This window comes from Electrophorus electricus, chromosome 1, assembly GCF_041902795.1.
Source record: "Electrophorus electricus isolate QZ-2024a chromosome 1, ASM4190279v1, whole genome shotgun sequence".
Classification (NCBI taxonomy): domain Eukaryota; kingdom Metazoa; phylum Chordata; class Actinopteri; order Gymnotiformes; family Gymnotidae; genus Electrophorus; species Electrophorus electricus.
In genome coordinates, this window is record NC_137497.1 from 6189555 (window position 1) to 6331978 (window position 142424).

The 142424-nt window shown below is 40.6% G+C and overlaps 11 protein-coding genes and 1 long non-coding RNA gene across 23 annotated transcripts in view; 3 read left to right on the forward strand and 9 right to left on the reverse strand.

Annotated features, from left to right (window-relative positions):
• Positions 1-3089, reverse strand: part of usp30 (ubiquitin specific peptidase 30) — a 5906-nt gene extending 2817 nt beyond the window's left edge. The window contains exons 1-9 of one of the 8 annotated variants that reach the window (XM_027027162.3): positions 2969-3088; positions 2050-2156; positions 1786-1968; positions 1590-1693; positions 1089-1187; positions 841-886; positions 615-709; positions 386-445; positions 91-177 (exon numbers count right to left, since the gene is read on the reverse strand). In XM_027027162.3, the coding sequence (XP_026882963.3) occupies positions 91-177; positions 386-445; positions 615-709; positions 841-886; positions 1089-1187; positions 1590-1693; positions 1786-1968; positions 2050-2156; positions 2969-3039 (852 nt within the window). In that variant the 5' untranslated portion in view covers positions 3040-3088. Of the gene's footprint in view, positions 1-90; positions 178-385; positions 446-614; positions 710-840; positions 887-1088; positions 1188-1589; positions 1694-1785; positions 2157-2477; positions 2683-2725 lie in introns of those variants that run through there. The other 7 variants (XM_027027163.3, XM_027027165.3, XM_081710152.1 and 4 more) reach the window with 7 other exon arrangements.
• A 2431-nt stretch (positions 3090-5520) lies between these two features.
• araf (A-Raf proto-oncogene, serine/threonine kinase) lies at positions 5521-17354 on the forward strand. The gene is made up of 16 exons (XM_027027161.3): positions 5521-5557; positions 7333-7558; positions 7990-8093; positions 8374-8476; positions 8731-8885; positions 9139-9243; positions 9370-9514; positions 10054-10081; positions 10348-10475; positions 10556-10758; positions 10982-11158; positions 11429-11475; positions 12099-12217; positions 12570-12701; positions 12837-12971; positions 13196-17354. Exons 2-16 carry the CDS (start codon positions 7451-7453, stop codon positions 13334-13336), a joined length of 1830 nt encoding a protein of 609 aa, XP_026882962.2. The 5' UTR covers positions 5521-5557; positions 7333-7450; the 3' UTR covers positions 13337-17354.
• A 1092-nt stretch (positions 17355-18446) lies between these two features.
• Positions 18447-26937, reverse strand: zgc:64051 (leukocyte surface antigen CD53). Of its 4 annotated transcripts, XM_027027186.3 has the most exons (9): positions 26795-26937; positions 23600-23766; positions 21867-21942; positions 21435-21623; positions 21151-21225; positions 20682-20774; positions 20037-20141; positions 19815-19898; positions 18447-19552 (listed from the first exon to the last, which is right to left on the reverse strand). In XM_027027186.3, the coding sequence occupies exons 3-9, from the start codon at positions 21921-21923 to the stop codon at positions 19484-19486; spliced, it is 672 nt and encodes a 223-aa protein (XP_026882987.1). In that variant the 5' UTR covers positions 21924-21942; positions 23600-23766; positions 26795-26937; the 3' UTR covers positions 18447-19483. The 4 variants fall into 4 exon arrangements, with proteins under 4 accessions (XP_026882987.1, XP_081566346.1, XP_026882986.1 ...); XM_081710220.1 differs by lacking the exon at positions 23600-23766 and having other exon boundaries at positions 26795-26868; XM_027027185.3 differs by lacking the exon at positions 26795-26937 and having other exon boundaries at positions 23600-26141.
• Positions 26938-30055: 3118 nt separating this feature from the next.
• lman2lb (lectin, mannose-binding 2-like b) lies at positions 30056-36310 on the reverse strand. Its single transcript, XM_027027181.3, has 8 exons — positions 36081-36310; positions 35381-35499; positions 34942-35059; positions 34723-34805; positions 34054-34215; positions 33609-33723; positions 33356-33472; positions 30056-32809 (listed from the first exon to the last, which is right to left on the reverse strand). The coding sequence occupies exons 1-8, from the start codon at positions 36283-36285 to the stop codon at positions 32667-32669; spliced, it is 1062 nt and encodes a 353-aa protein (XP_026882982.2). The 5' UTR covers positions 36286-36310; the 3' UTR covers positions 30056-32666.
• Positions 36311-52197: 15887 nt separating this feature from the next.
• Positions 52198-57420, forward strand: tbx3b (T-box transcription factor 3b). Its single transcript, XM_027027175.3, has 7 exons — positions 52198-52904; positions 53164-53431; positions 53856-54002; positions 54614-54690; positions 54808-54938; positions 55140-55696; positions 55888-57420. Exons 1-7 carry the CDS (start codon positions 52585-52587, stop codon positions 56161-56163), a joined length of 1776 nt encoding a protein of 591 aa, XP_026882976.2. The 5' UTR covers positions 52198-52584; the 3' UTR covers positions 56164-57420.
• A 162-nt stretch (positions 57421-57582) lies between these two features.
• Positions 57583-61112, forward strand: tm2d2 (TM2 domain containing 2). 2 transcript variants are annotated; one of them, XM_027027176.3, is made up of 5 exons: positions 57583-58221; positions 58339-58426; positions 59230-59351; positions 60323-60557; positions 60914-61112. In XM_027027176.3, exons 1-4 carry the CDS (start codon positions 57908-57910, stop codon positions 60534-60536), a joined length of 738 nt encoding a protein of 245 aa, XP_026882977.2. In that variant the 5' UTR covers positions 57583-57907; the 3' UTR covers positions 60537-60557; positions 60914-61112. The 2 variants fall into 2 exon arrangements, with proteins under 2 accessions (XP_026882977.2, XP_035382229.1); XM_035526336.2 differs by having other exon boundaries at positions 57584-58221; positions 60323-61112.
• Positions 61113-61794: 682 nt separating this feature from the next.
• Positions 61795-69288, reverse strand: htra4 (HtrA serine peptidase 4). Its single transcript, XM_027027178.3, is given in 10 exon segments — positions 61795-61960; positions 62403-62498; positions 63008-63065; positions 63198-63312; positions 64062-64082; positions 64084-64095; positions 64234-64428; positions 66356-66560; positions 66929-67028; positions 68815-69288. Coding segments are annotated over 10 exon segments (1389 nt in total). The 5' UTR covers positions 69236-69288.
• A 4511-nt stretch (positions 69289-73799) lies between these two features.
• On the reverse strand, positions 73800-79903 carry LOC118241298 (deoxynucleoside triphosphate triphosphohydrolase SAMHD1-like). The gene is made up of 13 exons (XM_081699248.1): positions 79871-79903; positions 79532-79701; positions 79303-79430; positions 78923-78984; positions 78469-78606; positions 76651-76727; positions 76452-76563; positions 76281-76372; positions 75786-75871; positions 75523-75689; positions 75167-75247; positions 74231-74335; positions 73800-73937 (listed from the first exon to the last, which is right to left on the reverse strand). The coding sequence occupies exons 1-13, from the start codon at positions 79901-79903 to the stop codon at positions 73800-73802; spliced, it is 1389 nt and encodes a 462-aa protein (XP_081555374.1).
• Positions 79904-87381: 7478 nt separating this feature from the next.
• On the reverse strand, positions 87382-95225 carry LOC118241299 (deoxynucleoside triphosphate triphosphohydrolase SAMHD1-like). The gene is made up of 17 exons (XM_081723150.1): positions 95123-95225; positions 94803-94972; positions 94567-94700; positions 94183-94244; positions 93738-93875; positions 93482-93586; positions 93169-93285; positions 92330-92446; positions 92019-92153; positions 91713-91789; positions 91500-91611; positions 91328-91419; positions 90837-90943; positions 90388-90548; positions 90036-90116; positions 88439-88543; positions 87382-88145 (listed from the first exon to the last, which is right to left on the reverse strand). Exons 1-17 carry the CDS (start codon positions 95153-95155, stop codon positions 88008-88010), a joined length of 1884 nt encoding a protein of 627 aa, XP_081579276.1. The 5' UTR covers positions 95156-95225; the 3' UTR covers positions 87382-88007.
• A 14213-nt stretch (positions 95226-109438) lies between these two features.
• Positions 109439-115013, reverse strand: LOC118241300 (deoxynucleoside triphosphate triphosphohydrolase SAMHD1-like). The gene is made up of 12 exons (XM_081699293.1): positions 114913-115013; positions 114600-114716; positions 113761-113877; positions 113450-113584; positions 113144-113220; positions 112931-113042; positions 112759-112850; positions 112268-112374; positions 111819-111979; positions 111463-111543; positions 109870-109974; positions 109439-109576 (listed from the first exon to the last, which is right to left on the reverse strand). The coding sequence occupies exons 2-12, from the start codon at positions 114669-114671 to the stop codon at positions 109439-109441; spliced, it is 1197 nt and encodes a 398-aa protein (XP_081555419.1). The 5' UTR covers positions 114672-114716; positions 114913-115013.
• A 217-nt stretch (positions 115014-115230) lies between these two features.
• Positions 115231-116155, reverse strand: LOC145659853 (uncharacterized). Its single transcript, XR_014125994.1, has 3 exons — positions 116049-116155; positions 115661-115722; positions 115231-115352 (listed from the first exon to the last, which is right to left on the reverse strand). It is a non-coding gene; the product is annotated as an uncharacterized LOC145659853 (long non-coding RNA).
• A 7969-nt stretch (positions 116156-124124) lies between these two features.
• On the reverse strand, positions 124125-131965 carry LOC145659862 (deoxynucleoside triphosphate triphosphohydrolase SAMHD1-like). The gene is made up of 17 exons (XM_081723245.1): positions 131863-131965; positions 131543-131712; positions 131307-131440; positions 130923-130984; positions 130478-130615; positions 130222-130326; positions 129909-130025; positions 129070-129186; positions 128759-128893; positions 128453-128529; positions 128240-128351; positions 128068-128159; positions 127577-127683; positions 127128-127288; positions 126776-126856; positions 125182-125286; positions 124125-124888 (listed from the first exon to the last, which is right to left on the reverse strand). The coding sequence occupies exons 1-17, from the start codon at positions 131893-131895 to the stop codon at positions 124751-124753; spliced, it is 1884 nt and encodes a 627-aa protein (XP_081579371.1). The 5' UTR covers positions 131896-131965; the 3' UTR covers positions 124125-124750.
• Positions 131966-142424: the final 10459 nt, after the last annotated feature.

The window sequence follows — 142424 nt, forward strand, 5'->3', positions numbered from 1 at the left end:
TCATCATCAAAGGACTGAACTAGATGCTGCGCACCCAAGCTCTCGCGTGCACACACACACACACACACACACACACACACACAGCTGTACCTTGGTACAGTTCTCACACTCCACCTCTTTGATGGTCTCAGAGGAGATGAAGTGCTGAAGGCAGTGATCCAGGGTGACTGGCCGACCCTGCCGGACAAACAGTTGCTGTCATGGGAGACATGCAACTCCTCTGTGGTACACTACGTACACTGTAATGCTTATCTGCATGCACACATGACCTCTATGCACACTGAGACTTTACAGGGATGTAATGAGCATCAAACTGAAAACTGTGACTCCTCCCCCACCCCCCCACAAAATTATCGAGTACTGCAGGCCCCATTGTTTTGCTTACCCACTGAACAGCTGGAATGGACAATGAGAGGCTGTCAAACGAGTCATATCGCACTGGACTCTACGAAGAAGAACAGGTCCCACACTCAGCACACAGCTGCATAAAAACCGCAAAACCAGCTGACCAGCGAGGCTTCTATGCCCCCCTTAAAAAGACACGCGGGTTGCGATTCTCAGTCCCCGCGCTTGGGTGTGCGCGCAGAAACATTCACCACTTCTCGATCTGTTACCTGCCGCTCGCAGCGCTTGCATGCCATGTAGCTGGTGAGGCGTCCGTGGAAGGGGTGCTGTGTCCTCCACGGGCAGGGCACGGGGTGCAGCGGCCCTGGGAGACGCCACCGGACAGGTAAAAGGCACAGATTAGCATGCTAACGGCTTCTCACCGTCACTGTGGCACGCTAGATGTTAGCATCTTTACGGTGCAGCTCTCGCGGTGTGGAGGAGTGCGGCTCTCACCTCGACTCCTGCAGCTGATGGTTTTGTCATTGCTTTCCGCAGACTTCTGCAATTGAAAGCAGAAACAAGCAGAACCCATTAATACTGCACCATTCAACATTAGTGTTGCTAAAGTAGGCAAAGTACCATAATGTTACAGGAAGCTTGTTCATAAAAAGTCATACTGAGAGATGCATAAAGCCAGGACTTGATGGGACCACACTGCAGGGAGACTGTGTGTGAGTGTGTACGTGTGATGTGTGTTTTACCTCCAGCGTCTCCATGTCGAACAGGTGAATGACTTTGGGCTGCCGGTCGCGCTCCTCCTCCAGGGAAGAAGTGAGGACGTGAAACAGTTCGTGAGCATCCTAACGGGTTGAATCACGTATAAAACAAATAGATAAAATCACTCACTCACTCAAATGCAGACACTGTTACTCATCCCATATATGGTCCCACTACATAAACCACAATCAGAGAAAAAATTAAAAATGTAAAAAACAATATACATTTTAAATTGATGTTGTATAGGAGTCTGAAGCAATTTTGATGCATGCATACACACATACACATCATCATCATCGCGCAAGCAAAATGATGAAGGACCTCTGTCTGAAACGTCCCGTTTCTCTTGAAACCTTGTGTACTTGTGCACCAAGTAGCGGGTTGCAAAAAAACCTTCATCGAGAGCAAGCTACAAAATGTAAAATAAAGTCCAATCATTGCACATCTGTGACAGAGTTGCACCTGGGGAGGAGGAAAAGACTCACCTGCTCCTCAAAGGAGCTAATGTGCCATCTGTGGAGACGAAGCGCTTCTAACAGGCACCCTGCGTCCAGGACATCGTCCTCCAGGGGCTCGTGGTCGGACAGCGCTGACGGTGTGCGGGCGAGACAAGAAATATGGATTTGAGCAACGAGGGAGAGCAAGGGAGAGCTGAACGAGACGAGGCGTGACATGCTGTACCCTTAAGCAGCTGTAGGAGAGTTTTAGATAAGTGACTGTCCCTCTCTGGCTCAGATGTGCTGACGGTGCGCTGGTTCACAAAATCTTCCAGCCACTTTACGAAGGACGGACAAGCCGCCAGTCCCTGCAGCAGCGAGTTCATGAAGCACGTGTTTCCCAGGTTCAGGAGACCAGGAACCATGCCTAAAAAAGGACACCACAAAACCGTGATTTGTTTCCCGCCGTGCAAAACCCCAAGTGGGAACCCAAGTCGGGCTCGTGTACCTCTCTTCCTCTTCTTGTCTGTGATGGGACCCCAGAGCACGTAGACTCCCGCTGCCATGGCAGCAGCTATGCCTCCTATCACGCCCCAGTTCTTCAACATCTTATTCCTGTAACACAACAAACGACTAAGGTGATCTCCCAGTCATTCCTTTTGGAAATTAACATTTGCTCAGCTGTGTTGCCTGTTCTGCTGTTAACCTAAACACCAGCGATGCACATAAATGAACAAACCCACAAAATTTTAAAAAAGGATCGCAACCACACATGGCGGACTATCTTCTAACTAGCTTCGTGTTTAGCTATACAAGCACTATTTCAACGCCTGAGGCAAATATTGCGAGCAGACTGGGGCAATTATAACTTTACTTACTGACAGAGACGTCAGCTAAATCAAGACAGACGCACGTCAACCCTCAGCCATTTCTTACCTTTTCAAAACAGCTAGTTTGCCACATACATCAGATTGTACAGCTATCCTAGCTACAGGGTTAGCGCTAACTAGCCAACCAGGTTGTGCAGCTTTCTGTTGTCTGATAGTAAAACCACGAATTCAACAATATTCCCCAAAACAATACGAAGCGACAGCTAGCCAGCTAAGCGCACATTAGCTAGCTATAGACTTCAGCAGCGAATTTCTTTTTTAAAAGACAGCTCAAACAGCGTATCTATACTTAACTGAGCTAAGGGGAGACATCTGTGTAAGCAGCACAAACTCGACCGTCCGGAATAGTCACCAAGCAGAAATTAGCTTAGCCGATTAACGTAACTAACCAAACTGGCCACAGACCTCCGTGTGATTAATAACACGCACACCTTCACTTGTTTAGTTACGTTCTTCCTCCACCCAGACTCCAAACGAATACTGCATTTTAACTAGCTAGCTTTCTTGGCCGTAGATGCTACTCTCATAGGTACTAACCTGGCACAAACCCCAGTACGAAAAAACTGTCGGAAAAGCTTGTGCGTGCCCTCTTGTCTGCACCAAGGCATGTTTGCACAGACCCATGTAAACGGAACTAAACGCTACCACCTTTGTGCTTCACCGGACACTGGAGCTCGAAGGACCATGGCAATGACGTGAGCAAACACAATAGCCTGTATACAGTCTGTGACAGCGGCGCAAAGATGTGGGACATGGGCGAGTAATCTGGTGTTACACAGCTGACACCACAGTAGGTCTTTCGGTTTTTAATGGCAGCAAAAAAATAAATAAATAAAAAGCAGTGATACCATTACTACAGCTAAGAAAGCTGTTGTGTTTGGGGGTGAGTACACCAGGAATCTGCATTCCGACTACAGTCAATCTAATATCTCTTTAAATAGGTCGCATTTTTATTCAAAGCCATTTTAGGCTATTTGTAGCCTTAATGTAAGATAGAAACAATGGTGTTACCAGATGCCGTTTGCAAAACGAATCCTGCGTTTTTTATCCTCGTGTTCATGTTTATCAACTGAGCCTGTGCTGCTCAGAGGAGGCGCCACACAGCATTGTACTGTTTCCATGGCGATATAGGTATGGAGTTGATTTTGTATAAAAAATATTAAGCAATCTTACAAGATCTGAAATCAAAATTTTAAATAGAACATAAAAAATATGTCACTGACACAATTACAAATCTAACGATATTGTGTTTGGGTGGGCGGGTGGGTGGGGGTCTAATTTTGTTGCATTGTGTCAATGTATCTTTTGGTTCTAAAATCCTCCCGTGTTTCTGAGTTTTGACGTCTTTTAACTTTAAGGTAGCATAATAATGAAAAGAAATACACAAATTTGCATATCACCACACTGGTTAAATGTTTACCTTTAATGAGCCCAACGGAGCCCAAGCCTAGTCTGTTATACATGTGAATGTTCTCTCTCTACATTTTGCTCTTTTTTAAAAGATCATGCGCATTTTTAAAAGGCTGAAATGTAGGAATATGTAGGTGTACCATGTTTGTACATTTGTAATTGTTTGGAGACCATTAGCAGGTGGTTGTAATTGATATATGCATTGAATGTGAACTGTAGTAAGAGATGTAGAGATTTTCAAATTGTTGTAAAGGACATAGAGTTTCTGGAGAAACAGAATGTTTCAGACAGAGGTCCTTCATCAACTTCAGAAGCACTTTTCTTACACCGCGAATATAGGATCTCTGTATGAAATGTTCTGGTTTTCTGTAAACTGTACTTTGCTACAATTTTTAATCTCTCTCTCTCTCTCTCTCTTTATGTATATGTAGAAAAATGTAAAATACCTGTTGCAGAATAATAAGTTTAATAAAGTGTGATAAATAAACACACATTTTAAAATTCTGGTTCAGAATCAGGCTTTATTGGCCAAGTGTGCTCATGCATACAAGGAATTCCTTATTGGTTACAGTAACTCGCTTCGCACAGTTGCTTGTACACAGTACAACAAGAGACATTTCTAACACACTCACAACACACGCATACAGTCACACACATTCACACACAGTCATAGTCATACTTGTGAACCTTACATGTGCATCAATTGTTAAGAGTGCTGAGTGGAGCAGTTGGGAGATGCCATTGTAGAATGATAAAGTAAAAATAAATAAAATAGATAAGTAGATTGGCAGGTCAAAGGTAAGGCAGAAAAGTACTACGACATGATTGAGATGTAATGTTTAGGTGCGCGATTGTGAGTGTTGTGGGGAGTTTATGTGCATTGAGGTATTCAGCTGTCCATGAGGAAAAAAGCTTCTCTATAACGGGTTGTCATGATCCACATTTGGCTAAAGCATCAGCCTGAGGGAAGACGCTGGATTGGGTGGTGACTGGGGTGAGATTGGTCTGCTGTGATTTCCTTCACCTGCCTCCTGATTCTGGACGTGAGCAGATCTAGCAGCGTAACACCAGTGGTCTTCTTAGTAGCCCTGATAAGGCGCTGCAGTCTGTGGATGTCACGCTTGGTGGCTGAGCTGCCCCACACTGGAACGGATGTGGTGATGACAGATTCTATGATGGCAAAGTAGAACTGGGCCATCAGCTCCTGGGGCAGGTTGAACTTCCTCAGATGATGCAGGAAGTGCATCCTCTGCTGGGTTCTCTTGCAGAGCTGATGCTACTATCTTGTGCTCTTGTGCTACCCAGGAACTTGAAGGACTCCATTGCTGACACAGTTCTGTCAAGGATTTTGTGTGTAGGCAGGGTGGGGGGACTCTTCTCCTGAAGTCTGCCGTCATCTCCACTGTTTTTGCTCTGTAAATGTAAGATAACTGTTCACTGTATTGAGTCCATGCTTATTTATATTGTATTATTTAAAGACATGATAAAAACGACGTATGTCGTTGAAATGAATAAGGGTGGCTTCTTTAATCCTTGAATAACAGTAGCGCACCCTTGAGTCACAAGTGCTTGTACCAATGTAATAACATTAGTAGCCAATCAGAGGAGAGCTTGGTGAAAATAAACCAATCAGAGCACGGATGTAGGTGTTCCGCTTTCCCTGAAATCTTTACTGATCAGACTTCAGATTGAGAGAATTCAAGATGGCTGCTTCAGGTGAGTATTTACTTCAGAAACAAAATAGCAAAGTACAACTTTCACTTTTATATTAATACAATTTGTAGACACGTTATTCATGAAAGAACGTTTCGGCTAGTAAAATTATCGAGGCTTCGTATGGATTGAGACGGATGCTTGTGCTTTTGTACAAGTAGACTGCATTGCTAACATGACCAATGCTACTGAGTTAGCCAAGCAATCTTACGCTAGGTTAACTAGCTAGCCAGTCGGCTAACCAGCTAGCTAACTCTAGCTAGCTCTCATCCCAGTTCCGCCTCAGGAAAATAATATTCTTCAAAAGTGAATAATCACCCGGCGGGTCCAAGTGGTCTGTGCGTTGCTATGTGTGCGGTACATTAAGACACTTCGTCATTTAAGAGGGAAGATGGGCCATGTTGCTGTTAGCGCAGCGTTAGTCGGCTACCTAACTGTTCAGTCACAACCACTTTAGCGGGCTTGCTAGCAGCATTTAGCTAGCTGGCCAACTTCATCGTGTTCAGGGGGAAATGTTGACTAAAGAAATGTTACAGCTGAAATCACGTCGAAGCCGTTTAAACTTGCAGAGGTGTACTGCGCGTCTCGCGTCCGCGTGTCTGTTGTGGTGCGCAAGCAGCTCGTGGGAAGGTGATCGCGGTTGCTGGAGTCACCTGCCTTTACCTGCAGCTGCGCGCTGAAGCTAGTCACACCGGCTTTTATCTGGCTGTTCGTGTATGGTTGTCGCGAGCAAGAAGCAATAAACCTGTGCTTGTGCACTTAAGTAACCTACTTGAATATGCCCGGCCAGTCTGGATCGATTGGTAAACTGGTGCTAGCGTTATTGGCATTGCTGTATTGCATATTGGCATAACGGATTTGGTGGTATAGCCGAAAGGAATCTTGCCACTTCTGCGGGAGAAAGTGTGTGTGTGTGTGTGTGTGTGTGTGTGTGTGTGTGTGTGTGCGCGTGCGTGCGCGCATGCACATGCACGCACGTCTTGTGCAGTTAGAGAATGCTGATTCATCATTTGCGTACCACTGGGAAAGACTGCATTAGCTTCGGTGTACTGTTTTATTTATATTGTGTGCGGTTGCCAAGAATGTCTTACTTCAGCAGAAGGCCATGCAATGTTCAACTTGAAATACTTGTTTCAAGTAGCACCAGCACAGGTAGCCCTAACAGGAGTGCTGACAGTGGAAATAGGCAGATGTTTTGGATGGTTTATGTAATACAAATCTTTTGTAGGGATGCTCCTTCTTTTCCCGTTGAGGGTGGAAATGCATCCGCTTCCCCATGTAGGTCTGGTGGTGTCCAGTGTCTGTGCTTGGATGAAGGATTCTTCTGTCTCCTGTGGCTTTGAAAAGTTCTTGCATGACTCACAGAATTTGAGATTGGCAACATTTGTGCAGTTTATTGTCAAAAGAGCAGCCTTCCTGGACTTAGTGTAGAAGCTGGCGACTGAGATGGGTAGACTGCTGTCTCCCTTGTTGCTTGTGTGGTCTATGAGATGGGGGGACTGCTGTTTCGCTTGTTGCTTGTCTGGTCTGTGAGTTGAGCAGAAAGCAGGGCTTCTGTGATGTGGTGGTTGATTCTAAGAGGGATGTGAGTTTAGGACTGATCATTGATTATTAGTACAACAGATTTGTGTGTGCACAGTTTACAACTCACTGGTACTTTAGCATGGCATGAGACGATTATATCCCGATACCTCTATGTCCAGTCTCATTTAAACAGGTTGTACAGAACTGTGCCTCTAGCCAGCGTCATCTGATCACACCGGTCACACTTTCCACAGGCTCCAGGTGAGGGTGCCACTTTGTCGCACCCAGGTTGATACGCTCTCTTGCGGCTGACTGACGTTTGGAGCTCTGACTCCCATTCCCCCCGACCTTCCCCGTTGCCGTGGAGACGCAATGTCGTCCACGTCCTCCTGCTCGTCGTCGGGGGAGAACAGCCCAGAGGATGTGCCCCGAGGTGGGGGCACCATCCGCGTCTACCTCCCTAACAAGCAGCGCACGGTGGTGAGTGGGTGCACATTTCGCCGGGTACCAATCGGGACGTGCTACGGCTGCGGTCACAGAGCACCACACGGGGTGGGGGTTTGTTAACATCAAGAATCAATGTATTTAGTCGGGGAGGGCACAGAAGCCAGTTGAAGGTGCTGCGGGTTGTACGTTAAGTTGGAAATGTTCAGAGAGGTCATAATCTGTTAGTACCGCTACATAGATGAGGCCTCTGACAGACCCCCTGCTATTTAAAACTAAGTAGGTTGTATCTTATAGCCGGTTCAGAAACAGGATATGCAAACAGATTGTGTTTGTATTAGCATTTGCGCTGCTGTGTTACTTCAGGAGGTTTACAGGTTTCTGGTCAGGTACGACTTGTGACCTTGAGTGACGGTGAAGGTTGTGTAAGCGGCGGTGTGTGCTTTGCTTTGTGTGCGTGCGTCCAGGTGAATGTACGGCCAGGGCAGACAGTCCACGACAGCCTGGACAAGGCTCTGAAGGTGCGCGGCCTGAGCCAGGAGTGCTGCGCAGTCTTCCGCCTGCTCGAAGGGTGAGTGCACCTCTCCGCACCACCAGCTGCCTCTGTCCCGCCAACCTTAATCAGCCTCCGATCGGAACGCCCTCTGTGCAGGCCTTTTGCTCACTGAGCTGTGATGACACGGCGTGGTGATGAACAATGACCCAACTACTAAAACTGTACAACAGGCACCTCTTGGTCTAAATAAACTCCACACTAGTTTTGAAACGGCAGTGGCACTAATCTTGATGTAACTAATGATGTGCTGGAATGGCTTTTTGGTTTAAAACGCATGTGGCCCTGTCCTCCTCAGCCGTAAGAGGCTAACGGAGTGGAACACTGACATCACGCCCCTCGTGGGGGAGGAGCTGCTGGTGGAGGTGTTGGATGACGTCCCTCTCACCATGCACAACTTCGTAAGTTACACTCACCTGTCGTTGCCTTGCTGCCTACACCCTGAAGCCCCAGGCCTTTAAGATTCCCACTTGGAATCTTGGAATGTTATTACATGTTATTACATTACATTTGCTGTAATTACACTGCACTTGCAACGAACCAGTGATATTGTGTCTTTTGAACTTGTTGTGGTGGCAGCGGTTCCACAGTGTAAACCAGTTAGAATTACAAAGCCGTTTTTGGCTTTCTCTCTGCTATTTTTAAATCCTTCTAGGTTCGTAAAACCTTCTTCAAGTTAGCGTACTGTGACTTCTGTCACAAATTCTTGTTCAACGGCTTCCGGTGTCAGACGTGTGGTTACAAATTCCACCAGCACTGCAGCAGCAAAGTGCCCACGGTGTGCGTGGACATGGACACCATGACCAAACGGTGCGTGGTCTGTCGCCTGGGCAACGACCTCGTCCGGTGTGAGAGGCGGGGCGTTGCCGACATGTTAATGGGCCTGAGTGGGTGTTTTAATGTGCCAGTTCGTATGTGAGGAACCCGGTGTTGGTAATAGAAGATGGTGCATTTCAAGCAAGTTTCTTTTTCCTTATTCAGAATTAACTCATTAATTGAAGTGTGTGTGCGCGTGTGCGTGTGTGTGCGCGCGTGTGTGTGTATGCGCGCATTTGTTTCTCAGGTGTGTTCCCACTACAGAAGACTACCCCCAAATACCCATTCTAATGATGCCTGACGCTAACTCCATATCACAGAGCGACATAGCCTTAACCCCTGAGCCTCCTGGGTACGCATGTGTGTTTAGATTAACTGTTTCAGCACCTCCCTAAACTTACAGAAGTTTAAGTCTCACAGTCTGCATCTGCAGCAACGTTCATTGTATGTAAATGCGCGCACGCGTGTGTGTGTCTAGGCCTGGGATGTTGTCCCCACCATCAGCGTTCCATTTCCCCATGCCGGGGGCGGATGGGCAGTCCCTGCAGAGACACCGATCCACTTCCACGCCCAACGTGCACATGATCAGCACGCTGGGGCCAGGCGCAGCTGGCGTCATCGAGGTCAGATGCTTAATGGACACGCAGCAGACACACGCACATACACGATACAGAACGTCAGACGTGTAGCAGCACGTAGCAGATGCACACACGTGATGCAGGACGTCAGACGTGTAGCAGCACTCAGCAGAAGCACACACCCGACACAGAACGTCAGACGTGTACCCGACACGTTGCAGAAGAACACATGAGATACGGAACAGCAGATGCGTACCAAACGCACACAAACAAACCAGAACCGCTGCAACCGTCCAAACTCATCTGGAGCTTAAAGCTACAATCTTCTGTCTTTGATGAGATGAAGCGATAGAGATTAGAATAGGTTGTAGAAGCAGAATATTCAGAATAGAATTGAATAGGTTTTATAAGGCAAATTTGCTGATGGTACCTTTTAAAATGATAGGGAACTGAGAGTAGCTTTGTGTCTCCAGAGGTTTCATGCCTGTCTGAGGGTTCGGACGGCTGAGCAACTGTACTAGAGTTTCTCCGTCTGCCACCTTTTTGGTTTTCTTTTTATTCATTGTTTCTTTTTTCTCATTTAGGAGGCATTAAAACTCAACAACACGATGGGTGAGTGCTTCATGTATTTTGGTCATGAAGGTGACCGTGGTCACATGACCAGTCATTACACCATGAGAGCATGCATTGGTTTTTGTGCGCACCACGATTCAAGTCACGTTTCTGTTCAAACATGCCAAATGAATGGTTCACCTTATGATTTTATGCAGATTCCTGAGCTGTTTTGGTCATAGTTAGAGTAGATATTACCCCCAACCCTTGTGCTGGCATATGAGAGAGCGCTAGCATCTTGTGATCAGCGGCCGTGTTTCCCCCAGGGCCAGAACCCTCCCCCAAGCCCTCGACCAGCCCTCCTCATCTGGGATCGCCGGGCCGAAAACCCCCCAAGTCGCCCTCGGACCATAAAGAGCGCAAGCCGTCCAGCTCCGATGACAAAAAGAGAGTGGTGGGTGGCTTGCTTTTCGTTTAGGTCCAAAGCGACACATCTTGCGTGCTCCTTTTCATATTTGCGCCGCCCCCTCCCAGCACCGCGTGGGTTACCGGGACTCCAGCTACTACTGGGAGGTGCACTCGCGCGAGGTCACCATGCAGAAGCGCATCGGCTCCGGCTCCTTCGGCACCGTCTACAAGGGCAAGTGGCACGGCGACGTGGCCATCAAGATCCTCAAGGTGACGGAGCCCACGCCCGAGCAGCTGCAGGCCTTCCGCAACGAGATGCAGGTGCTGCGGTGAGTGCGCCCCCTAGCGGCCGGGCCCGGGCGCGTAGAGTACGTTGTAGCAAGATGGCGAAAAGAAAAATCACCGATTTGGTCACTATCTGTTACTGTGTGTTTGTTTTTTGCTTATCTCTGTCCCCCCCCCCCCCCCCCCCTTCCTGTCTCGTCTGTTTCTTCCATGCTGTCCACATCATGCTTTCTATCTTTTTATCCCTCCCTCTCGTCTGCTGTGCAGGAAGACGCGTCACGTCAACATCCTGCTCTTCATGGGCTTCATGACGAAGCCGCACTTCGCCATCATCACGCAGTGGTGCGAGGGTAGCAGCCTGTACCGCCACCTGCATGTCACCGAGACCAAGTTCGACACCATGCGCCGCATCGACGTGGCCCGCCAGACTGCTCAGGGCATGGAGTACGCACCGTCCCACACCCACAACACTGCCCGATGCCACGCAACCCTGCGCGCACCCCCGACACCACGTCATTATTTGTTCACATGTATTCATTTCAAGCCAGTCTTGGCTTTGAAATGTTTTGTAGGCCTATTGATGCCAATGCCCACTTGCCTGTGACCCCACACAGCTCAGCACCACCCGTGCCCCCCAACACCACCTGCATCCCCCCAACATCAGTACAAGTTTAAGAATGTGTGTTTTTGTTTTTGTTTGTTTGATCTTGATAGCTACCTTCATGCCAAGAACATCATTCATCGGGACCTGAAGTCTAATAGTATCCTTACACTGCAGACCTCAAACTATAGCTGCACCATACGGACCAAAATACCAGATTTCAGTTACGTCACTGCAGATCGCAATTGGTAAATGGCCTGCAGTTCAAATGCAATGGTGAACTTTAAGTGTGATGGTTAAAGACAGGCATGCATTATTTTTGAATAGAATTCTTTACATTTGTTGAATGCTGCGATCCTTCAAAACGGCTCCAAAACACTCATCTGGAAAGGCTGTGATTGGCCAGCACACAGTTAAAAAGGCGGTGATGTTTTGGAAGGCCCATACTGTACATAATGAACATGTATACACAGTGCTGCTATTTGCAGGGTCAGTATTTCAAAGGCGACAAATTATTTACTATATTGTGCAGCCTTACCACCACCGAGTGAAGTAGCCAAAATATTTTGCAGAAAAAATATCCATGCATGTGGAATATGTGCCCTCCATGGGATATTTGTGTGCTGCAGTACTGGTTTCTCCACCTGAACAGCCTGCAAGTGAGTCTGAGTTTACATTAAGCCCCGCCCTTAGTATACCTTCTGATGCTCAGCCCAATCTGACTACCCCGCCCCTCTGGCCTGCCCTTCCGCCCATGCCGTAGCGTCCCTTAGCGCCGGTCAGACATCTTCCTGCACGAGGGCTGGACGGTGAAGATTGGCGACTTCGGCCTGGCCACGGTGAAGTCGCGCTGGAGTGGTTCGCAGCAGGTAGAGCAGCCTAGTGGCTCCATCCTGTGGATGGTGAGTGTGCTCGCGTGCACACACACACACACACCCTCTCCCTCCACCCAAAACACCCAGCACCAGGCTGGGCTGCCTCCTGCGCCTCTCTCAGCGGATCAAGTGCTCTTGTTGTCTCTGGGGGGCAATAGTGAGCCCGTGAGGTGGTCAGAGCTACTGACCAATAACTGTAGGGTTGCGGGATCAATTGCAGGATCCTGGGCTACGAGAATGCAGCCTTGAGCCCACTGCCGCCATGGCAACAAGCACCTTCTAGTGCGTTTATACTGAGAATGTAAATGAAAATTAGATCTCAGCATACTGTTCTGCTGTATGTTTTAAAAGCCTGTTCTCTTGCTGTCTGTGTGTGTAGGCGCCGGAGGTGATTCGCATGCAGGATGCCAACCCTTACACCTTCCAGTCTGACGTTTACGGCTACGGAGTTGTGCTTTTCGAGCTCATGTCTGGGACACTGCCTTACTCAAACATCAACAATCGTGACCAGGTCAGACATACACACACACCTGAAGTGTTACCAGTTGATCCTGATCCTGTCAAAGAGGTGTCAAGATGCTCTGTGATCTTCACCCTTTTCTGTTACTATAACTAACTGCATTCATTCATTCATATTAACCTTCAGATCATTTTTATGGTGGGCCGAGGCTACCTGTCTCCAGACCTCAGCAAACTGTACAGCAACTGCCCGAAGTCAATGAAGAGGCTGATCATCGACTGTCTGAAGTTCAAACGTGACGAGCGGCCCCTCTTCCCTCAGGTGAGCACGGTAACGCCCGCATCCTCGCAGAGCGTCGCAAACCTGCAGCTGTGGCTGGGAGCTCACTTGGACCAGCCGAGCTTCCGCGTCTCGTTCAAGCTCAGTGTCTGCGCACAGGCAGCAATACAGCCTTCAATTCCAAAAAAACACACTTTAGAAAGCACACATTTTTCAGCGTTTAATGTTTGTTTGTTTGTGTGTGTGTGTGTGTGTGTGTCCTCCAGATCCTTGTAGGCATTGAGCAGGTGCAGGACCTGCTCCCCAAGATCGAGCGGAGCGCTTCCGAGCCGTCCCTGCACCGTGCCGTCCACGCCGAGGACCTAAACCCTCTGCTCCTGCACACCACGCGCTTCCTACCCCTGTGATCCCTGGCCCGGCTACTGCCGTGTCCTAGGGGTTCCTGCGCACTTCCCCGTTCCTCCAGCACATTCCCGTCAGCCCGGAGACCTTAGCAGTCACTACACACACGCATCCATGCACATGTTTCTGTGATGCATTCTGTATCTCGATCGACACACCCGCATCTTCATGGACCTCACAGCCCCAGGATTCTCCAGACCTTCTCGGAGTAGGAATTGTAATCGCCCAAATGGAGCTCTTCTCAGTTCAGCACTTCCCTGCAAGAAACGAACTTTGTGTGTGATTTATCCACAGAATTCACAATATTTTTGCTAGCGTGCTCATAGATGCAGTTTGTGAAAAAAAAGTGATTGTAATCATGCCCCGATTTCATGTCGAATGCACAACTTAAAAGAACAACCCCAAAGCTCTGCACACCTCATCGGCTCACTTTTCTACATCACGAAGTCGATCACGTGTAGGCCGTACCCTCGTAGGACACGGACGACCGCGCAGAACTTTGAAGAGCACAGAAACTAGAGGAGCCCGCGAACACTACACGATTCCGGTCTCGTCTGCTGAATACCGGGATCAGGCGGACTACCGCCGCTGCTCTTTGCAGCATTGCATCTGAACGTTCTCTTCCAGCTGCCTGAATTTCCTGACAACAGATTCATCCCTTGAGTTTCCTTTTAACAAAAGTACCTGGAAATGTACAAAATATATTAATGGTGGTTCATTTCTTGAGTTCTCACAGCGTTGTGCTTGATTTGTTGCGCGTTCCTCTGGGCTTGGCAATCCTGTAGGTCAAACTGGGCATTTGTGTCACAGTCATCATCCTGTCAATACTGTAAGTCTCGTCAAAACTTGTCCAAGGTATGGACTCACTTAGTATTCCCTTAAAGTATCAAAGATTTCTTCGTATTCTGGGGTTGCCGTCTAGGGGTCTTTTTGTTGCCTTTTTTAGTGAGCCAGTCGGTTCTTCCGGCAAAGGATTCCCGCCCTCCACCCCATTGTCAGGACTGTTACCGGTTTCTGCCGCGCGTCCAGCCGTCTGGGCTGTCGAGTTATGCGGCGTGTCGACTCAGGAGCGCAGACGGTTGTGGCGATTGGTTACAGGCTACGTTTGCATTAGTACGTGTGTGTGTGGTCTACTGGGCTGTTGGTCGGCTGGGCCAGCTATGGATCTGTAAACATCTCATTGCGGAAGACTAGCACTGAGGTTTGTGATCTCTTAGATAAGGCGGGTGCGCGGCCGGATTGGCGCTGGTGGCGGCGTTTGCCTGCGAGGTGTGTGCTCGCTAGTGTTTTAGAAACCAAAGTTCCCAAATTGGGCCCACCGTGCCTGCTAGGGCTTGCCCTCCTAACGGGGAATGCTGAGAAAGTGTTTCTCGTGGTGGTGGGTCGACAGGAAACCGCATGGTGATTGGTCAGACGGCATGGTGATTGGTTAGACACAGGTCACGAGAGAGGAGCAGCCATTGGTCTGTAATAAGGTCCTTAGAACAGAGTTGGCAGCACTTTGAGCTGATTTTTTTGGAGCGGCAGATAATCAGGAAAAAAAGTAGTGTCAGCATCTTAACAGATTCCTTTTCAAGTTTCACATTTCTCTCGCTAACGTTCTGAACGTTTCCACGTTGGATACAGGTTGAAGGCTTGCGTTGCCCTCTGCTGTGCTTGGGAGTCTAAATGAATACTGTAGTACAACAGTAGAGCCCCTGTTGGGAGAGCCGTGCTCTCTTCAGACAGAAGCGGACACGTAGGTGTCTGTTAGAGCGCCACCTGCTGCCGGAGCCGTGTGAAGAACACGGCCACAGAGCGATCTGGAGCACAGTATGGAAGAACGGCACAAGAATGTCAGTGCAACGGCACGGTTCAGGCTCCTGTGTGTGTGTGTGTGTGTGTGTGTGTGTGTGTGTGTGTCCTAAAGCAGTATCACTGACTGTCTTATGCATGATTTAATGGGGCCTTATGACCAACAGATTTGCTTTCTTTTAAATGGCTGTTTAGAGTACATGTATAATAAATAATTTAGCATAACTGACAGCTTTTCCGATATAAACTTTGCTAGTCGTTCAGTAGAGTCTTTGTATTTAAAAGGGGCTGGTTACCCTTTACTGTGTACTCTTTCCTAATTGGTTGTGATTCAAGAGGGTGGTGTATTCTTAGCCTCAGAGTAACACGTGTTTTAAATTTTAGTTTATTTTTCAATTTCCATAAAATACTTTTTAGCATCAGAAATACCTTTTTGCCAGAAGCAGTTTTGAAACTTGCTTATCTATTCATTGGCAGTTTTCTTTCATTCTGTAGTTATAAATGTGAATTATTGTTCGCGTTATAATTCAGTCTCCGCAAATGGCACGCGGCTATCCGTGATGGATTTGTGCTGGGTGTAGTGGCAGTGTTCTGACTTAATGGCACCCCCTAGTGAAAGACAGAGGTGTAATGAGAGTCTGCAGGGGGCTTACAGAACTGCAGTGGAGAGGTTTGGATGGGTGTGTCTTATTCCTTGACTATTTATTGTTTATACTATAGGTGATTATAATAGACTTGCGAATGAAAGGTGTGTGTTTTGTATGTGAGGTGGAACACATTTATCCTGTTGTTGCAGACAGGGCCTTAGGGTGTGTGTGTTTGTGCGCGTGTACAGGTCTCTGCTTTTTTTTTTTTTTTTTTTTTTTTTTTTTTTGCAGTTAGCAAGAAAATACTCGGTACTTCTGTTAGGCCCCACGCCAACAGGATTCTAACAAACGCTCATTATCTGATATCTACATGCTGCGGCTCGACCGTTGCGGGCACATTTCCATGGCGTGTACAGGGTGGATGCTGCTGTATCGATGGAGAGACTGCAGGGAGGATTGCACCAGTGTCAGCCTCAGTTCCTACAGGCTTGCACAAGTATACTCTAATACTTGCAGCATTTACATATTACCCACTGGGACAATACTGCAACTGGGTTGCGAGACGGGTTCATCTTTTTTGTTTTAAGGTGTGTTTCTGGTTTTTTTTATACTTTAGGTCCTTGTTAGAATTTGGCCTTTTAAAGCTTGGACAGGTGTCTCTCCAGTTCCTTATCTAAAAGATCACATCTCTCAGACAGCGTCCCAGGACTGAGAATTCCCCTGCCACTCGTTGTCGTTGGTGACGCCGGGACCTTGTGACTTGGCGATCCTTTCTGAACGTCGGCTGCGGAAGGTTTCCTCGGTAACACCACATTCCTGGTTCCGGGGTTTGGTAGACGCAAAACACAAGAAGCAAGTGAGCCCAAACGACAGCACTGACTCGCACAGTGAACATTTCACCCCTTTTATGACCACCGTTTGCATGGAAACAGTTTAATCTGGCCTTTCTTATGTTAAAGGCTCGATAAAGAGTTAATCAGAAGGGCATCGTTTCAGTTCTTGTCTGTTCAGCATGATGGAAATGAAGAGTCATGGTGTATCACGTTTATTTGTAGGCTTTTTAAAATCTATTTGAGGATTTAAAAAAATAAATTAAAATTAAATAGAAAATCAATCTTTTGAAATTGTCACATTGCACATTCGTGTGCTTGTCCTGAAACTCAGTAGAGGGGACATGAGCTCCTCCAGAACCTACATGACTATTACGGAAGGGGCAATAATAAAAGCTCCAGTTCAGTGCCCCTGGTGTTCCAGCTGAAGGCACCTGGGGCGGGGGAGGGGGGTGTAGGTCAAAATCAGTCCGCTTTCTTTTTACCGCTCAGAACACGACAAATGCTCACATTTGTTAAATTTTGCATATTTTAGGTGAATTGCAATAATTTGTGTGTATAGTTGAAGAGGTATGAGGGGCGTTTAAGTTTGCAATAAAGGGTGTATTCTGCTGTGTACAGTTACATTTTTTTATGATTTACTTTAAATTGTTCTTGTTTCTATTTTTGTGTGATTGCTTCAAAAAGAACAATTATTTTAAAAAAATGTAAAGGAAATCTTTAGTATTTTTTTAGGGTTATTATTTTTATTTGGTCTTAAAATATGGAGGAGACAGGACTTTTATTCTTAAAATAAAACTGTGGAATTATGATGAGTCTGTTTTTGTTTGTTTGTGTGTCAGACATAGTTGTAAACAGCAGGGGTTTGTCTTCCAGTATGGTAGGATAGCTGTGAAAGCACATGGTCCTTGGTCTGGCTTCTTAGATGAAAGGACCAAGCCTGCACAATAGTAGGTGCATATACTGTATTGCAATTAAATTGCTAAAGATTGTGATTGTGATCTGCCTTGCAATATATTAAAAAACCAATAGTGACACACTGATGTGATCTGAATAAACCATCGTTCTGTATTGTAACCATGTCTTTTCTCCCAGAGATCACCCAAGTACAGTGTCTTGAGACTGGTCTGGGCGCTTATAGTACACAAGAAGAAATGGGACGTGTTAAGAAAGCAGCCTTCTGCCATAACGATATTGCCGAGGCCAGTATCGCAACATCAGTAAACAAATGATGTATTGTGCAGCCCTAGTGAGGATGCTTGAAAGAAGCACCGCTGAAACAAGGTGGTGGATTAGCTATCTCTGCCTGTGAATTGGCTAATGGATGTGGCAGGAACAGGATAAATAGATACTATCATGAGGGCTATTTTTCAGATCAGAAGTCTCTTTTTTCACTGCACCGTCCTTGGTCAGGTCACAAAACAACAATTCCCTTGAGCTGCAAATCCCACGTTGGGTTACAGTGCCAAAGTCGTATCATTGACAGCCTATGGAGCCCGAGAAAGGGATAACCACCAAAGCTGTCTGCCCGAGAAAGGGATAACCACCAAAGCTGTCTGTTAACGCTGTGCATGTCACATCATGACTATGGGGGAGTTATTTCTAACTTTTGAAATGTCAGTAGTCATCGAGTGTACATTTGCACTGTCACCTACTTACATCCACACACCCGCCACAACAAACCTCCAAACAGAAATGACATGGCCATTCTGGGTGTGGTAGAAATTTTGCTAGACGTTTTAGAACGAAGGGAAACCTTGCCTAGTTCTCTAAATTAAACAGTATAAGAAGTTAGTCAAGTATCCCCACTCTTTGAGGCTTGGGTACAGACCCGTGGTTAATCTTTAGATGTTTGGGATAATCATAATCACACACTGCCTGTGTTGGATGGACACTGGACAGAGTGAGCTTGTGTTTTGTTTATTTTTGGCAGAAACAAAACAGGTTTTTTATGTACAGCAGAGTACATGGATGTTTAAACATGGACACAAAAAATTAGCACAGTGTTAAACAGCATGATAATTAAATGTACATTAACTATGGAAATGAATATAATGTGAGAATATATGATATGAGCCAACTATAATAACCAGCCCTGCTGGTTTCTTCAACATTACATTATGAAATATGTTTTGGTCTGAATACAATAGCATTTAAAGATGAGGAATTTAACAAAATTATCATTACAGCACTTCAGAGAAATCGATGTAATAGTAGCATGATACAGCAAATGTGTTCTCAATTACATCTAAAATACACTTGAAGGTTCACTTAAATGTGAACCTGATATTCATAGATCCATTTCTAAAGCTTTATAGGTCACTGGAAGAAATACTGGTTGCTGCAGCTTTTAATGTGTGGTACAGTATACTGGTGTTATTGCACTGTGCCACAGTTCTATGGGCATGGGTCAGAGCTGCACTGACCTTACGACCCAGTGTCTTTATAGTCCATATAGTCACCACCTTGTCATACCCTGCATGTTTCCACAAGCACATTCAGGTTACAGGGCATGGAAAGCAGTTTTCACCTACCCATTGCCTACTCCATAAATGACAAGTTCACATGGAAATTATCATACAACAGAAAATGGTTAGGCGGGGTTTAGATAAACAAAATGGCCGCAACTGCGATGTGCATTTACCCTCATATGAGAATTAAGCTGTCGTATAAATACACTGAAGCTTTATATATACATGCCGCAGATCACTGTTGAACGTAACAGTCCAGTTACGGTGTTTATATATGCACAGACACCTAGTATTAATATATCTAATCTGTCTACTGTTACAAGCATATTGAGCAATAGTTAGCAAAAAAAGTTCTTGTTTCTTCTAAGGTGCCTTGAGCAGCATCATGCCGTGACGCTTAATGTTGCAAAATAGTTTCAATACAACATTATAAACGAAGAAGCGTTCTCTCGGCAGCTGCTTTAGTCTCGTCACTTGTACCCCAGTCCAGAATTTTTGATGTGACAGAAGAGGGTCAATGAAAAACACATGGCCAGCACCTAAACCAGGAAAGACAGCTGAGTGGATGAGGGCCAGAGTGCTGATCTGGGTTCAGTTTCCCAGGATCAAAGCTGTAAGACTATCCCCCCCTTATGATCCCGAATCAGTGAAATAAACTAACAGCTAAATAAGAGCAAATTTATCTTCATCAAATCAAAAGTCAGAATCTGTAGCTACAATAGTGCATCTCAATGCCTTTCATAATAGTGCCTAAAATACTGTCAGATATGATTTAATGTAAATGTTTCATTACTGACATACCTCAATGCTGCACACGCAGATGATACCAATCCCGATGTTTAGAAGATTATTTTCAATCAACTCCTTCAGCATGTCATAACAACCCTGCAAACACAGGTATGTTTAGGTGTGTTTACAATACTTCCATTCCATCACTGTTGGGGGTATTTGAAAACTGCTGGTGATATGGGCATTTTTAAAAACACATGCACATAGGACTGGGGAATATGAATATGGCTGTACCTTTTCCCAGTAAGTAGACTTCTCTTCTTTGCAGGGTTCTTTACAGCATGAGTCCGGTATGTTTTTGTTCCAGTTGGATGAGTTGCTTACCCCACAGCATTGCAACTGTAACGTTAGCCAATCATAGAAGAGCAGAATGCTCGTTAGCCAATCATAAAAGAAAAGAGTGGAACGCTTGTTAGACAATCATAAAGAAGAGTGGAGTGATCGTTAGCCAATCATAACAAAGAAGAGCGGAGTGATCGTTAGCCAGTCATAACGGAGAAGAGCGGAGTGATCGTTAGCCAATCATAACAAAGAAGCGCAGAGAGCTCATTAGCCAATCATAACAAAGAAGAGAGCAGTGCTCGTTAGCTAATCATAACAGAAAAGAGCAGAACACTTGTTAGCCAATCATAACAAAGAAGAGCGGAGTAATCCTTAGCCAGTCATAACAGATAAGAGCGGAGTGATCGTTAGCCAATCATAACAGAGAAGAGCGTAGCGATCATTAGCCAGTCATAACAGATAAGAGCGGAGTGATCGTTAGCCAATCATAACAGAGAAGAGCGGAGTGATCGTTAGCCAATCATAACAGAGAAGAGCGGAGTGATCGTTATCTTGGTGCTTGCCGTTATGTTCGGGCGGCATGATTAGCCTACTTACGGCTTTCTGAATGGTGTCCCAATCGTCCATGCCTGTATTGTTCTTTGCCTTTTCCAAACTCTTATTAAGTTCTTTCATAATGATCGTGTCCAACTGCAAGCATTGCAGATGACCATAAGTCTCATTGCTACATAACAATAATGGAAAAAGAACTGTGCCGCCACAGTTAGCATTGGAATTTTTGAAAGTTTTTTTTCATTTATAATTTTAAAATTTCAGAAAAATTAACTAAAATTCCAATTTTAAATTCTGGTGGCACAATTCTCATTCCACAGTTTGATTTCATATGTATCAAACAACCCTTTTACTATTTTAAGATATTTCACTTGACAATTGGTATTCAGTTTTCAGTGGTTGCCTATCACTTATGTATGTGCTACAAGAACTGAATTGCTGTTTATCAGAGTGGAAAATGCTTATTTCCAGCCTTTGGTTTTGCAAGGCTGTAGTGCCGTGGTCAGTCCCTTACCTCTTTCTCGTACATGAGCAGGAGGCAGGCCAAAATCAGCTTAATCAGCATCAACAGGAACAGCAGCGTGAAAAACTGAAACCGAACAAGGTCATTATCTCTTATTGCACTGACGTTTTCCAGATGTGTAGGTGAGAGTGTTTCGGTTAAGATGACGTAAGAGACCATGCTGGCCTCTCGTTCTTCAAACCATGTTTATGGTCTCGGAGGGGTTCTGTGGACCTCGTAGCGCAGGCCACTTTTTTTCAAAGTGCTTTATGGACCCAATGCAAAATAGGACTTACGGAAAGTAGGAGGCAGCGGTTCTCCTTGAGGGCCCCCAGGAAACCCAGGAAGGACAAGCAGGTGATGAAGATGCCGATGATGAAGAAGATGTTGGGGAAGCTCATGGCCGGGAGAGAGGGGAGAAGGGAGTTGTACTTGAACGTCGTGTTCAGGTAGATCCCGAACCCCAAGATGGTGATGCCACAGATCTAGAAAACCACTGAAGTCACTTAAATAACAACCGCCACAGGAGAAATTCCCTGTACTCCACCCTGAGGCAATACAGATTCCTGCTGGCTCATATCTTGAGCTGAAGGAGCACTGCATTTTTCGATTGACTTGTCAAATCATATAGGTTACAAAACCTTGAGCTGTAATGGATTGTTACAGTAATTTCATCATGCGTGTGTCTATGTGTGTGTGTGTGTGTGTGTGAAATGCCAGATACGCACAAAGAAGATGAAGTTCACCCCACACATGGTGTGTTTCAGGCACTTTAGGCAGGACATCCTTCCCTTGTCTTGGGTCCTGTAAAGTTATCATCCACATTATCACCAAACGCACCAGAGGTGGAAACGTCTACACGTTGACACTGGGCAGGCCTTTTAAAGCTCAGGCCGCCGCCGAAAAAACATGTAAGACGCAGACGCCCGACTTCCTCCCCTGCCGGGGGCAGTGTGGTCAGGGCACCTAGCATACCTTCGCCTGTCTCTGAAGTACCGCACAACCATGTGACACATTTCCTGTGTATATTCCGAGAAGCTAGCTTAGTGTGATGGAATGGAAGCTGCGATCATAGTATTGCAGTATTTAAATACAGTGAAATTAAGGCTCGGCAGAAGCCTTGAAATATCTCAGGTATTATTTTTAAATATCCATAAACCTGATGACATTTTTTCTTAGCAGCTTTTCAGCTGAAAGAGACATTTTTTACCACTGTCCGCAGTATCAACAGAAGCTAAATTGCTCTTTCACATTCACCGCAACTTTTCTGGGTTTTTCAAACCCACCCACTGTTTTTTAATGTTGTTTTTTAAACATTTGTTCTTTCTCTATCATCTAAGCCGTCGAGTTAGGATGGACTTACGCCGCCAGTTTTCATGTCCTAACATGTAGCCTCTCTGCCAGAGAGTAAAGTCCCTCCCAACACAAACATTTCAACTCCCAAAAGGTGACATTCGAAAGACCTTTATAGAAACAGCTTGATGTTTTATTCAGTTAGTCTTCAGGTATTCACTTACCTTATTAATTAGGACACTTCAGTAGCGACAAGTAACCCTTCTGACCCTGGATGTAACAGTGGACTGAATTAACACGCTCACTGTGCTTTGCGCAACTGTTTGAGGGAACTCATCACTTATGCTCTACTTCCTCCTTTTGAGGCCCTTTTTTGCACAGGTCTGTGATCAGGTCCCTGTTACCCAAAATTTGAATGCATCCTCGTGAGAGACACATAAAGCTGGTCTCATGTCAGTGACAGAGGAAAACTTCCACCACCTCCCCCAGCATATGACACATAATCTAAATGCAGTGACCCAGATGAGGAACTATGGAAGAGAGACAAAAAAAAAACCCCCAAACAAAACTGAATTTATGATGTGTTGTATCACCGTAAAAGCACGGGACTTTTGTACCAGAATAGGGCAAGTAAATCTAGACATCTCTCTAATAGAAGAAGTGGCAGAAATCGTGAAAATGTATGTATGATAGTATATCCAATGTAGCAAGGAAACCACAGGCGTGCGTGCATGCAGTTATTGCAATGATGCTGTGTGTGTGTGTGGTGGGGTGTTCAGTATTTTTTTGGAGTTTGCAGCTGGGCGTACACCCACTGTGGACTAAAATAAAGTGTGAAACAATGACATGCTCACATACATGATACCAAAAACAGAGTCTTAGTTGTGCTTAGTTAGTTTAAATAGTTAAATAAATCAATTAATCTGATTTATTATCATTAAGACAACAGACTTGAATGTAATGAATGAATTTTAAAGAGTACTGTCCACTTTAATGGAACTACAAATAAGATTACTGTCTGAGAAAACCTAAACTGTCACAGTACTGCACGGTTCAGGGGTTTTCTCTGCCACAATTGATTTGTTTGTATCAGCCAAGTCCCAATGAGGTGTTTTGGCGAACGCCTCGATCAAGAAATGAGAATATAGAACTGTTTTATTGGTCCAACCTGTGTGGATGAATTCCATGCGGGGGTTGGGGGTGATGGTAGCAGCAGTGTCAGCTGTTAGCATTAGGCCAGCCACAAAGGGTTGGTGCGTCGGCGGGGAGGGTCGTGAGCAGTCAGCCAGAGTTCCACACCCCAACACACTGTATTTTTCTTTCTCAATGAACTCCCTGAAATTCAGCAAGATAGCAACAGTCCATTTCTGTTTCTGGTGAGTCACGAGTGATCTCTGAGATAGATGGGCAAGGAGGCAGAGGAAGAGAGAGAGAGAGAGAAAGACAGACAGGGAGGTAGAGGAAGAGAGAGAGAGAGAGACAGAGAGAAAGACAGACAGGGAGGTAGAGGAAGAGAGAGAGAGAGAGAGTAAGAGAGAGAGAGAGAAAGACAGACAGGGAGGTAGAGGAAGAGAGAGAGAGGCAGGGCGAAACCCTAGAAAAGGCGAACTCAAAATATCCTGAGGTCAAAGAGAGCTGAACGACAGGAGGGTGAATGTAGCCTCTCCAGACGAAACACCAGGGCCGAATGATAACCCCGAGAACAGCAAAGACAGAGAGAAGCTATGTGTAATCCAAATGTAATCCAAAATCCATAATGCAGATCCCTGGAAATATAGGAAGCCTGTTCTAAGGATTTCATTGGTGGGGGACTGAAACCAGGCCCACCCACTGCTGATTGGGATTAAAACATATTTGATGTTAGACCTGAGGCAAGGCTGGCACTTGGCAGGGCCTAAGGAGCAGGTCCAATCAGAGGAGAGCAGATGCTTGAGAGAGGACTGTGTGAACTGAAAGTGCGAGGGGATCCTTTAAACCATTCAGACCACATGGGCAGCCCATAGGCAGGGCTTGCTGTGCTGTTCGGGAAAGTTTATAAGGGCAGCACCTGCTTCGCTAATTCATAACACATGAACCCGCACACACAGCATGGACAGCTCCAGCAGAATCAGAAATGTCATGATGGGAAACTCCAAAGTCCATGCAAGGGGCAGAACCGTGGATCTTGTGAGGGGCAGAACTGTGGACCTTGAAGAAGCGTCTTCTGTTTTGCTCAGCTTTCTTGCACAATAAGTTTGCTTCCACAAATCTAAAAGAGAAGACACTGCAGAGATACTCTTATCTGAAAATGCAAATTTACAAGATGTTCCCAATACCTGTTTCAAAAAGTGAACACATTGTAAATATATTTCCAGTTCAATTCATGTTTGTATGGTTTTGTCAGTTACACAAGGTTCACACACCAAGTTCAACTAATCTGCTACCAATCAAATGAAATCAGGTGTGTGTGACCAGGGAGTGCAGTGGCCCACACAGAACTGTGACCTTTCACTGATAGCTGGAGACCCCCCAAAAAACTCTTGGTGCTCAATTATAGGCACAACAAAACAGAAATTCTTTAACCTGGAGTTAAACATGGCTACATTTAAGGCACATCTAAGTTCTTCTGGAAGTATCCAGCTGTATGTTGCATGAAAGCTAAACATTGCTTGACCATTTTAGTCTGTATTCTGGGTTCTAATAGATGACCTGCATGTTATTAGTGCATAACAGGAACGTGTTCTTGGCCTGGTCTGTTCAGTAATATACAGACTACTACTAGCACTTAAAATTCTTGAATAAAGTGGATACCAGTGTACAAATTTGAGATCTGTAGTAATGTGCTCTGTTTTCTCTGTGCTGGCTGTTTGTTTGCTGAATGTTTTTTGGGGGAAGTCCAGGAAGAAGACCATTACAGTAGTCAGCTGGAGTTGGAGATAAAGCATGTACCGGTTTCTTATCTATAGAAGGAAGATTTGTGGCAACAAAATATAGATACATTCAGTGGTCTCTTTTTCAATAGTGGCTTAGTGGCAGCTGTTTAGTAATTCTGGAAAAGTCTGTTTTCGGAGGTTTGTTAGCTTGTTACCCATGATAAACCCAGCATGGATATTGTCTTGGTGATCATTTCAGAGAGATGAGACAGTTCAGCCCTATTTAACTCACAGTTAAAAGTAGAAAGTCTTTGTTTATAGGTGTTGTCTTCTCGATTTAAACTTCTCCATTTATGCTGAGCTTTCTTGCACTTTCATTCTTTCTCTGTGGCGCTTCCTGTTTGGCCAAAGTCTTTGTAGTCTTTATAGCATCCACAACCTTCAAAATGTTACATTTTCCGAGTATTTTTGATGATGCTGGAGTACATCAACAGAGACTGCACTTGTATAGTCTTTATAAACTGATCATATGTACTGTACTTTATGTATCTTTAAAAACAAAAACAAAAAAAACCAGCTGGTTTGAGTAGCTGGAGAATTAAATATCTCAAAACAAAACAAATAGTAATTCAAAATCCATAGCAATAATGTTAACAGTTGAGATCCTTAGTAAGGACCAACTCCAGAGTGTGTGTAGGTAATCTAAGATGCTCCAAAACACCAAACGTATTAAATGAAGCAAAATATTCTTTACTGCCCTTGACATTATCCAGCTGAGAGTGGTCCAGTGATCAGTGGACATAGCTGAGAGTGGTCCAGTGATCAGTGGACATAGCTGAGAGAGGTCCAGTGATCAGTGGACATAGCTGAGAGAGGTCCAGTGATCAGTGGACATAGCTGAGAGAGGTCCAGTGATCAGTGGACATAGCTGAGAGAGGTCCAGTGATCAGTGGACATAGCTGAGAGAGGTCCAGTGATCAGTGGACATAGCTGAGAGAGGTCCAGTGATCAGTGGACATAGCTGAGAGAGGTCCAGTGATCAGTGGACATAGCTGAGAGAGGTCCAGTGATCAGTGGACATAGCTGAGAGAGGTCCAGTGATCAGTGGACATAGCTGAGAGAGGTCCAGTGATCAGTGGACATAGCTGACACTGGTCCAGTGATCAGTGGACATAGCTGAGAGTGGTTCAGTGAAATCCACAACAAACATTGGAATTAGAATTTTGCTTTGAATAAAGCTGCTACTACACCTCAGAGAAAGATAATATACACTAACAGTCAAAATGATTTATTGCTTGATTTGATTGATAGCTGTCAATCATCCCCCACCACCCACCGTACCTTTCCCAAACATATTTATTATAAATTTATATAAATATATATATATAAATATATATATATATATATATATATATATATATATGATATGACATAATATTATATGAAAATTATTGAGAAATAATTAAGTGATTAAAGTAAATAAAAGTTATGAGTCTTAAATGAATACATACCACCCAGTCTTTAATGTCCGCTCTGTTCCGCTGCCGGTCACGTACTGATACTCAAACATGCATATGGGTCTCAGTTGTGTCTCTCTCTCTCACTCCCCTCCCATTGGCTGATTCTCTAAGAGGTCACACCTCCTCCCAAGCCCTTCCCCCCATACCCATACAGGAATACGCCTTCTGACAAAAAAGGATATAAGGTGTCCACCCCCCAAAATCCAAACTCCTCCCAGGGTCAGAAATACACTCTGTCAGAAAGTTCAAATTTTACTCCATTTTTTTCTTTCTACCCAACCAACCAGACCTATGTGTAAGAGGTTTCTTTAAATGAGAAATATTAACGTGATTAAAGAAAATTAAAGTTTTCAGTCTCATACTACACCAGTCTTTCTCCACTTTTTCTGTGTGTTCGGTGTCCTCTCTGACACACACTCTGCAGTCAGAGGTTATTGACACTCACACTCTCTCTTTCTCTCTCTCCTCCTCATCTCTTATCTGCCATATGTACTCAAATAAGGCAATAAGCAAACTTTTCACAAAACATCACAAAGTTTCCATTTATTTTTTCTGTAATCTCTACCCTATACGTTTTATCACACAAGGTTCTTGTCCATTATCACACATATTTTGAGGATCCCTCATTGTGTTGTAATTGAATACTCTGGACAGTCTGAGACTGACATGTTACAGGTATCACACTAGTACAAGTATCACACTAGACTGTTACACTAGTACTGGTATCACACTAGACTAGAGCTCCTAGACAGCAGGAGCTGAAAATACCTTGTTCCTTGTATTATTGATCAGAATAGGAACAGGGTGAGTTATTACACATTAGCACCCTCTGTACTACAGCTGGGACCCCAGGCTAATCACTATATAAGTGTTTTGTCTGCTGCTGTTTGCAGTAGTGCTAACTGAACATACACTGGTCTGTGTCACACAGGGAGTTGAAGGACAAGGCTGCTACTGAAGTTGCTGGGAATGGCTGAGGAAACCTTCCAGTCTGAGGGGGCCTCTGTCCCCTGAAAAGTGATAAGGTAGAGAGGAGGATGTTTTGATAGATAGATAGATAGAGAGAGAGAGAGAGAGAGAGATATGGATGATTGGGGTGGTTTTGTGGTGGTTGCAGTGACCCTGGTGAAAAACACCAGCAATTGTGATTGTGCCCCTATCACACTGCCTACGAAGCCCTCCACCAAAAATAACTGATGTCAAAACCACAGCCAGGGTTCAGACCACACACCAGTGGTCGGGTGTGGAGTCAAGGACGACTTCCCAGTTTGGAGAAGTTCCCTGGTTGGTTGTGGGAAGGTGAAGGAGGTTAGAGCGAAGGAGGAGTACTGGGGATTCCAAGAACTCTAGAAGCCATACACCCCCCCCCCCTCCCCCGCCCCCAACACACACACACACACACACACACACACACACACACACACACACACACACACACACACACACACACAAATGTTTTATATCAACTTCCATATTTGGACATATGAAGTAATAGTGAAGTAACCAGAAACTGTGATGATTAATACTGATAAATGTGGTGGCGATTGTGATCTAGTGAAGGAAATGAAGGAATGTGTGAAGCAGGACAAAGACCAGGGACTGAAAGGAAATGGAGAGAAGGTGGAGGGTAAATGCTGTGGTTGTCACCAGAGAAGCACTTGGGCTGTGATGCCTACGCTGCAGGAGTGGCTGCAACAGATCCCGGGAATAATTACACCAGTCTCCATCCAGAAGTACACTTAAAGGTTCACTTAAATGTGAACCTGATACTCATAAGTCCATTTATAAAGCTTTATAGGTCACTGGAAGAAATACTGGTTGCTGCAGTTTTTAATGTGTGGTACAGTATACTGGTGTTATTGCACTGTGCCACAGTTCTATGGGCATGGGTCAGAGCTGCATTGACCTTACGACCCAGTGTCTTTATAGTCCATATAGTCACCACCTTGTCATACCCTGCATGTTTCCACAAGCACATTCAGGTTACAAGGCATGGAAAGCAGTTTTCACCTACCCATTGCCTACTCCATAAATGACAAGTTCACATGGAAATTATCATACAACAGAAAATGGTTAGGCGGGGTTTAGATAAACAAAATGGCCGCAACTGCGATGTGTATTTACCCTCATATGAGAATTAAGCTGTCGTATATATACACTGAAGCTTTATATACACGTGCGACAGATCACTGTTGAATATAACAGTTCCGTTAGGGCGTTTATATATGCAGAGACACCAAATATTAATATATCTAATCTGTCCACTGTCACAGGCATATTGAGTAATATTTAGCAAAAAAAGTTCGTTTCTTCTAACGTGCCTTGAGCAGTGTCATGCCATGACGCTTAATGTTGGAAAATAGTTTCAGTATAACAGTATAAATGAAGAAGCGTTCTCTCGGCAGCTGCTTTAGTCTCCTGACTTCTACCCCAGGCCAGAATTTTTGATGTGACAGAAGAGGGTCAATGAGAAGCACATGGCCAGCACCTAAACCAGGAATGATGGCTGAATGGATGAGGGCCAGAGTGCTGATCTGGGTTGTTTCCCAGGATCAAGGCTGTAAGACTATTCCCCCCCATATGATCCCAAATCAGTGAAATAAACTAACAGCTAAATAAGAGCAAATTTATCTTCATCAAATCAAAAGTCAGAATCAGTAGCTCCAATTGTGCAGCTCAATGCCTTTCATAATAATGTCTAAAATACTGTCAGATATTTAATTTTAGTGTAAATTTTCATTACCGACATACCTCAACGCTGCACATGCAGATGACGCCAATCCCGATGATTAGGTTATTTTCAAACCACTCCTTGAGCATATCATAAGAACCCTGCAAACACATACATGTTTAGGTGTGTTTACAATACTTTCATACCATCACCGTCAGAGTATTTAAAAACTGCTGGTGATACAGGCATTTAAAAACACATGCACATAGGACCTGGGAATATGAATATGGCTGTACCTTTTCCCAGTAAGTAGACTTCTCTTCTACAGCACGAGTGCGGTATTCCTCCTCCTCCTCCCCCCCCCCTTACTGGCACAGCTGTAATCAGTTGTAGGGTCATCCATCACCTATTGATCAGTGTGGCTTTTGTTTCCACTTACTGATTAAAGTAACCTGCTGAAATAACCTGCTTTGGAGCACTATTATTTCACTTATTTTTTTTACAGATCTCACTATATTGTTCTCGTCATACCAGTGAAATCACAGGGGTGTCATGTTTTTAATAAAACACATTTTAGTTCATTTAATAAAATTATTTTATTCATATGGTTGATGTTTTAAAAGAGCCTTCCATTTTCTTATTTTGATCCAATGGCTTCCAAAAGCAATGATTTGATAACAGCAACTTCATAAAATCTATTCTTGTATTTACAAGATATTTAAAATAAACAGAATACAATTGACAGAAACATTCTAGACTTGGGATTGAGACTCAATCAGGTGTAAACACTACCTGTAGTGATTTAAGGCCTGTTTATATTTCCAAGATCTGAAACGAATGCTACCTAGAACTACACATCTGCCTCAGTATTTGGTTAAACAGCAATCCAGATTAAATTGGTGTGGCATTTTGTAGAAACTAAGGAATCCAGCTCTCAGCAACTACCAAAATGGCTTCCAAATCTTCAAAAGAAAGACTCAGACTTCAGAGCAGACTCTTGACGGTGCAGCAGCTGAGGCGTTCATTTGCTCCTTGAGAAATTAAACCTATGGCCACGTGTTCAGGTAATCCCTAATCCCAAAATCTTGATCTTGGCTCTGTAAAGTGCCCAGAGCAGCTGCCAGATGCATGTTTCACAAAGCAGGATCTCAGAACTACAAAACCAAAGACAAAAGCCAATCCTGTCCAATCCTGTTGTAGAAAACGCAGCAAATACAGATCAATCCAAGAGCCAAATACCCCATCTGCATTACTACAGTGCCTCTTTTAAAAGAAAGAAACAAAAATAGAAAAACAAAGGTTTGATTTTGTGTGACTTGTGCAGGCAGAGCATCGTAATAAGGCCATGAAGGTAAACGTTGTTTGTGTAATAATGCTGATGAGCTTGTTCGCTTGTTTAACGGTGGGTATGTGAGATATGGATCTCAGTAAAGTGCTGTTGACTCCAGTGACGTCCATGACCTTCTCCACACTCACAGCACCAGTATCACTCCCCGATCAGTGTGAGCTGCACTACAACAGGAGACTGCTGCCATACGTTTTGAAAATGTTAAGCAAAAAAATCTAGCAGAAATCAGTGTTTAGCTTTTCTATTAGTCAGTTTTAAGCATTTAATCATGTGGCGGGAAAAAAACAAACAAAAAAAGATCTCCAAATTCTAACATTGTATTTAGTCTTTTTGGATGGCACTGCACACCACTTAAACAGGCTGTCAAATTCCTTACGTTTTTAATCTCTCCTTCTGCAGCTCACTATGGTACCATGCATGAGTTTGCAGTTGAGAGATTTCTGCATCTCTCCTGCTGGATTTAAGATAGGTGGGACTATGGCAGAAGAAGTCTCTTGTCATCCATCCATTTGCCACAATCCTCCCATACTCAAAAACCAAAACTTCTTTAGATAACCCTGAATAGCTACTGCTGAGCAAGCTAGCTAGCTAACAGCTGGCTTTCCATTTGACCGAATTATCCCATTTCTTTCTTTTTAACTTGGCAGTGACATCTCTCCTTTGGATGTATAGCTAACACTAAAAGTTTCATTTCTACTTTTGTTCCATCCTATAACTGATCACTGTTTTAGGGTTTTTTAGTGAGCCATGATGGAACCGTTCAGAAGAAAAGCTGGACCACCCACATCATGCATCGCCATGGCACTGCCAATCACTGCACATTGCCAGGGCTACGCTCCCGCCAATCACTGCACGGTGGGACACGCCCACACCATGCTGATAAGGAAGTGCAGTTGAGCTTTTCAATCTTGAGGTTATATTTGTCCTCGAACCTGACACTTGTTAACGTTAATCCAGTCGTATAGCTTTAACATCACGGTGACATTTTTAATATTTGTAATTTAAAAGGTAAGAAAATGTTTAGTGAATAGTATCACAACATGTATTCCAATTACAGAAGAAATGAAGATGCCAGCAGTGATGAGCAAACAGGATTGTTCCTGTAACACTGCCGAGTCCTTTAAATCTGTTCCTTCCATCCAGCAAATGGAACTCAAGTTTCAACAGGGCCACTCACATTTTGGCCGAGAGCAGCACTTTGTGCGAAAGCACATGGCAACAACACAAAGATGGTGATATGAGGACAGCATGTGAGGACAGGGCCATCACCCACTCCACCTCACAGAGCTCACTAGCTGTGCTATCTTGCTACACACACACACACGGTTCTGGGTAAACTGAGAGAGAATGGCATGTGCAAATCTCCTGCAAATACAGAACCAGCAGAAATACAGATCTCTCACCAACATACATGCACGTTCTCTACCTAGTCCTGTCTAAACACACCACACACACACACACACACACACACACACACACACTCACTCACTCTTGTAGTCCAGTACATTCTTACACACACATGCACTTTCTCTTTTCTATACACAGGATCCTATGAACACCACATAAACTAGGGCACGAGAGTGATGTCAGAGAGCCACAGCTGACACCAGCCTAGTCTGGACTTCAGAGGAAACTCCAGTCAGCCACAGCAGTGAGGACATCAGAGTGGACGCAGCCTCCTAACCACTGCAAACATCATTCACTCCCTCACACCACACCCCACCCCACACACACCCTCCCTCTCCCTCACACACACCCTCCCTCTGCCTCACACACACACACAGACACCCTCCGTCTCCCTCACACACACACACACACGCATGCACACACAGTCTCCCACTCTCTCAGTAGAAGCGCTTTCGGCTGCGCTCCTTCCACCGCTGGTAGATGATGAGCACGGCCATGATGAAGATGACGAGGCCAGCCACCGAGAACAGGAAAAGGAAGAGGAGGGTAAGTATACTCCTGCCCTCGTCTGTCACTTCCACTAGAACAGAGAGAGAGAGAGAGAGAGAGAGAGAAATATGAGCCCACCTTTTTGATGGGCTCAACTCTGCTGCACATCTCAATGGTGGCGGTGGACGTATGAAAACATCTCGAGTTGACTGCACCAGCTACTCAAACATGGACCCACAACCCCTAATACTCAACTAAACCCCGCAATGCCCAACGAAACCCCGCCCCAATTGCTGAACTAAACTCATGACAAAAAGGGTCCTCATGTGACATTTATTTTTGAACATTTCTTGTTTTTTTGAGTTGTGATGAACCACTGTACAAGTGCCTACAATTACCGAGTACCAGGAAGCTGGAGCTCAGCATAACTATGGACCGGCTGGGGGTCATAAAGCTGCGTCCTCAGGGAGCCATAGACGCTGCTCATTTTTTGCTCCATCTGAGCGGCCAACACGCTTGAACCAAACAGTCATGAACACTGAGAACCTGGTAAAGGGGTGGAGCCAAAATGCAGACCACGCCTGGTCTCTGAGGGCTGGGCTGGCGCAAGGAGCTTAATGAGGCATGGCACATTTACCAGGGACCTCGCGGTAGTCCACGCTGGGTATCGTGACCTCTTGCTCATTCTCCATCTCCTCAGGACTGCGCTCCACAGTCAGCTCGAACAGCTTTAGGGAGATCAGGTCATGGTTGTCTGCAGCACATGGAAATACACACAAAAACCACACAAAATCAGCTGACTTGCAGTTGACGAGGGGCTGCGTCGTCGCGGAGCAAACGCGAGAGAAACTCAATTGGAAAAAAAAAGGTCAGTTTTGCAGGGTCCCAACCTGACAGGTCCCCAGTGATGGACGAGACTCCGAAGTAGTAGCCCTGGGGCAGGTGCACCCCAGGGACCTCCAGGCACTCCTTCCATTCCTGCTTCCCCTCGATGTCCGTCATGATCTGGGGGAGGAGGTGCAAACACGGAGGCTCAGTGCGGGCCCTTTTACACTGATCCAGGACCAGGTTTAATTTAGACTCTCACTAAACATAAGCAGAAACTGAGCTCAGTATAACTGATCCCAGAACAGAGCCCAAGAGCAGCCTACAATGACGCTGGGGTTTAGCTGTGAGGACTGGTGTATGAAGGACAACTTCTACAGATGCTGTGGGTGCCAATGGCTTTCTGCCCCTGGGGTCATTAAATCAGATTTGATTTCACATCTGTGAAGGTTTAGGGTCAGGGATGGGGAGGGTTTGGGTAAGTCCGATCCCGTGTTCTCGTCTGATTACCGTCAGCATGTTCCTCATGTAGCGGACCAGGACGAACGTGTCGTACTCGATGTTACGCACGGACACTGCACACCCACCCAAGTCTGCGTTCCTTCCGTCCTGGTCGTGATCGTAAACAACAGAGCCATTCCCCACCATTGCTGAGATGTAGGGAAACACCCTCTACACACACGCACAAACGCAGAGAGAAAATATAGGATGAATTCACAACATAAGATTTTGGATTCATTTACATTCTATATATGTTTACAGCATTAACAGATGTTCTTATATATAATTTATCAAACAAAACAGGTAATTAAATCTAGATCTCAAGTCAAATTTCCAATCCTGATCACTGGTATTTAAATATCAGCTAATTACACATTAATTACACATTACACCTTAGGAAGAGTGGGGGGGGGGGGGAACCCTTTAAAATCTGGACCTTGAAGATACTTTTCATGACATTATCTACCAGTTTCATTATTCATTATTTCATGACATTATCTACCAGTAATTTCAAACCAAACCAAACTTTGGAATCAGAGTCAAGTACAAGTATGTCAGGCCACTAGAGGGCAGCATCTTGGCTGCAGAGAGGCTTGAGTATGTCCAGATTCTATGCACATTAATGGAACCCAGTGTTCTGTGGACTAAAGTTCAGGACAGAGGTGTAGTGTGAGATACCTCATTTTGTTTGTCTTCATTGGGATACGTGTCTATAAATATGCCCAGACCAGTGAAAAGATTCATGTTCCCAAACACTGGGCCTAAAACAAACAAACATCAAGGAAATCAAAAGCAGCCTTGCTAAGAACTATTTCAATCTCATTTCATCTTTGGTCTTAGTTTGGTGAGGTAAAAGACTTTCTGGACCTCTGGGGAGGAGAGTGAATGCTTGAGTACCTGTTTGCATGCGCTCTCTGGTGAGCCAGACAGCCACCCCATCTCCGTTTAGATTCTTCTTACCCTGCCCGTGGATATTCAACTGCACTCGGAGCTCCCAGTCCCTGATGTAACAAGGCTGCATGCACACACAAGCACCCACCCAAGCAAGCATACACAAAACACCCAATACAAGCATGCAAGCCCAGCCACCCACCCAAACACCAACATACGCATACATGTACACGTATACACACACACACACACACACACACACACACACACACACACACACACACAGCAAAAACATAAACCAGAAGTATTGTGCTGTACAAACAATTCGGGACACTACAACTGTGTAAAAGGTTAAGTGCAATCTTTGTCTTGGCGAATTTAGGGCATCCCTATTTTATATTCTATAAAAATTTAAAAATAATCTAAAGAAGAAAGTAAGACCCACTATGCGACTCCACACAGCGCCGAGTCGGCTCTGCAGGTCCGGGGTCAAGCGCACGTACTCCGGTGTGATCACCGCAGTGCCCAGTAGATCCCAGTGGTAGGAGCTAGAAGATCCTAGACCTGGACGTGCACGCCAATAGTTAAAATAATGCTGCAAATAATGTTGCAAATAATGTTGCAAATAATTAAAAAGAGCTTTGCAATATGCATTCTGGAGAAGTATCTTTATGTGAGCGTGATGCAAATTACAGTACACATGTTAACCACGTTTACTGTAAGGCTCATAATAAATCAGACGATACCTGTTAACAAATCAGTTATGAGTGCAAACGAAACGCTTAGCTACCAGAGTCAAAACATAATAAGCAGTAGGGCCAGCTAGTATATTGACCCTTTTCGTCACTTTTAAAACGTTTAATAACTACGGAAGAGAACAAAAGCGTGTCTGGGATCTTGAGCATAAACGAAACAAATCAAAAGTTCTCGCCTTAATACTACTGACGCAAGCTCTCTGGCTTCTTTGACTAGCCAACCGGTGTATTCCTACTCAGCAGTTGCGAAACACCGCACACACCCTCAGACCTCGACAACGTTAGACATATCCAACCAAAACTTTCACTTCAAACCCCGAGTGTCAAAGCTGTTACACCGTAACCTATCGACGGAGTGGCTGTAGCCATAAAGCGTCGCAGTCCCCCCACCTTGGTAAGGCTTGCTCAGCGAATATTCCCTCTTCAGAAATTCATCCTTGTGATAGTCATCATCCCCACCACTGCGGCCGGCCAGCGTAAGAAGCAGTGCTAGCAGAAAATGGGATCTGGCGTTCTTTCCAAAATGACGTGAGGAACTCTTCATAAGTAGAAAAATGACGTTATGTTTGTTAAACTTGTTCATAGTAGCCGCCATGTTTCTCCTCCTGCTTCTGTGCAGATCCTCCCATATTTCTCATTGGAGCGTTTCCGTTCAAGGATTTTAATCATTGGTCGCCGTTACCGCCAATCATATTTCCAGCCAATTACTGTTGTCCACCAGTAGCTGGGCTGGGTCTTAGATCAATATGGTCTTTCAAAAACTACGATCATTAAAAGGGCACCTTGTCCGATTCTAAATAAATAGCATTTTTTTTTTGTTCTGACTTCCCGAGTAATTTAAAAGCTAGTAAAATAAGGCGAACCAGTCAAAAAACTTGAAACAATAATTTTCAAACTTAGTCTTAACTGTTACATCTGGGCGGATACAAGCAGTTTGCCTACTGTCCTGAAGAAACCAGTTATTCAACATATAGGTCTTTTAGATTTAGTTAAATCTTATAATAGATCCGCTAAATAAAGTATTTTTACTGGTTGATGGTGCCATTGCAACTCCATGCCTAGCAACCTTCTCAGAGTTACAGAGGGACAGTGTAAGAACTCCAGGTCTATAGGTCAGTACTATAGGACAAACATTAAACGGCACAAAGTTTAGCCATGGGATTTCACAGTATATTTATGAAAGTGTGTGCTTGTATCTGTGAATGCATATGTATAACAGCTCGTATTTTGCGCTGTTTTCAGCATTGCCAATGTAACACTCAGCGAGAGTTCACATCCGCTATCCTCACCTATACTGGTACACTAATTCATTATTCAATTCTATATACAATTCTACACAAAACTATAATCTATGTAATCCACGTCTCCATGGCAATAAGCCTTTATCATGATCTCCAGCCCTGTTTCAGACGGTTCGTCTGCAAGCTCCGATGTGCTGATCTTTAGAGCAGATATTAGATGACCTCGTAGCCTTTGTAACTGTATATAGTGCCAGGCCATTCCTCCGTGACATACTGCTTTCCTATGGATTCAGAGATCTGGGTTGCTCCATTACAGAAGGTGTACTGAGCCAGAATGAAATGTTACCTTTTTGAAACCATTTAAATACAGAGGTGTGGGCAGTGAAGAGCTGTTCCGAGCCTTTGTAAGCCTTTAAAGACGTTTAATTTCCTGTTAGGGAAAAATCTGACTTTATTGTAGCCTCACTCACTCTGTAATACCCAGAATACGCATTGTAGACTCTAGAGGGCGCTGCTGCATTGTGAGCGATTCTTCACTACTTATGTCTTCTACTGTTTCTGTCTGACCTGCCCGTCAATGAACAGACGATAAATTATTACCATAGACTCTGAGTCATACAACTTTCATGTAGTTACAGAGTGATAATTGTGGGATCCTTTGTAATTATATCTTAATGATTATGTACAGAGAATAGAACATACTGCAAATCAACACTTCCACTTGCTTTGTGTGTGTGTGTATGTGTGTGTGTGTGTGTGTGTGTGTGTGTGTGTGTGTGTGTGTGTGTGTGTGTGTGTGTGTGCATTATAACTAACTTACTTTGTACCAGTTTCTGGCTTTGAGAGCAGACTCCATAACCACTATAGTGGTTAGGGAGTGTTTGCCATCTTCAAATTCCAGGCTTGAGTTCCCTATTAAAATGGACATAACTCCTTACTCTCTCTTTCTCTCACCCCCCCCCATCACATACACACACACACACACACACACACACACACACACACATCTCTCTTTTGCATAGTTGAAGTTTACTTTATTTATTTATTTATTTATTTATTTTTTTTTTTTTTTTTGGGGGGGGGGGGGGGTAATTCTTCCTGCTCATAGTACTCATATAATGTGTTAGGTTGAGTGGTGTGAGAGATGTCCCATCATGCTACTCATATAATGTGTTAGGTTGAGTGGTGTGAGAGATGTCCCCTCATGCTACTCATATAATGTGTTAGGTTGAGTGGTGTGAGAGATGTCCCCTCATGCTACTCATATAATGTGTTAGGTTGAGTGGTGTGAGAGATGTCCCCTCATGCTACTCATATAATGTGTTAGGTTGAGTGGTGTGAGAGATGTCCCCTCATGCTACTCATATAATGTGTTAGGTTGGGAGGTGTGAGAGATGTCCCCTCATGCTACTCATATAATGTGTTAGGTTGAGTGGTGTGAGAGATGTCCCCTCATGCTACTCATATAATGTGTTAGGTTGGGAGGTGTGAGAGATGTCCCCTCATGCTACTCATATAATGTGGTAGGTTGGGAGGTGTGAGCAGTGTCCCCTCATGCTACTCATATAATGTGGTAGGTTGGGAGGTGTGAGCAGTGTCCCCTCCAAAGTTGAAATGAAAACTACGACACTGCTCTCTCACTCAATCTCTCTTCCTCTTCCTCTCTCTCTGTGTGACTTGTTATGGTAGTTTCATATGTTTTAAATAAATATGTGCTTCCTGTCAGATTGAGTTTTCCTGCTCAAAGAAAGATACTATATGAAAATTTTGTTTAGCTATTGTCTTTAGTTTATTACCATATGGAATTTGTCTAATATTCTGATCAATCTGATATTTTCCAGCCTTTTTTTCCTTAATCCATCCAATCAAATTATTAATTATTAATATGAATCACAGGTGTTCAGGGACAACAGATAAGGTAAACCCTGAATATTATCTGTTTTGGAGCACGGGAATGTCCTTATAGTATAATCAATAGGTCTGGCGTTCCACAGATGCTCCTGGGGAAGTTAGGGTTGATGAACTTGGTTTCCGGACATTCAGTGAGCAGCTGTGACAAGCGGTTACTGCCTGCTTTGTTTGCACCAGACTTGATGAAGTCTGTACAAGGCAAAATTGTTTTTATCTTATGATATATAATTGTATAATCCTTAAAGATTGTAGGTATAGTCTGGCAAAAGTTGCAAATTAGGAAAAAAAAGCACTCCAAAAACTGGGAATATACTGAATCATGATGAAATTGAAGTCAATAAACAGATCTGGAAAAGTTATCAGCAGGCCTAGAATTTCAAGGTAATCTGAAACTGGAATGTTCTGTTTGGAAAGTAATTAATACCTAATATCCTAAATAAGATGGACGGATTTTAGAAAGTGTCCATAAACCTTTAGAGTTAGGCCTGGTTTAGATTTAAGTTTGACATTTATCAACATTTACTCCATAAAACCACAGGACATCTAGAGCATTGCGCGCAGCTGCTTTGTTAGGCTGGCTGTGTGTAATCTATATTTGTGAAGTTTGCTCATCACCTTCTGCAATAACCCCCAAAGGTATCACCCTCTCTCCACACCGATCCTTTTACGCCAGCCTACATCTATCCGTTTACTTTTGCTTTTCGTGAGGGAAAATATTTCAGCAATAATCTGAATTAAAGCGAACTTTGTTCTGCTGGCGCATAGCGCTGTCCTAACAGATTATTATTATTATTATTATTATTATTATTATTATTATTATTATTATTTTAATGGTAAAGATAAACAATATTATTATTTTAAAAGCTTACATTAGCCGACATTTCAATAAAGTAGCCACGAGAATCAGTTTTCCGGTGGAGGGTAAAATCTGCTCACTAGACTATCCATCACTCGTCCACCTGTAAGTAATTTGATAATGAAGAGACGTTAATGCTTTTCTTGGCGGGTCAAGACGTCCATAATCAACAGGATCTTACGGTGGCAATAAACTCCCCGTATCTCAGCGCAGACGGCGGACATTAAGAACACCTTCGGACATAAATACGGGGATCAAGAGCCGAGGAGGATAAATGACCTTAGTTTTCCTTTTCTTCCGCCGCTGAGTTTGCGCTGACAGAACGGAAAGAGAGAAAAAAAATGAGCGTTTCTACTTAATTGAAAAGCGAATCTCTTGGCCCGAGCTCCTCTGAGATTCTCTTCTTTAAGCCTCGTAAATCAATCATGCAAACCAGTGGTGAACCCTTAAGTGTAATAATAATTAACTGTGGAGGATATTGAACGTTTTGCATTCAGCTGATGTACTTAATTATCGTGACTTTTTGCATCTGCCAACCCCGCGATGAATACAACTTTTAATCATTACTGGTCATATTTTTGGAATTTCTTTGGAAAACATACATTATTCAAAATAAAACTTTTATTTAATTAGAATCTTTTTTAAAGATCCTATTAATACTGCTACTACTGTTGTTGTTGTTGTTGTTGATAACTAAGCATAACATCTTAAGTCTTGTCTGAGCTCCTTGTCCCGTGCAGTATGCTATCTATGAGAAAGGATGCGGAGGTGCAGCACTCTGTGGGGGAGAGACCCCCTCTGGCCTCCGGCCGAGCTCCGATTTATCCACCCAGCCTGGAGCCTCCGGCCGTCGTCGTCTGCTCTTCCGTTTCCCCCGCAGCATCTGATCAATAGGCCTCGTTAACATTACAGCTGATTTGTTTATTCTGCCCAGGCTGCGGGCGCCGTGCCGAGCGCAGTGCGGCTAATTGCTGGCGGCTTCTGGAGTCCGGAGTCCTGTGAATAAGAGATCCAGTATTGATTTTCATACTGTAACCAGTGGGGCTGAGTGAAAAGGTGGCGATCTGATTGTAGAAAGAATGCCTGCCAGCCTCCCACCTGCAATGATGTTTAATCGTACTGTTGAAGTATATCATAAGTTCAGGATCAGGAACCATCATGGCTTAGGTACTCAGAGTGAAGCGCACTAAAGTTTTACCTTCTTTCCATCTCACCTTGTTCCTGTCTTAGTTTGTCTTTGTAGAAAATAGAGATGATCTCTCACACTAAGTGGGAATTAATATGTTAAAAGAATTTCCATTTTTGTGTCTCTTGACTGACGAACCTTTCAGATTTGTGTATGATGTTAACTGGGTGAGAGTTGAGAGGGGTGAGCTTGTAGTTTGGGAAAGTCACAGTGAACCTAAACTAGACCCAGGGGACAGAATACATTTCTCACACATCTAATCCCGTGAGCTCCCAGCGCCGAAAAAGAGGCTATTGATGTTTCAGTGCAGTGAAAACCTACTCTGGTAGATTAGCAAATGTCTGCCAGACTCAGTAAAGCTGTGATTAAAAGCTGCACCAGTTTTCCTTAGCGTATTTAACGTGAATCTAGGTAATGAGTACATGTGTACACACACACAGGGGTAAGTAAAAGAGGCTTTTCTTTAAATGAGAGAGGTCTTTAGTTATTCTGTGGTCTTACGTAAGTGGCATTTGATTTGACATCAAATCAGATTAGCATCATTGTCAGATATTTCACATTCCAAATAGAATTTCTATTTTGTGGGAAAAAAATGTATAGTAAACATAAACAAAGGATGATGTAATCAGTTATTAAACAGACATCCTCACTATGCTGATATTACAAGTTTAACTATTAATTCATTGGTCAGTATATCCTTGTTTACAATATATCCACTCAAAAATAACAAAAGACTTGTTAATGTACATCTGTCCAATGGGAATTGGGTCTCTGAGATTAATGCTGTCAAATGCTCTATAGTACACCAGTTTGCTAATTTGCTAAACCTTTTACTTAAGACAAGCAAATCAGTGTTATGTGTTTCGAGATCGGTTGTGATACATTTAGCCTAAAGTGATTGTTCTCTCCTTCCTTAATCCTTCTGTTACATTTGCAGCTTTCACACTTCAGATATGTATGAATTGTAAGGCATATTTGAAAAAGAAAATGTATTTGTTTTATAGCCTTTTGTTGGTTTGTAGTATATTTTATTAAGTTTATATTGACATCAGTTACTCTTACGACATACTTTCCTTGTAATCATTTAATTGGTCAGTAGATTACATTAAAAAAGTGTTTTTTTTTTGTGTGTGTATGTGTGTGTGTGTGTGTGTGTGTGTGTGTGTGTGTGTGTGTGTGTGTACACCCACTGGGGTGCGGGTCACCCAGAAGTCATGCTACACCCTACCACCGTGTTTAGTTTTGTTTAGTTATGTAACAGGCTTATGTTTGTGCAACCTTTCAGTGTCTCCATCCTCTCATGACAAAACACTCATTCTATCCCTTAAAGTACTTCATTAAGTTTAAATGTTTCATAGAAGTGTACACTTTGCTTAGAGACTTCCCCTCATTAACATGACATTTATAACTGGTCTGGGCCTATTATAGAATTCATCAAAACATGTCACTGAGAAATAAACCACAGGTTCAGTACATTTTATCAGCATTAGAACTGAATGTGGGCCTGAGGACTATTTTCAGCCAGCACACTAGCCTTCATATACAACAATCCATGAGACTGTGAGACTTCAGAGGTTGTTAAAGACTAGCATGCTTGGATCCATGGGAGTGACACTTTTTCCTTTCCCCCACTAAGATGCAGCTTCACAGAGCCTCAAGGTTCAATATGTCACCCTCCTCTCAATAACCTAATAGTTCTAATGTGTGAAAATTGATTTCCAGGGACCGTGTGTCTCTCTCCCCCCCCCTCCTTCCCTTCCCATCTCTCTTTGCCATTTTTTTCTATTTGTGTCCTCCTTCCTCGAGTGATTTACACCCTTGTTATTGATAAGCCTCCATTGATTTCTCAGTGCAATAAAACCGTCGCTTTGTGGGGCTGCTGATGTGTCTCGCTAACTAGCCTTGCAAGAAGAGTTCATTTCAGCCAGATTCAGTCTAAAGGATCACGGTAGCTGTGTGTGTATATATGTACATACTTTTTTGTTTCTTTGTGAAAAATGGATTTTTGATTATGAAAATCACACCGCTGTCATGACAGTGGCACAATCGTGAGGCTTTTTTTTTTTTTTTTCCTTTTTTCTTTCTCTTTACTTATTGTATTTCATTGCTTTGTGGGTTTAGAATGACATCATCATTTCCCAGGCTGTAAACGGACAGTTCAATAAATCAATCAGGTCACCTAAATAATCAATAAATGAAGTGTAAAATTGTAAATCTAAGATCAAGAGGGCATTTGCCAGTATATTTGCTGTTTTAGTGTACAGCGTACTGAAGCAGCCCGAGTTTGTCAAGTATCTCTAACACAAACTATTGGCGCTCTGTGTGTGTTTAGAACTTCCTTGTAAATTTTGCTTGGCTGTGTGCATTCTTTAGCACAGAAACTGTTAAAGCTACACTTTGATGATATTTGTCATTACTGACCGCTCTGTGACTACTGCTGCACAATGTTATCGACAATGACATTGCTCTCTGTGTCTTTAATAAATGAAGTAAATTTTGCAGTGTAACTTCATTGGTTTATAAGTAGATTGGCTGTAAAACCAGCCAATCATATTTGCTGTGTTCTCTGCAGTCAGTGCTCTGTGTTTAGCTGTGGGTGGAAGTAATTTATCTGATGTAAAGGTTTACACTGGTGTTACATCTAACTTAACATGGTTTAAATATATAGCATTTAATATCATAATTATAGCAAAGTGTGTCTGACATTATCATTTCGGCATTAATTGTAATCTTCACTCGTGATCATATGACACTTTTGTGTACTCATTTGTGTGCATCCCTGCCTCTGTGTTATTCATACTGAGGAGATGCTCCGCTGAAGGTACTCTGGTCTTGTTCAACCTTTAAAAGGAGGCATCTAAGAGCTTGAGAAACCATCTGGAATTTCTCATGTCTTTGTGTGAATCTCTCATCCAACCTCCAATTGCTTCCCAGCACCTCATCCGTTCTGGCCTTGGTCCCTGTTTGAGCCCAGGTCATGTCCCACTGTCCGATCCCAGGTCGTGTCCCACTGACCCCTGAGGAGCCTTTATTCCCCAGCAGAATACACACAGACTGTGCTGCATGAATAGATAATCCTATGAGAACAGCTGTCTGTGTGTCCTCTATACCTGAATCAAAGGGGCCACAAGACACTTTATGCTCATGGCTTGTTGCTTATTATCGTCTTGTCACAAACAGAGGAGACCTGACAATCGCTGCCACCTAGAGGTGGAACTGACACAACCAAAACACCTCAGATGCATATGCACACATCAGTCCTTGCTGACCATTGTGCGGGTTGATGATAATTTGATAAATGTATAAGGAATGGATTTAACGTGGTTTATTTAAATATAACAATGTGTTAATTTGCATTTCTGCTTGTTCTCACAGTGGATCCATCCATCCATCATTTAATTTCAGCAAGAGTGTAAATGAATGCCATCTTCCCCTTCAGTGTTAAAATTGTTGTTCTACCCCACACCTTGAGCCATCAGGTTATCTCTTTAAACGACTGAATGTTCTAAAGGGAAAATAATCAGTTCTGAGTCTCTATCCAATTCATTATGGTTGCAGGGGAGTGGCTTTCCCCTACTTAGTTCTCTCCTACCAGCCCCATGTTGTAGCACCTGGATGGAGCTGTGGCTGCAATGTTCTCTGAAGGACAACAGCTTCAGACCAGCCTGTGTCTCTGAAAAGTGCAATTTTAGTGTCACGAAGTGTTTGGCTCCCAGGGGGAAAAAGGAGCTATAGACTTCAGTGATCCTTGAGGTGCAGCGGCCCCAGACATTTCCCAGAATTACTTTAAGGGCTGAAGTTGAACAATGGAAAATGTTCTCATTGTCATGGGAGGCCAGTCTGCCAGCAGGAGGGAAACGTCCACTCGTGATACAGATCACTCCATTTCCCAACCTCGTTCCCAATCCCCAGAGTATTGATTGTGCACACCTGTCCTCGCTAATTGTGTGTCTATTTAAACCCACAGGTACACAAAGACAGTGCTGCACATTAGCTGACTATCCCTCAGCATCGCTGGTGAACCTCGCTGTGCTGCCTTCAACCCAAGGATTACCTTGTGTGTTTTGTTTATTTAGGTCCTCAATTCTTTATTATCTATGGATAATAAAATGCCCTTCCCCACCTCTCGCTTTCTCTGAGCTGCCTGTGTCACACTCATGTGTGAAGCAAGCTACAAAAACAGCCATACTAGAAATCAGTAATTCTCTTCCCTTTAGCCAAAAAAAGCTAAGTTGTTTTTTCAGTGCCCACCTGAATGTGCCAATAATTTGTACACTGCCTGGCTTTACAGAAACATTCAGTTTGGTTCATCATGAAAGTTGACAGTGCTATGGTATCCTTCTGTAAAGAGAGGTTTTGTCTTTATTGTCGTTTGTAGAAATGATTTTCGCCTTGGAGCTTTCATAAAAATCAATTAATACTTGATGAACATGGGAAGCTTTTCTGTCACCAGGAATTAATGTGACAATAACACTATTATTAGCCTATACAATCTCTCTCTCTCACACGCACGCACGCACGCACACACATATGCGTGCGTACACACACATATAGAGTATAGATGGACATAACATTCAGCTGTTTGAAATGATTGGACCTTGCTCTTGCTCAGAAAATGTAATAGTGGTCCTTATTTGCTGCTTTTCTCGCAGGCGAAGTGTTAAGATTGCGTGTCTCATTTTCCACAAGCTTCTTGTTTGGATGGTGTATTGCTTTGCATGAGCCACAGTGTTGTAACACCTCAGTGTTAGCAACATACGGTTTCAGGTACATGGCTAGTGATTTGAACGTGACCCATGGCCTCAGTGGATCAGTGGAACGCTCACTGTTCTCGCTTACTGGTCCCAGTGATTGGATCTCTCACTATTCTCTCTTTGTGGTCCCAGTGATTTGAAAGTCATGCCCCATACATACTGCTTCAACATCCATATTACCAGTGACATCTCTGCAGGTGTGGGCACAACACACAACCTGCCTGCTGTCTTTACAACACATCTAAAGCTTGAAAAACTGAGAATCGATCTGTATCCTAAAAAGTCCTAAAGATTATGTTACGATGAAAAGATAAGAGTAAGCCAGTTTTTGGCAAAGAATTTCCAAAAAGATAAAGAAATAAAGAACAGTGATGATACAAGAACGTTCATATAAAAACTTATCAACCCCCCCCCCCTCTCTCTCCATCTGAGGTCTGCTGTTTAACTGAATTCTTCTCACCTCCTCAGTCCAAACAGGCCGACTCGCACAACCCTGTGAGCGGCTGACTATTCATCACAGTCCCTCTAAATACACACTGGAGGTGTCTGAGAGAATGCAAGACTAAAGGCTTATGCTCCGTGGAGCTCTTCTAGAGCTGGCCTCTCAGTACAGTATTACCTAAGGATTAACGTCTTATTTCCAGTGCAGTATTTCCATTGCAGTCTGATCTTGAGACTACTGATTTATTCTCAGTGCAGGATTTATGATACAGTCTGATCTATTCTTACCTAGAAATGTAAGTCTTTTTGTAATGCTGTCATCTGATCCGGAGACATAACCCTTCTTGTAATGCTGTTATCTGAATGCAGTCTGATGTAGAGATTAAAAGTTGCTGTAACAGACTTTTAAAAATTACCCTCTGACAATTTCCTACATCCTGATATCAAGAAAATAGGTCCTCTCAGTAACCAACAAAATACGCCTGGGCTCTGTAATAAGCAACAAAAATTTAAACACAGTCCAGCTGTCATGGTTGGCCAGTCTCCCAGCAGGAGGGACACGCCCACTCTGGTTCGGATTCATAACGATCACCTGCCTTGCTCCAAATCTCCCATGTACTGATTATACTCACCTTTTCCTTGTGTGTTTCCCACTATTTCAACCTACAGATCCCTGCAGACAGTGATGCACATTAGTGGACTAAACCCGGACGTATCGATATGGAATTCCACGCTACATCCTACTAGCTTTGTTGTTTTCATTTTGTCATTGTACTGCTTCTGTTTACCATGGAGAATAAAGATCTCTATTCTTCAGCCAAGCCGCTTGGTCCCTCTGTGTCGCCAGCATCACAGAATGCGCAGCCTCCAGGGAGCTTCGAAGGCAGACCTGTCTGGGCACACCTGCTCACTGCTCAGATGGCAGCACTTGAGCAGCAGAGGCAAGGAATTGAGGGAGATTCCTTCTATGGTGCAGAGCCTCGGGCAGTGTGTCACTGAGATCACATCGAGTCCTGATAACAGAGCGACTTCACCCAGAACTCCATCAGTCCCTGAGGGGTTATGAGGTCTGATCACCACCCCTGAGGTTTTTGATAGAGACACCGAGAACTGCGAAGGGTTCGTGGTTCAAGCGAGCTGTATTTCGGTTAGCAGCTCCATCTGCCAGACCATGCCAAAGTGGCATTTATGATCTACAGGCTCACAGGGAGAGCCCGTACCTGGGGAGCCGCTCTAGTGGTTAACCCCTCCCTGCTTTGAAATTATTACACAAGGATTCTACAGGAACTCAAGGCAATGTTTCACCACCCCCATCAGGGGAAGATCTGTGGAAGGGCTCTACTGTGGCTAAGGCAGGAATTGCTTACGGTTGCGGACTACACGATGGAGTTCAGGACACTGGCTGCGGGTTCCCACTGGAACGAAGCTGCACTGATTGATGTGTTCCTGAATGAACTGAGGGGAGAATTACAGGCAGAATTGGCCTGCAAACAGGAGGTGTCGACATTGAATGAGGCAGTTCATTATGTGGTATCGTGTTCAGCCTGCGCTCGCAGCAAAACTCCACGCACCTCTCCTGCAGGTAAGCTGTTTCCTCTGCCTACTCCCCAAATACCGTGTTCACATATTTCTATAGATTTTATTACACTTACCCATGTCTGAGGGGAACACTGCTATTATGATGATAATAGACGGCTTTTCCAAGATGGTTAAGTTTATCTCATTAAAAGGACTACCTACAGACTGGGAGACGGCGGACCTGCTATTCCGTCATGTATTCCAGCAGTTTGGGTTATCTGAGTATGTTGTTTCAGACAGGATGGGCTCAATTCACGTCACGAGTATGGAGGGAGTTGCTTGGGAAGTTGAACATCACCATTAGCCTGAGGTCAGGCTACCACCCCCAGGCAAACAGTCAAGTGGAGCGGGTAAATCAGGAGCTGGGCAAATTTCTATGCCTTTATTATCAACAGCATCCTGAGATATGGAGTGCCGACCTCACATGGGCAGACTATACACAGAATTCCCTGTGTCATGCTGGGATGAAACTAACCACCTTCGAATGTGTGCTAGGTTACCAAACTCCGCTCTATCCCTGGAACTCCCCCACATCGGACCAACTGGCAGTTGAGGAATGGTGTAGGGGCAGAGCGCGAGTCTGGGAGGAGACTCATAGGTGGCTGTGTTCGGCCATAGCGGCTTACAAAAGAAAGGCAGACAGGAGACGTGGGCCCTCCAGAGTTTGACACTGGACAGAAGGTTTGGGTAGCCACTAAGCACAGCCAGGCGGGCCCTCCCAGTAAGCTGAGAGCCAGATATGAGGGTCCGTACACCATTAAGGGTTGTGTGAATGAGGTGTCATACCAGATAGGTTTACCGGGGTCGAGTCGTATGTCAAGGAGTCTTCCACCTCTCCACCCTGAAGCCGGTGGTGGAGGGTCCCCTGTTGGATGGCTCTGTTTATAGGGTTCGTGCGTTACTTGATTCCTGGAGGAGGGGCTCGGGGTTGCAATACATTGGGGACTGGGAGGGGTACAGCCCTGAGGAGCGGAGCTGGTTACTGGGCTCCCAGATACTGCACCCCGACCTAATCGCCTCCTTCAACAGGATGCACCTGACGAAGCCTAGTCATCGTTGGCCAGGCCGGCACTCCAGAAAGCTGGAAGAGTCTTTGGGGCGGGGGGTGGGGGTGGGGGGGGGGGGGTTCTGTCACGGTTGGCTGGTCTTCCAGTAGGAGGAATATGCCCACTCTGGTTCATAACAAACACCTGCCTTGCTCCAAATCACCAACGTTCTGATTATACTCACCTGTTTCCCCCCAATTTCAACCCACAGATCCTTGCAGACAGTGCTGTGCATTAGCGGATAAAACCCGGATGTATCGATATGGAATACCATGCTATGTCCTACTATCTTTGTTGTTTTCATTGTGTTATTGTACTGCTTCTGTTTACTATTGAGAATAAAGATCTATATTATATGCTGCTGATCCATGCTGCTTGCTCCCTCTGTGTCGCCAGCATCACACCAGCTTTATTAACCAATTAGTGAACCTTCTTGGGGGGGCAGGGGTCTTCTTCGCTGTCAGTCATTTTCATGTTCATGCAGTGCATAGAAATGTAGGATAAGTGTATCTTTAGAAGAAGGACTTTGGAGAAAAATATGGATAGAAGTTGTGGGATTGACAGGAGGGACTAGACTCTTTCTACGGGCTGTGGTGGAAATGTATTGTTTTAAAGGTTTGACGATTACTTTTAAGTCTTTTTTGTAACACTGTGTGGAGAGAGTATCATGGACTGTCACCTCATTCAATTATTAAGACTTGATTTGCTTGATGTAAATGGAAAGAATGTACAAATGAGTGAGATTGGAGGTGCATAAAGAACATGTTCTGTATAGCCTGTAAATTCTTTAGGCTTGAAGTGCTCTCAGCATGTGTTATCCCATGGCAGGTTTTCTGCAGTGCTTTCAGCAGTGGGCACACTGAATATACTTTATTGCAAACAGCTGTGACTTACAGAGCATGGATTAAGGATGTCATTCTCTGCATCGCACTGATAGCTGCACACTAGGATCTGCGGTACATCGAGGTCTCTCAGGGTGTCTGGATCAGGCTAATGGATCAGTCTCAGACTATTGACATGTAGTATTTGGAATTCATTCTTCGCAACGTCCAAAAGGAAGATGCACAAGTTCACAGGAATGTTAGGACTGGGTGGCATCACCACTGAATTCACTGCTGGCATTTCATAGTCTGTGATGACGGTGCTGAGTGTCAGCTGTGTTCTCTTACACCTTGCTTTCAGGTTACCCAGCTCTCAACTCAACTCCAGTCCACCGGGTTTGGTTTTGGTTTGGTTTTTGTTTGGTGGGTAGCCTGGACTCTCCCTCACCTGTTCATCTGAAGGAGACTACTCCTTACAAGGTGATATAGCATGGCTGTGGCACTGATCTCTCTCTGCGTGTGTGTGTCAGAGCTGAGGACCCAAGGCTGGGTGTAACGTGACTGAAATTCTGGAGATGTGGAAAGATGGAGCTGTACCTGCATGTCAGGAGAACATCAGGAATATCACATGGTCTCATCCATGCTGGGCAGCTTTGCCTTTGGGACGAGCTGTAAATTATTCACTTCTCCAGAGATTTGCGATCAAAAGATGCAAGAAATAGTGCAGAAATGTGGTTTCTCACAAAACTTGTAGAGGGTATGACTGACTCATCAACTCAGGGATGAGCTTCCTAAAAGAACTCTTAATTATAAGACTAAGCATTAACTCTTTTTACTGTTTAAAGCTATAAATGGGAAACTCTTAGACTTTGGCTGGTCAGTAGTCAGGCCCCTCCCCCACAACGCTCCAATGAGAGTTTGATCTTGTGTACAGTGGTCCCATACAATGGAATGTTTAGCTGAAGAAGTGGAGCTGGCATAAGTGTAAATCTCTCATCAAGGAAGAGATGCAAGTTTATACAACAAGCGCTGGCAAACAGCTCAGAGCTGACCTGAGCAGAGGGCACTCTGGCACCCAAGGTGGCACTTTGTGGGCCATGTCGGGTAACCAAACACTCCTTCTACTGCTGCAGCTCTGGTATAATGGTGTGATCAGCTGCCAGGCATTTCACAGTAAATACAATACACACACTCACTCACACACACACACGCACACAAACACACAAATAAGCAATAGCAAAACAGTGACGCCAACCCTCTGGTCTTGCAAAAGAGTCTGCACTGAAACTCTGTGGTGTGGAGAAGGAGTTAAAGAGGTGACAGATCCCAAGCGAAGAGACTCGAGAGGTGTCTGTTTTAGGATTCCCCACACTCCCATAACTACACAGGCCCTGCCAATTGCCGTCAAAGCAAAAGATCAAAGGTTGACATGCCGCGTTCTCTGCCAACAGTTAACATGGTGTTTGGCCAGGTCTCAGTCTGGAGAGGGAGGAGACAGAGTGGGGGGGGGGGGACGGAGCAAGGCGACGGGTGGGGGAGCAGGGCCGGATCTCCGGGGCAAGCTGGGGGATTTGTGCCCTGAACCTGCTGTCCTCCGTCAGGGAGCAGCTCCAACACGACGGCCCCCTGTCCTCCGCCACCACTGCCAAGCTCTGGGGCAGTAAATCACCGCAGCCCGACATGGCGGTTAATCCCAGCATGGGCACTTGTGGGCATAGCTCAGCCCGTTCCTCCACCCGCCCGTCACGGCGTAGTCCCACCACACCCCAGCTGATCTCACGCCAGTTGTTACAGTTTTCAGCCTCAATTTCATAAGTAAGAAACTGGTCCAAAGTCAGCTCAGAGGACTGGAGAATGTTGTGGCGTCACACAAAAGTTCCTCGGCGGGCAACGTTTCTGGGTGCGTAGAGTGATCAGCCTCTACTGTGTTCTCTGTCCGCTTGAAGTTAAAAAGCTGATCTCAGATCAGGTGTTCTGATCCGCATGCAGGTTCCCAACACTTTAGAGATCCTGACCACTAAAGCCCTGATTGTGGAAAGCTAGGTGTAGAGGAGGGAGTGGTGCAATGCTCTCTGGCTGCTGGTGTTTATGGCATAAGGGGGTTATGTTCATGTTCCTGGTATCCAGTAGTTAAATGCCTAGGCAGTGATTGATTGGGGGTGGTCTCGGGGGAGGGCAGTAGGAGGAGCAACTAGATGTTATTTCCCTAAATAGTGCATCAGTCTGAACTGCATTGTTTTATGAAGTGTATGTGTGTCAGTCACGCTTGACACTGGAACTCGTTGAGTTAAAAGCATTTATTCTTTAGAAAATATTTAATTTTTTAAATGTTTATTGCTTGTTTTTTTGTTTTTTTTTATAAATGTGTGCAAAACTGTAATTTCTCTATCACTTTAGACAAACAAATTTACTAAGAAAGAAAATATAAATGCCGCTTACCTTGCTTTTAAAAGAGAGAAAGGGTTTTTAATACAAACGTTTGTTTCCTTTTCTTGCGCTACTCCGATGCTGCGTTCTTAAAGTTCCTGGCGTCACGGCTCGAGCCCTTAGTCATTCAAGTCAGTTCCCTATACATGCTAATATTTTCTAACCACGCCCTGATGAAATACAATTGGTTTGAAGATGCCCCCACGCCAATCGGAAAGTCTTGTCCTGGCACAGTTTAAAGTCGTGTTGGACGCGAACCACGATAATGTCCGGAGAGGCGCAGGTGACAGTTCGAAGGCTGCGGCGCCCAGGACACATCGTAACGTGGCGCCTCTGTTTGGTCGTGTTGTGCTTAAACTTTTACAGCTCAGAGGACAGAGGTCTACAGGCGTGCACTTCACTCGCATGCCATGCGAATAGGTGGTAATTCATCGCTCTCCTTGGCTCTTAATTTCTAGAAGCTGCAATCATGATGAAAGGGGTTAAGCGTGCGTGAAGCGGCCAAACAACACCAAACACTCATAGACGAAAGATCAGAACTTAAGAATGGATTAGGTGTCAGATCAACCATCGAAACAAATAATTTGGTTGCTGGATTATTCGATTCGGGACCTGGCTGTGCCAAAGGTAGATATGTCTTATCACCCGTTTTTACCGCCCCAACCCTCGGACTTCGCTATCGGTGCAATGCTGGGACGCCGCCCACCGTTTTTATCGGCTGTAGGGTGCGGGAAGCCCATTCTGGAGCAGCTAGTTGGCGCCGGCGAGAGCAACATTGAGCTGCCCTCGAGGGGACTGGACGTTCCGGCACCGTCTTCTCATCCCCAGCCCAGGGGGACAGCGGAGCATGAGGTGGAGTTTGAGGACGACCCTGTGGTTCACTTGGAAAGCACGGAGCTGTGGGGACAGTTCCACAAAATAGGCACTGAAATGGTGATCACCAAGTCAGGGAGGTAACTTCAGATTTCAGATTTCTTCACTGGCATGTTTTTAAAGTTGGTAGTGAAACTTTTCCAGAAAGTGTTTGCTTGGGGAAAATGGTGGTTTTATAATAGGGTGCGTTTATCCTATCCAGTGTGCGTCTTGGAGCACAAACGTATCAGTTCGCCATCTGCCATGTTTGACAGTTAGTGCGTGCGTTTTAAAGTGACAGATACTTCCAGCTTAGGCCCAATGCATGTCTAATAAAAACGTGTTTACTGGTTCTTCGAGGCGAATGTTTCCACCCTTCAAAGTGCGTTGCACCGGCTTTGATAAGAAGGCGAGGTACATTCTCTTGATGGACATCGTGGCGGCCGACAACTGCAGATACAAGTTTCACAACTCGCGCTGGATGGTGGCAGGAAAATCAGATCCCGAGATGCCAAAACGAATGTATATCCATCCTGACAGCCCAGCAACCGGGGAACAGTGGATGTCCAAAATTGTCAACTTTCATAAGCTGAAACTGACAAACAACATTTCTGACAAACATGGATTTGTGAGTAGCCTAATTGGCCGATGGCCGTATTGCGACCGTCAAATTGCTCTAGAACTGTTACTGTAGGTTCTGTAGGTACCTATGTAGGTCTAATGTTAATAATCTTTCACTGAAGTGGTAAATGCCTTTATTTGGCTGTCTAGCAAATATCTATTGTTGTGCTCAATTCAGATTAGTTCATGATGTTGTAAATTGGTAAATATTATTATTATTATTATTAAAATGTCCAATTTCTGTATAACATAGCATACAATGATAACCGCCACTCTCTCAATATAGCGACAGCCTTATCGTGTTTGTAACCATACATAACGTATAGAATACTTACTAGAATACTCATAGTTTTGAGGTGGCAGGAAAATGAAACCTATAATGTTTAGATTTAAAAGAAATAACAAGCTGATATTTTTTCATGTTCTTCTAGACAATTTTGAACTCTATGCATAAATATCAACCGAGGTTCCACATCGTTCGAGCCAACGACATCCTCAAACTTCCCTACAGTACTTTCAAGACCTACGTGTTTCCTGAGACCGAGTTCATCGCAGTGACAGCTTACCAGAACGATAAGGTTCCTAATTTTGTTTCATATACATCAGTAAGATAATGGTAATGATGTATTTTTCTCCGTTTACACACACATACACACACACACACACACACACACACACACACACACACACACAAACACACACACACACACACACACACACACACACACACACACACACACACACACGCACACGCACACACAGGCACGCACGCACGCACGCACACACACAGAGTTTATAAATTGAAATGCGTTCACCATAATTTTGCTTGCTTCTCATTTCTGTAAGTGCGATCTTTGTGCTACACTAGGCTGGTGTAACCTAGCTATTGTTTACATTGGCCTTTAAACAATCTCTATGCACTATTTGTAGGTCTACCTTACCATATTTTTACTCACCCCCTCCAAGTTAATTTGTTTGAACAGAAAATAATTTGATCTTTGTAAGTACCACGATCAAGAAAATAAGATTACAATTGTAGTCGATTCACTTCTTTAGTTTAATGTAGTCTATATAGGCATATTATATGCTGTTTAGGATTGACTGAATGAAATGAAACATTTGAGCTTTAATAAACTGATTAATTCTGTGCATTATATTTATCTCAATACACAATTCCTTACATTTACAGATCACGCAACTAAAAATAGATAATAATCCGTTCGCAAAAGGATTCCGTGACACGGGAAACGGAAGGAGAGAAAAGAGGTCAGAAATCGAACATTTGTGGCATTTTTGATGTAGGCTCAAATTTGTTAAACATGATTAAATAAATACCTTCTAAACAACCAACTTCTGATGTGAAAGCCACTTTCTGTTTATTAGGAAGCCAGTGTTACAACTCAAGGTTAAAGACGTGGAGCAGAAAAAAGACAGCGGATCCTCTGACGACTCGTCATGCGACCCTGCAAATTACTTTCTTCAAGTGCCCACTGTAGCAACATCAACATCAAAAGGTTACGTTTTGTTTGGGATGGATTTTCCGAAAGCGAAATGTAATAGGCCTAAATAAAATATTAGGCGATTACCCCTTATTATTAGTAGTAGTCGATTAAATAATTATTATAATATTAACGATATGTCATTAATATGTTATAATATGTTATTTATAAACAAACAAACAAAAATAAATACACTGACACGTATCATTCTCATAGATCCTTGCGAGAGTGACACTGACAGCGATGGTGAAGCCAAGAGGTTAACCCATCCGTCGGAAGTGAAGTCCAGAGAAATGTCCACCACTAGCCGGCAGCCGAAGGAACAACCCGACGAGACACTGCAGAGGGAGGCCACTAACGGCACCGAAAGGCAAACGCGAGCAAAGGCCTGGGGCGTTCAGAAAAGTCTCCTAAATGTACATAACAGCGTCCTGTGTCCGGAACATTTCAAAACAACTTTGGATGACGGCGGCGATCGCCCACTGACCAACACGCACGCACACCCATACTGCTTACCCACGTCCACCTTTGTAGGACAACAGATCATGAGTAACATAAGAGGATCGACACGTTTTATGCCAAGCCAAAGCCACTTTAACTTTATCGGAAGTGTACCATTCATGGCCGCTGGAGTACTCAGCCCCTGGTCGACAAACCTGCCAGCAGACAGAGAACGTTGCAGTGACTCCGGTGCCATCGCGGCTTCAAACCAAGAATTCATGGGACAGTTAGAGTTTCCACTGCGCTTTCAACAACACGGGCCGATCTCTCAGGCATGTTCACTCGAACCTTCCTCAGTTGTACTTTCTTATTAAACTCTGAAGTTCAGGTCTATTGTATTTACGTTAAAACGAGTGTTCCAAAAGATTATAGACCAGAATTGTGTTAACTCTTCAAATGCACCCTTGGTTTTTAATGTTATATTGTATTTTAATTTTAAAACGAAACTATATGCTTTTCACAGGGTTTAATCATCTCGCAGTTCTTTCCGTACAACTACATGATAGCGCCGACCCACGGACCGCACATCCCCGCTGCGAGCTATCGACCCCGCTGCAGACCTTACACGGTTCCAGTCGGTCTTCTTGACAGAGGCACTGCACGGACAGACGCGTATCATTCTAAATTCGGGGTGGATGTGAAAGGTAGCAGTGTTGTGACCGTCCCCGTGTCGGTCGTCGTTGACTCTAAACTTGAGATCGGAGGGGGGCCGGCATCTCCTACGTCACGCCCGACCTAACTTTCCACCTGCAGCGAATCCACGTAGGCACTGCAACCACGCATGGTATAAAATGATAATAAAAAATTGTTCGCTTGCAGCAATAGACTTATATTACATCCGTATTACCTCTAATAACGAAAAAACAGAAAATGAGTGTTTTGATGATCGAAAGTTCAGCAGTCTCTTATATATTAGGAATGAATTAGGATGCGCAATGACACATCAGTTCAAGTTTATGTTAAGCTATATGTTAAGCTATTTTTAAAGCTTTTTCCCTATTGAACATCGTATGTACTGTATACTGTTGTGCATGTTGAACAATTATTGCCAAATAAAACTTATTGCTTTGCATGCTGAAAAGTATGTGCGCACGATCAAATTATAGACTCCGAAAACAATTATCACAATATGAAATGATGATTTCTGTTAGTTTTATATGTCACAATATATTTAGTGGGCCTAAGACAATATCCCCAGGTTTTGTCAGTAGTAAATTTTATATGATACATGTTGTTCAATTAACTTTCGTTTCAAAGCTTATTTTGAATTTGTGCCATAATATTTTATTTTTATTTAATCTGATTAAAATGTTTAATAACAGCAGTCGGCTGCCGACGGGACGTCATAGAAAAAATAATTTTAGAGAAAAATAACGACGTGCTTCTTTTACAATCACAGATGATGATGGTGATGATGATGCTTACTATTAATAATAATAATAATAATAATAATAATAATAATAATAATAATAATAATAATAATATTGTTGTTGCTGTTACTATTGTGCTATTTAATAATTTATAATACAGAAAGAAACAAACGTGAACATTTTAAAGGAACTTATTGGTCTTTTCATTTTTATCTTGTTTTGATAGCCTAATTCATTTTTAATGTCACTGTCATACATAATTTTGATCAGCTCTAATTAAGTTCTAAATTAAATTTAACTCATACTGTGAAGTGTTTGATATGAGGTCTAAGAACTCTTACTAGAGCTATCTTTCTTTGTCAGAAGAGGTCACTCTTTTGCTAAAGTCAGTTATTGTGTCTAACGCAGTTCGAGCTATACGGAAGATTAACTCACAGTCCTAGTATTCTCAGCGATACTTGCGAAATTTGTTTGTTTCATTGAACGTCGTGTAGCTACGGGTTTCTCTAGGCTGGAATAACTGGAGTAACGTTTAGCAGTGCGGTCTATTACTGGACAGATCAGCGAGATGGGCTCTGGGGGTATGCTTTAAAAACAATAAACAAACAAATTAATAAAAACAAAAATTCTAATGGGTGACAATGACTTTTGGGGGGAGGTATGCATTTAATTGCTAAGTGACCGCGAAGATCACACAACGTGTAGGGCGTGTACAGGTATGCAGTACAGATTAGGCGATGTGCGCGGTAAAATCGGCCGTGTGTCTTCTGCAAACCGCGCCTCTAAAATGCGTCTTCTGCATGTCGTCATTACTCTGCGCCGCACTGAAAAAGCACCGTCTTAAAAAAAAAACTAACGTCAGTTTAGCTGTCAAAAGTGTGTTTGTTTCGGACAGAATGCGAGTCGAGCATCTTAATTATATTGTGATAAACTACCAGCACTAGGAATCTGTCGACAACAGGGCAAGTTGACCGTTTTTAGCTTCGAGAAGCTGGGTGGAGCAGCGGAGAGTTGCCTCAGCTGGCGTTAGCATAGCTAGGATAGTGATCTGTAGCCAGTGTGTATGCAGGCAACATTTGTGCAGACATTTGCCTCTACCGAGTGGATATCACAATGCCGCACATTTCTGTGAGCTACATTTTGTTGTGTGGACAGTTCCTGTTGCTTGTTACGATGTTGCTTTTGCAATGCCTGGACGGGATCCACTCCCAAAACTCAACCGAGACACCCGGAAACACAGTAACGACCGCAACAACAACAACAACAACAACGACGATCGCCACCAGCGCCGTCACTTCCACAGCAGCCGGTCACCCCGGACAACCTGAAGGAAACGCCACGGATAGTTTCATAGCCTCTGATCAGTCAAATCACACGGAGCAGTACGAGTACAACCCTCCGTCTCCAGTCGTCCTCTGCCGCTACCTGTACGTAGCTGGCCAGGTAGCCAGCAGCTGGCATATGGAGCTTATATCCTGGTCCTGATATCCAAATGGGTGTTTGTAGTGTCTTGTAATGCCGTTTAATGTACACTTTTTATTTAGGCCCGAGGAGTTTATATACTGTCACGACCCCGTCGACCATGACGGAAATGTGACGGCCTTTATTGAGATGGGACATGGGTGTGTAAAGGCGAGTATTAAGTTGTGTATGTGCTAAAGATCTGTGAGCAAGGTGACAGTAATACTCGGTTTTAAGAGCGTATTCATGTTTTCTTGGACTAACGACATGCTTTGATCACTTTTTAACGGAGAGTTTACAGTAGCCAGGCAAACCTCTAAGACAGGCATTTGTGCTGCTAAGGAACATTTATAAAATTAGCTTGAGGATTAATGTAATGTTTGCTGTCTGAGTGTACACATCATCTACAAGGAACACATTAATACCTCCTACAAGTTGAGGCTCTTTGGGATATTAGTGGTTGAAGAATAATAGTATTAACACTCAGAATGGAGAAGGTGCCAAAAATAGTTGTTGCCAATGTAATGCAATCACCAGCGTTTGGAGATATCGACCGGTTGCCCCATAGAATGGCTATTTTAGTCCTAACCACAGTGGAGATTCTAGAGTCTGTTGGGGTCTTAGGCGTATATTCACAGGAGTCCTTCTATCCAGCATTCATCACCATTATGTTATAAATTGTTTAATAATGACAACATAATCACGCAAGCTACTTGCAATGGGAATGAGTGGACGGGGCCCCTTTAGGGTAGTCAGGTCTCATAATGTCATTGCAAACTTTGCACATTGCCACTGCACACGTATAGAGTATGTCAGCCCCCGGGGGCCCCTCCATTGGCTTGATGCCCCAAGCAGCTCCCTGCTTTACCTGGTGGCAAGCAGTGCCTGTCTAATCACCAGAGGTTTTCATTGAAAATTAAACCAGCACCTTTTTGTTTTTCTTTCCTTTTCATTGATTTTTGAATATTAACCAGATTGGAAATCAGGGTCAGGTGTACAAAGACGTAAACCACACTCAAGTGTTGTGCTCAGCCTTGGATGGTATCGAATGTGCAGGGCCTCGAGAATTCCTCAGGGGGAACGAGCCCTGCATTAAGTAAGTAGATCACCTTCATGTCTTGTCCGTTTATACATTACGTAAGTAGATCACCTTCATGTCTAGTCCGTTTGTACGTTAAGTAAGTAGATCACCTTCATGTCTAGTCCGTTTGTACATTAAGTAAGTAGATCACCTTCATGTCTTGTCCGTTTGTACATTAAGTAAGTAGATCACCTTCATGTCTTGTCCGTTTGTACATTAAGTAAGTAGATCACCTTCATGTCTTGTCCGTTTGTACATTAAGTAAGTAGATCACCTTCATGTCTTGTCCGTTTGTACATTAAGTAAGATCACCTTCATGTCTTGTCCGTTTGTACATTAAGTAAGATCACCTTCATGTCTTGTCCGTTTGTACATTAAGTAAGTAGATCACCTTCATGTCTTGTCCGTTTGTACATTAAGTAAGTAGATCACCTTCATGTCTAGTCCGTTTGTACATTAAGTAAGTAGATCACCTTCATGTCTAGTCCGTTTGTACATTAAGTAAGTAGATCACCTTCATGTCTAGTCCTTTTGTGAATAAATTTTAAATTTGCATTGCAGTGCTTTTTATGAAGGTTTTTAAAAATTCTACAATTCAGGTGCACTTAAGGTACTTTCAAAAATGCTTATTGCGCTTTTTTTTTTTTTGCTGTACATGTATAGTATCCACAAGAGGGTGGACTTGTACTACATTCATAAGCACTATGACTTTGTAAAAGCACTGAATCCCAAATTGAACTACTTAAGTCTTCGTATCATGCCTTAGAATCAGAATGTTTATTCACCAAGATCCAGAGAAATTTCTCTTGGTGCTGGTTACATAAAATAATTACATGATTACATTAAATAATTAAATGATTACATCGCACCACTGTTTACCACTGAGTAAGAGAAATACTAGGTTATATCTTAATGTATAACACAAAATTATACATTTAAATGCATAAATCTGAGGTCGCATAACTTGCCTTTTGACGTGGTGGCAGGTACACGGGCCACTACTTCATAACCACACTGCTGTACTCCTTCTTCCTGGGCTGTTTCGGAGTGGACCGCTTCTGCCTGGGTCACACGGGCACGGCCGTCGGCAAGCTCCTCACGCTGGGCGGACTGGGAATCTGGTGGTTCGTGGACCTGATCCTGCTCATTACTGGCGGCCTGGCGCCTAGCGACGGGAGCAACTGGTGCACCGTGTACTGAGCGGCAGACAGCAGAACGCAGGTGCCCCCCCCGCTGGCCGCCAGCCACCCTCGCTGGCATTCTCCAACAAACACGTGCTGCTGGCACTAGAGCATTTTAGAACGTTAGAAACGGAATCCACAAGCCAAATGAAGCGGCGTGAAAGGGGGACGAAATTCTGGTGCCGTAAACAGCTGTGAAACACATGTTGTTGGTGTTGGTTGGAGAATGTTGTTTTGGTATGTCCTGGGCTTTACTGTGACTGCCCTAGTAGTAGTAGTAGTAGTAGTAGTGTGTTGACAAATTTTGTTGCCTAAGAACCTCCTGTATGTCCCAAATCTGTTACTTTTATTGTCTAAGTTATTGTTGTGTTTTTTTTGTTTTTTTGTTTTGTACAGTGTAAAGAGGATATTCCCGTTGTAAATAAATGGTACCATTCAGGTAATTGCACAAAAAAATAAGTCACTAAGGTGTCTGTGAGCAGAAATGAACCAACTTCATACACTTCACTATGTATGTAGAAATTCTCATATTCCTTCTTATTTGCAAGATGTTATGATCCAGACAACACAGAATAAATACAAAACAACATCATAATTCTATTCTTGTATATATTCTTATACTATGCATGTATTATTATCAAAAATGTTAGAAGTTCTTATGAACTTAAGAATTATATACACCTTTGTGAAAGAAAATCAGTCACCCCAAGAACTCCCGAAAGCAAAACTGGTAGATACTTTATAATATACACACACACACATAGAAACATTTATTGATTATGAACACCTTCTGTTCAGGTGTACAGTCTAGAGACTATGGCCTATCTGTTTCTAAGCATAACGTATTAATCATGAGCAGTTTCTGTTGGACTGCTCTTGGCTGGATATTTTTTGACATACTGATACACACACACACATATATACATATACATACATACATACATATAAATATATAAAAGACAGGCAGAGGTTACTTGCAATTATTAATGTGAAATGGGAACTGAATAATGTGGCCTGCAATGTGAATGTAAATTCGGATTCACTACCAGGTGTCTGCTGGTATGTGTGACATTTCATAGTCTGTAGTCATAAACTGTAGGGATGAGTGGGGCAGAAGGTAGCTGACAACTGTAGCAACAGATGCCATATCGTTGTCAACTGTGCCAATATAAAACGCACCCATAGCTTTTGTATCCAAGTGGCTCGTGTGTGTAGGTGCTTGGTAACTGCTACTAATAAAGAAGGTAGGAGAAGCACGAGAAGCACAGGTGCATCCATCACTCCAGTTCGCTGGGGATGACGGTCAGCGTCACGTCCATATCGGCGCGCCGCACAGTCACCGAGAGCGTTTTGGAGGACTGCACGGCATGACTAATGTCGTCGGCACTCCGGACGGGCTGCCCGTCAATGCTGACGATCACGTCGTTAGCCCTCAGGCCGGCACTGTGGAAGACAAACGGCGATGGCGCTCGGACCACTGCGGGACACGTGTCCTACAATGGCACTCGGACCATTTCTGTGTGTGTGTGTGTGTGTGTGTGTGTGTGTGTGAGATAACTCATGAAATATGGGAAGTAAAATTGAAAAAAACTAACACTAGATTATGACTCTTGTACTTTTCTGGGAAAAGCCTGCTATATGCGTGAGACATGCGTGACATACACGTGTGTGCGCAGCGTTCGGTTCAGCCAACTCTAATCTCTCCAATGGGAGGTGAGAGATGCCCTTTGTAATTATTTCCTCTAGCAACCTGCCATGAGTTCCAACGGTGGGGGCGCCCATGGAAGAATATTTTTGAGCGGAGGCACGACGGGAGCCTAGGGGTACACGGCAGGCCGTAAATCGCCAAATCGGGTTTAAGCCCGGCCTCAGTCTGCCTTCCTACCTGGAAGCTGCGGTTCCAGGTATCACCTCGTACACATACACGCCCGCGCTCAATTTGGGAAAATCGCTCTCCCTCTCCTTCAGGTCCATGATCAAGCTGGGGGAGCAGTGAGGAAAACACGGTGTCACGAGTGAAGGTCAGCACAACAGACATAATTTGTTCACTCTGGTTGTATATTATAGGACATGAGGCATTTCATTGACACTGGCGTATACTACATTATACTACAGGGGGCTGCTATTCTTATTATTCTCAGCTGTGTAGTTCAGTAGAAAACTAAAGAGACCAAGTTAATTTAGTGTGCAGTGTACAGAAATGTTATAATGAAATATAAGTACACACCGCTATTTAAAATTATACAATATAATTTACAGCATTTTTATCCAAAGTGACTCACAATTATGTTGTGTCTGAATACAACTTAAGCAGTTGTGGGTTAACAGTGGCAACTTGGTAGTGGTGGGGCATGAACTGGCAACCTTCTGATAACAAATCAAGTACCTTAACCACTATCACAAATGCAACCAGTTTGTTCATGTTTTAAAATGTCTTACACAATACCAAATAAATAAAAACCCACCCAAAAACAAACATGGTAAACTTACGATGGCGTCAGCTGAAGCATCCTTATTCCTATATATTTTTTTTTGGGTTGCATTCTCCCTGCCGGCAAATCACAAGAAAACAGTGAAATAGAGTATTCAGGGTTTGCACATTTACATATAACATTTTGGGTATTCATACAGTGAGGGAAAGTGCAGCCTATGAATAATGCAATCGAAAGGCTGGACATACCTTTTCTTTGCCTCTCGTAGGAGTCGGCCAGGAATTGCCGTATCCGGTCTGAGGGAATTGCAAATGATATTCCCGCTGTAACCTTCAAGGTATTTATGCCAATGACGTCTCCATCCTTGAGACACAAAACAGTGCGTGTAATAGTCAAATGTAAATATTTTAATTATAATATATTAAATATAGCCATTTTAATATATAAAAAGTTCTGTCCACTTTATGTCACCAGTGCAGTCAGTGAAGTGTAAGGGCATGTGTTTTGGGACGTAGACCAACTATAGACATGTCCACCTAATAAGAGATAGTTGATTAAGCATTAGCATAGCTGATTAAGCATTAGCATAGCTGATTAAGCATTAGTGCTTCTGAATTATCCAACAGTAGCGAGTCTTTTGCCACTTCAGTGTGAATTACATCAGTCACAAGCCAAAACTGGCAGAAGGACATGATGTCACATTTTGCTGCCATTAGGAGCTTACTGCAGCCAATCAGATTCTGGTCTATTCTGTTTGAAGGAGAGAGTGTGTTGGATTTAAGACTTTAAACTGCTACACTAAAACTGCTGCTTTTGGCCGTGGTGTTTCATTCAGTACTCTTTTTCATGGTCAGGATTGAAAGTTTAATATAAATCACTTCCCCAGTTAGTGTTGTGTCTCACTCATGAGAGTAGTTTTTTATTGTGCAGTTCAGGGGGAAGCTGGATTCGGGGGCTAGAGAGTGACAGAACGCAAGTGAGAGGATTGACAAACCACTGTGCTTGTGCCCGAGATATGAACTTGCTGCCGACTGACCCCTGGAGCGCACAGAGTGGGTGGGGAGCAGGAAAGGACGAGTGGAAATGAAAGGAGGTTGCAAGGAGGATCGTACCAAGTTAACAAGTGGGCCCCCCCGAGTTGCCGTACTGCAAGAAAGACATTGACATCGAATTAATGGTGATAGCGATATTGGGTATTCTATTTGTCGGTCAGTAGTAATGCCTTGTGACTGGCCTGTTCAAAGCCAATCAGAACCAATCAGGGGAGGGGTGTTGTGCGCTCACGTTGATGATGGCGTCCGTCTGGATGTACTCCACGTCAGAGTTGTGCAGTCCTAGCTGCTGGCTGCCACGCTGCGTCGTGCTGACGATGCCTGTAGTGACGGTGTTCTGCAGAGAGAATGGGCTGCCCACGGCAACCACAAACTCACCCGTGCGGAGGTCAGAGGAGCGGCCCAGCAACAGCACAGGCAGACGGTCCTGCCGCCAGAGAGAGAACGAGAGAGAGAGGGATAGAGGGAGCGAGGGAGGGAGGGAGGAGGGGAATGGGGGATGTTGGGGGTGGGGATGCGCAAAATCAGGAACAGAATCAGTTAACAGTTTTATTTGCCAGGTATGCTACACATACCAGGAATTTGTCTTGGTGAGTGTACATGTCACATACCAAACAGACTGACACTTTGTACTATTTGAAGTAGAGAGAGAAGGAAAGTTAGTAGACAGAATGAAAGCATAACAGAAAGAATCACAGACATTTGATTTTCAACAGCAGCACAATAATCATTTTATAGGGATACAAAGCAAGTAACTATTACCCTCTCAAAACAGAAGCCGTCTGTAGTTGTTCAGCGTAGCCTGCTAAGCATCCGGCTGAGAAGTGGAGAGTTAAGACTGCACCAAGCCTGGATGGGAACCTGCCCGTGCTTGTCCGTGCCTCATGGGTAGAATGCCAGTCTCTTTAATACTTTCTGTCTCTGGGACATGACGCCTTGCTCTATGCCTGCCTTTCCCTGCTGGGGGGGGGGGTGATTTACTCGCTCTGCCCGTCACCCCTGCCTCTATGCACTGGTTCGTCCAGGGGAGGAGTCAGAGAAACTGGCAGCCAATGGTGTGTGCTGCTGCCATACTCTTTTGCTGCTAGGAGGAGGAGCTGTGTGTGACTGATCCCAGATCAGTTCTCTGTTTTTCCTTTTAACACAAGAGGCTGAGATTTGGAGAGAAGAGGTTCGTGCCCTCATGGACGTGTTTCTGAAACATCTGTGTGGACAGCCTTGGGATCAGTTTGTTTTCAGACACTGTTCCTAGTGAGGCAGTGGATCATACTAACAAACCAATGCACAGTGGTGAAAATCATGCAACTCTCAACATTTACATTTACATTTTACATTAACAGCATTTAGCAGATCCTCTTATCCAGAGTGATTTACAAAAGTGTTTTGTCATTTACTCATGGAAAACATCCTAGTACAGTTAGGTTAGAGTCCAAGATAACACTGAACTAGAATACTGTTGAAATATAAGGATCAGTGTTGATGCCCAGGAGTGCAAAATACATATTAGCTCTATCTTAGACAATGAGTGCAATAAACGAGTACTAGAGTTTGTTAGTCAACAAAGGAGCAGTCAACATCAGTGTAATAAAAAATACCCTACAATAAGCACTAGTTTCAATTTGTCAACGTAGGGTTAGTGGTCATTTAAATATTCTACAAATAGATCCAGTCTTCAGTCTGTGTTTGAAGGGTGCAAGGGACTCTGCTGTCTGGACAGCAAGCGGAAGTTCGTTCCACCATCTAGGAGCCAGGACAGAGAATGGTCTCAATGCTTGTCTTCCATGAGACTTGAAGCATTGTCTTCCATGAGATTTGAAGACATGGCATCATGTATGGAGGAGCTGGTCCATTTTTGGTTTTGTAGGCAAGCTTCAAGGTTTTAAATCTGATGCGTGCAGCTACAGGAAGCCAATGAAGGGAGCGCAGCAGTGGAGTGACATGTGAACTTCAGAAGATTGAAGACCAGTCGTGCTGCTGCATTCTGGACAAGTTGTAGAGATTTGATGGCTCTTAGGGGAAGACCAGCAAGTAGTGAGTTGCAATAGTTTACCTTTGAGATCACAAGAGACTGCACAAGCACCTGGGTAGCTTCCTGTGAGAGAAAGGGCCAAATCCTTCGTATGTTACAAAGGAGAATTCTGCAAGACTGGGTCAGATTTGAAACATGAGTTGAGAACAACAACTGGTTGTCCAAAGTTATGCCCAGGCTACGAGCAGTCAATGCTCAAATACGCGGCTCAGATCAGACTCCTTGCAAGCATTACTATTCCTGACTACAGTGTGCAGACAGCTAAGAAAGAGCTGTAAGCCACCAGCCGAAGCACTCTTCGTTCTGGTGCGGCGGGCCATCTCACCTCTGAGTCGATCTTAATTAGAGCGATATCCAGCTTCTGGTCCACATCTCGGATGGTGGCGTCATAGTGGGCCCCGTCCTTGAGCTCTACCTTTATGCGCTGTTTGTTGGACAGCACGTGGGCGTTGGTGACTATCCAGCCATCCTCGGACACGATGAACCCAGAGCCACTGGACACTGGCACTTCCTGGCCGCTGTACGGAAGCCTCTGAAAATGCATTCACCGAACCCTGTTCAACACCCAGCACATTTGCATCACCCCCAGCCACTTTAAATTATGAACTGAATTATTTTACACCGATAAACTAACAATCCAGTGTAATTATTTGCTCTGAAAATGTGTTTAAATATTAACTGTCTTCTGATTTGGTTCCTAAAAACATCTTAAGAGTTCATCATAGAGTTAACAAAGCTCTTCACTGGGATTTAACTGGGACTGGGAGCCAGCATTGGAGAGAGTGTTCAAAATGAATCACTGCTGCGATGGTTTTGGGAAATCTCACCCATCATGTTGGATATGCTTGTCTTCCTCCACTGAGTCTGGGCCTGATAAACCACTGCAATTGGTCCTCACCTTTTAAACAGTTCCAGGTGCACGACTGCCGGGGTGATCTTTTCCACCACATCTGCAATAAAGTTGAATTTGTAGCGCATGCTGCTGGGGTTCCGGGAACCTGTTGCAGATCGACACGGCGTGTCAGATGGAAGTGTTTCAATGACGCAATTAAATTAATTTGCAAAGAAACACTAGAGAAAACAGACAAAGTATCAGAAACAAGCGAAGAATTCACACAGGTAGCCAAGCCAGGAATTAAACCCACGTCACCATGACTGTGAGGCAGAAGTGATAACGTCGATGCCAACATTAATCTCAAATCCACCATAGTTCTGAACTGCTATATGCTTTCCTGCCTTACAGAGAAGACTTATTCTACACTGACCACACAGTGGCCAATCGGGGTCTTTCTACGTAAAGACTTGCAGCTGACAATACAATCAAAATCCTAAGTATTTAGGCGCACCAATAAAAGATTATAGATGATCTCACCCATTGCAAGATTACTTTGAGTTTAAAGTAGAGGGCACATTGTTCAAGTAGGGACACTGGAAACTTCAATAAAACTGTCCTGCAGGCTGTTCTGGTTCTTACCAGAGACTTTCACTGAAACACCTTTTTTCAAGGTCAATAAATTCCAAGGGTTTTGTCTACAAAACTGTGTGGAAATCAGCTGCTGTCTGTATAATATCATAATCCCAAGGAGCAAACAAGCTTCACTGTGTTGCCAAGGGCCATCTTTGAGAGTTGGCCTCGCTCAGTACCCTGCTGTCTTATTTCACCATATTGGAAGATTTTACAACTATATATACAACTTTTGAAAGTGTGACTTTCATACTGTTTGTCTAAATTGCACCCAAAATCCAAAGTCTGTTGCAAATTTGAGGCAAAAATTAACATTGATACTACAATAAACAGGTGGTGGATGGAAGGATGCCATTTAAATTGTAAGTAAACCATGATGGTAGGTGGCTGGTGCATGACTGGGGTACTATATTGTTTGAGAGCAAACAGCAACATGTGCTTACACACCATCCGCCAGGACTTAAAGGCCCTGATGTGCTTGGGCCCCTGCCCTCTCCACTGGTGAGGAACACCTGACCCACCCCCCCTCAGCTCCACTGGTGTGAGATTGCTGCACTTGATGCAGCTGATGATGGCACCATCCTTTTGAGTGTTGATTAATGGCAGTTACACAGAGGTGTTTGATGGATGAGCATAAAAATGGTAGAAATGAGATATTAGCGCACATGCAGGGCCTCTACAAGAGCAGATGAATGGGATGAGAGTTACATTTTTTTCTTAGAGGAATGCATCATGCCATAACTCATGTCAGTGAATTCTTCAGTGATGTGAAGAGAAAAATGGGGGTGCGTGCATGACTGGAGTGCATGTTTTCCACTTATGTGAAGCCTATTGTTCTAGCACACATTAAAAAAACAGGCAAGTTAGCCGGAGCCTTATGAGGGCAGGTAATAGCCATCCTTATATCTCAGAACATGAATCAGGATGAATTCCATTGAAACGATCCGGTCTGACGGTTCATAACTGCTGCGCATAGTTTGTATGGATTACTGTCAGAAAAAGCGAACATTCCTCCAACATTATGGAAGAGTTATTAACAATTTTACAGGGTTATATCTTCAGGCAGTGTGCGTCAACAAAACTCCACCAAAGTTGCATTATTCTTATTTATATAAAAGTGTCTTGCTACATCTTATGATGCTACGCAATAAGGCAAAACAAAAAAACCTGCCGTAATCTTTGTGAAACATTTTATGGGGTATTTAGCAGTCAAGCTGTGAAGTTATTTGAGCTATTTTCACTTTACTTACCTTAAACGCTGTCAACCGGGAAAGTTCATTTTGAGCTTGGCAAAGGGTTCTGCGCGCGCACACGCTTACCAGAGTTGCACGGGCCCTTCTGGATCAGGATGACTACGGGAGTGTCGCTTAGTTCGGCCCTCTTGTTCTCCGCCTTCAGACGGCAGATGCTGGGATAGGTTCTTCCGTCGCTGCCGCACACCTCCTCCGCCAAGGTGCACACGCAGGTCCCGCGCGCGTTGGCACGCTCTCCCGCCCCATACGTGCATGCCATGCCCTCGCCGCACACCCCGTACCCAGACGCTCCGCAAAAGTCTCCCTCGCCGGCCGCGCACACGGCGCAGCAGTTACATCCGTCCCTGACGACACCGAAATAACAAGATTCCAAGGAGGACAGACAGCGGGACACATCGCACACGTCGGGGCACAAAGTTTGTCTCTTTCGAAGATGACGTGCCCGAACCAGCAAGGTCACGAGCAAGTAAATAACTAATTTCCACATAATCCACAGATTTAACAAAGCAGGCTAAATCAAATTAACCACGTAACCAGATCTAACACTTCCTTGAACCAGATCCTTGAAACTTCGCATTGTAGCCAAAGGAAGCACATGCAGCTTTTTCCCGCTCCCGCTGAACTGAAGCGAACGTATTCATCGGGGTTAAAGGTTCTTGCAGCGCAGCTCCCTGTAACGTGCACATATAGAGTAGGCACGGGTCCTACAAGGAGGAGCTCAGCACGTACCCCCTTACGTACACCGCTAAACACTAACACCAAGAAGGTCAGTGTAAACTACATTAGCAGAGAGCTCGCACTTCACCATCCCTCGTAATATTGTTCACTATTTGATCACTATTACTACAGGTCACAGACCGCATGTTGTCCCGTAGCCCAGTAGGTTCAGGAATAAGAGTTTTTTATTTTTTTTAATGCAAACAAACAAAAATATATAACATTGACAAAATAATCGATAGTAGCATTCTTGTATTTGCCATTCCGCCATTCTCAGATTTTACTTATAAATATGAAAGTATGTATATGTGAAATTACAAGTAACAGCCTGAAAAGAACAGAGACCTGACTGGAGACATCGAGTGGTCATCTTCACGAGCCAGTTTGATTAGTAAGAAACATTTTAGCAAAAAGACCTTGTTTCCGTGTGTGATATATTGTAGGTCATAGTAATCAGAGCTACTTGGTTGTACTCGGTTCAGTCCAAGCATCAGCCTATTATGTTTGCAGAAGTATGGTTGGAATCAGCCAGTCAACGAAACATGAATTATCCCTACAGAGCAATTCCAAATTGATCAAGAAAATACCCACATACAAATAAAATCCCATAAAGACAGTATATAGTAGTTCCACATCTCCCTAGCTCCATCTCCTCCACATGGTCCAAAGTGTAGAGTTTAAACACCCATTATTCTAGTTAAATGTATTCTACAGTTACGTTTAAGCACCCGTTATTTTACAGTTAAGTCTGAACACAAATTATTTTACGCAGTTAAGTTTAAACACCCGAGATTGTATGTAGATATTAAGGTTTGAACAGAGATGGGCACAAATACCTCAAAAAGTATCTTTTTACAAAATACCTGCTAATCAAATGTATATAAAAAAAAAGACGGTTGGTCCGTCTTTGATGGTTTCCCTGTCATGTGTTAATTTCTTTACAGTCCTTACTTTCGTTTTCTCCACCCCTCGTTTGGTTTTCCACGCCCATCATTACTTTCACCTGTTCCTCGTTTCTAGGCTTGTTAAGTTCATGTATTTAAACCCTGTCTTGTTCCCTTTGTCTTGGCTGTTTATTGTTTGAATGGCTGAAAGCACATATCTTTAAGTTTGTATTTCATGTATCCTAGTCTGACTGTTTTTCATAGCCTCCATTATAGCCTTCTTCCCCTGTTTTGCCTTTGTGTTTTTGTTTGCTTATTTATCATGTATCCAAGGACTCTCCGTGTTGGCTCTATGACCCTGGACTACTCCAATTACTAGGACTCTGGATGTGCCCCTATTAAATATTGCTCTTCTCCGCACATGCGTCCACCTCCTTACCGCTCAAAGTTACAAAAAAAAAAAGCAAAATACCGGTATGAGAAAATGTATTATAATTAAAATGAGTCATTTGTAATTTGAAAATACAAAAATAAGATTTATACAAACTGATATTTTATCCATTTAGTAACCTCATTATTGGACTGACCTTAAACATATATTGAAAAGATTTGAAGTGGTTCAAATGGTCAAAATATCTCGGAGGTGGGAGGTTGTGAAATCAGGGGTGCATGTGGGGTGGTTTCTGTCAGTCAAAGTGACCACTGGCTGAACAGCCATTTGGTATGCAAGTTGGGGAATCTTCAATTTTACAAGCAAGCAATTAGAGTGGAAAATACACCAAACAGTACCATTAAAGCAGATTATGAGATGAGTGGATATGAGTCTAGTGAGGAAAGGGTCTCCCTGGGGTCCTTCAGAGAGTAAAGGATCTCCAGCTTTGCTTCACCATGGCTGGGCAGCATCTTTCTGTCCAACTGATGCTCCAGCTCCTGTTGTTGGAATTGGAGACAGTACAGGCAAACAGGGAAATGTTTTTTATCTTCATTGGAAATTTGTACACAACAACAAGCCAGCTTCTTTCCTGTCAAGCTACTGGTCACAAGGAACACAACTGAAATACAGTAGTTCACAATGAACACGTTGCTGGCTAATTTTCCCCCCTCTGCATCTTGTGAAGACCCACCCTAACTCTTCCTCTGATTGGCTAGTACTCGTTGCCTTCGTTGTTTAGGTTGGATAGGTTTAGGCATGAGAGGAGTGAGGTGGTGGGTAACTGTCAGGGTCAGAGCCAATCAGAGTAGGGGCGGGTCTTTGTGCAATACAGTGGATGCAGGTGGAGGGGGGTAAGATTTGCTGAACCCGACAAGACATGTCATGTGATTCACTTGCATTTAGATAAAGACTGTGATTAGGCTAATTGTAGGAATTTTTTTCTACGCTTTTAACCTAGGGATAAAAATGTGTCTTATTTGAAAATATAATGACAATAAAATGTGAAAACAATATAATAAATTTTTAAATATTTCAAATGCACAAACTGTCCATCAAAAAATTGCAGCATACTTAAAAGTAATTAAGCATATATTTAAAATACATTTAATTGAAATAATGCCCATCTATGGATTTGAAAGAACTGTTTAAGAGGTAAGAGGTAAAGCATTGAAGCTTTCTCTCAACTATCTTGGCCCTCCTCTGTTTGCAGCTTTCAGTCATAGATAGCAGGGAAACTTGGCCATGAACATCATAAGGGGTCTGTGGGAGACTGCTGTGTGTGGTGGTAGTAGATACACTATACAGATCACACAAACTCATGGAACACCCACCTGGAGTCCTTAATGATGTGATCTGTTGTTAGCTGTCAGATGAATGCAATGATCTCTCGCATCCCTTTTTTTTCTCTCACAATCTGAATATTTCTTTTTTTCTGTCCTCTTTTCTGTCCTGAATATTTCTCTTTTCTGTCCTGAATATTTCTCTTTTCTGTCTTCTTTTCTGTCCACATGTGAAGAAAGTCTTGTACAAAAACACTCCCCCTAGTGGTTTCACTGATGAACTGCTCTTTCTCTATGTAGACCCTCTATGGTTAGTTCATAGAACATCACTTACCTCAATCACCCCATTCTCCCTCTTAATGATGGGATTTGTCTGTCAAAGGCATTCATTTTCATTCAGCCATACAGCTGATCATAATTTAGCCATTTATCAATGCTGTTCAGATGGCTGAGCTTCACATGGATTTAAGGCAATAGGGATGAGATTCATATAGCAGTGCGTATGTTCATAACAGGAGGTTTATAGCAGTTATAAAAAAAGGGGAGAGTATTGTAATTATTTATTCTTATAATCATACAGACATTTTATTATATTCATATGACTGTGCAAACCCATCAGTCCCATTAATAAACATTTTTTCAATTGATAATTCATCCCATAATTTTTAAAGAAGTCATACAAAACATTCATTATATATATAAAGAAGATCCCAGGAATAACTGCAGTGTAGTGTACTGATGAAGGGGTAATAACTACAGTGCAATACACAAGGTCTCTGGAGAAACAGGATGTTTCAATCCAGTCAGCTGTGAATACCCAAGTCCTTTAAAGTTCTAGTGATGAAATATACATGACAAAGATATGTTAGCTACTTCAGATATACACATGCAAGATTAAAACATATTTACTTGTACATGTAGAAGACATATTAGCTGTTTCAGAAATGCCCATGTAAGAGTAAAATATATTTGAATGTATATAAACATATATATTAGCTGTTTCAGAAATCCTCATGTAAGATTAAAATAACCAACACCTCATATGGACTCAGTTAGTGTGGTCCTCTATGTATCACCATTACTACTTTAACTTGTAAAAAAGTTAAAGTAGTGCTTTAACTTTCTAAAATTACTACTGTTGAAAAAAAATGCCATAGCTGTTTCTAACAATGTTAAAGGTGTCACGATCAGTCCCTCCCAGCTTCTGTGTTCCATGTTTTCCCTGTCTTGTGTTTTTTAGTTCCGTTCCATAGTTTAGTTTTCTCTGCCCCTTGATATTCAACACCTGTCCCTCGTTTAGTTGATGTATTTAAACCCTGCCTTGTGGCCTTGGTTTTTGCTGTTCATTGTGTTTGCTTCTAGGTTCTTTGATTGTGTTTGATGCGTTGTTTATTTGTATGAATGCATGCATGCATGTAAGTTTGGACTCTGTGCCTTGGTATTTTTCCTAGCCTTTGTGTTTCTTAACCTCTGAGTATTTCTTAGCCTTAGTTATAGCTTCCCCTGTTTGCATTTGTGTGTGTTTGTTTGTAATGTATCCCCGTACAGTCCATGTTGGCTCTGTGACCCTGGACTACCCTAATGACTCTGATTTTGGATTTGCCCATAATAAATCTCGCTCTTCTCCGCATATGCGTCCGCCTCCTCACCGCTCACTGTTACAAGAGGAGCTTAGGAAAGCAATTTGAAGTTTAGTGCTTTAAAATGTGCTTGTGTTTCACACTAACCATCTAACTCTTACTGATCTGTTTTTTTCACTTCTTCCCAAAATGCTTCGATATTCTGTTTGGCCAATTTTTCAACATCTTTATTTTCTCCCCTGTAGAAAAGCATGACCTTGGTTTCAGAAAATTTCTCAGGCAGGAGGTATGAGACCTGTAAAAACATGAAACAATTCACACATCACACAGTTAAATTAAAAAGTTGAAACAATTCACAAGTCCCTGTTAAAAAACAAAGTTGTATTTAAATCAGTCAGAAATGTCCTGCAGTGCTGCTATTGTCCATGTAAGTAAACTCCAGGACATGCACATACATGTAGACCTGCTTGTATACACTTTAGTATGTGCAGTTTTTTGGATGTCAGCTACCTCTAATATTACAAAATTTGTATCACACAAGTGGAATAACAGATAACTATCAAATAAAACAGCTTCTGAATCTAGTACCTCATCTTTGGACAGTGTGATTGGTTTGTGTGGATCATCTTTGGTGTAGAATCGCAGAGAATCAACTGGGTTCTTGTCTTTCATCCCATAATTGAATTTTGCAAGCTGTAATGATGGAGACACTTATTTCAGTAAAAATTAGAGATATTAAAAGTGTACAAGTGCATGTATGACTAAGTGATAGTCTGGTCTAGACAAATTCTTTGGTTTCATATATATATTTCAAATGCACATTTTTTTCTTAAGCAAAGATTATAAAGGTAGTAGTTACTGTTAATAACTGATTATCTGTTAAACCTCATAGCCACAAGCTAAGGACACTGGACCTTTCAAGTTTGGAAACTGCAGATTACAAATCAATGATATTTCAGTAGTTACAAGAATATAAGAAGCTTTGGTATTTTAATAGTTAATATTTCTTTCTGTGCTGCACAGCCAAACTGAAGCCCCACCTATGACAAATCAGGTCTGCTGCATTGCAATTGTTTACAGTATTTTCCTCTTTCCACTGGTCACGTGGTTTGGCCCAACATGTGCAGTGGGAAGTAAATGTAATTATTTTTATTTGTAGCCATGCCTCTGTTGTCTGCACACACCTGCACATGGTTCAGTGTATATTGTCTGTGTGTATTTAAACCAACGTTTGTGTACGCTGTGTTGTCAGCCGTTGGATGTGTAAACCTGAACATGTGTGCGTACGTTTGTCATTACTCGTTAATATTTTCATGATGTTTCATGTGCTTAGTTTACACCGTTTATGTGAGTGCCCTTGTCTTCCGTGTGTCTCAATAAATGTCTGTCACCACCGATGGAGTCTGAACGTCCTGCTCCTTGCCCTGCGGCACTTGGGCCGTTACACCTGTACTGCACTTTAGGTGTTTATAGTATTTTCCTGTACTGCACTGTAGGTGTTTATAGTATTTTCCCTGTACTTACCTTGACTGTAAAGTCATCTGCAGAGAGCTGCAAGCTACTAGGTTGTCCATTGATTTTGTTCCACCAGGTTGACACCTTGTTCTGTTGGTGAGGAGTTAAAATGTACTGAGAACTGCATGAAGTACACAAATAACCCAGAGCATAGAACTTTGGTTTAAAAACCCGGATGCACTTGATTACAATTTTTTTACCACTTGCAGATCAACTTTTGTCTTCCCATTGGCTGTTTGAACTCACCAATAATAAGAAGAAAGTTTGGCATTGTTCAGTTTTGTGCTTCTTCAAAAGTTATAAATTTTTCACTTCTATACTTTCATTACTTTACCACTCCTATAGGCAAGAAAAGCTTTACAAACCTGTTGCTGTTCAACCATGTCCAAGTGCCTCACTTCCTGAGTCTGGAAGGTTTTCCCTCTAATGAACCTGTACAATTTGCGCTCAAAAATTCTCTTTATAATGTTCTGTGCTTGTACGATGCCTGAGTCTTTGTTTGTTGAGTTTAGGATTTCCTTAAGAACATTATCTGCATAACATAAGAAGGAACAACAATAAATGCAAAACAAGATAGTACAACGAAATCAAACAACCAAACAGACATTTGCTAAAATAAGTGGACAACCTGTGAGATTCAGGTATGCTTTGGGGTCCTTTACTTTATCAGAAAACTTAAAGGTCTTATCAGCTGCTGTGAGTGCATCTAAAATCCTGGAAACATCAATGAAAGTTTATCATTAAAACCAGTTTCCTGAATGGTTAATACAATCAGACTGTGTTGAAGTTTGTAGACATTAATTACAAGGCTCAGGACAGTGAAATAAATAATTTTATCTTTCTCAGATTATCTCTATTAATGACAGCTATCAGGTTCTAAAGCCAGTTTAGGCTAAATGTTGTTAAATAAACACATCAACTTTAATTATCCAACTTCAACTGTATGTATTAGGATTAGTCATGGGAGATAGAGACAGTGAGAAAGAGTGAAAGAAAGATGCAAAAACGAAACAAGGCAGACACATTATACCTTGGCTACACAAGATGAACTCATTATGTCACAGGATGTAACAGTCCCACATGGAAGGTGTGTTATGGTTTAATAGAATCAGAGTGAACTTACATGAGTTCAACTGCCTTTACAACCCTGTGCTGGTAGGCAGTGTGGTGAAGGAGGTTCCGAACATGAAAGAGCTCGTACATGTTTAATGCTTCCTGATGGAGACAGAAGAAAAACTCAGAATGGTGATTGGAAGTCGTTCTAAAACAAACACTTCCCTGTTTATGCGATCACCTTGTCTCTCATGCAGATGTGCTCAGCTCCATCATCATTAGTGCAAACTCGTGCAAACACCATGTAACGTTCGTGGGAGAAGTTGGATGTCATACCCAGATGGTGGCAGTCTCTGGATAAAGGATAAATGTAGTATGTGTCATAGTCTTCAACTGAATCTTGGAGAGATTAAAGACATTTGCAGTTCATAAAAACTCACCGACTGAAATAATCCATTTTATCCACATCAATGCCAGTTTTGGCATTGTTTACTATCTCATACAGGAAGGACTGGTGCTGTGGTATTCAAAACAATGACATTAGTACCATTACCAGGCAACTGATGGGACTGCTCTCCTCTCACTGGACTGGACCATTGTTCACTATAACATCATACACATGCTTACACACATATATTTTGCTATTTGCACTGTGCCATATGGCACATCTTCACCCTGAGCTGGATACTTGTATACTTGTATATAATCATACTCATGTTTATTCATTCCATTTATATTCATTTATTTATCTGGACATATTTATTCATCCACATTCAGATTTATTTATTTATCCCCCCCCGACAAATTCTATTTTATATCATAGACTTTATTTTTTTTCCTTTACAAATACATTTCAGGATCTGTTTCAGTTTAACCTTATATTTCCCTTATCTATATATTTTTCTGTATCTCTCAGTTTACGGGCAGAGTAGTCATCAAAGGCATTTCACTGCCAGTTATACTGTGTATGACTATGTATGTGACAAATAAACTTTGATTTGATTTGATTTGATTTTTTATCCTCATGACATACCAACATGGTATTAATGCTCCGAAGTGTTGATCTATGGTCAATAGGAAATAATCTTCTAGGACAGTGTATCACCTTTTCTGATTGAATTTACACCATTTTGTGTGATCAAATGCAGCTGTCTTAAACGCACCTAATTTTTTTTCCTATAATTTTTCCTATAATCTGTCTTGCCACGGATCAGCTTCTTGATAATTTCAATGTGATGAGATTCAATTTTATATTCTGTTATTGCTTCCTTGTATATCAGTTCTTCAAACACTTTGATCTTTTCCTTTTCATGATATCTCAAAGGGAATACAAAGGTTTGGAGATGAAATTCAAATAAAGGTATTATTTTTTATAATTTTTGTTATTGTTCACCATCTCATACATGAAGAAATTTGGCTGTGTAATTCAAAACAATGACATTACTCTCATTATCCCTGTGCCATATCGACATGTTCTAATGCTGTGAAATGTTGAACTATGGTTAATAGCAGCTGAAGACTAAGAATGATCTGAACCCCATTATAACATCAAATACAGAGAATAGGTCCTTCAGACCAGAGTTTCTGTAACTAAACACTGATAAATGGCCAAGATCCCTTGGAAAACAGCAGCATTTTTTATTTTTTATTTTTTATTTTTTTGCACAAGAATACCTGTCCATCAGTTATAACAGTAATTACTGCCTGATTATATGAGATATACATAAGCAAACACAAAGGAAAATAACCAGAACCGGATTTAATGCAGTTGAATTATTTTTCTATAAGGCTCTACATGGCCTGGTATACAGCAGAGTTTAATATGACTGCATACCTCACAATCTATCTCATCACAGATCAGCTTTTTGATGAATTCGGTGTGATGGGATTTAATTTTAAATTCTATTGTTCTCTCCTTGCTTAAAAGTTCTTCAACCTCTTTGATCCTTTTCTTTTCATGATATAACATTTATTTTCCTATAATCATCTACATTGTCTGGTATAAAATAATGTCATGAGTACATCCCCCAGGATCTGTCTTGCCACAGATCAGCTTCTTGATGATTTCAAATTGATGATATTTAATTAACAAAGGTTTGGGAATTAAATTTACAATGAAAGTTATTATTTATTATCATTTTTGTTATTGTTCACAATCTCATTCATGAAGGAATTGGACTTGTCTTAAATGCACCTAATTTATTTTCCTATTATGTTCTATGTTGTCTGGTATAAAGTAGTGTCATGTGAGTCCATACCTCAGAAGCTGTCATGCCACAGATCAGGTCCTGGATGAATTTGATATCCTGTTGTTCAATTTTATATTCTTTCATTTCCTTAGCAACTTCTCTGTCTTTTATCAGGTCTTCAAACATTGTGATTCCTTGCTCTTCATGCTATCCGAATGGGAAAACGAAAGTTGGAAAGTGAAAATGTCCAATATTGTTATGACTATCTTTTAGTTGTTTTTAGCTGAATTATTTTTAGCTGAAAACAGGATTATACATAAATAGTGTTCATACAAAAAGTTTAGAAAAAGCAGATATTTAAGAATAAACAACAATAATAAACAACAATGGAATAATTTTGAGATGCACTGAGATGTATTTTTTCCAAATAAACAAATAAAAAGATAAGTTGAATACTAAAATACTAAACACTTATTTAGGTTTATGAGACAGTTAACATTAAATACAAGTGGTAATGCTGTACCTTCCAGTTTGGATCCTTTTTCTTCATAAATTCCTCAAATAAATGAGAGAATGGACCATGGCCTTAAATCAGAAATGCATGATCAGTCTGGATTAAATGTAATAAATTTTGAAATAATCACAATTTGCTTCAAACATCAAACAATATCCACACATATAGACTTAACTCCCCACCTACTTTATTCTATGTATTCTGTATTATGTTTGTACAATACGCCAGTACCGTTACCAGTACCAGTTGGACTCTGCTTGACATATATGCACTCACAGTATAATTATAGATATACATATATATTTATTATTTCTATACATGTGCATAATGTAAGCAGAGTCTCACTGGTACTGGTAATGGTCAAACACTAATAGTCAATAATATCTTACCCAGGTCATGACACAATCCTGCAATCTGCACACAGAGTTCCTCTTTCTCCTTTTTCTCTTCATTTGTTTTTTTGATCTTTTGGGAACCATGCAGACATTTTACAAGCTTCCCTGCTAAATGTGCCACACTGATAATAAAAATTAGATTAATTATCATTGTTATCATACTGTTATTTGTAGCTAATGTCATAATTCTCAATAAAGTATTTCAAGTATAAAGTAATTGTACCCAATGGAGTGTTCAAAGCGGTTGTGGGAAGCCCCTGGAAAGACATAATAACCTCCTCCAAGTTGTTTGATGTTTCTTAAGCGCTGAAAGTGTGGAGTATCGATGATCTTCACCAGCAGAGGATGCAACTGAATGTGACCATGGATGGGGTCATTGAAGACCTTGAAGATCTTCACGAAAACACACACACACACAGACACACACACACACATACACACACACACACACACACACACACACACACACACACACACACACACACACACTGCTTAAGAAATAATTAACTGCAAATGACAGATCTCCTTTTTAGTTAATATAGTGTTGTCCACATTATCTTACCTTCCTGCTGTCTTTCTTATTCTGTTCTGCCATTTTTAATCAGCTGCTTTCAAAGATCAGACCTCACTCTACAGAACTAAAGTATTGTGTGATAGTGAATGAATGTTGAGAGGACTACGGTGTTTGTGTAATTACAGTGATCATGTATTTATAGTGCTCCTCACCTGTGGGCTGGACTGTAGCCTTGTCAGCTGAGAAGCTTTATGACTGGTCCTACCAGTTTGAATCAACAAGTTAATATAATGAGTGAATAATAATGATCATCATGTTAATTCATTTTCAATCATCCTTTATTTGATATGAAATGGTTTGTGGAGACCATTTCATAAATCTACATAGTAAACTTATATACATGGTAAGAGTTATACAAGGTCTCATGGCTTTGTTTTGCACCTCTCTCTAACTTGAACAATCCCCATTTAGAATATCACAAATCCCCCCCCCCCCCCATCCACTTGTACTGGGTTTACTGGAGCAACTAAATTTAAGCTTAAATTACACACCAATTATATTCCTCTATCTATGTGAACAGGCACAATGTATTTTGCTTTGTGTGCATTATAATTTAGCTGCTTCACATAGATATTAATAATAACTAACTAGTTTTCTGTAGGTGCCTTAGATTTTTGTGCATTGCTGTATATGTGACAGCATGAGATCATGATGCTCCACCTCTCTCACTCATGAGAGCTACAGACCACAGACGGCACTGACACGACTCCTCACAGGTTAGGTTGGACTGAGTTAAAATAGGTTTTATCCAACTAAAAAGAAATAAAATGACTATTGAGATCTCAAAAGACAAAACTAAATAAAGTCTGTCCCGCACTGTGTTTAAACTCCTTTCCCTGACACTTCTTGTTCCTTTAGCCAGTAGCACCAGCTCTGCCAACCATTTGTGCTTATCCACATGCCTCACAACGCACTCTGCAAACTTAAATCAAAGCTCAAGAAGAGACTCTTTGAGACATAGATGATGAAAGCAAAGACATCTCTGTAAATGCGGTTGGCAGCAGAGTGAGAAAGGTCAGCTGTAGCAGTAATCCACAGGGTGGCAAAGAAATAACCAGCCAGGACATGTTGAGTTGGCAACAAAAGGTGCAACCCTTTGGCAAGACTGGTTCAGTATATCCCATTAAGGCATGTACTTAAAATTCTGCAGTATAACTGGCTGTAGACTCATTATACGTTTTAACTTGGATTTCTTTATGGAGCTTTTAAGAATTATAAAGGAAACAGTCCCTAACCCATGTGAGTAACATAACCTGGGTTACAGTCTCAATATTGTATAAGCACATGCAAGATACTTGGGGTCGGTATCTGACTACAAGACCATGATTGGCTGGACATTTTTGCATGGTAGGCAATTTTCAACTATAGAACTGACCAATAACCATTAAAATATAATTCATATAATAAAATTTAAAAGATATGCAAATAATTATAGAAAACTGCTTCTGCTGTTCACAGTTCTGCCCTCACACCGTGATGTAAATCAGAGCAGGTACTTGTTCTTCCAACAGCACTATTCTGATTTTAATTCTCCCAGATTCTCTCTCAGCCCCATTAAAACACAGTCTTGGACACAATGTCCCATAACCTTTTAATTAAACAACCTTGGCTGGATGTGAGCCTGCTAGATGCTACTTAAATCACCTGATAGCAACATGACCATTATGACCAACAAGCCATGTTCTGGTCTGTGTGACTGCCGCTGTTAGCTTCCCTTATACAGCAGTGGCATTGCAGTGGTGTGTATCTCTTATATTATTATGTTGTGTTCTTTATAAGCCTGTTGTGTTTGTCCCTCATATATAGATTGAATATATATATTAGCTGTTTCAGAAATTCCTGTGTCAGATGTTGGATGGTGCTACAGGCAGCATAATGTTCAGCACAGCCTCTGCAGACTCTTCCACGTCTGTCACACATGATCATTGTGAAAATGAACTTTGTATGCATTACAATTTTACTGCTTCACATTGATACTAGTAATAACCTTTGATCAATGTAATTATTAAACTATCAAACAAAAGCTTGTCAGGAGGAAATAAATGAACAGTGTTCTTTAGGTGCCTAAGATTTTTGCACACTACAGTATATGTAACCTGGCCACATGATGCTCTCCTCTCTCATTCCTGTGAGATGCAGACCAAAGTCAGCACCAGCAGTACTCCTCACACTGTGTACTGTATGGCTGACATGGGACAGTGAGTCCAGCTGTAGGCAGAATACGTTCAGCTGACGGGGGACAGTGAATCCAGCAAATTATGAATGTTGCGCATATTCTGCCCAGAGTAAAAAAACTCCGCTCCAGTTATGTTGAGAATTACTGCAGTAAAAAATCGGGTCAAGTCCTGGTTTAGGCCTGACAGTTGGATTTGGGGTGATAACCTGAAGTCAGACTGACAGAAATATTTATCATGGTACAGAAGGAGTTCCAGACTCTCGAGATGAACTGAGTAACCCCGATCAGACATATTGTCCTCTCCTATGTCAAAAAAGTGAAACTAATTGTGGAAAAGAGCTTCAGCTCTCTCCATAGCCTTGTGAAATGCATAGATGTGTTACAAAATCCATGGCTGGGGTGATTGGGAATCAGGAGCGGTTCCAACAATCCAACCGGTAGCTGGCGAGGGGTTTTGCTCTGAGCACAATCATCATACTGATTAACAATATTTAAAACATCTTGGGATATGCTAGGCCACCAGTACTTGTTCCTTACTATTGCTAGTGTACAGTGAACACCAGCATTCCTGAACTGCACAAGGTTTGTGTCCACTGGAGAAGGGGAGGGCAGTGCCTTGTAAAGCTTACCCTGAGGGCAATCATTGGAGGTGGATCAGAAGTTGAAACGAATAAAATACAGAGTGCATCTAGCTTGACTAGAGTTCAATCATTTCACTGCCTTAATGCATTCCAAATTCTTATGGCCAGTAGGAATCTGGAGTGAGTGAAGAGTATCTTTCCTCCAGCCAGTGCATCCACTCTTCTAACGCAGACTTTATGACCTGTAATACTCTGTTCCCTATACTGTAATTTATCTCTGCAGGCAAAGTTTGTGGGAAAAGAAAGTGCAGGGATATAACTTGGCAGGTGTACCATGGTGCTGTGCCTGTTTTGGATGCCTCGACTTCCACTACAAAAGGTAAGGAGGGATTGGGATGTGTCAGAACGGGTGCTGTAGTGAACCTTCTGTTTAATTCCATAAAAGCATCCTGTGCCTCTTTGGTCCAAATAAGGGCTCTGCAGTTCCTTTACAGAACAAGAACGAGGCCAGTCAGTTACTGCTGACACTTTAGAGGTATCCATGGTGACCCCCCCCCCCCCCCCCTCAAGAGCCTATGACGTAGCTTAACAAGTGTATTTCTTTTGGAAATCACATTTGTCCAATTTCACATACAGCTTATGTTCATGAAACCCGAGCAAAACTGCTCTGACGTGCCCCTCTATTTTGTGTGAATAGTATAAAATTGTAACATGGGGCAGTTAGGAGGTGGATGCATGTGCAGAGAAGAGTGGGATTTATGAGGGGCAAATCCAGACTCACAGTCATTGTAACTGTGCAGGGACAGTGAGCCGGGAATACACGATTAGCAAACAAACAAAAGCACACGATGGCAAACAAGGGATGCAAGCCATAGCAAAGAGTCTAGGAATCACATAGAGGTTAGATGTTACGCATGGTCACCCTCCTGGCATCCCTGTTTCCATGGTTTTCCTGTCATGTTGCTGTTTTCCTTTACATCCTTGTATTTCCATTTCTTGGTTTCATCTTCTCCACCCCAGCCCCCTTGTCTGTATTTCCACGCCTGTTATTACTTTCACATGTGTCTGGTTTAGAGTTAATTAGTTCATATATTTAAACCTTGTCTGGTTCCCTGTGTCTCGGCTGTTCATTGTATGCAAGTAGGTTCATCGTTTACCCAAGTCTAACCGCTGTATGTATTCCGTGTATGTAATGTCATGTTTATTTATTCTAGCCTTTGTTTATTCAAGCCGCCGTGTGTTTCGTTTTATACGCTGTTTGTGTTTATTAGTTGTTTGTGTATCCTAGCCTTGTTCTTGTCATGAATCCTCTTACTCTCCGCATCACTATACTGACCCTGCACTACCCTAATGGCCATTACTCTGGATTTACTCCTAATAAAGCTCGTTCTTCTCCGCACTTGCGTTAGCCTCCTTACCGCTCTACGTTACAGAATGAAAAACCGAGACACAGAGATCCAGACGGGGTTTAAATATATTAACTAATTAAACCAGACACAGGTGAAAGTAATAACAGGTGTGGAAAACCAGACGAGGAGAAAACGAAACTAAGGAACGGACCTACCAGGAAGTAAAGGAAAACAGACATGACATGGAAACCATGGACATGACATGGAAACAGGGACGCCAGGAGGGTGGCCATCCATGACACTAGGATAAACAAAGGTTAGAATAAAAACAAGGCTAGGAAACATGAAAGCATGGATTAACACACAGAGGCTTTGATTTACATTCAGTATATACAGTATATCACATACAGGCTAGGAATTACAATAACCAGACAGAAACACAGGGAACAAGACAATGTTTACATACATGAACTAATAAGAGTTAAACAAGACACAGGTGCAAATAATAAGAGGTGAAGAAACTAAGGAACGGAACCACAATAAGGAAGTAAAGCAAACAATAACACAAGACAGGGAAACCATGACAATAATGACACTATAAGGGGCCAACCGTGACAAAAATACCAATGTTGACCACTACCCATTTATTTAACATCTCTGAAGACTTCACTGACAAAGGACTGGAAAACTGAAGCAGTATTTACCAAGCTGTAAGACATAACCAAGAGTTCATAGTGGTCCCTCACAGTAATAAAAACGGTCTTCCACTCATCACCCTCTCTGATACATATCAGGTTATAACCATAATTTAGTAAATGCTGTTGGCTGGTGAAGCTGTTCCAGAACTGAGGGGACTAGTAGAAGCGTGTAGTGATTATTCAGTATAATAACATTTAATCCACAATAATCTATACACTGCGTTAACCCCTGTCATTTTTCTTCTTCACAAAAAACAAACAAACAAACAAACAAAAAAATACAAATGTTGAGGGCTGTTTGTAGCTGAGCTTTAGTGATTCTGTGATGTATTCCTCCATGTCAGCTGATTCAGGGAAAAAAAATAAATGACTCTTGAGGGGTGTGGTGTCTGGCAGGTTGGTAAGGTGGTAACTGAGCTGTTTAGGATTTACTAAAAGCATTGGTAAATCAGTGTGTTCACCAGCAACAGTAAAAATAGAGGGTGTGTCGCGACTCTTGGTCTTTGTGGTGAGACAGGTTGTTGCCAAACAATGACAGCAACAGGTTGTAAAATCCCACTAGGTCAACAGTTTCTGAAATACTCTGACCAGCCCATGTAGCACCAACTATCATGCCATGTTCAGAGTCACTTAAATCAGCTTTGTTCCCCATTCTGATGCTCAATTTAAAGTTCAGCAGGTTGTCTTGATGCCTAGATGCACTGGGTTGCTGCCATGTGACTGGATGATTAGATGATTAGATATTTGCATTTTTGAGCAGTTAATGTGCCTGTTATGGCCCTATTACCTACCCCTCTCATGAGCATATATATATAAAACTGTATCAACTTGAACCTCCTAATGGAGAAGCTTTACATGTCCGCTGTCTTAAAAACTCAAACCTCATATTTAAGAAGCATTACAACTAACCACTCGAAGGCCCTGTGCATAAAGTTCACGTATACTTATAAGGCTCTATCTAAGAACCTAGCCAGACAGCAAAGTCCTAACTCATAAGGCCCTATTCAAACTCAACACCCTATATCAAAGAGAGCCTAAAACTGACAGTGATTGGACAAACTCAGAGCTGTGTCTACCATGGCACGCATGGTGACTACTGACTAAGACACTACGGGGCACCAACACATAAGTGACAAAGGTTTCCCATTGTTCAATCAGCGCGTCTATGAGTTATCTGTGCGGCTCACTGGTTTCCTTATAGTACATCCTCGATAACCTGTAAAACAAATCTTAAATCACCACAGCATGAAGAACAAACTTGTAATGTCACAAGGGCGTAACAGTATGAAAACTGATTTGTCCCAGCATGGGTGCCGCTTGTATTAAATATTCAAAAGCACAAGGATGTCTGATTTTTAAAGGTTGTTAAATCCCCCCCCACCCACCCACACACAAAATCCCATATAGTAGTCCCATATCTACTCAGTACAGTACAGGCAAACAGGGAAATGTCTTTATCTTCAAGGAAATTTGCACCAAACACTAAACCAGCCTCTTTCTTGTCAAGCTACAGGTCACAAGGAACACAAGTGAAATATGGTAGTTCACACTGAACACATTGCTGACTGCAACTCTTCCTCTGATTGGCTAGTACTCATTGCCTTCATTGTTTAGGTTGGATAGATTTAGACATGAAGGGGTGAGGTGGTGTGTAACTGTCAGAGTCAGAGCCAATCAGAGTAGGGGCGGGTCTTTGTGCAATACAGTGGGTGCAGGTGGAGGGAGTGAGAGTTGCTGGACCCGACAGGACATGTCATGTGATTCACTTGAATTTAGATAAAGACTGTGATTGTATTAATCATAGTCATTTTTTCAACACTTTTAACCTAGGGATAAAAATGTGTCTTATTTGTCAATAAAATGTGAAAACAATAAAATAATAAAAAAAATACATTTCAAATACACAAACTGTCCATCAAAATACAAATTTCAGCATGATCAAAAATAATTAAGTACATATTTTAAAAACATTTAATTGAAATAATGCCCATCTATGGGATTGAAAGAACTTTTTAAGAGTTAAGATGTAAATCACTGAAGCTTTCTCTCGACTATCTTGGCCCTACTCTCTTTGCAGCTTCCCACCGTAGATAGCAGGGAAACTTGGCCATGAACATCATAAGGGGTCTATGGGAGACTGCTGTGTGTGGTGGTAGTAGATACACTACACAGATCACACAAACTCATGGAACACCCACCTGGTGTCCTTAATGATGGGATCTGTTGTTAGCTGTCAGATGAATGCAATGATCTCTCGCATCCCTTTTTTTCGCATAAACTGAATATTTCTCTTTCCTGTCCACATGTGAGTGAAGAAAGTCTTGTACAAAAACACTCCCCCTAGTGGTTTCACTGATGAACTGCTCTTTCTCCTGTAGACCCTCTATGGTTAGTTCATAGAACATCACTTACCTCAATCACCCCATTCTCCCTCTTAATGATGGGATTTGTCTGTCAAAGGCATTAATTTTCATTCAGCCATACAGCTGATCATAATTAAGCCATTTATCAATGCTGTTCAGATGACAGCTTCACATGCATTTAAGGCAATACGGACGAGTTTCATATAGTACTCTCTATGTTCATAGCACAAGGTTTATAGCAGTGTATATCTTCAGAGCAGGAGGTTCATAGCAGTGCGTATGTTCAGAGCAGTGTGTATATTCAGAACAGTTATAAAAAGATGGGAGGGTAATGCAATTATTTATTCTTGTAAGCATTTTGTTACATTCATATAATTAAATAATAATATTGATCCCAATAAAAACATTTTTCAAGTGATAATTTAACCCATAATCTTTCAAGAAGTAATACAAAACATTCATTATATTTATAAAGAAGATCCCAGGAATAATCACAGTGTTATTGTACTCATTAAGGGCTAATAACTGTAATGAACTGTACTGATGAAGGGGTAATAACTACAGTGCAGTCTACATGTCAAAGATATGTTAGCTACTTCAGATTTCCACATGTAAGATTAAAACATATTGGTATGCATATATAGAAGATATATTAGCTGTTTCAGAAATGCCCATGTAAGAGTAAAATATATTTGAATGTATATGAACCAGATATATATTAGCTGTTTCAGAAATCCCCATGTAAGATTAAACTAACTAAAACTTCATATGGACTCAGTTATTGTGGTCCTCTATGTGCCACCATTACTACTTTTAGTGTTTTAACTTTCTAAAATCACTACTGTTGAAAAAATATCCTAACTGTTTCTATCAGTGTTAAAGGAGTTTAGTCATTTGAAAGCAATTTGAAGTTTAGTGCTTTAAAATGTGTTTGTGTTTCACACTAACCATCTAATTCTTACTGATCTGTTTTTTTCACTTCTTCCCAAAATGCTTCGATATTCTGTTTGGCCAGTTTTTCAACATCTTTATTTTCTCCCCTGTAGAAAAGCATGACCTTGGTTTCAGAAAATTTCTCAGGCAGGAGGTATGAGACCTGTAAAAACATGAAACAATTCACACATCACACAGTTAAATTAAAAAGTTGAAACAATTCACAAGTCCCTGTTAAAAAACAAAGTTGTATTTAAATCAGTCAGAAATGTCCTGCAGTGCTGCTATTGTCCATGTAAGTAAACTCCAGGACATGCACATACATGTAGACCTGCTTGTATACACTTTAGTATGTGCAGTTTTTTGGATGTCAGCTACCTCTAATATTACAAAATTTGTATCACACAAGTGGAATAACAGATAACTATCAAATAAAACAGCTTCTGAATCTAGTACCTCATCTTTGGACAGTGTGATTGGTTTGTGTGGATCATCTTTGGTGTAGAATCGCAGAGAATCAACTGGGTTCTTGTCTTTCATCCCATAATTGAATTTTGCAAGCTGTAATGATGGAGACAATTATTTCAGTAACAATTATAGATTAAAAGTGTACAAGTACATGTATGACTAAGTGAACTGCTCTAGACAAATACTAGACAAATATTTTGTTTTAATTTTTTCTTTTTTCAAATGCACATTTTCTCTTTACATTTACAGCATATAGCTGTCATTTATGCAAAGCAACTTACAATTATGACTGAACACAACTTGAGCAATTGAGGGTTAAGGGCCTTTGTCTCAGCTGGTCCCTCCTAGCTTCCATGTTCCAAGGTTTCCCTGTCATATGTATTATTTTGGTTCCATTCCGTAGCTTTGTATTCTCCACCACTCATTTGGTTTTCCACACCTTTTCCTTGTTTCTAGTCTTATGTTCATGTATTTAAACCCTGTCTTATTCCCTGTGTCTTTGCTGTTCACTGGTTGTATGGATGGATGTTTGAATGACCTTTATTTATGTATTTGAAAGCCCATATCCATAAGTTTGCATTCCATACCTTTTGTGTTTATCCTAGCCTCTATTATAGCCTGCTTCACTTGTTTGGCCTCGTGTGGTGTGTGTTTTTTTTTTTTTTTTTTTTTTTATCATGTATCCTCGTACTCTTAGTATTGGCTCAATGACCCTGGACTACTCTGACGAATCTGAATTTGGATTTGCCTCTAATAAATCTTGCTCTTCTCCGCACTTGCATTCGCCTCCTTACCGCTCACCGTTACAGCCTTGATCAGGTACCCAACAGTGGCAACCTGGTGCTGATCAGTCTTGACCTGATTACTAGTCACGTACCTCTGAGCTTGATTATCTGATTATCTTTTGAATTGAATATTTGTTAAGATAAAGACAATGCAGATTACAAGCCAAGTGTATTTCAGGAGTTAGAAGACTATAAGAAGCTTTAGTATTTTAATAGTTAAAATTTGGTTCTGTGCTGCACAGCCAAACTGAAGCTCCACCAATGAAAAATCATGTCTGCTACACTGCAAATGTATATTTCACGGACTGCTCCTCCCCTCATAAGTCACATGGTACAGCCCGCCGCGTGCAGGCAGATTCACAAATGTACTGTGTCTCTGTTTTTGTAACCACACGATTGCACGATTGCACACACGAGTATAGGGTTAAATGTTAAAGTCTTGTGTGTCTATTTAAACTCCTGTCTGTGTGTGCTCCCTTTGTTGGTCATTGTCACTAGCTATGTGTCTTTGTGAGTCATTAATGTAAACAGTAGCTGTAGCACGTAACGTCTGTGTTTGTTTCTACCTTTCGTATTTAAGTGTATATCGTTAGTGTTAAATGTTTAATAATGTTCACCTGTGTAGTTGTATGTCAGTGTCTCTTGTGTTGTCCATGTTTAATGCTAATAAATGTCTTGCACGAACGAGGAATTCTGCGCGCCTTGCCCCGCACCCTGCGGCACTCGAGCCAGCAGCGTTACAGTATACAATATTTCCCTGTACTGCACTGTTGGTGTTTATAGTATTTTTCTGTACTTACCTTGACTATAAAGTCTTCTGCAGAGAGCTGATGGTCACTAGGTTGTCTCTTGATTGTGTCCACCCAGGTTTTCAGCTTTTTCTGTTGGTGGGGAGTTATAATGTACTGAAGTACAGTATGAAGTACAGATTTTGAAACCAAAGCTCTAGACTCTGGGTTATCTGTGTAAGTACTTGTCTACTATTTTATTACAACTTGCAGATCACCTTCTTCTCATCAGTTGCTTGAACTTGCATGTTTGGTGGTAAAATAAGTAATACATTTTTTTCCCACTTCTGTGCTCTCATTAACATGCCATTCCTATAAGCATAAAGAACATAATCCCTATCTAGTAAAAAGGTGCATGACTAACCTCCAACTTTTTATTATCATTCAGGGGTTTCACTTTGTCAGGCTCAAATGTTCTCCCATCAATGTACCTGTACAATCTGCGCATTTCAATTCTCTCAATTATTTCCTGTGCTGTTTTCAGCTTGTCGTCTGAACTCCATCGGATCTGATGAAGAATGTCATCTGTAGATCATAAGGGAGGAAAAAAACTAAATAAAAGTTTCCACTAAAACCACTGTTTCTTGAGTTTATTTTCTTGAGTGATATATGAATATCTTCATATCAGAGCTTTAGAAAATCAATCATGATTCCTTGGATATATGCATTGATAGCTGAAGTTTATTCATCAGCCATTACTTAATATATCTCACTTCAAGTTGTGATTATTGTGACTGCTATTTATGTAATATGCATTATTTTATGTATGCCTGCTAAAGCACAGTCTATTTTTTACAGAGACAGAGGGAAAACCTGTGAGTTGCAGGTAGGTTTTGGGATCTCCTGCTGCTTCAGAAATGGCGAGGTTTTTTCCCCCCAGTTTAATGTGTTTATTAGCCTCTTTGAGTGCATCAAATATCCTGAGAATAACAACAACAACAAAGATCACAGTAAAAAGAGACTAAAAAAAAGAGAGAAATCACAAAAAAACTTGCCTCTCTCTCTAACATAATCAAAGTTCAAAAATACTGAAAAGGAAATGAAAACCTACTCTTCTGGTTTAGAACTTTCCAAACATACAAATATACAGCACATTGTTTAGTTGCACAGAAGCTCTGATTTTAGGACAGAAATCAATCTGTGATCTGAGAACGATGAGAGCAGGAGGCAGAGTCTTGATTCCCATGCAAACCAAGGCAGACCCATTATGCCTAGGATACACACACTAAATAGTGCATGTCACAGGATGTAACAACCCCACATGGAAAGTATGATATGGTTTTATAGAATCAGGATTAATTTACATGATTTCAACTGCCCATTTAACCTTGTGCTGGTAGGCAGTGTGGTGAAGCAGGTTCCGAACATGAAAGAGCTCGTACATGTTTAATGCTTCCTGATGGAGAGAAAAAAAAAAACTCAGAATGGTGATTGGACGTCGTTCTAAAACAAACACTTCCCTGTTTATGCGATCACCTTGTCTCTCATGCAGATGTGCTCGGCTCCATCATCATTAGTGCAAACCCGTGCAAACACCATGTAACGTTCGTGGGAGAAGTTGGATGTCATACCCAGATGGTGACAGTCTCTGGATAAAGGATAAATGTAGTATGTGTCATAAAATAGAATTCAGTCTTCAACTGAATCTTGGAGAGATTAAAGACAAGTTTACAGTTCATAAAAACTCACCGACTGAAATAATCCATTTTGTCCACATCAATGCCAGTTTTGGCATTGTTCACAATCTCGTACAGGAAAGACTTGTGCTGTGAACAATTACATTAGTACCATTATTCCCATGCCACATCAACACGGTATTAATGCTCTGAAGTGTTGGTCTATGGTCACTAGGACAGTGAAGCACCTTTTCTGGCTTACATTAAGAAAGAGTTTACACCATTTTGTGCATTCAAATCCAGCTGTCTTAAATGCACTTCATTTATATTCCTACAAGGCTCTACATGGTCTAAAGCAGAGTGTTATTTGAGTCCATACCTCAGAGTCTGTCTTGTCATGGAGCAGCTCCTTAATGGTTTTAATATGCTCAGATTTCAATTCATAATTTCCTGCTGCCTTAGTGCATTTGTCTTTTAACAGGTCATCAAGCTGTTTGATTTCTTCATTTACATTCTGTCCCAATTAAAAAGGTTTGGAGGTGAAATTTCCAATAAAAGGTATAATTTATTATCTTTTTTGTTATTGTTTACAATCTCACTCATGAAGGAATTGCTCATAAATGCACCTCATTTCTTTTCCTATAATGTTCTAGGTCGACTGTTCCAAAGCAGAGTGTCATGAATACATACCTCAGGATCTTTCTTGCCACGGATCAGCTTCTTGATGATTTCAATGTGACGAGATTCAATTTTATATTCTGTCATTGCTTCCCTGTATATCAGTTCTTCAAACACTTTGATGTTTTCCTTTTCATGATATCCCAAAGGGAATACAACGTTTTGGAGATGAAATTAAAATAAAAGGTATTATTTATTATCATTTTTGTTATTGTTGGAGAAATTTGGCTGTGTACTTCAAAACAATGACATTACTCTCATTATCCACATGCTATACCAACATATTTTAATGTATGAAGTGTTGAACTATGGTTAATAGCTGCTGAAGACTGAAGAGGAACTGTACCCCATTATTATGTCATTGGAAAATACAGAGAATAGGTCCTTCAGACTGGCTATTTGCTTAGCAAGGAGTGATCAAATTATAAAGTACATCCCTTTGAACCTTGAGTTTCTCTAACTAAACAATGATGAATGACTTTAAGATCCCTTGGAAAACAATAGCATTTGTTTTTTTGTTTTTTGTTTTTGTAAGAATACCCATCCATCAGCTATAACTGCCTGATTATATGAGATATACATAAGCAAACACAAAGGAAACTGTATTTTTGTGCACTGCATTAGCCAACCAAACTGTCCAATCACCAGCACAACAGGTAAACATTATGCCTTTTAACATTTTGGAATGTATTAAAACAGAAAGACATGATCTTCTAGGACAGTATATCACCTTTTCTGACTAAGAAAAAGTTTGTCATCTTATGCATTCAAATTCTGTTTGTCTTAAATACAATTTTCCTATAAGGTTCTACATGTTCTGGTATACAGCAGAGTTTAATACGAGTGCATACCTCACAATCTATCTCATCACAGATCAGCTTCTTGATGAATTCGATGTGATGGGATTTAATTTTATATTCCATTGTTCTCTCCTTGCTTATCAGTTCTTCAAACTCTTTGATCCTTTTCTTTTCATGATATTCCAAAGAGAAAACAAAGGTTTGGAGGTGAAATTTCCAATAAGCAGTATTATTAATTATCTTGTTTGTTATTGTTCAAAACTCATACATGAAGAAATTGGACGCGTCTTAAATGTACCTCATTTATTTTCCTATAATGATCTATGTTGTATGGTATAAATCAGAGTGTCATATGAATACATACTTCAGGATCTGTCTTGCCACGGATGAGCTTCTTGATGTTTTCAAATTGTTGGGATGTAATTTTGTATTCTTTATTTATCAGTTCTTCAAACGTTTTGACCCTTTGCTTTTCATGATATTCCAAAGGGAAAGAAAAGGTTTGGGAATGAAATTTCCAGTAAAAACTATTAATTCTTATCATTTTTGTTATTGTTCACAATCTCTCTAAAATGTTCTACGTGGTCTAGTATAAAGCAGAGTGTCATGTGAGTCCATACCTCAGAAGCTGTTAAGCCACGGATCAGGTCCTTGATGAATTTTATATCCTGGGGTTTAATTTTGTATTCTTCCATTTCCTTATCAACTTCTTCGTCTTTCATCAGGTCTTCAAACATTGTGATTCCTTGCTCTTCATGCTGTCTCAATGGAAAACAAAGGTTTGAAGGTGAAAATGTCCAATATTATGACTATTTTTATATTTTTATAGTTTGTTTTAGTTGAAAACAGGATTATACATAAATAATGTTGAGAAAAAAGTTCAGAAAAGCAGATAATAAGAATAAACAACAACAAAAAACAACAATGGAATAATTTTGAGATGTAGTGAGATGTATTTTTTTTCCAAATAAACAAATAAAAAAATACATTGAATACTAAAATACTAATAACACTTATTTAGGTTTATGAGAAAGTTAACATTAAATACAAGTGGTAATGTTGTACCTTCCAGTTTGGATCCTTTTTCTTCATAAATTCCTCAAATAAATGAGAGAATGGCCCATGGCCTTAAATCAGAAATACACTATCAGTCTGGATTAAGTGTAATAAATGTTAATTGAACTAATCACAATTTGCTTCAAACATCAAACAATATCCACACATATAAACTTAACTCCCCACCTACTTTATTCTATGTATTCTATATTATGTTTGTACAATACACCAGTACCGTTACCAGTACCAGTGAGACTCTGCTTGACATATATGCACTCACAGTTTAATTACACATACACATATATATTTATTATTTCTGTACATATACATAATGTAAGCAGAGTCTCACTAGTACTGGTAATGGTCAAACACTAATAGTCAATAATATTTTACCCAGGTCATGACACAATCCTGCAATCTGCACACAGAGTTCCTCTTTCTCCTCTTTCTCTTTCTCTTCATTTGTTCTTTCTTTCTTTTGGGAATCATGCAGATTTTTTACAAGCTTCCCTGCTAAATGTGCCACACTGATAATAAGAATTAGATTAATTATCATTGTTATCATACTGTTATTGGTAGCTAATGTCATAATTCCCAATAAAGTGTTTCAAAGTATAAAGTAATTGTACCCAATGGAGTGTTCAAAGCGATTGTGGGAAGCCCCTGGAAAGACATAATAACCTCCTCCAAGTTGTTTGATGTTTCTTAAGCGCTGAAAGTGTGGAGTATCGATAATCTTCACCAGCAGAGGATGCAATTGAATGTGGCCATGGATAGGGTCATTGAAGACCTTGAAGATCTGCATGACACACACAAACACACAACACACACACACACACACACACACGCACACACACAAACACACATGCACATTGCTTAAAAATAATTAGCTAACTGCAAATGACAGATCTCCCTTTTAGTTAATATAGTGTGGTCCACATTATCTTACCTTAGTGCTGTCTTTCTTGTTCTGTTCTGCCATTTTTAATCAGCTGCTTTCAAAGATCAGACCTCACTCTACAGAACTAAAGTATTGTGTGATAGTGACTGAATGTTGTGAAGGATTACAATGTTTGTGTAATTACATTGATCATGTATTTATAGTGCCCCTCACCTGTAGGCTGGACTGTAGCCTTGTCAGCTGAGAAGCATTATGACTGGTCCTACCAGTTTGAATCAACAAGTTAATATAATGGGTGAATAATAATGATCATCACGTTAGTTCATTTTCAAACTTCCTTTATTTGATATGAAATGGTATTTAGATACCATTTCACTGATAAAGTCAGTGATGTTCCATGCTTGCTTTTATTCCTTGAAATGTTTTGGAGGCAGCTGATGTTTACTCATGTAGCTGAAGTCCATGTTGGCATTATATAAATGTTATGCTTCTTTGGTTATGTTGTTTGGTAGCTTGCAGGATGGATCACATGCATAAGACACCTGTAGTGTGGAAAAAATACAAATCAGACAGGTTGTAAAATGTAGGGCCATGTAGAGACCTTGACAGGGGTCTCAAGTTAAAAAGGAAAATGTTTCTTCAACACACACACTTATAGGTAATATTGAATAACAAGGAACGACATACAAGTGCAATAGACCATCTTTATTACAGATCACAGATCAAACAAAAGAAATAAAATAGCAAAAACTGAGAGAAAAGCAGTCTCTCGAGGCTTTGAAGAGAATAGAACAGTTCAGTGCAAAGCACTGGAGAGGTTTACCTGCAGGCTTGAAATAGGGACGCCAATAAACAAAACAAACAAGGAACAAATGACAGTGATGATGACTAATAGGCAGGTGACTGTGAGCAGGAGAGGATGAGAATGTGTGTGTGTGTGTGTGTGTGTGTGTGTGTGTGTGTGTGTGTATGTGTGTGTGTATGCATCCACTGTCTATTTAAATAAACCTAGACAACTCTTTCTGTGGTGGTGACCACACAGCCCATCCAAGGGTAAGCTGACACAGAGTCCCTGAGGCACGGGGTCACGTGCCATTCTTGTTGCAGCCTCTACACAGCTGAAAGTCAGTTCACTCAGTGCCCAGTCTAGCCAAAGTTTCTTAAATTTATTGCTCCTGTTTTTGGAAAAAAAAAAAAAAAAAAAAAAAGATGTGTACTTAAAACTGATCTATCAAACTGATGTGTACTTAAAACGGAGCTATCAGAATCTATCAAATCCTGTTTTCTTCTGTTCTAGGGTTAGGGTTGGGTTTAAAGATTTAAAAAAAATAATGTGGTTAAGGTGCTTGACTTGCGTCCCTGAGCAAGGCATTTAATTGCTCAAGTCATGTTCAGATGTAATTGAAAGTACCTTTGGTTAAAAATTTAAGATAAATGTAATATATTGCAATAGTTCAAGTTCAAATGACATCTTGGCTTGGTTTTATGCTGTTTATGTGCATTAAGCATTAATCGATTGAAATAACAAAGTACATATTTACAATACAGAAATGCTTTTTGTAGATGTTGACCCTCTGGGGTCAGTCATGTCGTCCCTGACGAATTATGTGTATACTCTTATATTTTATATAAATATTGTGTTCTATGATCTTATGTTCATCTAAAAAGTTACATTTTGTGGGTAAATATCTGAAATTGTGGCTGAAATGCAGTGATGGGTTCATGCAACAGTGTAATTATTCATTTTAATAATTAATTGTTCTCCATTTTTGCAAGCTGTATTTTTGCATGCTTTTTCAAGGTAATAAATTGGGAGGGTGAAGGTAAGAGCTATTGTGACAAAGGAAGAGAGAGGCCAGAGGTCAGTGCAAAAACACAACCCAAGGAGACCAAATAAACATGACAAGGCATCCTCAGCTGGCTGATTAGATTGTAGGCACCTAAATACATTTTGGTTTTAGGTTTTAGGGACTTGATAACTATCCATCTGTCTTTTCTGTTGTAAAGCAACTGCAAATTATTACAAATGTATTTATTTCAATTCGGGGACCTATGAGTTAATGATGTTACAATACAAGACATTTTTTACTTGCTAAGATATTTGGGTTGATTTTTTAAATTATTAAGGGCAAATCCAAGTTCGTGGTCATTGGAGTAGTCCAGGGTAATAGAGCCTATACGGAGATTTTGGGGATCCGTGATAAATAAACCAAAGGCTAGGATAAACAAAGGCTAGTAATGACAAACCAAAAACACATGAATGAAAGGGGAAGCAGTCTATAACAAAGATGCTAGGAAGAATGAAGGCTAGGATAACAAATCAGGCTAACATAAACACAGGCTTTGAAACACAGATGGGCTTTTATACAAATCTAAACATTCAAACATTCAAACACATAAGCACAACCATTCAAATAATGAACAGCAAAACTCCAAGGGAACCAGACAGGGTTTAAATACTTGAACTAATGAACACTAAACAAAGCACAGATGCAAATCACGAACAGTGAAAACCAAAACAAGGACTGGAACAGGACTGGAAAAGTGAAACACCAACTGTGACACATATAACATGTCTATTATCATTTAATGCTTCCTAGTGGATCCACGTGAATGAAAGATTCTAGTTGAAATCACAGGCTGACACAATCTGTGTGTATTTCATCACAGCAACTCGCATGTATAGCCCCCATGGGCTAGTATGCACTCTTGTAGGTACCAGTAGTGACAGGGACACTACAAAAACACAAAGCTACAGTACTATAGAGAAGAATCAGTCAGAAGGATAAGAAGAGAGTCACTGTTTGTGGCGACCACCCTCAATACCATTCCCTTTTGGGGGTTGTATAGCTGTTTCTCCTGTTGTCCCTTTCATTTACACCAAAGCAGGTGAAACTGATTCACAACTGCTTATGCTTTCTAACTGGACAGATTGATATGCCAGAAGTTTAATTGACTTGGTGTTATATTGTGATGATTAAGTGTTCTTTTATTATTTTTAACAGTGCAATTAGATAACTGCAATCACAGATCACCTTTTTAGTCAATATTGAACAGTCTACTGTAACGATAGTCAAGACTCAGATAACAGAGGATCAAACTGTGAGGGGGTTTGTTAACAACACAGAGCCGGCTACTCAGGCTCTGAGCATTAATCACCAAGCCAGCACTCCTCAGTCCAGGGACTGGGAGAACATTATCCAGCTTGCCATTGGTCCAGTCCAGGTTCAACACGTCTAGGCAGAGTCCATAAAGTACAGAAGGGTCAGGAGGCAGGCGCAGTCTAGAAGCGGAGCAGAGATAGAATTTCAAATATAATTTAAACACGCTCATCACAAGAATGGCAATACTTTACATTGAGGCAAAGGGACAGAGCAGTATAAGAAGGTACGGGGAGGATAAAGATCAGGTGTGAGTAATTAGAACTCAGGTGAGATGGATGTGTTTTGGCCACTGATCTAAAGGGATGGGGCTGATTTGGGTGTGGCAACTCAACTGGGGCTAGTCGTATTTGTGACATCCACATTATCTTACCTTTGTGCTATCTTTGTTATTCTGTTCTGCCATTTTCAATCAGCATCTTTCAACGATATGACTGCACTCTAAAGAAATAATGTTTGATAGTGAGAAATGTGATGGAAAATATTATTTGATCATGTATTATCATGTGATTCATATGTGATGATTCATATATAATCATGTTAATCCATTCCATCATATAATCCTATATGAATGGTTTAGTCTGAATACTCTGTCTCTGTATATTGTATGAACAAATGACTGTGGGAATGTCGCTTTATGACCTGCATGTGTTGTGACCTGCAGGGGTCATAAAGAGGGATTAGGCTTTTGTTTTCTTGCAAATGGTGTCTGTCCTTTGAAGCGTCTTGGCATATGCAGGAATGTTCATCACCAAATGGAGCAGGGAGTGCGTAAACAAGATCACAGAGCAGAAGTTTAGATATAAGAAGTAGAGTCAGTCTACCCCTTTAGAGCTTTCGAGCATTACCTCTTACACAGCTGTGGTTGGTGTGTTCTATTTTCTTTATTAAATTACTCTTTTAATCACGTCTGACTTGCTGTTTGTTCAAAATTCCACCACACAATAAAGTGTGATAGTGTATTTACAGTGTTCCTCAGCTGTGGACTGGGCTGTAGGCTTGGCTGATGCACTAAGACTGGTCCTACCTGTTCATCAAAAGCGTGAATAATAATGATCATATGCCAGTTCATTTCCAAACATCCTTTATTTGATATGAAATGTATTTGGAGACTGTTTCATACATTTGCATTGTAAACGGCTCTGGAGTTAAACAAGGTCTCTTGGCTTCATTATGAAGCTCTCCACCTTCAACAATCTCCATTTAGACTCTCACAAACTCTATCTTAGGGAGCAGTTACAAGGTATTTTGTATGTATTACAATTTTGCTGCTTCACATGAATACTAGTAATAATGTTTGATCAAAAAAACATTATTAAACCATCAAAGTAAAATTTGGCAGGAGTAAAATAAATGAACTGTTTTATATCTGAGAGCATACTATCAGATATTCTGCCTAACTCATTCAAGAGAGCTACAGACTATAGACAATACCAACAATGTCCCGCATGCTGTGAGCAAAAGGCAGACCAGTGGAATATGATTGGACAGTTGGACAGTGAGTCCAACTGTAGTCAGCATAGTATGACTGACGGTGGACAGAGAGTGCAGCTGTAGCCAGAGAAGCTTCATCAGTCACTGACTGCCATGAATGAAACTGTGGTCCGTGAGGTTTTAAGACCACACACATGCCAAAACCATTGTTCTGTCTTCCAAGACTTTTTCTCCATTTCTTTCCACACTGGAACAGACTCCCTTGAGTCTGTCCCTGAACAAAAACTAGTCAGCACCCACAGCATGAAGCCCCACTTGTGACCTTAAGCCATGTTACTATTTCTCTCCCTCTCTTAAGCGGTACATAAAGCTCCGTTTGTACCGCTTGTCTTTCTTGGTCTTTTCATGCCACACAGTTGGTTTCATTGCATCATAATACATTTGTATATTTTCACCAAATAACTATCGCAGTTCAAGTTGAAAATTATTATTTAATTTTTATGAATTAAATTACAGTAGCTTGACTTTACATAACAACGTTGAAATGAGACAGTGTTCACCAAACATGAGTATTAAATATGTGTCAATACTTGTATTGGTTCTTCTATTAGGATGTGTTTGATAATAAGGCTCCTCCTGTTTGTCTTTGTTACAGTAAAAGTATATTTGAACTGAGCTACACAATGCCCAGTATTTGTTAGTGGTGTATTAAAAGTAGAAAATATTTATAAAATAAATGCAGTCCTATTTGATTGAGATATGGTGACTGTGGAGGCCGTTTGAGTACAGTCAACTCATTGTCCTGTTCAATTAAGCAACTTGTCATGATTTGTGACATGGCCCATTATCCTGCTGGAAGTAGCCGTCAGGAGATGGATACACTGTGGACATAAAGAGACGGACATAGTCAGCAACAATACTCAGGTAGACTGTGGCATTTAACAACGCTCAACTGGTATTAAGGGGCCCAAAGTGTGCCAAGAAATTGTCCCCCACACCATTACACCACCACCAGCAGCCTGAACCTGCAAGGCAGAATGGATTCATGCTTTCAAAGTCAAATTTATTTAAATGGTACTTTTTACAACACAATGCAGCTTTGCACATGTCCGACTCCAAGCACCCAGTGAGCAAGCCAAGGGCGACAGTGGCAAGCAAAAGCTCCCTAGAGCACGAGGAAGAAACCTTGAGAGGAACCAAGACTCAAAGGGGGGAGGGGACCATCCTCCTCTGGCCAACAACGGACACTACAGTTGTAACAATTTCATGCTGTTTATGCCAAATTCTGACCCCAATGTGCAAATGTCACAGCAGAAATGTATACTTATCAGACTAGGCCAACAATTTGAAACGTGAAGCAGATGGTCTACAGTAGCAGAAGGCCATAGTGGGTCACAAGAAAATTTTATTCTAGAGAACTGATGCTTGCTAGATATTTTTATTTTTTTTTCATACTACTCTCTGTAAACCCTAGAGATAGTTGTGAAAATGCGAGTAGACCGGCAGTTTATGAAAACTCAGAATAGCCTATCCAGCACCAATAACCATGCCACATTCAAAGTAATTTAAATCATCTTTCTTCCCCATTTTGATGATTGGTTTGAATTTCAGCAGGTTGTCTTGATCTTGTCTACATGCCTAAATGTTGCTGCTATATGATTGTCTGATTAGATATTTGCTTTCATAAACAGTTGAATAGGTGTACAGCATTTGGCCTGCGACTGTGTACATATGTGTCTGTCAGTACATCAGTGCTTTCAATAAAACATTTGTATGCTTAATTTCAGTAAAGAACTGTCATTCCAAATAAACAATGTTAACATTTTATTCACCTTCAACAAATACATTTTATATCTTCTTCCTGTTGCTATAAAAAGCCATATATGTAATTTAATGACCTTAATGCTTAATAGATGGTTTAAGGTGTTTGTGGTGTTATGTTGTGCTTTGTTTTCAGCATGCTGTTGTGTATTATGAACATCTCCACTTTGGTCTCATGTCCTGTGTAAAGAACATTTCAGACCTAAGTCATGTTGCCATGTTTGTTTTAAGAAGAACGGGCTTTCTCTTCCAGTAAAGACATCATTTTTTGGTGGTTAATCCAGTATGTGGTCAAACAACTAACATAACAGTGCAACAATATGACCATGTAGCAGCAGCCAAAGAGGGGCACAGGAATAGAGGTGTTTAAATACACAGATTAATGAACGCTAACAAGATACAGGAGGAAACACTAACAAAGCAAAGTGGAGAGTTGTGTCAACTGGTGTAGTCATTATTAAAGGTCACCATACTGAGGTTGTTTCCTCTTACACCTTTGGGACGTGGATGTGTATGAGCTTGAACTAGAGGGAGAAAACAAATTTGGAGAAATACATTTGTAAAATGAAATTAATGTACTCCATACATGTTTTAATTTGGTCAGTCATAAGACATGCTGTGAATGTGCCCAGATCCTCTGGCTGCAAAAATTCACCTTTCCATCTTGATGCTTGACAGATGGATTAAGATCATTGTGGTGTTGTGTGGTGCTTGGTATTCAGCATGCTGTTGTGTAATTATGAACATTTCCATGTGGGTCACATGTCCTGTGTAAGGAACATTTCAAACCCAAACCTATAAGGCACAGAGCTGGTTGGAAGCAGCTGGAGATTATCAAACTGCTACCAGTGGCCATAAATTCTACTGATACAAGAGTAATCTTTTATGACAAAGCACGCCACCTGCTGGTTTTACAGTGGACCTGCTCTTTCGCTTGTATAACATCTCTTATAAGTCTGCTTCTGAATATTTGACAACATTTTTATGTACAGTCATGCTATTATAATTTAATTCATAAAAAAATGTAATAAAAATACATTTCCACTTGAAATGCAATAGAAAATATACAAATGAGTGCCCTTGTTTTAGTGGCTCTTACAGTGCTTTATTCACTAGAGAGAACATTCTAGAAAATTCATCCCGCTCCAGATCCTCCTCTTTTACATCAGTTCTCTCTCTCTCTCTCTCTCTCTCTCTCTCTCTCTCTCTCTCTCTCTCTCTCTCTGCCAGAGGTAATTATTAGGTAGACCATATCTATATGATTCCGGTACTTTTTCTTGTCAACTGTTGCAGCTGTTGACAACCTGTTTAAATATAGTTATGAGTATGTGCATCAGTTAAAGTGATCATTTAGTGTTAGCAGCAGTGGATATGTAGATGTGGGAGAGTGATTAAAGATGTGGGTTATTATTGGCTTTATTTTGGCACCAAAATATTTTAACTAGTTTGTCACTGATAGATACTTCCACCCTTTTTTCAAAAATGCCAGTAACTCAGATACCACAGATGCAAACTAAAATTAACTTCTTTACTCACGTCTTTAGTGGAAAGACAGTGGAAGGAAACGCTCACTACTCCTCTTCCCCACACTTTAAATGACAGTTCACTTTAACTGTAACTAAAATTCTTCATGTGTAAATATTTTTCAATAGCTACTATCCTTACATATAACCAGAATGGGAAAAGGTAAACATTATTATTAAAGATGAAAGATTCAATACAAAGGTATCACTGACAGCAGAACAGAATTACATTGTCATCAATGAACTCATTTTTTAAATTCTTGTCTCCCTGTATTTTATCTCCACCTTTGGTTCACATAGAGCTGTAGAGCTGCTCTTATTGCTTATAAGTGCCTTGTTACTGCTGTGGAGCTGCTGTGGAGCTGTGATGCTACTGCTGTTGTGGCCAGATATCTTGAAGTTTATTTTTGGCTGCATCTGTTTTTTTTTTTGTCATTTTTCTTGCAGAAGACCATGATTTTAATCTCAGAAAATCTGTTTGGCAAGAGGTATGAGGTATAGGGATGTAAAACAAATTCAGATTTAATTCATACACTTATGAAGGAGGATTACATAGCTACTTTCCAGTCACTGGATGAACTTTCATTTTGAGTCTCTATCTGCACTTCACTGGCCAAATTTCCCAGCATCATCTGCAGTGAAAAACATACATGTAATACAACATGAAAATATTATATAATACATAAGCTAAATACATGTAGACATATGTGTGACATGAATACCAGTACCCAAAGGCTTATGTTTGTGAATTTTCATGGGAAAAAACTGTACATAACATACAAGTTGTTTGGAGGTGGGGGTCAGGGTTGGTGGTGGGGGGTATTTGGGAGTTAGAAGGATTTTAAGTGTCTGTGACTGACAGGGTCCCTAAAGAATGATTAGAACATTATTTGAAGCCAGTTGCATCCACATTTTTGAGTTTATGAATTACAGATATTTCACCAAGCACCACCAGCAGTTGATTGCTGATTGATTGCTGTGTGCCAGCGAGTGGCAGTTCTGGGGGCGAGGGGGGGGAGCGCATTTGTAATTTGACCCTGGACTATGACTATGACTCTGATTTTGGGTTTGTCCCTAATAAATCTCGCTCTTCTCCGTACATGCGTCCGCCTCCTTACCGCTCACCGTTACATTGGCAAACAGAAAACAATAGCAACATGTAACAGAAGGATGTTCCCAGTGAACCAGCAACATGTATTGAACATATAGACAATGTAGTCAATAACTGATGATGTATGAGTAATAGGCATTATTTATATACATTATTAGACACAGGCGGAACTGATAAGGAGAGTAGAGGAACAGCAAGGGGGCATGGCAACATGAGGGAGATGAAGTATAAACACACAGCACATGGTGACACACTAACAGAAGGACAAAGAAAAACAAAACCAGGGGACCATGGAACTCCACCACGTGGATGAGTTGCCTGTTCATTGCCCAGCCAACAACTCAGCCAATCAGAGACATTCATTCAGATCATCTTCACCAGAATATTGAACTCACCTGTGTGTTCAGAGAGTTTAAGTATATAAGACTAACACACAATCACTGTGAAGTATTGCCTCTAGGATTTCCCAAGCATACCGAGTGTTTCTTTGATTGATTTCCTGTGTACCATACCCCTGCTTTGTCTTTATTGTTTCTGATTTTGCCTGACCCCTTTTTGAATATATCTTCTGGTTGTTTGGGCTACTCCTCTGGCTTTTGACATGGACCCGGACCTCTCTAGGATTTGGATGACCCCTTTTGTTACTCTATTATTACTCTGAGTTTACTTTTGACCATCAAGTGGAACCTTAATAAAGTTCCTCTTCACAATACGCAAGCGTCTGATTCTACCTGGCTCGGTACAGGAAAAAGTAAAGAAATGTATTTATTGAATGTGAATAAAATACAGAGATGCTAGACTGATTATTCTTTATTCAAATTAAGCATATACATATTGACAGATAGTATATCTGAAGAAGGTCCCAAGGAGTAAGTGCAATGGATAAAATATGCAGAGAAAGATAAAATTGAAGTACTGTAATGTTAGAGCAGGGACGAGGCAAACTATGAAAACAGGGACGTCAAGACGGTGGCAAATCGTTACAAGTACACAGAGAAACAGAACACAAAACAATCTGCAACCTTCTCTTGGCTTCTCAAATGTAAAGCTGATTACATCTCCTGCAAGAAATGCAATGGATGACTCCTGCAGTAATACCTGAAGAGGATTGGGTGATATAAAAATGTATCCTTTTGCTTGCTATTTTAGTGGCTGTGTTAATAAATTGACATGTAGTACATCTATGGTGGTTGCAGTCTACAGTACCACAGCTATTATCTAAAGAATGATTTATCTTACTCTTTGTGATGGTGGTGGCACAGAGGGAGTGAGAAGCGAGGCTGAAATAAAGTTCTCTTTATTATCCATTTAAGAAAGCAGCAAAGCAGCAACAAAAGAAAAACAAAACAGGTGTTAGGTTTGTATTAGCGTAGAGCGCAGGCGAAGTGCGTAGTTCCAAGGTCAGTCAATGTGTAGCACTGACGTCAGTGACCTGTGGGCTTAAATAGTGAAAGACAAAAATAAGGAACAGGTGATTCAGGTTAATATATGGATGATTGGGACCGTGGCAGGTAAGTGATGTGGTTCTGAGCAGGAGTGGGCATGTCCCTCCTGCTGGCCTATCATGACACTCTTGACAAGCATATCTTTTATGCGCCATACATATATTTTGGAGGACTTTGAAGGACCTCTGTCTGAAACATCCTGTTTCTCTGGAAAATCTATCTATCTATCTATCTATCTATCTATCTATCTATCTATCTATCTATCTATCTATATATATATATATATATATATATATATATATATATATATATATATATATATACACATACCAACACTCACACTGAGTGGCCATGTTAACACCTTTGGCCTTCAGATCTGCAGCCATTTGTTATGGCATAGTTTCCACTATGTGTTGAAATTGTTCTGCAGCAATCTTGGCCCATTCAAACAGAGTTGTTTCTCACAGCTGTATGTGACCCAGAACATCTGATGTGTAGCCCAAGATAGGTTTATAATGTCTGACAGCAAACCACCATTAGGACCTTGCTGTTTATCAGAGATGTAATCTTTATCCAAAGAAGATTCCAGGTGAGTAAGTGCAGTGTACTGTAGTAAGGGATGCAGAGATTCAAAATTTGTAGTAAAGTACACAGAGTAGAGAAACAGGATATTTTAGTCAGAGGTTCTTCTTTAGCTGTCCAAGAAAAGTAAAGTACTTTTAAAGAGCTCTTGTTTCTCAGGAAACTGTGTGTACTTCACTATTTTGAAAAACTATCTTCTTATATCTGTCTACCTATATATATAATCTGAAGGAGTATTTTTTAAAAAGTAGTTTAAAGTAGTTTTCAGTGCAGAATGTTTTGGTCCTTCATCAAACGCACAAGCAAAGTGCTTCTCTTTGCTTCTCTTGCTTCTTTTCTCTTTCTCTTTGCACTTTGCACTCTCTCTCTCCACTAGGTGGTGAAATTGTTCTGCAGGAATCTTGGCCCAAAACATCTTATGCTTAGTCTTATGTCTAATGTTTATATTTTCTCATTTATGCTAGATTTAAGAAAGCTCTGGATGGATTAACAGCTAACTGAGAATTATGAAATTTCTCATTAGTGATTATTCAGTTACAAGGCCTCTTCCATCAGTAATATTGCAAGCTAATGGTGGCTAGGTTCAGAGTACTGTGCATATAGAGCAGACTACAATTAGCAGTGTCCTACATCTACTAACATAATCATAATAATAATAATAATAATAATAATAATAATAATAATAATAATAATAATAATAATGTATGATTAATTAGCTTTAGATTATACAATGCTGATAAGATGGCTAAGTTGTACAAGGCAACACAGATGCATTGCATAGCAGCCATTATAGAGATACAGGAGAGTATTTATTTAGAATATTTATTCTTATAGTCATTTTACACTATTATTAAAACTCATCACACCATTTTACAGACAAACCAATTATACAAACACTGATGGAGACTGAATAAGACTAGCTGCTATTCTCAGCAATTGCTCTGTTTTAAAATTATGATGAAGGAACTTTTAAAGTTAACTCACCTAAAGTCACAAAGGTAGTTCAACCCTATATGCTAATTAAAGTAATTTCTCTGCATTTTTCTATAGCTACAGTGAATGTATAACTTGTTCATGCAAAGCCACCATCTAATAAATAAAAACTATTTCCCCAAAACTAAATATATTTGTTTAAATGTTATCTTCACATAAACAGGTTATTCATTTTGGGCACAGAAGTAAATAAATACATTAGGGTCCAGAAACGAAATTGACATCAACTGTTATTTCAGCATTAATTTAAAACTACTACAAAACTGAGCTCATCTGATAGTAATTATTTTAGAATGCATTCACTTTCATTTATGAAATCTTATAATATTGACATATATCTGAATATCCAATATTTTCATTGTTTTTAAAAAAACATATGTAGCCTTCCTAGCATTTATTGCTAATGGTGATTTCTTAAAGGGCATGATATTGTCTTAATTAGAATGGTTCCCTGTGCTCTGATGTTGTAACTTATATTGCTTTAACTTTAGTAGTTTAATTCTGAGAGTATACTCAGACTTTTGGACCTTATTGTAGAGTTTAAGCATTCTGTATCTGAAATTGCAGTGTTATAAATTCAAATGTACATAGTTCTGTACTTCTAATGAGTCTCTTTCTTTTTCACAGCATTCAGCTTGTTGAAACCTTTTGCTGATCAGCTTGACCTGCAAAGAAGTTTTCAATGGCTTTATGGCTGATTGTTCTTTACTTTCATTCATTTCTTTGCTGCAGAAAACCATGACCTTGATTTCCTAAAATTTCTCAGGCAGGAGTTTTGGGACCTATAAAAACACTACAATTCATTCATTGTGTGGTCAAAGAAAAAAATATTGTGGTCACAATCAAAATCTAATGCTTGAGTAAAACAATGTTTGCTCTCCCCATGAAAAATGAATCTCCTAGCCAAATATTTCCATAACAATCCTGTGATTCATTGATGCTTCCTGCTTCACAATCCCTGACACCATTAAAAGCGCAATATATGCTGAGATAGAAAAGTGAAAGAAAAAGCAGCTATACTGAAAACCACTGAGACACGTGTGGTTCCTAATAAGAAGCTTTAAGTATTTGGAACTGCCAAACAGCCTCCAAATTTTGGTTGTTTGGGTAGGTATTATTTAGTATTTAGTTATTATTTAGTAAGACGTTCACTTGAATGTAGCTGCAAATAATGCTGTGTCACGCCCGCAGGCTGGAGCGTCCCCCGTTTCCCTGGCAATCTAACCACTTCCTTGTTTTCCCACTATCGGCCATTTCTATGGTTTCCCGTCTCTGCTCCTTTAGCTCCAGCTGCTCCTGGTTTATCCTTCATTAGTGTGTCTATTTAAACCCTGTCTCTTCGTCTCCTGGTTGTTGGTCATTGTTTCGGTATATTCATAGAACATCACTTACCTCAATCACCCCATTCTCCCTCTTAATGATGGGATTTGTCTGTCAAAGGCATTAATTTTCATTCAGCCATACAGCTGATCATAATTAAGCCATTTATCAATGCTGTTCAGATGACTGAGCTTCACATGCGTTTAAGGAAATACGGACGAGTTTCATATGGCACTATGTATGTTCATAGCATGAGGTTTATAGCAGTGTATATCTTCAGAGCAGGAGGTTCATAGCAGTGTGTATGTTCAGAGCAGTGTGTATATTTAGAACAGTTATAAAAAGATGGGAGAGTAATGGAATTATTTATTCTTGAATTTTGTTACATTCATATAACTAAATAATAATATTGATCCCAATAAAAACATTTTTCAAGTGATAATTTAACCCATAATCTTTCAGGAAGTACAAAACATTCATTATATATATAAAGAAGATCCCAGGAATAATCACAGTGTTATTGTACTCATTAAGGGCTAATAACTGTAATGAACTGTACTGATGAAGGGGTAATAACTACAGTGCAGTCTACATGTCAAAGATATGTTAGCTACTTCAGATTTCCACATGTAAGATTAAAACATATTGGAATGCATATGTAGAAGATATATTAGCTGTTTTAGAAATGCCCATGTAAGAGTAAAATATATTTGAATGTATATGAACAAGATATATATTAGCTGTTTCAGAAATCCCCATGTAATTAAACTAACTAAAACTTCATATGGACTCAGTTATTGTGGTCCTCTATGTATCACCATTACTACTTGTAGTGTTTTAACTTTCTAAAATCACTACTGTTGAAAAAATATCCTAACTGTTTCTATCAGTGTTAAAGGAGTTTAGTCATTTGAAAGCAATTTGAAGTTTAGTGCTTTAAAATGTGTTTGTGTTTCACACTAACCATCTAACTCTTACTGATCTGTTTTTTTCACTTCTTCCCAAAATGCTTCAATTTTCTCTTTGGCCAATTTTTCAACATCTTTTTTTTCTCCCTTGTAGAAAAGCATGACTTTGGTTTCGGAAAATCTCTTAGGCAGGAAGTATGAGACCTGTAAAAACATGAAACAATTCACACATCACACAGTGAAATTAAAAAGTTGAAACAATTCACAAGTCACTGTTAAAAAACAAAGTTGTATTTAAATCAGTCAGAAATGTCCTGCAGTGCTGCTATTGTCCATGTAAGTAAACTCCAGCACATGCACATACATGTAGACCTGCTTGTATAGACTTTAGTATGTGCAGTTTTTTGGATGTCAGCTACCTCTAATATTACAAAATTTGTATCACACAAGTGGAATAACAGATAACTATCAAATAAAACAGCTTCTGAATCTAGTACCTCATCTTTGGACAGTGTGATTGGTTTGTGTGGATCATCTTTGGTGTAGAATCGCAGAGAATCAACTGGGTTCTTGTCTTTCATCCCATAATTGAATTTTGCAAGCTGTAATGATGGAGACAATTATTTCAGTAACAATTATAGATTAAAAGTGTACAAGTACATGTATGACTAAGTGAACTGCTCTAGACAAATACTAGACAAATATTTTGTTTTAATTTTTTCTTTTTTCAAATGCACATTTTCTCTTTACATTTACAGCATATAGCTGTCATTTATGCAAAGCAACTTACAATTATGACTGAACACAACTTGAGCAATTGAGGGTTAAGGGCCTTTGTCTCAGCTGGTCCCTCCTAGCTTCCATGTTCCAAGGTTTCCCTGTCATATGTATTATTTTGGTTCCATTCCGTAGCTTTGTATTCTCCACCACTCATTTGGTTTTCCACACCTTTTCCTTGTTTCTAGTCTTATGTTCATGTATTTAAACCCTGTCTTATTCCCTGTGTCTTTGCTGTTCACTGGTTGTATGGATGGATGTTTGAATGACCTTTATTTATGTATTTGAAAGCCCATATCCATAAGTTTGCATTCCATACCTTTTGTGTTTATCCTAGCCTCTATTATAGCCTGCTTCACTTGTTTGGCCTCGTGTGGTGTGTTTTTTTTATTTTTTTTATTTATCATGTATCCTCGTACTCTTAGTATTGGCTCAATGACCCTGGACTACTCTGACGAATCTGAATTTGGATTTGCCTCTAATAAATCTTGCTCTTCTCCGCACTTGCATTCGCCTCCTTACCGCTCATCGTTACAGCCTTGATCAGGTACCCAACAGTGGCAACCTGGTGCTGATCAGTCTTGACCTGATTACTAGTCACGTACCTCTGAGCTTGATTATCTGATTATCTTTTGAATTGAATATTTGTTAAGATAAAGACAATGCAGATTACAAGCCAAGTGTATTTCAGGAGTTAGAAGACTATAAGAAGCTTTAGTATTTTAATAGTTAAAATTTGGTTCTGTGCTGCACAGCCAAACTGAAGCTCCACCAATGAAAAATCATGTCTGCTACACTGCAAATGTATATTTCACGGACTGCTCCTCCCCTCATAAGTCACATGGTACAGCCCGCCGCGTGCAGGCAGATTCACAAATGTACTGTGCCTCTGTTTTTGTAACCACACGATTGCACGATTGCACACACGAGTATAGGGTTAAATGTTAAAGTCTTGTGTGTCTATTTAAACTCCTGTCTGTGTGTGCTCCCTTTGTTGGTCATTGTCACTAGCTATGTGTCTTTGTGAGTCATTAATGTAAACAGTAGCTGTAGCACGTAACGTCTGTGTTTGTTTCTACCTTTCGTATTTAAGTGTATATCGTTAGTGTTAAATGTTTAATAATGTTCACCTGTGTAGTTGTATGTCAGTGTCTCTTGTGTTGTCCATGTTTAATGCTAATAAATGTCTTGCACGAACGAGGAATTCTGCGCGCCTTGCCCCGCACCCTGCGGCACTCGAGCCAGCAGCGTTACAGTATACAATATTTCCCTGTACTGCACTGTTGGTGTTTATAGTATTTTTCTGTACTTACCTTGACTATAAAGTCTTCTGCAGAGAGCTGATGGTCACTAGGTTGTCTCTTGATTGTGTCCACCCAGGTTTTCAGCTTTTTCTGTTGGTGGGGAGGTATAATGTACTGAAGTACAGTATGAAGTACAGATTTTGAAACCAAAGCTCTAGACTCTGGGTTATCTGTGTAAGTACTTGTCTACTATTTTATTACAACTTGCAGATCACCTTCTTTCTTCTCATCAGTTGCTTGAACTTGCATGTTTGGTGGTAAAATAAGTAATACATTTTTGTCCCACTTCTGTGCTCTCATTAACATGCCATTCCTATAGGCATAAAGAACATAATCCCTATCTAGTAAAAAGGTGCATGACTAACCTCCAACTTTTTATTATCATTCAGGGGTTTCACTTTGTCAGGCTCAAATGTTCTCCCATCAATGTACCTGTACAATCTGCGCATTTCAATTCTCTCAATTATTTCCTGTGCTGTTTTGAGCTTGTCGTCTGAACTCCATCGGATCTGATGAAGAATGTCATCTGTAGATCATAAGGGAGGAAAAAAACTAAATAAAAGTTTCTACTAAAACCACTGTTTCTTGAGTTTATTTTCTTGAGTGATATATGAATATCTTCATATCAGAGCTTTAGAAAATCAATCATGATTCCTTGGATTTTTGCATTGATAGCTGAAGTTTATTCATTAGCCATTACTTAATATATCTCACTTCAAGTTGTGATTATTGTGACTGCTATTTATGTAATATGCATTATTTTATGTATGCCTGCTAAAGCACAGTCTATTTTTTACAGAGACAGAGGGAAAACCTGTGAGTTGCAGGTAGGTTTTGGGATCTCCTGCTGCTTCAGAAATGGCGAGGTTTTTTCCCCCCAGTTTAATGTGTTTATTAGCCTCTTTGAGTGCATCAAATATCCTGAGAATAACAACAACAACAAAGATCACAGTAAAAAGAGACTAAAAAAAAGAGAGAAATCACAAAAAAACTTGCCTCTCTCTCTAACATAATCAAAGTTCAAAAATACTGAAAAGGAAATGAAAACCTACTCTTCTGGTTTAGAACTTTCCAAACATACAAATATACAGCACATTGTTTAGTTGCACAGAAGCTCTGATTTTAGGACAGAAATCAATCTGTGATCTGAGAACGATGAGAGCAGGAGGCAGAGTCTTGATTCCCATGCAAACCAAGGCAGACCCATTATGCCTAGGATACACACACTAAATAGTGCATGTCACAGGATGTAACAACCCCACATGGAAAGTATGATATGGTTTTATAGAATCAGGATTAATTTACATGATTTCAACTGCCCATTTAACCTTGTGCTGGTAGGCAGTGTGGTGAAGCAGGTTCCGAACATGAAAGAGCTCGTACATGTTTAATGCTTCCTGATGGAGAGAAAAAAAAAACCTCAGAATGGTGATTGGACGTCGTTCTAAAACAAACACTTCCCTGTTTATGCGATCACCTTGTCTCTCATGCAGATGTGCTCGGCTCCATCATCATTAGTGCAAACCCGTGCAAACACCATGTAACGTTCGTGGGAGAAGTTGGATGTCATACCCAGATGGTGACAGTCTCTGGATAAAGGATAAATGTAGTATGTGTCATAAAATAGAATTCAGTCTTCAACTGAATCTTGGAGAGATTAAAGACAAGTTTACAGTTCATAAAAACTCACCGACTGAAATAATCCATTTTGTCCACATCAATGCCAGTTTTGGCATTGTTCACAATCTCGTACAGGAAAGACTTGTGCTGTGAACAATTACATTAGTACCATTATTCCCATGCCACATCAACACGGTATTAATGCTCTGAAGTGTTGGTCTATGGTCACTAGGACAGTGAAGCACCTTTTCTGGCTTACATTAAGAAAGAGTTTACACCATTTTGTGCATTCAAATCCAGCTGTCTTAAATGCACTTCATTTATATTCCTACAAGGCTCTACATGGTCTAAAGCAGAGTGTTATTTGAGTCCATACCTCAGAGTCTGTCTTGTCATGGAACAGCTCCTTAATGGTTTTAATATGCTCAGATTTCAATTCATAATTTCCTGCTGCCTTAGTGCATTTGTCTTTTAACAGGTCATCAAGCTGTTTGATTTCTTCATTTACATTCTGTCCCAATTAAAAAGGTTTGGAGGTGAAATTTCCAATAAAAGGTATAATTTATTATCTTTTTTGTTATTGTTTACAATCTCACTCATGAAGGAATTGCTCATAAATGCACCTCATTTCTTTTCCTATAATGTTCTAGGTCAACTGTTCCAAAGCAGAGTGTCATGAATACATACCTCAGGATCTTTCTTGCCACGGATCAGCTTCTTGATGATTTCAATGTGACGAGATTCAATTTTATATTCTGTCATTGCTTCCCTGTATATCAGTTCTTCAAACACTTTGATGTTTTCCTTTTCATGATATCCCAAAGGAAATACAACATTTTGGAGATGAAATTAAAATAAAAGGTATTATTTATTATCATTTTTGTTATTGTTGGAGAAATTTGGCTGTGTACTTCAAAACAATGACATTACTCTCATTATCCACATGCTATACCAACATATTTTAATGTATGACGTGTTGAACTATGGTTAATAGCTGCTGAAGACTGAAGAGGAACTGTACCCCATTATTATGTCAATGGAAAATACAGAGAATAGGTCCTTCAGACTGGCTATTTGCTTAGCAAGGAGTGATCAAATTATAAAGTACATCCCTTTGAACCTTGAGTTTCTCTAACTAAACAATGAAGAATGACTTTAAGATCCCTTGGAAAACAATAGCATTTGTTTTTTTGTTTTTTGTTTTTGTAAGAATACCCATCCATCAGCTATAACTGCCTGATTATATGAGATATACATAAGCAAACACAAAGGAAACTGTATTTTTGTGCACTGCATTAGCCAACCAAACTGTCCAATCACCAGCACAACAGGTAAACATTATGCCTTTTAACATTTTGGAATGTATTAAAACAGAAAGACATGATCTTCTAGGACAGTATATCACCTTTTCTGACTAAGAAAAAGTTTGTCATCTTATGCATTCAAATTCTGTTTGTCTTAAATACAATTTTCCTATAAGGTTCTACATGTTCTGGTATACAGCAGAGTTTAATACGAGTGCATACCTCACAATCTATCTCATCACAGATCAGCTTCTTGATGAATTCGATGTGATGGGATTTAATTTTATATTCCATTGTTCTCTCCTTGCTTATCAGTTCTTCAAACTCTTTGATCCTTTTCTTTTCATGATATTCCAAAGAGAAAACAAAGGTTCGGAGGTGAAATTTCCAATAAGAGGTATTATTAATTATCTTGTTTGTTATTGTTCAAAACTCATACATGAAGAAATTGGACACGTCTTAAATGTACCTCATTTATTTTCCTATAATGATCTATGTTGTATGGTATAAATCAGAGTGTCATATGAATACATACTTCAGGATCTGTCTTGCCACGGATGAGCTTCTTGATGTTTTCAAATTGTTGGGATGTAATTTTGTATTCTTTATTTATCAGTTCTTCAAACGTTTTGACCCTTTGCTTTTCATGATATTCCAAAGGGAAAGAAAAGGTTTGGGAATGAAATTTCCAGTAAAAACTATTAATTCTTATCATTTTTGTTATTGTTCACAATCTCATACATGAAGGAATTACATTTGTCTTAAATGCATCTCATTTATATTACTAAAATGTTCTACGTGGTCTAGTATAAAGCAGAGTGTCATGTGAGTCCATACCTCAGAAGCTGTTATGCCACGGATCAGGTCCTTGATGAATTTTATATCCTGGGGTTCAATTTTGCATTCTTCCATTTCCTTATCAACTTCTTCGTCTTTTATCAGGTCTTCAAACATTGTGATTCCTTGCTCTTCATGCTGTCTCAATGGAAAACAAAGGTTTGAAGGTGAAAATGTCCAATATTATGACTATTTTTATATTTTTATAGTTTGTTTTAGTTGAAAACATGATTATACATAAATAATGTCGAGAAAAAAGTTCAGAAAAGCAGATATTTAAGAATAAACAACAACAAAAAACAATAATGAAATAATTTTGAGATGTAGTGAGATGTATTTTTTTTTCAAATAAACAAATAAAAAAATACATTCAATACTAAAATACTAATAACACTTATTTAGGTTTATGAGAAAGTTAACATTAATTACAAGTGGTAATGCTGTACCTTCCAGTTTGGATCCTTTTTCTTCATAAATTCCTCAAATAAATGAGAGAATGGCCCATGGCCTTAAATCAGAAATACACTATCAGTCTGGATTAAGTGTAATAAATGTTAATTGAACTAATCACAATTTGCTTCAAACATCAAACAATATCCACACATATAGACTTAACTCCCCACCTACTTTATTCTATGTATTCTGTATTATGTTTGTACAATACACCAGTACCGTTACCAGTACCAGTGAGACTCTGCTTGACATATATGCACTCACAGTATAATTACACATACACATATATATATATTTATTATTTCTGTACATGTACATAATGTAAGCAGAGTCTCACTAGTACTGGTAATGGTCAAACACTAATAGTCAATAATATTTTACCCAGGTCATGACACAATCCTGCAATCTGCACACAGAGTTCCTCTTTCTCCTCTTTCTCTTTCTCTTCATTTGTTCTTTCTTTCTTTTGGGAATCATGCAGATTTTTTACAAGCTTCCCTGCTAAATGTGCCACACTGATAATAAAAATGAGATTAATTATCATTGTCACCATACTGTTATTTGTAGCTAATGTCATAATTCCCAATAAAGTATTTCAAGTATAAAGTAATTGTACCCAATGGAGTGTTCAAAGCGGTTGTGGGAAGCCCCTGGAAAGACATAATAACCTCCTCCAAGTTGTTTGATGTTTCTTAAGCGCTGAAAGTGTGGAGTATCGATGATCTTCACCAGCAGAGGATGCAACTGAATGTGACCATGGATGGGGTCATTGAAGACCTTGAAGATCTTCACGAAAACACACACACACAAACACACACACACACACACACACACACACACACACACACACACACACACACACACACACACACACTGCTTAAGAAATAATTAACTGCAAATGACAGATCTCCTTTTTAGTTAATATAGTGTTGTCCACATTATCTTACCTTCCTGCTGTCTTTCTTATTCTGTTCTGCCATTTTTAATCAGCTGCTTTCAAAGATCAGACCTCACTCTACAGAACTAAAGTATTGTGTGATAGTGAATGAATGTTGAGAGGACTACGGTGTTTGTGTAATTACAGTGATCATGTATTTATAGTGCTCCTCACCTGTGGGCTGGACTGTAGCCTTGTCAGCTGAGAAGCTTTATGACTGGTCCTACCAGTTTGAATCAACAAGTTAATATAATGAGTGAATAATAATGATCATCATGTTAATTCATTTTCAATCATCCTTTATTTGATATGAAATGGTTTGTGGAGACCATTTCATAAATCTACATAGTAAACTTATATACATGGTAAGAGTTATACAAGGTCTCATGGCTTTGTTTTGCACCTCTCTCTAACTTGAACAATCCCCATTTAGAATATCACAAATCCCCCCCCCCCCCCCATCCACTTGTACTGGGTTTACTGGAGCAACTAAATTTAAGCTTAAATTACACACCAATTATATTCCTCTATCTATGTGAACAGGCACAATGTATTTTGCTTTGTGTGCATTATAATTTAGCTGCTTCACATAGATATTAATAATAACTAACTAGTTTTCTGTAGGTGCCTTAGATTTTTGTGCATTGCTGTATATGTGACAGCATGAGATCATGATGCTCCACCTCTCTCACTCATGAGAGCTACAGACCACAGACGGCACTGACACGACTCCTCACAGGTTAGGTTGGACTGAGTTAAAATAGGTTTTATCCAACTAAAAAGAAATAAAATGACTATTGAGATCTCAAAAGACAAAACTAAATAAAGTCTGTCCCGCACTGTGTTTAAACTCCTTTCCCTGACACTTCTTGTTCCTTTAGCCAGTAGCACCAGCTCTGCCAACCATTTGTGCTTATCCACATGCCTCACAACGCACTCTGCAAACTTAAATCAAAGCTCAAGAAGAGACTCTTTGAGACATAGATGATGAAAGCAAAGACATCTCTGTAAATGCGGTTGGCAGCAGAGTGAGAAAGCTCAGCTGTAGCAGTAATCCACAGGGTGGCAAAGAAATAACCAGCCAGGACATGTTGAGTTGGCAACAAAAGGTGCAACCCTTTGGCAAGACTGGTTCAGTATATCCCATTAAGGCATGTACTTAAAATTCTGCAGTATAACTGGCTGTACACTCATTATACGTTTTAACTTGGATTTCTTTATGGAGCTTTTAAGAATTATAAAGGAAACAGTCCCTAACCCATGTGAGTAACATAACCTGGGTTACAGTCTCAATATTGTATAAGCACATGCAAGATACTTGGGGTCGGTATCTGACTACAAGACCATGATTGGCTGGACATTTTTGCATGGTAGGCAATTTTCAACTATAGAACTGACCAATAACCATTAAAATATAATTCATATAATAAAATTTAAAAGATATGCAAATAATTATAGAAAACTGCTTCTGCTGTTCACAGTTCTGCCCTCACACCGTGATGTAAATCAGAGCAGGTACTTGTTCTTCCAACAGCACTATTCTGATTTTAATTCTCCCAGATTCTCTCTCAGCCCCATTAAAACACAGTCTTGGACACAATGTCCCATAACCTTTTAATTAAACAACCTTGGCTGGATGTGAGCCTGCTAGATGCTACTTAAATCACCTGATAGCAACATGACCATTATGACCAACAAGCCATGTTCTGGTCTGTGTGACTGCCGCTGTTAGCTTCCCTTATACAGCAGTGGCATTGCAGTGGTGTGTATCTCTTATATTATTATGTTGTGTTCTTTATAAGCCTGTTGTGTTTGTCCCTCATATATAGATTGAATATATATATTAGCTGTTTCAGAAATTCCTGTGTCAGATGTTGGATGGTGCTACAGGCAGCATAATGTTCAGCACAGCCTCTGCAGACTCTTCCACGTCTGTCACACATGATCATTGTGAAAATGAACTTTGTATGCATTACAATTTTACTGCTTCACATTGATACTAGTAATAACCTTTGATCAATGTAATTATTAAACTATCAAACAAAAGCTTGTCAGGAGGAAATAAATGAACAGTGTTCTTTAGGTGCCTAAGATTTTTGCACACTACAGTATATGTAACCTGGCCACATGATGCTCTCCTCTCTCATTCCTGTGAGATGCAGACCAAAGTCAGCACCAGCAGTACTCCTCACACTGTGTACTGTATGGCTGACATGGGACAGTGAGTCCAGCTGTAGGCAGAATACGTTCAGCTGACGGGGGACAGTGAATCCAGCAAATTATGAATGTTGCGCATATTCTGCCCAGAGTAAAAAAACTCCGCTCCAGTTATGTTGAGAATTACTGCAGTAAAAAATCGGGTCAAGTCCTGGTTTAGGCCTGACAGTTGGATTTGGGGTGATAACCTGAAGTCAGACTGACAGAAATATTTATCATGGTACAGAAGGAGTTCCAGACTCTCGAGATGAACTGAGTAACCCCGATCAGACATATTGTCCTCTCCTATGTCAAAAAAGTGAAACTAATTGTGGAAAAGAGCTTCAGCTCTCTCCATAGCCTTGTGAAATGCATAGATGTGTTACAAAATCCATGGCTGGGGTGATTGGGAATCAGGAGCGGTTCCAACAATCCAACCGGTAGCTGGCGAGGGGTTTTGCTCTGAGCACAATCATCATACTGATTAACAATATTTAAAACATCTTGGGATATGCTAGGCCACCAGTACTTGTTCCTTACTATTGCTAGTGTACAGTGAACACCAGCATTCCTGAACTGCACAAGGTTTGTGTCCACTGGAGAAGGGGAGGGCAGTGCCTTGTAAAGCTTACCCTGAGGGCAGTCATTGGAGGTGGATCAGAAGTTGAAACGAATAAAATACAGAGTGCATCTAGCTTGACTAGAGTTCAATCATTTCACTGCCTTAATGCATTCCAAATTCTTATGGCCAGTAGGAATCTGGAGTGAGTGAAGAGTATCTTTCCTCCAGCCAGTGCATCCACTCTTCTAACGCAGACTTTATGACCTGTAATACTCTGTTCCCTATACTGTAATTTATCTCTGCAGGCAAAGTTTGTGGGAAAAGAAAGTGCAGGGATATAACTTGGCAGGTGTACCATGGTGCTGTGCCTGTTTTGGATGCCTCGACTTCCACTACAAAAGGTAAGGAGGGATTGGGATGTGTCAGAACGGGTGCTGTAGTGAACCTTCTGTTTAATTCCATAAAAGCATCCTGTGCCTCTTTGGTCCAAATAAGGGCTCTGCAGTTCCTTTACAGAACAAGAACGAGGCCAGTCAGTTACTGCTGACACTTTAGAGGTATCCATGGTGACCACCCCCCCCCCCCCCAAGAGCCTATGACGTAGCTTAACAAGTGTATTTCTTTTGGAAATCACATTTGTCCAATTTCACATACAGCTTATGTTCATGAAACCCGAGCAAAACTGCTCTGACGTGCCCCTCTATTTTGTGTGAATAGTATAAAATTGTAACATGGGGCAGTTAGGAGGTGGATGCATGTGCAGAGAAGAGTGGGATTTATGAGGGGCAAATCCAGACTCACAGTCATTGTAACTGTGCAGGGACCGTGAGCCGGGAATACACGATTAGCAAACAAACAAAAGCACACGATGGCAAACAAGGGATGCAAGCCATAGCAAAGAGTCTAGGAATCACATAGAGGTTAGATGTTACGCATGGTCACCCTCCTGGCATCCCTGTTTCCATGGTTTTCCTGTCATGTTGCTGTTTTCCTTTACATCCTTGTATTTCCATTTCTTGGTTTCATCTTCTCCACCCCAGCCCCCTTGTCTGTATTTCCACGCCTGTTATTACTTTCACATGTGTCTGGTTTAGAGTTAATTAGTTCATATATTTAAACCTTGTCTGGTTCCCTGTGTCTCGGCTGTTCATTGTATGCAAGTAGGTTCATCGTTTACCCAAGTCTAACCGCTGTATGTATTCCGTGTATGTAATGTCATGTTTATTTATTCTAGCCTTTGTTTATTCAAGCCCCCGTGTGTTTCGTTTTATACGCTGTTTGTGTTTATTAGTTGTTTGTGTATCCTAGCCTTGTTCTTGTCATGAATCCTCTTACTCTCCGCATCACTATACTGACCCTGCACTACCCTAATGGCCATTACTCTGGATTTACTCCTAATAAAGCTCGTTCTTCTCCGCACTTGCGTTAGCCTCCTTACCGCTCTACGTTACAGAATGAAAAACCGAGACACAGAGATCCAGACGGGGTTTAAATATATTAACTAATTAAACCAGACACAGGTGAACGTAATAACAGGTGTGGAAAACCAGACGAGGAGAAAACGAAACTAAGGAACGGACCTACCAGGAAGTAAAGGAAAACAGACATGACATGGAAACCATGGACATGACATGGAAACAGGGACGCCAGGAGGGTGGCCATCCATGACACTAGGATAAACAAAGGTTAGAATAAAAACAAGGCTAGGAAACATGAAAGCATGGATTAACACACAGAGGCTTTGATTTATATTCAGTATATACAGTATATCACATACAGGCTAGGAATTACAATAACCAGACAGAAACACAGGGAACAAGACAATGTTTACATACATGAACTAATAAGAGTTAAACAAGACACAGGTGCAAATAATAAGAGGTGAAGAAACTAAGGAACGGAACCACAATAAGGAAGTAAAGCAAACAATAACACAAGACAGGGAAACCATGACAATAATGACACTATAAGGGGCCAACCGTGACAAAAATACCAATGTTGACCACTACCCATTTATTTAACATCTCTGAAGACTTCACTGACAAAGGACTGGAAAACTGAAGCAGTATTTACCAAGCTGTAAGACATAACCAAGAGTTCATAGTGGTCCCTCACAGTAATAAAAACGGTCTTCCACTCATCACCCTCTCTGATACATATCAGGTTATAACCATAATTTAGTAAATGCTGTTGGCTGGTGAAGCTGTTCCAGAACTGAGGGGACTAGTAGAAGCGTGTAGTGATTATTCAGTATAATAACATTTAATCCACAATAATCTATACACTGCGTTAACCCCTGTCATTTTTCTTCTTCACAAAAAACAAACAAACAAACAAACAAAAAAATACAAATGTTGAGGGCTGTTTGTAGCTGAGCTTTAGTGATTCTGTGATGTATTCCTCCATGTCAGCTGATTCAGGGAAAAAAAATAAATGACTCTTGAGGGGTGTGGTGTCTGGCAGGTTGGTAAGGTGGTAACTGAGCTGTTTAGGATTTACTAAAAACATTGGTAAATCAGTGTGTTCACCAGCAACAGTAAAAATAGAGGGTGTGTCGCGACTCTTGGTCTTTGTGGTGAGACAGGTTGTTGCCAAACAATGACAGCAACAGGTTGTAAAATCCCACTAGGTCAACAGTTTCTGAAATACTCTGACCAGCCCATGTAGCACCAACTATCATGCCATGTTCAGAGTCACTTAAATCAGCTTTGTTCCCCATTCTGATGCTCAATTTAAAGTTCAGCAGGTTGTCTTGATGCCTAGATGCACTGGGTTGCTGCCATGTGACTGGATGATTAGATGATTAGATATTTGCATTTTTGAGCAGTTAATGTGCCTGTTATGGCCCTATTACCTACCCCTCTCATGAGCATATATATATAAAACTGTATCAACTTGAACCTCCTAATGGAGAAGCTTTACATGTCCGCTGTCTTAAAAACTCAAACCTCATATTTAAGAAGCATTACAACTAACCACTCGAAGGCCCTGTGCATAAAGTTCACGTATACTTATAAGGCTCTATCTAAGAACCTAGCCAGACAGCAAAGTCCTAACTCATAAGGCCCTATTCAAACTCAACACCCTATATCAAAGAGAGCCTAAAACTGACAGTGATTGGACAAACTCAGAGCTGTGTCTACCGTGGCACGCATGGTGACTACTGACTAAGACACTACGGGGCACCAACACATAAGTGACAAAGGTTTCCCATTGTTCAATCAGCGCGTCTATGAGTTATCTGTGCGGCTCACTGGTTTCCTTATAGTACATCCTCGATAACCTGTAAAACAAATCTTAAATCACCACAGCATGAAGAACAAACTTGTAATGTCACAAGGGCGTAACAGTATGAAAACTGATTTGTCCCAGCATGGGTGCCGCTTGTATTAAATATTCAAAAGCACAAGGATGTCTGATTTTTAAAGGTTGTTAAATCCCCCCCCACCCACCCACACACAAAATCCCATATAGTAGTCCCATATCTACTCAGTACAGTACAGGCAAACAGGGAAATGTCTTTATCTTCAAGGAAATTTGCACCAAACACTAAACCAGCCTCTTTCTTGTCAAGCTACAGGTCACAAGGAACACAAGTGAAATATGGTAGTTCACACTGAACACATTGCTGACTGCAACTCTTCCTCTGATTGGCTAGTACTCATTGCCTTCATTGTTTAGGTTGGATAGATTTAGACATGAAGGGGTGAGGTGGTGTGTAACTGTCAGAGTCAGAGCCAATCAGAGTAGGGGCGGGTCTTTGTGCAATACAGTGGGTGCAGGTGGAGGGAGTGAGAGTTGCTGGACCCGACAGGACATGTCATGTGATTCACTTGAATTTAGATAAAGACTGTGATTGTATTAATCATAGTCATTTTTTCAACACTTTTAACCTAGGGATAAAAATGTGTCTTATTTGTCAATAAAATGTGAAAACAATAAAATAATAAAAAAAATACATTTCAAATACACAAACTGTCCATCAAAATACAAATTTCAGCATGATCAAAAATAATTAAGTACATATTTTAAAAACATTTAATTGAAATAATGCCCATCTATGGGATTGAAAGAACTTTTTAAGAGTTAAGATGTAAATCACTGAAGCTTTCTCTCGACTATCTTGGCCCTACTCTCTTTGCAGCTTCCCACCGTAGATAGCAGGGAAACTTGGCCATGAACATCATAAGGGGTCTATGGGAGACTGCTGTGTGTGGTGGTAGTAGATACACTACACAGATCACACAAACTCATGGAACACCCACCTGGTGTCCTTAATGATGGGATCTGTTGTTAGCTGTCAGATGAATGCAATGATCTCTCGCATCCCTTTTTTTCGCATAAACTAAATATTTCTCTTTCCTGTCCACATGTGAGTGAAGAAAGTCTTGTACAAAAACACTCCCCCTAGTGGTTTCACTGATGAACTGCTCTTTCTCCTGTAGACCCTCTATGGTTAGTTCATAGAACATCACTTACCTCAATCACCCCATTCTCCCTCTTAATGATGGGATTTGTCTGTCAAAGGCATTAATTTTCATTCAGCCATACAGCTGATCATAATTAAGCCATTTATCAATGCTGTTCAGATGACAGCTTCACATGCATTTAAGGCAATACGGACGAGTTTCATATAGTACTCTGTATGTTCATAGCACAAGGTTTATAGCAGTGTATATCTTCAGAGCAGGAGGTTCATAGCAGTGCGTATGTTCAGAGCAGTGTGTATATTCAGAACAGTTATAAAAAGATGGGAGGGTAATGCAATTATTTATTCTTGTAAGCATTTTGTTACATTCATATAATTAAATAATAATATTGATCCCAATAAAAACATTTTTCAAGTGATAATTTAACCCATAATCTTTCAAGAAGTAATACAAAACATTCATTATATTTATAAAGAAGATCCCAGGAATAATCACAGTGTTATTGTACTCATTAAGGGCTAATAACTGTAATGAACTGTACTGATGAAGGGGTAATAACTACAGTGCAGTCTACATGTCAAAGATATGTTAGCTACTTCAGATTTCCACATGTAAGATTAAAACATATTGGTATGCATATATAGAAGATATATTAGCTGTTTCAGAAATGCCCATGTAAGAGTAAAATATATTTGAATGTATATGAACCAGATATATATTAGCTGTTTCAGAAATCCCCATGTAAGATTAAACTAACTAAAACTTCATATGGACTCAGTTATTGTGGTCCTCTATGTGCCACCATTACTACTTTTAGTGTTTTAACTTTCTAAAATCACTACTGTTGAAAAAATATCCTAACTGTTTCTATCAGTGTTAAAGGAGTTTAGTCATTTGAAAGCAATTTGAAGTTTAGTGCTTTAAAATGTGTTTGTGTTTCACACTAACCATCTAATTCTTACTGATCTGTTTTTTTCACTTCTTCCCAAAATGCTTCGATATTCTGTTTGGCCAGTTTTTCAACATCTTTATTTTCTCCCCTGTAGAAAAGCATGACCTTGGTTTCAGAAAATTTCTCAGGCAGGAGGTATGAGACCTGTAAAAACATGAAACAATTCACACATCACACAGTTAAATTAAAAAGTTGAAACAATTCACAAGTCCCTGTTAAAAAACAAAGTTGTATTTAAATCAGTCAGAAATGTCCTGCAGTGCTGCTATTGTCCATGTAAGTAAACTCCAGGACATGCACATACATGTAGACCTGCTTGTATACACTTTAGTATGTGCAGTTTTTTGGATGTCAGCTACCTCTAATATTACAAAATTTGTATCACACAAGTGGAATAACAGATAACTATCAAATAAAACAGCTTCTGAATCTAGTACCTCATCTTTGGACAGTGTGATTGGTTTGTGTGGATCATCTTTGGTGTAGAATCGCAGAGAATCAACTGGGTTCTTGTCTTTCATCCCATAATTGAATTTTGCAAGCTGTAATGATGGAGACAATTATTTCAGTAACAATTATAGATTAAAAGTGTACAAGTACATGTATGACTAAGTGAACTGCTCTAGACAAATACTAGACAAATATTTTGTTTTAATTTTTTCTTTTTTCAAATGCACATTTTCTCTTTACATTTACAGCATATAGCTGTCATTTATGCAAAGCAACTTACAATTATGACTGAACACAACTTGAGCAATTGAGGGTTAAGGGCCTTTGTCTCAGCTGGTCCCTCCTAGCTTCCATGTTCCAAGGTTTCCCTGTCATATGTATTATTTTGGTTCCATTCCGTAGCTTTGTATTCTCCACCACTCATTTGGTTTTCCACACCTTTTCCTTGTTTCTAGTCTTATGTTCATGTATTTAAACCCTGTCTTATTCCCTGTGTCTTTGCTGTTCACTGGTTGTATGGATGGATGTTTGAATGACCTTTATTTATGTATTTGAAAGCCCATATCCATAAGTTTGCATTCCATACCTTTTGTGTTTATCCTAGCCTCTATTATAGCCTGCTTCACTTGTTTGGCCTCGTGTGGTGTGTGTTTTTTTTTTTTTTTTTTTTATCATGTATCCTCGTACTCTTAGTATTGGCTCAATGACCCTGGACTACTCTGACGAATCTGAATTTGGATTTGCCTCTAATAAATCTTGCTCTTCTCCGCACTTGTATTCGCCTCCTTACCGCTCACCGTTACAGCCTTGATCAGGTACCCAACAGTGGCAACCTGGTGCTGATCAGTCTTGACCTGATTACTAGTCACGTACCTCTGAGCTTGATTATCTGATTATCTTTTGAATTGAATATTTGTTAAGATAAAGACAATGCAGATTACAAGCCAAGTGTATTTCAGGAGTTAGAAGACTATAAGAAGCTTTAGTATTTTAATAGTTAAAATTTGGTTCTGTGCTGCACAGCCAAACTGAAGCTCCACCAATGAAAAATCATGTCTGCTACACTGCAAATGTATATTTCACGGACTGCTCCTCCCCTCATAAGTTACATGGTACAGCCCGCCGCGTGCAGGCAGATTCACAAATGTACTGTGTCTCTGTTTTTGTAACCACACGATTGCACGATTGCACACACGAGTATAGGGTTAAATGTTAAAGTCTTGTGTGTCTATTTAAACTCCTGTCTGTGTGTGCTCCCTTTGTTGGTCATTGTCACTAGCTATGTGTCTTTGTGAGTCATTAATGTAAACAGTAGCTGTAGCACGTAACGTCTGTGTTTGTTTCTACCTTTCGTATTTAAGTGTATATCGTTAGTGTTAAATGTTTAATAATGTTCACCTGTGTAGTTGTATGTCAGTGTCTCTTGTGTTGTCCATGTTTAATGCTAATAAATGTCTTGCACGAACGAGGAATTCTGCGCGCCTTGCCCCGCACCCTGCGGCACTCGAGCCAGCAGCGTTACAGTATACAATATTTCCCTGTACTGCACTGTTGGTGTTTATAGTATTTTTCTGTACTTACCTTGACTATAAAGTCTTCTGCAGAGAGCTGATGGTCACTAGGTTGTCTCTTGATTGTGTCCACCCAGGTTTTCAGCTTTTTCTGTTGGTGGGGAGTTATAATGTACTGAAGTACAGTATGAAGTACAGATTTTGAAACCAAAGCTCTAGACTCTGGGTTATCTGTGTAAGTACTTGTCTACTATTTTATTACAACTTGCAGATCACCTTCTTCTCATCAGTTGCTTGAACTTGCATGTTTGGTGGTAAAATAAGTAATACATTTTTTTCCCACTTCTGTGCTCTCATTAACATGCCATTCCTATAAGCATAAAGAACATAATCCCTATCTAGTAAAAAGGTGCATGACTAACCTCCAACTTTTTATTATCATTCAGGGGTTTCACTTTGTCAGGCTCAAATGTTCTCCCATCAATGTACCTGTACAATCTGCGCATTTCAATTCTCTCAATTATTTCCTGTGCTGTTTTCAGCTTGTCGTCTGAACTCCATCGGATCTGATGAAGAATGTCATCTGTAGATCATAAGGGAGGAAAAAAACTAAATAAAAGTTTCTACTAAAACCACTGTTTCTTGAGTTTATTTTCTTGAGTGATATATGAATATCTTCATATCAGAGCTTTAGAAAATCAATCATGATTCCTTGGATATATGCATTGATAGCTGAAGTTTATTCATCAGCCATTACTTAATATATCTCACTTCAAGTTGTGATTATTGTGACTGCTATTTATGTAATATGCATTATTTTATGTATGCCTGCTAAAGCACAGTCTATTTTTTACAGAGACAGAGGGAAAACCTGTGAGTTGCAGGTAGGTTTTGGGATCTCCTGCTGCTTCAGAAATGGCGAGGTTTTTTCCCCCCAGTTTAATGTGTTTATTAGCCTCTTTGAGTGCATCAAATATCCTGAGAATAACAACAACAACAAAGATCACAGTAAAAAGAGACTAAAAAAAAGAGAGAAATCACAAAAAAACTTGCCTCTCTCTCTAACATAATCAAAGTTCAAAAATACTGAAAAGGAAATGAAAACCTACTCTTCTGGTTTAGAACTTTCCAAACATACAAATATACAGCACATTGTTTAGTTGCACAGAAGCTCTGATTTTAGGACAGAAATCAATCTGTGATCTGAGAACGATGAGAGCAGGAGGCAGAGTCTTGATTCCCATGCAAACCAAGGCAGACCCATTATGCCTAGGATACACACACTAAATAGTGCATGTCACAGGATGTAACAACCCCACATGGAAAGTATGATATGGTTTTATAGAATCAGGATTAATTTACATGATTTCAACTGCCCATTTAACCTTGTGCTGGTAGGCAGTGTGGTGAAGCAGGTTCCGAACATGAAAGAGCTCGTACATGTTTAATGCTTCCTGATGGAGAGAAAAAAAAAAACTCAGAATGGTGATTGGACGTCGTTCTAAAACAAACACTTCCCTGTTTATGCGATCACCTTGTCTCTCATGCAGATGTGCTCGGCTCCATCATCATTAGTGCAAACCCGTGCAAACACCATGTAACGTTCGTGGGAGAAGTTGGATGTCATACCCAGATGGTGACAGTCTCTGGATAAAGGATAAATGTAGTATGTGTCATAAAATAGAATTCAGTCTTCAACTGAATCTTGGAGAGATTAAAGACAAGTTTACAGTTCATAAAAACTCACCGACTGAAATAATCCATTTTGTCCACATCAATGCCAGTTTTGGCATTGTTCACAATCTCGTACAGGAAAGACTTGTGCTGTGAACAATTACATTAGTACCATTATTCCCATGCCACATCAACACGGTATTAATGCTCTGAAGTGTTGGTCTATGGTCACTAGGACAGTGAAGCACCTTTTCTGGCTTACATTAAGAAAGAGTTTACACCATTTTGTGCATTCAAATCCAGCTGTCTTAAATGCACTTCATTTATATTCCTACAAGGCTCTACATGGTCTAAAGCAGAGTGTTATTTGAGTCCATACCTCAGAGTCTGTCTTGTCATGGAGCAGCTCCTTAATGGTTTTAATATGCTCAGATTTCAATTCATAATTTCCTGCTGCCTTAGTGCATTTGTCTTTTAACAGGTCATCAAGCTGTTTGATTTCTTCATTTACATTCTGTCCCAATTAAAAAGGTTTGGAGGTGAAATTTCCAATAAAAGGTATAATTTATTATCTTTTTTGTTATTGTTTACAATCTCACTCATGAAGGAATTGCTCATAAATGCACCTCATTTCTTTTCCTATAATGTTCTAGGTCGACTGTTCCAAAGCAGAGTGTCATGAATACATACCTCAGGATCTTTCTTGCCACGGATCAGCTTCTTGATGATTTCAATGTGACGAGATTCAATTTTATATTCTGTCATTGCTTCCCTGTATATCAGTTCTTCAAACACTTTGATGTTTTCCTTTTCATGATATCCCAAAGGGAATACAACGTTTTGGAGATGAAATTAAAATAAAAGGTATTATTTATTATCATTTTTGTTATTGTTGGAGAAATTTGGCTGTGTACTTCAAAACAATGACATTACTCTCATTATCCACATGCTATACCAACATATTTTAATGTATGAAGTGTTGAACTATGGTTAATAGCTGCTGAAGACTGAAGAGGAACTGTACCCCATTATTATGTCATTGGAAAATACAGAGAATAGGTCCTTCAGACTGGCTATTTGCTTAGCAAGGAGTGATCAAATTATAAAGTACATCCCTTTGAACCTTGAGTTTCTCTAACTAAACAATGATGAATGACTTTAAGATCCCTTGGAAAACAATAGCATTTGTTTTTTTGTTTTTTGTTTTTGTAAGAATACCCATCCATCAGCTATAACTGCCTGATTATATGAGATATACATAAGCAAACACAAAGGAAACTGTATTTTTGTGCACTGCATTAGCCAACCAAACTGTCCAATCACCAGCACAACAGGTAAACATTATGCCTTTTAACATTTTGGAATGTATTAAAACAGAAAGACATGATCTTCTAGGACAGTATATCACCTTTTCTGACTAAGAAAAAGTTTGTCATCTTATGCATTCAAATTCTGTTTGTCTTAAATACAATTTTCCTATAAGGTTCTACATGTTCTGGTATACAGCAGAGTTTAATACGAGTGCATACCTCACAATCTATCTCATCACAGATCAGCTTCTTGATGAATTCGATGTGATGGGATTTAATTTTATATTCCATTGTTCTCTCCTTGCTTATCAGTTCTTCAAACTCTTTGATCCTTTTCTTTTCATGATATTCCAAAGAGAAAACAAAGGTTTGGAGGTGAAATTTCCAATAAGCAGTATTATTAATTATCTTGTTTGTTATTGTTCAAAACTCATACATGAAGAAATTGGACGCGTCTTAAATGTACCTCATTTATTTTCCTATAATGATCTATGTTGTATGGTATAAATCAGAGTGTCATATGAATACATACTTCAGGATCTGTCTTGCCACGGATGAGCTTCTTGATGTTTTCAAATTGTTGGGATGTAATTTTGTATTCTTTATTTATCAGTTCTTCAAACGTTTTGACCCTTTGCTTTTCATGATATTCCAAAGGGAAAGAAAAGGTTTGGGAATGAAATTTCCAGTAAAAACTATTAATTCTTATCATTTTTGTTATTGTTCACAATCTCTCTAAAAAGTTCTACGTGGTCTAGTATAAAGCAGAGTGTCATGTGAGTCCATACCTCAGAAGCTGTTAAGCCACGGATCAGGTCCTTGATGAATTTTATATCCTGGGGTTTAATTTTGTATTCTTCCATTTCCTTATCAACTTCTTCGTCTTTCATCAGGTCTTCAAACATTGTGATTCCTTGCTCTTCATGCTGTCTCAATGGAAAACAAAGGTTTGAAGGTGAAAATGTCCAATATTATGACTATTTTTATATTTTTATAGTTTGTTTTAGTTGAAAACAGGATTATACATAAATAATGTTGAGAAAAAAGTTCAGAAAAGCAGATAATAAGAATAAACAACAACAAAAAACAACAATGGAATAATTTTGAGATGTAGTGAGATGTATTTTTTTTCCAAATAAACAAATAAAAAAATACATTGAATACTAAAATACTAATAACACTTATTTAGGTTTATGAGAAAGTTAACATTAAATACAAGTGGTAATGTTGTACCTTCCAGTTTGGATCCTTTTTCTTCATAAATTCCTCAAATAAATGAGAGAATGGCCCATGGCCTTAAATCAGAAATACACTATCAGTCTGGATTAAGTGTAATAAATGTTAATTGAACTAATCACAATTTGCTTCAAACATCAAACAATATCCACACATATAAACTTAACTCCCCACCTACTTTATTCTATGTATTCTATATTATGTTTGTACAATACACCAGTACCGTTACCAGTACCAGTGAGACTCTGCTTGACATATATGCACTCACAGTTTAATTACACATACACATATATATTTATTATTTCTGTACATATACATAATGTAAGCAGAGTCTCACTAGTACTGGTAATGGTCAAACACTAATAGTCAATAATATTTTACCCAGGTCATGACACAATCCTGCAATCTGCACACAGAGTTCCTCTTTCTCCTCTTTCTCTTTCTCTTCATTTGTTCTTTCTTTCTTTTGGGAATCATGCAGATTTTTTACAAGCTTCCCTGCTAAATGTGCCACACTGATAATAAGAATTAGATTAATTATCATTGTTATCATACTGTTATTGGTAGCTAATGTCATAATTCCCAATAAAGTGTTTCAAAGTATAAAGTAATTGTACCCAATGGAGTGTTCAAAGCGATTGTGGGAAGCCCCTGGAAAGACATAATAACCTCCTCCAAGTTGTTTGATGTTTCTTAAGCGCTGAAAGTGTGGAGTATCGATAATCTTCACCAGCAGAGGATGCAATTGAATGTTGCCATGGATAGGGTCATTGAAGACCTTGAAGATCTGCATGACACACACAAACACACAACACACACACACACACACACACACGCACACACACAAACACACATGCACATTGCTTAAAAATAATTAGCTAACTGCAAATGACAGATCTCCCTTTTAGTTAATATAGTGTGGTCCACATTATCTTACCTTAGTGCTGTCTTTCTTGTTCTGTTCTGCCATTTTTAATCAGCTGCTTTCAAAGATCAGACCTCACTCTACAGAACTAAAGTATTGTGTGATAGTGACTGAATGTTGTGAAGGATTACAATGTTTGTGTAATTACATTGATCATGTATTTATAGTGCCCCTCACCTGTAGGCTGGACTGTAGCCTTGTCAGCTGAGAAGCATTATGACTGGTCCTACCAGTTTGAATCAACAAGTTAATATAATGGGTGAATAATAATGATCATCACGTTAGTTCATTTTCAAACTTCCTTTATTTGATATGAAATGGTATTTAGATACCATTTCACTGATAAAGTCAGTGATGTTCCATGCTTGCTTTTATTCCTTGAAATGTTTTGGAGGCAGCTGATGTTTACTCATGTAGCTGAAGTCCATGTTGGCATTATATAAATGTTATGCTTCTTTGGTTATGTTGTTTGGTAGCTTGCAGGATGGATCACATGCATAAGACACCTGTAGTGTGGAAAAAATACAAATCAGACAGGTTGTAAAATGTAGGGCCATGTAGAGACCTTGACAGGGGTCTCAAGTTAAAAAGGAAAATGTTTCTTCAACACACACACTTATAGGTAATATTGAATAACAAGGAACGACATACAAGTGCAATAGACCATCTTTATTACAGATCACAGATCAAACAAAAGAAATAAAATAGCAAAAACTGAGAGAAAAGCAGTCTCTCGAGGCTTTGAAGAGAATAGAACAGTTCAGTGCAAAGCACTGGAGAGGTTTACCTGCAGGCTTGAAATAGGGACGCCAATAAACAAAACAAACAAGGAACAGATGACAGTGATGATGACTAATAGGCAGGTGACTGTGAGCAGGAGAGGATGAGAATGTGTGTGTGTGTGTGTGTGTGTGTGTGTGTGTGTGTGTGTGTGTGTGTATGTGTGTGTGTATGCATCCACTGTCTATTTAAATAAACCTAGACAACTCTTTCTGTGGTGGTGACCACACAGCCCATCCAAGGGTAAGCTGACACAGAGTCCCTGAGGCACGGGGTCACGTGCCATTCTTGTTGCAGCCTCTACACAGCTGAAAGTCAGTTCACTCAGTGCCCAGTCTAGCCAAAGTTTCTTAAATTTAATACTCCTGTTTTTGGAAAAAAAAAAAAAAAAAAAAAAAGATGTGTACTTAAAACTGATCTATCAAACTGATGTGTACTTAAAACGGAGCTATCAGAATCTATCAAATCCTGTTTTCTTCTGTTCTAGGGTTAGGGTTGGGTTTAAAGATTTAAAAAAAATAATGTGGTTAAGGTGCTTGACTTGCGTCCCTGAGCAAGGCATTTAATTGCTCAAGTCATGTTCAGATGTAATTGAAAGTACCTTTGGTTAAAAATTTAAGATAAATGTAATATATTGCAATAGTTCAAGTTCAAATGACATCTTGGCTTGGTTTTATGCTGTTTATGTGCATTAAGCATTAATCGATTGAAATAACACAGTACATATTTACAATACAGAAATGCTTTTTGTAGATGTTGACCCTCTGGGGTCAGTCATGTCGTCCCTGACGAATTATGTGTATACTCTTATATTTTATATAAATATTGTGTTCTATGATCTTATGTTCATCTAAAAAGTTACATTTTATGGGTAAATATCTGAAATCGTGGCTGAAATGCAGTGATGGGTTCATGCAACAGTGTAATTATTCATTTTAATAATTAATTGTTCTCCATTTTTGCAAGCTGTATTTTTGCATGCTTTTTCAAGGTAATAAATTGGGAGGGTGAAGGTAAGAGCTATTGTGACAAAGGAAGAGAGAGGCCAGAGGTCAGTGCAAAAACACAACCCAAGGAGACCAAATAAACATGACAAGGCATCCTCAGCTGGCTGATTAGATTGTAGGCACCTAAATACATTTTGGTTTTAGGTTTTAGGGACTTGATAACTATCCATCTGTCTTTTCTGTTGTAAAGCAACTGCAAATTATTACAAATGTATTTATTTCAATTCGGGGACCTATGAGTTAATGATGTTACAATACAAGACATTTTTTACTTGCTAAGATATTTGGGTTGATTTTTTAAATTATTAAGGGCAAATCCAAGTTCGTGGTCATTGGAGTAGTCCAGGGTAATAGAGCCTATACGGAGATTTTGGGGATCCGTGATAAATAAACCAAAGGCTAGGATAAACAAAGGCTAGTAATGACAAACCAAAAACACATGAATGAAAGGGGAAGCAGTCTATAACAAAGATGCTAGGAAGAATGAAGGCTAGGATAACAAATCAGGCTAACATAAACACAGGCTTTGAAACACAGATGGGCTTTTATACAAATCTAAACATTCAAACATTCAAACACATAAGCACAACCATTCAAATAATGAACAGCAAAACTCCAAGGGAACCAGACAGGGTTTAAATACTTGAACTAATGAACACTAAACAAAGCACAGATGCAAATCACGAACAGTGAAAACCAAAACAAGGACTGGAACAGGACTGGAAAAGTGAAACACCAACTGTGACACATATAACATGTCTATTATCATTTAATGCTTCCTAGTGGATCCACGTGAATGAAAGATTCTAGTTGAAATCACAGGCTGACACAATCTGTGTGTATTTCATCACAGCAACTCGCATGTATAGCCCCCATGGGCTAGTATGCACTCTTGTAGGTACCAGTAGTGACAGGGACACTACAAAAACACAAAGCTACAGTACTATAGAGAAGAATCAGTCAGAAGGATAAGAAGAGAGTCACTGTTTGTGGCGACCACCCTCAATACCATTCCCTTTTGGGGGTTGTATAGCTGTTTCTCCTGTTGTCCCTTTCATTTACACCAAAGCAGGTGAAACTGATTCACAACTGCTTATGCTTTCTAACTGGACAGATTGATATGCCAGAAGTTTAATTGACTTGGTGTTATATTGTGATGATTAAGTGTTCTTTTATTATTTTTAACAGTGCAATTAGATAACTGCAATCACAGATCACCTTTTTAGTCAATATTGAACAGTCTACTGTAACGATAGTCAAGACTCAGATAACAGAGGATCAAACTGTGAGGGGGTTTGTTAACAACACAGAGCCGGCTACTCAGGCTCTGAGCATTAATCACCAAGCCAGCACTCCTCAGTCCAGGGACTGGGAGAACATTATCCAGCTTGCCATTGGTCCAGTCCAGGTTCAACACGTCTAGGCAGAGTCCATAAAGTACAGAAGGGTCAGGAGGCAGGCGCAGTCTAGAAGCGGAGCAGAGATAGAATTTCAAATATAATTTAAACACGCTCATCACAAGAATGGCAATACTTTACATTGAGGCAAAGGGACAGAGCAGTATAAGAAGGTACGGGGAGGATAAAGATCAGGTGTGAGTAATTAGAACTCAGGTGAGATGGATGTGTTTTGGCCACTGATCTAAAGGGATGGGGCTGATTTGGGTGTGGCAACTCAACTGGGGCTAGTCGTATTTGTGACATCCACATTATCTTACCTTTGTGCTATCTTTGTTATTCTGTTCTGCCATTTTCAATCAGCATCTTTCAACGATATGACTGCACTCTAAAGAAATAATGTTTGATAGTGAGAAATGTGATGGAAAATATTATTTGATCATGTATTATCATGTGATTCATATGTGATGATTCATATATAATCATGTTAATCCATTCCATCATATAATCCTATATGAATGGTTTAGTCTGAATACTCTGTCTCTGTATATTGTATGAACAAATGACTGTGGGAATGTCGCTTTATGACCTGCATGTGTTGTGACCTGCAGGGGTCATAAAGAGGGATTAGGCTTTTGTTTTCTTGCAAATGGTGTCTGTCCTTTGAAGCGTCTTGGCATATGCAGGAATGTTCATCACCAAATGGAGCAGGGAGTGCGTAAACAAGATCACAGAGCAGAAGTTTAGATATAAGAAGTAGAGTCAGTCTACCCCTTTAGAGCTTTCGAGCATTACCTCTTACACAGCTGTGGTTGGTGTGTTCTATTTTCTTTATTAAATTACTCTTTTAATCACGTCTGACTTGCTGTTTGTTCAAAATTCCACCACACAATAAAGTGTGATAGTGTATTTACAGTGTTCCTCAGCTGTGGACTGGGCTGTAGGCTTGGCTGATGCACTAAGACTGGTCCTACCTGTTCATCAAAAGCGTGAATAATAATGATCATATGCCAGTTCATTTCCAAACATCCTTTATTTGATATGAAATGTATTTGGAGACTGTTTCATACATTTGCATTGTAAACGGCTCTGGAGTTAAACAAGGTCTCTTGGCTTCATTATGAAGCTCTCCACCTTCAACAATCTCCATTTAGACTCTCACAAACTCTATCTTAGGGAGCAGTTACAAGGTATTTTGTATGTATTACAATTTTGCTGCTTCACATGAATACTAGTAATAATGTTTGATCAAAAAAACATTATTAAACCATCAAAGTAAAATTTGGCAGGAGTAAAATAAATGAACTGTTTTATATCTGAGAGCATACTATCAGATATTCTGCCTAACTCATTCAAGAGAGCTACAGACTATAGACAATACCAACAATGTCCCGCATGCTGTGAGCAAAAGGCAGACCAGTGGAATATGATTGGACAGTTGGACAGTGAGTCCAACTGTAGTCAGCATAGTATGACTGACGGTGGACAGAGAGTGCAGCTGTAGCCAGAGAAGCTTCATCAGTCACTGACTGCCATGAATGAAACTGTGGTCCGTGAGGTTTTAAGACCACACACATGCCAAAACCATTGTTCTGTCTTCCAAGACTTTTTCTCCATTTCTTTCCACACTGGAACAGACTCCCTTGAGTCTGTCCCTGAACAAAAACTAGTCAGCACCCACAGCATGAAGCCCCACTTGTGACCTTAAGCCATGTTACTATTTCTCTCCCTCTCTTAAGCGGTACATAAAGCTCCGTTTGTACCGCTTGTCTTTCTTGGTCTTTTCATGCCACACAGTTGGTTTCATTGCATCATAATACATTTGTATATTTTCACCAAATAACTATCGCAGTTCAAGTTGAAAATTATTATTTAATTTTTATGAATTAAATTACAGTAGCTTGACTTTACATAACAACGTTGAAATGAGACAGTGTTCACCAAACATGAGTATTAAATATGTGTCAATACTTGTATTGGTTCTTCTATTAGGATGTGTTTGATAATAAGGCTCCTCCTGTTTGTCTTTGTTACAGTAAAAGTATATTTGAACTGAGCTACACAATGCCCAGTATTTGTTAGTGGTGTATTAAAAGTAGAAAATATTTATAAAATAAATGCAGTCCTATTTGATTGAGATATGGTGACTGTGGAGGCCGTTTGAGTACAGTCAACTCATTGTCCTGTTCAATTAAGCAACTTGTCATGATTTGTGACATGGCCCATTATCCTGCTGGAAGTAGCCGTCAGGAGATGGATACACTGTGGACATAAAGAGACGGACATAGTCAGCAACAATACTCAGGTAGACTGTGGCATTTAACAACGCTCAACTGGTATTAAGGGGCCCAAAGTGTGCCAAGAAATTGTCCCCCACACCATTACACCACCACCAGCAGCCTGAACCTGCAAGGCAGAATGGATTCATGCTTTCAAAGTCAAATCTATTTAAATGGTACTTTTTACAACACAATGCAGCTTTGCACATGTCCGACTCCAAGCACCCAGTGAGCAAGCCAAGGGCGACAGTGGCAAGCAAAAGCTCCCTAGAGCACGAGGAAGAAACCTTGAGAGGAACCAAGACTCAAAGGGGGGAGGGGACCATCCTCCTCTGGCCAACAACGGACACTACAGTTGTAACAATTTCATGCTGTTTATGCCAAATTCTGACCCCAATGTGCAAATGTCACAGCAGAAATGTATACTTATCAGACTAGGCCAACAATTTGAAACGTGAAGCAGATGGTCTACAGTAGCAGAAGGCCATAGTGGGTCACAAGAAAATTTTATTCTAGAGAACTGATGCTTGCTAGATATTTTTATTTTTTTTTCATACTACTCTCTGTAAACCCTAGAGATAGTTGTGAAAATGCGAGTAGACCGGCAGTTTATGAAAACTCAGAATAGCCTATCCAGCACCAATAACCATGCCACATTCAAAGTAATTTAAATCATCTTTCTTCCCCATTTTGATGATTGGTTTGAATTTCAGCAGGTTGTCTTGATCTTGTCTACATGCCTAAATGTTGCTGCTATATGATTGTCTGATTAGATATTTGCTTTCATAAACAGTTGAATAGGTGTACAGCATTTGGCCTGCGACTGTGTACATATGTGTCTGTCAGTACATCAGTGCTTTCAATAAAACATTTGTATGCTTAATTTCAGTAAAGAACTGTCACTCCAAATAAACAATGTTAACATTTTATTCACCTTCAACAAATACATTTTATATCTTCTTCCTGTTGCTATAAAAAGCCATATATGTAATTTAATGACCTTAATGCTTAATAGATGGTTTAAGGTGTTTGTGGTGTTATGTTGTGCTTTGTTTTCAGCATGCTGTTGTGTATTATGAACATCTCCACTTTGGTCTCATGTCCTGTGTAAAGAACATTTCAGACCTAAGTCATGTTGCCATGTTTGTTTTAAGAAGAACGGGCTTTCTCTTCCAGTAAAGACATCATTTTTTGGTGGTTAATCCAGTATGTGGTCAAACAACTAACATAACAGTGCAACAATATGACCATGTAGCAGCAGCCAAAGAGGGGCACAGGAATAGAGGTGTTTAAATACACAGATTAATGAACGCTAACAAGATACAGGAGGAAACACTAACAAAGCAAAGTGGAGAGTTGTGTCAACTGGTGTAGTCATTATTAAAGGTCACCATACTGAGGTTGTTTCCTCTTACACCTTTGGGACGTGGATGTGTATGAGCTTGAACTAGAGGGAGAAAACAAATTTGGAGAAATACATTTGTAAAATGAAATTAATGTACTCCATACATGTTTTAATTTGGTCAGTCATAAGACATGCTGTGAATGTGCCCAGATCCTCTGGCTGCAAAAATTCACCTTTCCATCTTGATGCTTGACAGATGGATTAAGATCATTGTGGTGTTGTGTGGTGCTTGGTATTCAGCATGCTGTTGTGTAATTATGAACATTTCCATGTGGGTCACATGTCCTGTGTAAGGAACATTTCAAACCCAAACCTATAAGGCACAGAGCTGGTTGGAAGCAGCTGGAGATTATCAAACTGCTACCAGTGGCCATAAATTCTACTGATACAAGAGTAATCTTTTATGACAAAGCACGCCACCTGCTGGTTTTACAGTGGACCTGCTCTTTCGCTTGTATAACATCTCTTATAAGTCTGCTTCTGAATATTTGACAACATTTTTATGTACAGTCATGCTATTATAATTTAATTCATAAAAAAAATGTAATAAAAATACATTTCCACTTGAAATGCAATAGAAAATATACAAATGAGTGCCCTTGTTTTAGTGGCTCTTACAGTGCTTTATTCACTAGAGAGAACATTCTAGAAAATTCATCCCGCTCCAGATCCTCCTCTTTTACATCAGTTCTCTCTCTCTCTCTCTCTCTCTCTCTCTCTCTCTCTCTCTCTCTCTCTCTCTCTCTGCCAGAGGTAATTATTAGGTAGACCATATCTATATGATTCCGGTACTTTTTCTTGTCAACTGTTGCAGCTGTTGACAACCTGTTTAAATATAGTTATGAGTATGTGCATCAGTTAAAGTGATCATTTAGTGTTAGCAGCAGTGGATATGTAGATGTGGGAGAGTGATTAAAGATGTGGGTTATTATTGGCTTTATTTTGGCACCAAAATATTTTAACTAGTTTGTCACTGATAGATACTTCCACCCTTTTTTCAAAAATGCCAGTAACTCAGATACCACAGATGCAAACTAAAATTAACTTCTTTACTCACGTCTTTAGTGGAAAGACAGTGGAAGGAAACGCTCACTACTCCTCTTCCCCACACTTTAAATGACAGTTCACTTTAACTGTAACTAAAATTCTTCATGTGTAAATATTTTTCAATAGCTACTATCCTTACATATAACCAGAATGGGAAAAGGTAAACATTATTATTAAAGATGAAAGATTCGATACAAAGGTATCACTGACAGCAGAACAGAATTACATTGTCATCAATGAACTCATTTTTTAAATTCTTGTCTCCCTGTATTTTATCTCCACCTTTGGTTCACATAGAGCTGTAGAGCTGCTCTTATTGCTTATAAGTGCCTTGTTACTGCTGTGGAGCTGCTGTGGAGCTGTGATGCTACTGCTGTTGTGGCCAGATATCTTGAAGTTTATTTTTGGCTGCATCTGTTTTTTTTTTTGTCATTTTTCTTGCAGAAGACCATGATTTTAATCTCAGAAAATCTGTTTGGCAAGAGGTATGAGGTATAGGGATGTAAAACAAATTCAGATTTAATTCATACACTTATGAAGGAGGATTACATAGCTACTTTCCAGTCACTGGATGAACTTTCATTTTGAGTCTCTATCTGCACTTCACTGGCCAAATTTCCCAGCATCATCTGCAGTGAAAAACATACATGTAATACAACATGAAAATATTATATAATACATAAGCTAAATACATGTAGACATATGTGTGACATGAATACCAGTACCCAAAGGCTTATGTTTGTGAATTTTCATGGGAAAAAACTGTACATAACATACAAGTTGTTTGGAGGTGGGGGTCAGGGTTGGTGGTGGGGGGTATTTGGGAGTTAGAAGGATTTTAAGTGTCTGTGACTGACAGGGTCCCTAAAGAATGATTAGAACATTATTTGAAGCCAGTTGCATCCACATTTTTGAGTTTATGAATTACAGATATTTCACCAAGCACCACCAGCAGTTGATTGCTGATTGATTGCTGTGTGCCAGCGAGTGGCAGTTCTGGGGGCGAGGGGGGGGAGCGCATTCGTAATTTGACCCTGGACTATGACTATGACTCTGATTTTGGGTTTGTCCCTAATAAATCTCGCTCTTCTCCGTACATGCGTCCGCCTCCTTACCGCTCACCGTTACATTGGCAAACAGAAAACAATAGCAACATGTAACAGAAGGATGTTCCCAGTGAACCAGCAACATGTATTGAACATATAGACAATGTAGTCAATAACTGATGATGTATGAGTAATAGGCATTATTTATATGCATTATTAGACACAGGCGGAACTGATAAGGAGAGTAGAGGAACAGCAAGGGGGCATGGCAACATGAGGGAGATGAAGTATAAACACACAGCACATGGTGACACACTAACAGAAGGACAAAGAAAAACAAAACCAGGGGACCATGGAACTCCACCACGTGGATGAGTTGCCTGTTCATTGCCCAGCCAACAACTCAGCCAATCAGAGACATTCATTCAGATCATCTTCACCGGAATATTGAACTCACCTGTGTGTTCAGAGAGTTTAAGTATATAAGACTAACACACAATCACTGTGAAGTATTGCCTCTAGGATTTCCCAAGCATACCGAGTGTTTCTTTGATTGATTTCCTGTGTACCATACCCCTGCTTTGTCTTTATTGTTTCTGATTTTGCCTGACCCCTTTTTGAATATATCTTCTGGTTGTTTGGGCTACTCCTCTGGCTTTTGACATGGACCCGGACCTCTCTAGGATTTGGATGACCCCTTTTGTTACTCTATTATTACTCTGAGTTTACTTTTGACCATCAAGTGGAACCTTAATAAAGTTCCTCTTCACAATACGCAAGCGTCTGATTCTACCTGGCTCGGTACAGGAAAAAGTAAAGAAATGTATTTATTGAATGTGAATAAAATACAGAGATGCTAGACTGATTATTCTTTATTCAAATTAAGCATATACATATTGACAGATAGTATATCTGAAGAAGGTCCCAAGGAGTAAGTGCAATGGATAAAATATGCAGAGAAAGATAAAATTGAAGTACTGTAATGTTAGAGCAGGGACGAGGCAAACTATGAAAACAGGGACGTCAAGACGGTGGCAAATCGTTACAAGTACACAGAGAAACAGAACACAAAACAATCTGCAACCTTCTCTTGGCTTCTCAAATGTAAAGCTGATTACATCTCCTGCAAGAAATGCAATGGATGACTCCTGCAGTAATACCTGAAGAGGATTGGGTGATATAAAAATGTATCCTTTTGCTTGCTATTTTAGTGGCTGTGTTAATAAATTGACATGTAGTACATCTATGGTGGTTGCAGTCTACAGTACCACAGCTATTATCTAAAGAATGATTTATCTTACTCTTTGTGATGGTGGTGGCACAGAGGGAGTGAGAAGCGAGGCTGAAATAAAGTTCTCTTTATTATCCATTTAAGAAAGCAGCAAAGCAGCAACAAAAGAAAAACAAAACAGGTGTTAGGTTTGTATTAGCGTAGAGCGCAGGCGAAGTGCGTAGTTCCAAGGTCAGTCAATGTGTAGCACTGACGTCAGTGACCTGTGGGCTTAAATAGTGAAAGACAAAAATAAGGAACAGGTGATTCAGGTTAATATATGGATGATTGGGACCGTGGCAGGTAAGTGATGTGGTTCTGAGCAGGAGTGGGCATGTCCCTC

Coding starts and splice junctions, on each gene's coding strand:
- araf (XM_027027161.3), top strand. CDS start 7,451: ATGTCGTCCACGTCCTCCTGCTCGTCGTCGGGGGAGAACAGCCCAGAG. Junction 8,094..8,373: donor GTCTTCCGCCTGCTCGAAGG/GTGAGTGCACCT, acceptor TGTCCTCCTCAG/CCGTAAGAGGCTAACGGAGT. Junction 12,702..12,836: donor ACATCAACAATCGTGACCAG/GTCAGACATACA, acceptor ATTAACCTTCAG/ATCATTTTTATGGTGGGCCG.
- zgc:64051 (XM_081710220.1), bottom strand. CDS start 26,853: ATGTTTGAGTATCAGTACGTGACCGGCAGCGGAACAGAGCGGACATTA. Junction 21,624..21,866: donor GGGTGAACTTCATCTTCTTT/GTGCGTATCTGG, acceptor GTGGTTTTCTAG/ATCTGTGGCATCACCATCTT. Junction 20,142..20,681: donor GGGACACCATTCAGAAAGCC/GTAAGTAGGCTA, acceptor CTAACGTTACAG/TTGCAATGCTGTGGGGTAAG.
- lman2lb (XM_027027181.3), bottom strand. CDS start 36,285: ATGGCGGCTACTATGAACAAGTTTAACAAACATAACGTCATTTTTCTA. Junction 35,500..36,080: donor GCTGAGCAAGCCTTACCAAG/GTGGGGGGACTG, acceptor GTGCACGTCCAG/GTCTAGGATCTTCTAGCTCC. Junction 34,806..34,941: donor CAGAGAGCGCATGCAAACAG/GTACTCAAGCAT, acceptor TGTTTGTTTTAG/GCCCAGTGTTTGGGAACATG.
- tbx3b (XM_027027175.3), top strand. CDS start 52,585: ATGTCTTATCACCCGTTTTTACCGCCCCAACCCTCGGACTTCGCTATC. Junction 54,691..54,807: donor AACGGAAGGAGAGAAAAGAG/GTCAGAAATCGA, acceptor TCTGTTTATTAG/GAAGCCAGTGTTACAACTCA. Junction 55,697..55,887: donor AACACGGGCCGATCTCTCAG/GCATGTTCACTC, acceptor TGCTTTTCACAG/GGTTTAATCATCTCGCAGTT.
- tm2d2 (XM_027027176.3), top strand. CDS start 57,908: ATGCCGCACATTTCTGTGAGCTACATTTTGTTGTGTGGACAGTTCCTG. Junction 58,222..58,338: donor GTCGTCCTCTGCCGCTACCT/GTACGTAGCTGG, acceptor CTTTTTATTTAG/GCCCGAGGAGTTTATATACT. Junction 59,352..60,322: donor GGGAACGAGCCCTGCATTAA/GTAAGTAGATCA, acceptor ACGTGGTGGCAG/GTACACGGGCCACTACTTCA.
- LOC118241298 (XM_081699248.1), bottom strand. CDS start 79,903: ATGGCAGAACAGAATAAGAAAGACAGCAGGAAG. Junction 79,702..79,870: donor ATAAGAAAGACAGCAGGAAG/GTAAGATAATGT, acceptor GTTTTCGTGAAG/ATCTTCAAGGTCTTCAATGA. Junction 75,872..76,280: donor GTAAAGGCAGTTGAACTCAT/GTAAGTTCACTC, acceptor TGATGTTTCCAG/GATTTTAGATGCACTCACAG.
- LOC118241299 (XM_081723150.1), bottom strand. CDS start 95,155: ATGGCAGAACAGAACAAGAAAGACAGCACTAAG. Junction 93,876..94,182: donor AAAAGGATCCAAACTGGAAG/GTACAACATTAC, acceptor CCATTGAGACAG/CATGAAGAGCAAGGAATCAC. Junction 90,944..91,327: donor AAATGGGCAGTTGAAATCAT/GTAAATTAATCC, acceptor TGTTATTCTCAG/GATATTTGATGCACTCAAAG.
- LOC118241300 (XM_081699293.1), bottom strand. CDS start 114,671: ATGGAATATAAAATTAAATCCCATCACATCGAATTCATCAAGAAGCTG. Junction 113,043..113,143: donor AAAATGGATTATTTCAGTCG/GTGAGTTTTTAT, acceptor TCCTTTATCCAG/AGACTGTCACCATCTGGGTA. Junction 111,980..112,267: donor AACCTACCTGCAACTCACAG/GTTTTCCCTCTG, acceptor TATGATCTACAG/ATGACATTCTTCATCAGATC.
- LOC145659862 (XM_081723245.1), bottom strand. CDS start 131,895: ATGGCAGAACAGAACAAGAAAGACAGCACTAAG. Junction 128,530..128,758: donor ATGACAAGACAGACTCTGAG/GTATGGACTCAA, acceptor AATTGTTCACAG/CACAAGTCTTTCCTGTACGA. Junction 126,857..127,127: donor ATGATAATAAAAAGTTGGAG/GTTAGTCATGCA, acceptor CCCCACCAACAG/AAAAAGCTGAAAACCTGGGT.